General features: G+C 44.4%; 2 protein-coding genes, 2 long non-coding RNA genes and 1 pseudogene across 12 annotated transcripts; 2 read left to right on the forward strand and 3 right to left on the reverse strand.

Annotated features, from left to right (window-relative positions):
• The first annotated feature begins 4,301 nt into the window (after window positions 1-4,301).
• On the forward strand, window positions 4,302-50,628 carry Aknad1 (AKNA domain containing 1). Of its 7 annotated transcripts, XM_087634656.1 has the most exons (16): window positions 4,302-4,405; window positions 7,330-7,404; window positions 7,481-7,646; window positions 8,912-8,976; window positions 13,682-13,764; window positions 16,017-17,108; window positions 20,671-20,710; window positions 20,875-21,020; window positions 21,459-21,521; window positions 30,412-30,530; window positions 38,147-38,244; window positions 41,490-41,612; window positions 41,695-41,802; window positions 46,360-46,438; window positions 49,443-49,572; window positions 50,247-50,628. In XM_087634656.1, exons 6-16 carry the CDS (start codon window positions 16,077-16,079, stop codon window positions 50,373-50,375), a joined length of 2,067 nt encoding a protein of 688 aa, XP_087490782.1. In that variant the 5' UTR covers window positions 4,302-4,405; window positions 7,330-7,404; window positions 7,481-7,646; window positions 8,912-8,976; window positions 13,682-13,764; window positions 16,017-16,076; the 3' UTR covers window positions 50,376-50,628.
• On the reverse strand, window positions 28,127-28,254 carry LOC148006745 (U2 spliceosomal RNA; annotated as a pseudogene).
• On the reverse strand, window positions 43,117-50,091 carry LOC102547393 (uncharacterized). The gene is made up of 3 exons (XR_015676786.1): window positions 50,026-50,091; window positions 45,274-45,476; window positions 43,117-44,101 (listed from the first exon to the last, which is right to left on the reverse strand). It is a non-coding gene; the product is annotated as an uncharacterized LOC102547393 (long non-coding RNA).
• Window positions 50,629-60,879: 10,251 nt separating the features above from the next.
• Stxbp3 (syntaxin binding protein 3) lies at window positions 60,880-104,264 on the reverse strand. 3 transcript variants are annotated; one of them, XR_015658015.1, is made up of 19 exons: window positions 104,098-104,216; window positions 94,584-94,633; window positions 93,921-94,002; window positions 92,862-92,938; window positions 89,326-89,404; window positions 88,609-88,709; window positions 84,141-84,295; window positions 80,631-80,721; window positions 77,700-77,824; window positions 73,643-73,738; window positions 73,461-73,518; window positions 71,993-72,058; window positions 70,776-70,896; window positions 69,309-70,676; window positions 68,675-68,781; window positions 67,839-67,931; window positions 66,001-66,086; window positions 62,940-63,091; window positions 60,880-61,566 (listed from the first exon to the last, which is right to left on the reverse strand). XR_015658015.1 is itself a non-coding variant. In NM_053637.2 (19 exon segments), coding segments are annotated over 19 exon segments (1,782 nt in total). In that variant the 5' UTR covers window positions 104,147-104,264; the 3' UTR covers window positions 60,984-61,471.
• On the forward strand, window positions 81,994-87,513 carry LOC147996490 (uncharacterized). Its single transcript, XR_015676787.1, has 2 exons — window positions 81,994-82,102; window positions 82,844-87,513. It is a non-coding gene; the product is annotated as an uncharacterized LOC147996490 (long non-coding RNA).
• Window positions 104,265-116,421: the final 12,157 nt, after the last annotated feature.

The raw sequence follows: 116,421 nt of genomic DNA on the forward strand, positions 1-116,421 counted from the left end.
ACAGCGTGCATTTGGAGAAGAAGAGGAAAGAAAGAAGGAAAAAATATTTATTGAGCACCCATGCTTGTTAGACACTGAAGAAGCCACTTTGTCTACTTACCTCACTGATTCCCATACAACCCTGTCTCCCAATTCTCTGGATGATAAAAAACCAGTTCAGATCCCTCGCCAAGGCCCTCACTCAGTAAGACAGAGCTGAGAATCCAACTCTTGTTTTTATTGTTGCTTTGTTTTAAAAAAATTTTATTACATGCATTTATCCATTGGGATACAGTGTGTACATGGAGGTCAGAGGACAATTTGTAGGAGCCACTTCTCCCCTTTACCTTGTGTGTCCTGGGGCTCAAAATCAGACCCTCAAGTTTGGCAGGAAGCTTCTCTACCCACTGAGCCACCTCTAAAGCCCTGTTTTGTCTTGTTTCAGTCAGAATTTTGTGTATCTTTTGAACTTACCAAGTAACCAATGATGAGCTTGAACTTCTGTTCCTTCTTCTACCTCCCCAGTGCTCCCAAGTGTACATTACAATGTTCTGAGGATGAGGATACAACCCGGGGAGGAAGTGGAAACTTATGGAGTCTTTGGTGTCAGGTGATGTTTTGCTGGGGCACACACATGAAGAAGTGTTTTTCTGAAGCGGACACAGGTGAAAGGATGTTCTGTTAAAGCGAGCACAAAGAAGGGCACATGACGAAGGATTCTTCACTAATGACATGCATGTATTGATCCGCCTTACATTGCATAGTTGAGCTCATTTTGTTGGGACTCCATAGAGAGCAATGCACCGAAAGACTTCTGATCGAATACTGGTGGCTTCTTGCTGCTTCTGCAGATTCAGGCTGACTGGCGAAGTGATGTCAGCCAACACAGACTCATGCAGTTTTGCTAAGGCAGACTCATGTGCTGAGGCAAGACCTGTGGAGAACACGAGATGTTTGGAGAGTGTATAAATAGGACTCACCAGTCTGTGAGAGGAGCTGGCTGGTACAGCTAGCTCTGCAATGCTTCTCAGTCTCATGTCTTTGCTGATCTTCACTTCATTGAGAGAGGCACAACCAAGAACTTCTGGTATCCCTGGTGCTGCTGGCTTCTCCTGCTGACTTCTGCTGATTCGACTGAGGCCTGGCTGTCTCTGCTAGGTCATGCCACCACTGCTGATTCCTGTTTGCTATCCCAACTCTACCAAACTGGACTGCTGGCATATTGGTGAAATATTTACGAATGGATCAAGCTGTTGCTGCTGACCTGTGAACTCGACTGCTGATTTCCTGACATCACAGGTAAGATTTGCTCCAAAGAACAACCTCTAAACAGGTCCATTTCCCCCATATCCTTTCCTTTCCACCACCTCTGGTGGGTGGTGGGCTAGAAGGGAGGCTGACACCACCGGATTTGACCTGCCTGTCTTCTGAGTGCCAGTTGCTTTAGTTGCTGCAGGAGGATGACTGCCATTAATTATAAGCAGCTTCGTTCTTTCATCCAGTGACCTTTGAACTCGTTCCAGTATAGCCACATTGTTGGATCCAGCATTTAAAAATTCCAATTCTATAAGATAAACGTTGAGTCTCCGCTACCTGCCCAGGTTGGCAGAATCATCGTGACAGGGATGGAATGGATAGCTTATGAGACAGTAAGGAAGGTCTAACAGGAAGCTCAGACAGGAGGTGGAGGTGACAAGTGGAGAAAGGGTCACTACCCTAGTTAAAGGGGCCAGGGAGGAAGGGCTTTTCTAGGCCATTCTAAGTCTAGTCCAGTTGACAACTGAGAGTAACTATCACAAACTTTAAAAAAAAATTGCATTTTTGTTTAGCAATTTGTTACAGTAACAATAGGAAACTAATAAATAAACCAATTTGGGGAAAGGGACAGCAAAAAGCATAACTGTGATTCTTTCCATTTCTTCTTCCTTGTGACACATAGTATAAAAGGAGAGGAAGCCAGGAGGCTCCTTGAGAGCCGAGGGAGAGGCTGAGGTGGTATGTACAAAATGGCTCCCGGGCACCAACAGATTTTCACTCCCCAGCAAACATTTGATTTCAGGGCACTGAGGGCTCTTGACTGTGACATAATTTTATCCAAATGTTTTCTTCTTGAACAGCCCATGATTGTAAAAGGTAACACCATTAACTCTCTCCTGGCATCTCATTAGGTTTGTAATGTGGCTGGGTGCAGCTGAAAGCCTGTTTTAGGAACAGTGAGCTGTTATGCTCTGAGCAGATGATTGTTTCCGGTACATCATACATACAGCGTCACACTGTTTCCACCTCTTAAATGATGCCATTGCTTGAGAGGGGAAATAAATACCTCACCTAGGAGTTAACTACTTAATGCCCTATTAAGCCTACACAAGCCCATTTTAAAAAGCTAAATGAGGATTGTTTACCTTAAGGATGGGCGTCATTTCCACTTCTGGTGTGTAATACAGAAGCCAATGTTGTCCTATAAAGGTTGGCATTTCAGCACCAGCTGAGCTAATACTGGCTTCATTAATCCTGGGAGCTTCTAATGTATTCTAAATAAGCCATGTAGTTTTATTTACAAGGGTTAGGGGAGTTCTGATAGCTGACATTTTTTTTTCTACTTTGTAACTTTGTAATGCGTTTATATACTTTATATATAAAGGTTTTATATAACAGGTTTTCACTTCAAATCCTTAGCTCTTAAAATGATAGACTGAAAGAGTCAAACTTTTGAAATACTAAGATTTCTATATAATGACTGTATTTATTTTGACAATGGTAGGGATTAAATTCGGGGTCACTGGGATGCTAGACAAGTACTCTACTACTGAGCTATCCCCAGCTCTTTAATAATGTTTTCTACAGGGGTTGGGGATTTAGCTCAGTGGTAGAGCGCTTGCCTAGCAAGCGCAAGGCTCTGGGTTCAGTCCCCAGCTCCGAAAAAAAAAAATAAAAAGAAAAAAAATAATGTTTTCTACAGCTTAACTGATTTTATTCTGTGTACATGCATGGTATGGGTGGGTACCCTATACCACAGCATTCGGATGAAGGTCAGAAAACAGCTTTAGGGCGGGGGAGTCTGTTCTCTCTTTCCACCATCTGGATCCTGGGAATCAAATTCAGGTGGCCAGGATTGGTAGTCGGCGCCTTTACCTGGGCTGTCCTATGGGCTTCAGTTAATCTTGTTTTAAAGCTAGTATTTATGAGACATTGTATGGCAAGCACTGCTCTAAATCGTATGCATGTGTTAAGTCTAAAATAGACACAGCCCAACCCCAGTGCTCTGCTTTTATTTGTTTATTATGTTCCCACTGTGTAGCTGGCTTAGGATGGCTCATGCTGGGGTAAGGGTGGACTTTGGTTCTGTGGGAATGGCTTCCATTCCTAGGTATGACTGATAGATAGATAGTACATGAAGTAAATGCATTTTCTCCTTTTATTCTTAGAGGAGTTGTGAGGAGTGGAGGAACCTCAAGAAAATGTATATAATTGACAAATATTCTAATGCTGTATCAGGCTCAGAAGTGGTACAGCCTCCCTGAGTCAGGCTCAGGGAATCGGTAAAGTCTTCTCTGGAGTCTGTGTGTGAATGTTGACAGAGTGCCCAGAGAATCATGGACGGATGGCAGTTTCCTCCTCCAGATGTTTCAGCCTGAAACTGCTCCACTACAGAAATTGCCAAGACTCGCTAGCCCTCCTCCTCGTGCTCCCATAAACACCATGGCATCCCAGGTTGCTCTGCAGTAGGTGTCACTCCATCAAAGCAAGCACAGCCTACCTGGTCCCAGCTTTCCTGTACACGTGTCTGTGTGTCTGTCCTTCATTCCTGTGTCACCCAGTCTGGTTTCCAGGAACCAAGCTGCGCAGGACTCAGCCAGCTGTCGCCACAATTTTACAAAGTATGAAAGTAAGAATCAGAGAGGTAAAACTAGAAAGACCTAATGCCTGTCAGTGGTGGCACATGCTTTTAATCCCCGAACTTGGGAAGCAGAGGCGAGAGGAGGCAGGAGGATCTCTGAGTTTGAGGTTTGAGGCCAGTTTGTTCTGCAGAGTGAGTTCCAGTACAGCTAGGGCTGCACTGAAAAAAGAAAGGAAGAGGGGGTTGGGGATCTAGCTCAGTGGTAGAGCGCTTGCCTAGCAAGCACAAGGCCCTGGGTTCGGTCCCCAGCTCCGAAAAAAAGAAAAAAAAAAAAAAAAAAAAAGAAAGGAAGGAAGGAAGGAAGGAAGGAAGGAAGGAAGGAAGAAGCATTAACAGCATGTAGGGGCGGTTCTGATGCTAAGGTCCTGTTCCTCCATTGGTTGTTGATCTGTCAGTAAAGCAAGCCATGGGCCAATTGCTGGGCAGAAGGTACAGGTAGGCCTTCCAGGTCCCTGAAGTAGAAGAGAGCTGCAAGGGAGGAGAGCAGAGCTTTGCCTTGCTTCTGATGGAGAAGGGTTGAAGAACCACGTAAGATCTCAAAACGGAGTCGCCACACAGCTGTTCATAGCAGGGCCTAGTTGGGACTAGCCACTAAAGTTCAGGGCAGATGGGAGGTGCAGAGTAGTAATAAGGGTGTGCTTTTCTGGGTGGCAGGAGGGCAAGTTGAAAAGGAACAATTGTGTGTGTGTTTTTTATCTGCTGGGTTGGGGCTGGTAGCATGACCACTTCCCTGAGCTAGGGTGGGGCAGCAAAAGCTACACGAAACAATAGCAGAATTCAGATCCTTGTCTGGAAGTCCCCAGAACCCATCTTCCTTCAACAGTGTTCTAGGCAGTTGTGATGTCATGACTAAGGAAGAGTCGATCTTTTAAAGTTGATGTATACACTAACTGAAGTCAAGACATTACCAGGATCCTTTACATTCCTGCAAGCAGGCAGTGCAGCCTCTCAGGCGGGAGGTCTCCTCTTGCACATACAGGAGTAGAAACTGTGGATAAAGAACCAAGACACCTTTCTATGGTTCCTCTGGAAAACAGGTGTGCATGTGGAAAAACAGACACCTAGTCAGATCAAGCTAGGCCAGGCAAGGATGAAGACAGTGCATGCCTTACACCCATTTCAAGACGTTAGAGTGGCTGTCTGTTTCCTAGTGCTATGCAAAAGACTCTTCCTTCCTTCCTTCCTTCCTTCCTTCCTTCCTTCCTTCCTTCCTTCCTTCCTTCTTTCCTTCCTTCCTCCCTCCCTCCCTTCCTTTCTTCTCCTCCTCTGCCTCATTCTTCTTTTTCTTTTTCTAGATGGCTCAAGCTGTCCAGAAAAAGGTTCACTTTCATTCAGACTCCATGTGCATGAGGATACAGCTTTAGGGCTGGAGAACTGGCTCAGGGGTTAAGAGCACTGGCTGCTCTTCCAGAGGACCAGATTCAATCAATTCCCAGCACTCAAATCGGGTGGATCACAACTGCCTGTAACTCTAATTCCAGGGAACCCAATGCCTTCTTCTGGCTTCCAAGGGCATTTTATGGAAGTACACATTCAGGAATACACACTCAGGTACACACACACACACACACACACACACACACACACACACACACAAACACCACCACCGCCAATAAATAATTTTTTATTTAAAAGATGCAGGGGCTGAAGGGATGGCTTAGTGGTTAATAGCACTGGCTGCTCTCCCAGAGGACCAGAGTTTCGTTTCCACTATCCATATAGTGGCTCACAATCATCTGTAAGTTCAGTTCCAAGGGATCCTTGTTCTGACCTCCACAGGCACCAGACACGCTTACAGTGCACAGACCCAAATCTAGAAGAAATGTCCCATACACATTAAACAAAGCAATAATGAAAATTAAAAAAAAAATAAGGTAGTTTCAGGCTGGTACATAGTGGGACACACCTTTATTCCCAGCACTCAGGAGGAGAGGCAGGCCATATCTCTGTTTGAGGCCAGCCCAGTCTACATAGGAAGTTCCAGGATGTCCAGGGTTACATAGTGAGACCCTGTTTTGAAAACAAAACAAAGATATAGCTTCATTACATCACTGAGACTTCTCTTTGATCTGGGAGGTATGCTGTGTCTGGAAAGTTTTCTCATTACTTTTTTTTAAATTTTATTTATTTATTTTATTTATATGAGTATACCGTAGCTGTCTACAGAGACACCCTGATCCCATTACAGATGGTTATGAACCACCATGTGGTTGCTGGGAATTGAACTCAGGACCCCTGAAAGAGCAGTCAGTGCTCTTAACCGCTGAGCCATCTCTCCAGCCCTTCTCATTCCTTTTTATATTTTTGTGCTAGTGTACGGCTGGAGATGTGGCTCAGTTGGTAATGTGCTGGCCTAGCGTGCACAAAGTCCTAGGTTTGATTCCTAGCTCCTGAAATCCCAGCACTCAGGAGCTGAAGGTGGGAGGATCAAAAAGTTCAAGGCATCCTCTGTTACACAGGGAGTTTGAGGACCACTGAGGACACGTGAAACCCTGTTCAAAACAATTTATAATTGTACTGTTCAAAAGTAAAGCTTAGTTGAGGACAAATGTGTTCAGCACCTAAGACAGAATATTCTAACAAAGCTGAGCCCACAGCACAGATAATCTTTTCCTAGGGTTGTTTGCTGTGTGGTTTCCCTCTCTTGTCCTTTGAGGTCATTTGCATATTGATTTGCATGATCATTGTACAAAACTAGAAAATAGCATGAGACTTGACCAAGGAGGTGTGGCCAAGGAGGTGTGGCCAAGAAGGTGTGGCCAAGGAGGCAGGTTCACTTCCCTCTTTTCTCCCTTGCTCTCCCAAGCATATGGCCTCTGCCTGTTGACTTTCTCTCCAAATTATTTCCTATGTACTGGACACAGGCTCTTGTTTAGTTTCTGCCCAAATCATTTCATATGTATTACACACACATTTGATTTCTCTCCTTGTTATTTCATCTATATTAAACACATCTACTTCTTTAAGCCTCACTACCATGCTATCAACCTGCCTGGTACTCAACGTTCTGTCCCACATGCATCCTTGTCACTGGTCACCTCGGCCCAGAACACCCTATCTCTTTGCTTAGCTGTCTTTGGATCTGTCAGCTCTCTCAGGTTCCAGCCTGAAATGCTCCCCTGTCAGGAACTCTTCCTTGCCTTACCAATCACAATAAACCTTTTCTCTCTAACATTGTTTTTCTCAGTAGTCTTTTTTTTTAAACCTATTCCACACAGCACTTACCAACATTCACAGTAATATACAATACCCTAAAAATCATGTATCATAATGGATGTTTGTAAGCTGATTATGGTATCAGGCACACAGCGGATATGGTAAGAGATCTGGGTTTGTTTCTTGGTTAAGATAGGTCCAATGTGCCCCAGGCTGACTCTGAAGTCACTATATAGCCCAGGATAATCTTGAACTCATGACTTTCTGTCTTCACCCCTTGAATATTGACACTACAGGTTCGTGCCACCTTGCTCCTTTTATGCTGGCCATCAAACATGGCCATATGCATGGAATAGCTTCATGCATGCTAGGTAAGCACTCCACCAACATGGCTAGCACATTTGTGCGTATTGAATGAATGCCTGATTTTTTTTTTTTTTTTGTCAGATGCGATTTTTATCCTATAGCCCTGACTGACCTGGAACTTGCTATGTAGAACTGGCTGGTTTCCTACTTGTGATCCCACCCTGCCCCATCTTTGCTTCCTGAGTGCTGGTGTTGTAGTCCTGTGTCCACCTCTTGGGCCTTTCCAAACTCAAGTCTCCAGGGTCAGGTAGAAAGTGCCTTTACCTGCCGAACCATCTTACTGGCTCAGGAGTTATTAGCATAAAACTTCCTAAAAATTGAGGGTGTTTAAAATCTTACTGTGAAGGCCAGGGAGATGGACCACTTGCTTTGCAAACGAGAAGACCTAAATTCAGATCCCCAGAACGTGTGCAAAAAGCCAAGTACAGTGGCTCACACCTCTGACCCCAGTGGTGGAGAGATGTTCTGGGCTAGTCACAGACTGTCTCAAACTAACGGAAGGTACCTGGGACCCATAGTGGAGGTTGTCCTGTAATTCTCAAACACACGCACCTGCACTCCCACACACGTCCCCTCCCACGAATGTGCACTTCATGCACACACACCACAGATTTAACATGAGAATTATTTTCAGAAAATCAATTGCTTTCCAAATATTCCCTGAGCATTGCCAACGTCCGTGGTGCAGATTAGACGGTCTATGGTGACAACGAGGCTATGCAGGCAGGAAAATTAGATTTAAAAAGAAAAAGTCAGTGAAGGAAAGGTGCTTTTCCAAATGCTGGTTTGCTCAGTTTCAAAGACAGTCTCTAGACAATCTGTAACAGCTGGGCACTACATTCATGCCCACTCATGGAAGAACGGTGGCCCTACGCCTGACTATAAATAATACATCCACCTGGCTCTCCAGGGAGGATTGGGTTGATCTGTTGTTCCACTGCAGTTTCCCTGTCACCCTACAATGACAAGATGAGGCTGGGCCATTACACAACGTGAGCTACGGTTACAGTTATAGACACTGCACTTGTGGGCAGCCCGCAGGGCTGAGATCCAGTTAGCTGATAGGATTACCAGCCCGGAATCCAATGCAGCCTGCACAGAGAAGGTCTGTATTGTGTTACCTCTGCAAATATTTTAATCTAGAAACAATGTAGAGTGGATACAAAAATCCTGGAATATCTGACGCCTGGGTGTGGCTTAGGACTTATTTTGAGCCAGCTGCTAGGTTTTGGTTTTTCTTTTTCCTCCTCATGGAGGATAAATAGAAATCCATAGCTAGAAATAGAGGCAGAGAACATAAAGGTTAGGAGTGAAACTGAGTGTTCTCTGACTGCTCTTACAACAAAGACAAAGAACTTAGATTGCATCAGAAGTTCCCTGTGAGTTTTCAGTGACCTCTTCCTTAGAGGGACATGGGAGAAGCCGCACACAATGTGAAAGGGTTAATTTTGTTCTGTCGTTCGAGTGCAACCAACTTTCCGGTGATTGAAAGAAGTAAAATGTGATTTCCAGTTAACGGCTGGCTCGTTTGCATTGCACGACTCTTCACTGTGTGGTGTCAGGACCCCAAGATGCAGGTGAGTTTCTCTTGCACCTGCCCTTGTCTCACCTCTTGGTGGTGACTGTCACATTGCCTCGGTGAGGACGGAGCAACATGTGACTTTGTGCAGAACAAAATGTTATAGCCTTCAAGACTCCATGCCAATACACTCTAAAGGCCAGAATGGGGAGGAGTGGGGAGGGATGGTTCCGTCACCGCCTCAGACACTCAGGTCTCGCTCAGGGTTGTTTCAGTCAGCACCGTTGATCCCAGAAGTGTAGGTTTATGCTCAAGTGGGGGAGAAAGGTGGCTGAGCTAACGGGTACCTGATGGGGTGTGAGTAGAGAAATGAGGGTAAGTAGACGTTATCCTGGCTCTCAGTTCCACAGCTGGCTCATAGGCACCTTCCCATCTACCTGGCTCGCAGAGGCCATATTTCTAGCCATAAAGGAGACTGAACAAGAGGATCACAAGCTCAGGATTGCTGTGGGCTGCAAAATGAGTCCTGGGCCAGGTGGCAACCTATTGAAACCCTGTCCCAAAAAAATAAACGAGGACTGGGGTTGACCTTTATCAGAAAAGTGCTGACTAAGTATGTACGAAGCCCCAGATTCCATCCCCAGCATAAATTTGGCGTGGTGAGGTACCCTTATAATCCCACAACTCAGGAAGTGTTGACATGATGTCCTGGCTAGTTTTATGTCAATTTGGGAAAAGCTAGAGTCATTTTGGAAGCGGGAACCTCAACTGAGAGAATGAGAGATTAAAGCCACTCTGTTGTCCTAGATGCTTTAAGAAAGCAAGCTGAACAAGGCGCGAGGAGCAGGCCAGCAAGCAGAGTTCCTCCATGGTCTCTGTAGTTTTGCTTCCAGGATCCTGCCTTGAGTTCCTTCCCCAACTTCTGGCGTTGGAGTGTGACTTGAGAATTGAAATATAAAATGAGTGCTTTCTTCCCCAAGTTGATTTAGGTCTTGGTGTTTTATCACAGCAATGGAAACTCTAAGACAGGAATTGGTACTAGGAGTGTAGTACTGCTGACAGGCCTGGCGATGTTTTGGTGAGGATTAAAGGAGGACTTTGGAACTTTGGGCTGGAGAAACCATCGGATGTCCTGAGAGCTTAATATGAACTTTCGTGGGAGCTTAGAAGACAAAGTTGAAGGCCAGGCATCTGTCAGAGGCTTGGCTTTCCACGTTCCAGAGGGAAATAGGTCTCTATCAGGGATTTTTTTAGTGGTATTTTGGACTAAGAATCTGTAGTTCTAGTGAGCTGGCTGAAGAACTGGCTGAGACTATGAGAGACTAGAACCACCAACACGAAACTTTGCTTTGCCGGGAGTTGATGCTGGTGAGTTGGGAGTGAGAAATTAGTGGTGATTAGGAGCAGGATCAGTATCACTGAGGAGTATAAACCTGGGGGTATTTTACTCAGAGTCATCACACAGAAGCTGTGGTCCAGAGGAGGCCAAGACTGCATCTCATGCTGGCAGCCAAGCTTGGCAATGTGTAAGTCACTGGGGAGAGTGGCTTTGAAGGTACGAAGGGGTCATGGAGAGCAACTGAGGCAGGGTCAGAGTTTCTGAAGAGAGTTCAGGAGAGGGTACTGGTTAAGGTGTAGCCAATTGCAGCAGAGTCTTAGTCCAGAGGACCATGAGTGGATCCCAGACAGCACCAACCTGCTTATACCCTTGAACTTTGGTTTTGCTTTGACTGTGACTATGCCTTGATTATTTTCTCTTGTATAAGAAACTGTTTAGGGCTGGAGAGATGGCTCAGTGGTTAAGAGCATTGACTGCTCTTTCAGGGGTCCTAAATTCAATTCCCAAGCATCCATATGGTGGCTCACAACCACCCTGGAATGTGAATCCAATGTTTTCTTCTGGTGTATCTGAAGACAGCTATAGTGTACTCACCTATATAAAATAAATATATCTTTAAAAAAGAAACTATTTAACCATCTGGACAGTGGTAACACAAGCTTTTAATCCCAGCACTAGGGAGGCAGAGGCAGGTAGATCTCTGAGTTTGAGGCCAGGCTGGTCTACGGAGTGCCAGGGCTGCACAGAGAAACCCTAGGGAGGGAAAGAGAAAAGAAGATGGGAAGGAGGAAGAAGAGGAAGACTAGAAGGAAACTATTTAACCAATTTCTTTAATATTATAGGGAGGTCATAGTTAGGAATTTGGAATTCTTAGAAGAATATGGATATTTCGGAACCTGGATATTTTAGAGAGGTTTGAACTTTGAAAAATATTTTGGATGTTTTAAAATACTGAATTTCTAAAGCATTTGAATGTTTAAAAACCATGGGATATTTAAAGTTTGGAATGTATTTTATATTGTATTATTGGTTAATATGACATCTTGGGACAAGGAAAGGCTATGGTTTACCAGTGATGCTTTTGTGTGTCAAGCTAACAAGGTGTCAGTTGAGCTGTCTAATTGTATGCCCTCTCAACACAGCGGGAATCATTTTGGAAGAGGGAGCCTGTTTAAAAAGGCCTCCGCCAGACTGGCCTGTGGGCCAACCCATGGTGTATTTTCTTGATGAATGATGGAGAGAGTCTAGATCACTAAGCAGTGCCACCCCTGGTAGTCCTGGGTGCTATAAAAAAAGCAGGCTGAACAAGTCATGAGAAGAAAGTCAGAACAGTATTCCTCCATGGCCTCGGTTTCAATTCCTGCCTCCAGTTTCCTGCCACCAGGTTCCTGCCCTGCCCTCTCTCAGTGATGGAGGAATGGGTGACCTCAGACCTGTAAGATGAAATAAACCCTTTCTTCGGCCATTTGGATGTTTTACCATAATAATAGAAACTCTAACAAAGACAAAGGAGAATCAGAAGTTCAAAGCCATTCTCAGCTCTGAAGGTTGTGGGGTAGCCTAGTGGTAGGATGCTTGTCTAACACACACGAGTCCCTTGCTTCAAACCCCAGGTACTAAAACAAAACAAAACAAAACCATGATGAGAACAGTCCTTCCACGATGTGGAGTTGTGCTATCATTAAACCCACCTAGTAAAGTAAAGAGAAGAAATACCGCCTACCAGCGGAAACAAGGCTGCCCAACCTTTACCGCCACACTAGGCGCTCCCCATCCCCAAGACTGGACAGCTCTTTGATTCCTCAGCATCCAGCTACTCCTGCCCTCATCTCCACAGGCAATGGAGTGGCCTTAGGTCAGCACTTCAGCATCCCGTTGGGATTGTATGGTGTCATCAGCCACACTGGGAAGAGCTGTTGGCATGGCGGGCATTTGCACCCCTCTGCTCAGGACTGGCTGGGCACTGGGGCCCCTCTGTTCTGCACAGTGACTATGAGCTGCAGCTGAGCACACAATGCTCTGGTCACCTGTGGGGACAGCTGTGTCGCCAAAAGTTCTGTTGGGTTCTGATCAGAATCTCTCAGAAGACACCTTCAGAGTCCAAGACTAAGCCGGGTGTTACCAGGAAGATGTTCCAGGCCTTTCCAGCAATCTGTAAGGGCTCATTGTGATGCTAAAGCTAAGGGCGTGGGGTGACTTTATTTCCTAGAAAAAGGCCTCACCATGTTTGGATGCACACGTGGGGACACAAATAGTTCTGAAGCTGGTTTTTTTTGTTGTTTTGTTTTTTATTTTTCTTTTCTTTTTCCCTGTGTGTAATGAGAGAATACCTTGGGCTTATCTTTGTGAGGTCTTCCCTTTGCTTTAGACAAAAGTGTGTGTGTGTGTGTGTGTGTGTGTGTGTGTGTGTGTGTGGTGGTGGTGGTCAGAGGACAACTTTCAGGAGGTTTTCTTTTTAATCCTCCTTCATGTGGTTCTCAAGGGTTGAACATGGGGCTTGGTGGCAAGCACCTTTATCTACTGAGCCATCTCCTCATCCCTTATCTTTCTTATTTGTTTGCAATCTATCTGTGTCTGTCTGTCTGTCTGTCTGTCTGTCTATCCATCTATCCATCTATCTATCTTTAGAGTCTAAGTATTCCTGGCTGGCCTGGAACTCACTGTATTGACCAATCTGGCCTCACAGAGATATGCATGCCTACCTCTGCCTCTCTGCCTCTCTTCCCCCTCTCAACTTTCTGCCCCTGCCCCTGCCCCTGCCCCTGCCCCCGCCCCCGCCCCCGCCCCCCGCCCCCGCCCCCGCCCCCTGCCCCTGCCCCTGCCCCTGCCCCTGCCCCTGCCGAGATTAAAGGCGTGCACCACCACACCTGCTGATCTTTTATTTATGTGCTGGCTGCACTCACTCCATGTCACATGCCTCATGTCCTGCCATCATCTAGAAGCCTGTGAGCTGAGCACTCTCATGCCTACTTTTTCAGAAGAGAACCAGACTCATAAAAGTTAGAGGTGGGGCTGGAGAGATGGCTCAGCGGTTAAGAGCACTGACTGTTCTTCCAGAGATCCTGAGTTCAAATCCCAGCAACCACATGGTGGCTCACGACCATCTGTAATGAGATCTGGTGCCCTCTTCTGGTGTGTCTGAAGACAGTGACAGTGTATTTATATATAATAAACAAATAATAAATCTTTTTTAAAAAAGTAAAATAGAAACCAAGCAGGAGGCTGAAGCAAAAGGACCACTTAAGCCCAGGAGTTTGAGGCCAGCTGGATATAGTGATGTCTTATCATAGAACAACAGAAAAGGTAGAGGAGGAGGAGGGAGGGGAGGACTGACTCTCCAGATGTCATGCGGTTAATAAGTGGAGGTGTAGGAACCAAATCCAGGGTGGACTACAGCTTTCTCACTGTGTCTTCATCTCTCCAGGGAAACTTTTCTTTCTACCCCTTCAACTTGGGTGTGAATAAGCCGGAACTCTGCTCACACAGGCCTGCCTTCTCCACTCTGTGGTAAGCATTTGTGTCTATAAACAACTTAAAGCAGTCCTGTGGCGATTTTCTCTTCCTCCCCTCTCCAGAGCAGTCTTCACTCTGTAAAGCCTGGCCTCTGTAACACTGGCATGCAGCTACGCCCAAGTTTGTGTTCCTCTTTCCTTGAGGAGCTTTTTCTTCAATTATTTTTCTTTGTCAAACGTATTTTTTAGCCTTTGAGGTTAACTAATACATTACAAGTTCTTAGACATAAAAATTTGGATGAAGAAGGACCTCAAAGATGTTCACCAAACCCCATCGACCAGATGGGCGGGGCCAGCAGTGATTATGGCCGTCCTGAGTGAGTAGAGCTCAGAACCTGGCTGAGGTAGCCCCAGTCATCCTACCTAAAAGCCAGGATGCTTTTATTACTTGTAAGGTGCTGCTCACCAACAAGAACTTCCTTCCGGGTCTGAGTAGAAGAGGGACGTTTGGCTGCAGCCTGTCTTCTACATATTCAAAAGACCTCCCCTGGCTCTATGTCAATCCTTCTGTGGCAGTGGTTTTCCTTCCTAATGCTGCGACCCTTTAATATAGTTTCCCATGTTGTGGTGATGCCAGACGATCCCTTTATTTTTGTTGCTACTGTAATTTGTCATAAGTGTAATTTTGCTACTGTTATGAATTGTAATGTCAATATCAGATATGCAATCCCCAAGGGGTTGTGATCCACAGGTTGAAAAGCACTGTTCTATGCTCATTTAAGAAATATAAGAGGAGGAGTTGGGGATTTAGCTCAGTGGTAGAGCGCTTTCCTAGCAAGCGCAAGGCCCTGGGTTCGGTCCCCAGCTGGGGTGGGGGGTGGGGGTGGGGGGTGGGGGTGGGGGGTGGGGTGGGGGATGTAAGAGGAAACCACTGGGAGATAGCAGGGGGTAGGGAGGAACACGGAGATACAGGAGAGGTGAAAAGAGCCGGGTGCAGAAAGACAAGTACTCCATCTCATTGATATGTACAACCTGGAAAGGCTGATCTGAGGCCGGGAGATGGCGCAGTCTCTTGCTGCATGGCATAAGAACCTGACTGCAAGATGTACGCATGCAAGAAGCCAGACATGCTCTAGTGTAGTACACTGCTAAGGAGACAGAGACAGGAGGGTTTCATTGGCCAGCCTGTCCAGTCAAATTGTAAGCACCAGGTTCCGTGAGAGACCCTGTCTCAAAAAACAAGATTGAAAGTAAGGAAGACTCCCGATGTTGACCTATGGCCTTTACGTGAATATGCACATGCATACATGTACAAGAATTACCACACACAAACATATACTCATGCAGCAGACAGACAGACAGACAGACAGACACACACACACACACACACACACACACACACACACACGTGCGCGCTAGCTGAGCTTATTGAAGCAAAGAGCAAAACAATGGTTGGCAGAATTATTACAGGGACCAGGAGGACCCGTCAATGGCTAGAAAGATAGGCTCAGAAGAATACATCCTGGTATTACTGACATTCTATTGCACAATGAGGTACTTAACAGTGATAAATATTTCAAAGTAGCTAAAAGAGAAGATTTTCTAATATTTTACTTAAAAAAAATCCAAGTTCAGGTGATAAATAAGTCACACTTAGGCCAAGCATGGGGTGCACACCTTTAATCCTACCACCTGGGAGGCAGAAGCCGGCAGATCTCTGAGTTCGAGGCCAACCTATTTAACACAGTGAGTCGGAATTATACAGTGAGACCCTGTAGTCTTTTAATGGCATTATTTTATATACATATAATAAAACACCACATTGTGTGCCACAGACATCTACAATTATGTGTCAATTAGAAAATAAAATGCCAATTTACAAAAGGCAACAGAATAGAAAACTTGGCGTGGCCATGTCTGAGCTGAACTACCCTCCAGCATTGTGTGACTCAGATGCTAGGAAGGCGTGGAAGAAAAAAATTCCACATTTGATCTTCACTAAAAGGACTGAGAAGTGATGAGAACAAATGCCAAGCACTATCGCTCTCTCTGGGGAGAGATAAAGATGTGGTCATTAATGCAGGCCACGCCTCCTTAGACTTAGTGGATAAAAACGACTACGCTTCCATCACTCCCTTCCTCGACAGTATTTCGGATGACTTATTCTTCGGCTGAGCTTTGAGGCTTGCAACTGAATGACTCTAAGTGAAAAACATCTGCTCTGTTCCTCGGAAGAAACCAGACTAGGCACCGCTTCCTACATGATTCTGACATGTTTACTAATGAGGCTGTTTTCTCTTCTTACAGCATAGAACACACAGTGCAGACATTCAATGAAAACCAGACAACATATTTTGAGCTTTAAGAATGCCAAGGCCAGACAGCGGAGGACCACAGATATCAGCCCATACCATCATGGACGAAGCTGACTTTTCGGAAGATATGACTTATAAACAGCAGGAGGACTTGCCTTATGATGGGGACTTCTCTCAGATGAAGATATGCACTTCTTACAACTTTACCTTAACAAATGACACCTTTCCTATCTCACTGGCAGGAGAAGACCCTCAGGAAGCAGAAGCGGTTGTTCCCCGTGAGGCGGGCCAGAGCACAGCTCTGCCCCAGACTTGGGATAAGATGACTATTGCCAGCAACAGGCCTGATAACGATAAACAGTGCGCCTTGGCTCCTCCTGTTCCAGCCAATAGAGAAGATACCTCCAAGCCCCACGTCTCAGACACTTTACTCCATCATCTCTCCAGACAGCAATTCTTCAGGGGTCAAGGCGCTGGCTCTGAAACTCTCCCAGAGCCCTTGAATGCTGAGGGTCTTGGTGACTCAGATGCTCTTACAAATATCATTTCGCGTTATGCAAAAAATTATTACCCCAGAGAACAAACCCCAGAAGTCACTGGCCAGCCCAGTCCACAAAATGGTGCGTCAAATAGCAGCAAACCCTGTTGCTCCCCTGGCAAAGAGGGAGAAAATACCTCTCCCTTAGAAACGCCAGTGACTGCTGCGAAGAGCAGCCATCAGGAAGATCCGAGCCTTCTAACCGGAACTAAAGGTCCAGGTGATAAATACAAAAGCTTCCTGAGGCAGACGCCCCAGAGACAGCTGGCTCACAAAGCTAGTTTAGGCAACGGGTTCAGATACAGCCAGGCTCAAGTGCACTACCAGTTTCCAGATGTTTCTAAGGTTGCTCCCGAAGTGAAGATCCCTCGGAACATTGTAACTAATAAACCACTCACAATAGCTAACCGAGGCAGCTGTTCTCTTAGGTTGAGAAATAAATCAACAGTTGTGCAAGATAATTCAGGAACCCTGTCTGGGTCAAATCGTGTTGAAAAACAACCAGAGCAAAAACGGAAATTTACTGAACCTTTGCAACAAATACAGGTAAATGAGAATGGTCCCCCTCAATACTAACCCAGGGTGGTCATCCCAGGGTGGGCTTGTAGCTGGAGCTTCATGTAGTTCTGAGGTGCAGGCCCCTGGGTTATCCTGGGTAAGTGAACCAACCACTCAGATGCTTGGCGATGACCTCATGAAAAGAATCAGAGGCTCAGAAAAATATAGAGGAGGATACAACCCCAAAGGCCTCAAAATTCTCCCAATAGCCTTCTTTCTTCTTTGTTTTTTATTATTCTAAGTTTTGGTTTGGGTTTTTATCGGTGGTGGTTTTGTTTTTGTTTTTGTTTTTTTGAGACAGAGTTCCTTTGTGTAGTCCAGGCTGACCTGGAACTCAAGTTTTTTGGTTTTTTTTTTTTTTTTTTTTTTTTTGAGCTGAGGACTGAACCCAGGGCCTTGCGCTTGCTACCTTGCTACCACTGAGCTAAATCCCCAACCCCGACCTGGAACTCAAAATGTACAACCAGGCTGGCCTTGAACCCACAGAGATTCTCTTGCCTCTACTTCTCAAGTGCTGGGATTAAAGGGATGTGCCACCATGTCCAGTCTCCAATATATTTCTTAACTTGATCTAGAATTTTTTTAATTTTTATTTACTTTTATTGAGAGTTACACACACACACATATAATAGAGTCTACCCCATTTCCTTTTTTAGCTCCTCCCGTTTCCTCCACTAATTTCCCCGCCAACTCCTATCTGCTCTTTTTTAATGTTAATCTTTATTATTTTACTTTATGTGGGGAGGTGTTTGCTGCACATATGTGTACCACATGCATATCTGGTGCCTGCAGAGGGCATTAGGTCCTCTGGAACTGGAGTTACAGATGGTTGTAAGCCATGATGTGGGTACAGAGAATTGAACCCAGATCCTCCGGAAGAGCAGCCAGTGCTCTTGACCATCAAGCCATCTCTCCAGCCCTTATCTAGACTTCTAAACTCAGTCTTTCCCTAAGAGTCTTCTTCAAGTGCCTGGCTCTCTCAGACTCAAGTTCTCCAGATTCCTCCTTCACAGGGGACACCCGTGTTTTGTTTGCTCTTTTAAAAAAATTAATCTCATGTAGCCCAGGTTGGCTTTGAACCTCTGATCTTCCCAACTTAACCTCCCAAAATTGGGACTACAGGCATGCACCAGCACATGTGTCTTAGAGCAGCCTAATCTGATTGATCAAAGAATATTCATTTACCCAGCTTCATTCAAATCTCCCTCAGGCCACATAACTCATCAGAACCACCAACTCAAAGCCTTCACTTATCAGCTACTACTTCATCATCATCACCACCACCACCATCATCACTATGCCCATCCCACATATGCCCACTCACACATGCCCACCCCCACATATGCCCTCTAATTTCCCTTTCTTCCCACTCTCCCTTCCCATTAGTCCCCCCTTTCCCTAGATCACCCCACTTCTACTTTCTGTGATCTGCATTATATGACATTACATATTTGTATAAAATCTGGAGAAAACGTGATAGTTGTCTTTCTGAGGCTGAGTTTGCTTCATGTGATTATCTCTAGTTCTACCCATACTGCAAGTGATATAACTTAATCCTTCTTCATGGCCAAAAAATCCATTATATATGTAATCCATGCTTTCTTTATCCATTTCTGTTGTTGGACACTGTATTAGAGTTTCTGAGAAGAGACCCCATGACCATGGAAACTCTTATTGAAGAGAACATTTCATTGGGGCTGGCATACGTCCAGAGGTTTAGTCCATCATCATCATGGTGGGGAGCATGGCAGCGGACAGGCAGGCATGGCTATGGAGGAGAGTTCTACATCTTGATCTGCAGGCAGTAGGAAGAGAATAGGACACACTCCCTTCAGCAAGGCCACACCCACTCCAGCAAGGCCACACCCACTCCAGCAAGGCCACACCCACTCCAGCAAGGCCACACCTCCCAACAGTGCCCCTCCCTATGTACCCTTCTGGGCCATTCAAACCATCACAGACACCTAGGCTAGTTCTGTAACTTAGCTATTGTTAACAACATTGCAATAAACTCTGATGTGCAAGTACCTCTGTGAGCCACTGACTTGGAGTTTTGGGGTGAACATTCGGGCTTGTATAGGGGTTCTATTTTCAGATCATCTTAGCCTGCTTTGAGTCTTCTGCCAGATCTGTAAATTCTGAAGAACCTTATCTTCAGTTTTCCCATTGCTACCTCCCAGAGCCTGGCCGTGTGATCCACACATATCATTCCCTCAGTTATTCACACCCAATGAAATAAAACTAAACCCTTTGCTACCACAATTCAAACAGTATGTTAGCACCCATTTAGGATGACATTTCTTCATGGCTGATCTACACTATTTCTCCCTTTTGTTTTCCTGTCTTCTCATCTACACCTAACTCCTCTTCCTGTTGAGGTTCTGGATCTCATTGATTACTTAAGATTCAATAGTTGTATAAATTCATCTTTAAAAAAAGCACAGGAAAAAGTTTAATTCTTTGTTACTTAACTGAATGGCCTTCCTCTTAAACCTTGTGTTATGGTCATTCTGGGTGGAATATCACTGTCTGGAGTGTTTCTATTTCTACTCTCATCTACAACATCCTTCCAGTCCAACTGAACACACTGAGGATTTGAGCAGATTCCCAATGCTACCCAGCACAACACACACACACACACACACACACACACACACACACACACACACACACACACACGGAAACAGCAGACTACCTGGCCTGACTGGGCTGTTTTCTGTCTTAGAGAATTTCTTATAAGAGAGTGTTCATGCATAGCCAGTTCTTGGTGGCCCATGGTTTTGTGAGAGCAAAGCAGATGTCCATGCATGTTTCCCTAGCAATGCTTGAATTTGTCAAGGAGCCTCAGGCCAGGCTTCTGCTCCCCACCCCACACCAAAGTCCTATGAGACTAAATTGGAGAACTGGATCCAATAGGTTTCTTATCTTTCTATACTGGAGATATCCATCTTGGTCAGAGTCGATTTTGAACATGGTCAATTGTCTCTCTGGTGGGTATGTTTCTCAGCTGGGAGTCGAGAACAGTAAGACCCTAAAAAGGGAATCAATCAATCAGGAGTTTAACTCTGTCCAGTAGCAGCAGGAGCCACCACCATCTCAACACATTTAGCACTTAATGCATGTGGTATTATTCCGTAGGTCTGGCTGCCATGTCTGGATTAAGTAGAGCACCAGCAACAGAGCTGTGCCAAGGTTGACAATGGCCCTTGCTCTTGTGGACCATATTATGTCTAGGAGACATGTTGGAGTAGTCTCCACGTAGCAGGAAACACAATCATAATGTCAGCTGGATGGCTACCCCAATCATCCATGACAGCAGCCCTATAAGATACACTACCATCCCCCACCTTACCACCAAGACATTTGAGGCTCACAGTGATGAGCCATTTCCTGTGTCAGCCACTCATCGTGTCACGGTGACGTTCACACGGCAATCACAGCTTGGAGCAGAGCACTGTGCTGCCGCCCCAGTGACCAGGACACAAGGCATTGTGAACACTGTGGCTGATTCGTCTCAAAACCAATGTCTCCTTACTCTTTAATTTTGCAGGTGCAGCCTGCCACACACACCTGCCAAGAACCTCTCACAGGTAGTATCTTAAAACTATTTTTATTCAGAGAAGCATTTTGAAAAACTTTAAGGAAAAAAAAAATCCAGATGGCGCTGATTGTCACAGACTCCTATTTGTAACATTTAGTAAAACTGAGGAGAGAAGAAATGAGTGGGAGCCAAACTTAACCTTTTTGTTCGTAGGACTGGAACCTGAGAAAGGGTGCTTGGATTTGACACCGACACCTCGAAAAGATCCTTTCTCGAATTCTTACATATTTCAAAAGATCTCCCAAGGAAAACAGATGTGCCAGAAACTGGAAGAACAGACTGAGCAACTGAAGAATAAGGTAATCCTTACTAAGAATATATTAGAGGGGGCTGGAGAGATGGCTCAGTGGTTAAGAGCACTGACCGCTCTTCCAGAGGTCCTGAGTTCAAATCCCAGCAACGACATGGTGGCTCACAACCATCTGTAATGGGATCTGATGCCCTCTTCTGGTGTGTCTGAAGACAGTTACAGAGTACTCGTATATATAAAATAAAATAAATGTTAAAAAAAAAGAGTGTATTGAGAGAGAGAGCCAGACAGAAGGTCGAGGACAGCTTGAAGGAGCTGATTCAGACTCAGGTCGTCAAGCTTAGCTGAAAGTTACCTTTGCTCACTGAACTGTCTCACTAGGTCCAAACTTGTTTCAAGTTTGTCAGTAGCGTTAGAAACATCAACAAACAACAAACAGGAGAGGCTGTTCTGTGAATGAAATGTTGCATTTTTTTTTTAACTGCAGGTACAAGAATTTTCCAAAAGAATAAAACAGGACTCTCTCTGCTGTTTGCGAGACATAAGGCTGGTAATGAACTTAATCTGGCTTTTTAAATCTTTATTTGGAAATTCCAGTGGGAAAATGCACACCCATGAATAGTCTGCCCAGTGGTAGAGGAGGAAACGGAGAAGGAAAATTAAAACCATCTTGGTTTCTGGAGCTACACGGTTTAGAGTTCTGCTTCTAGATGGATTTATCCTTCTTTTCTTCCCAAGGAAGCTATTTCTTACCTCACCAGTCATTGTATAATAAACCCCAGACCATGAAATGTTCCAGAAAATAACATTAAAGCCGCTGTAAATGGTGAATCTGTCCATAGCGGAGGGGCCCAGGTAGATTTCAACTGTAAAAGTTGCTGGTATCTGGCAGCTCGAGACCTAAGACTCTGGAAATGCTTAACAATGAAACTCAGTGCACAGCTTTCAGACCCTAACCTTTACCACACTCTCACACCCTCGATTGTTATCACAGCCCATTGGATGACTAATTCGTGTTGTCACCAGAACAGCTGTGCTCTCATAGGAGACAGAGATGGAGCAAGGGGGGGCAAAGGTGGAATCCGGGCAAAACAAACAAGCTGAAGATGCGGAAGACGGAGTTCAGGTCAAAGGGTCAGCACTGGGAACAGCCAGAAGACCCAGTGAAGGCTTGAGCAAGATTCAGGGCAAACTGTGTGCAGAGTCCCCACACTACGGGCCAAACCCAGTGATTATTCACTCATCGCATTAATTAACCGATCCATCCTCCATTTGCTCACCACCTTGATTAATTGTTCTGTTCATCCAGAAAACACTTATCAAGCATTTTTAATGCCTGGCCCTGGCACCAGAGATTTGGGGAAACACCTCCTTCGCGAGTGTCTTTTATTCTACTAGGAACAGATTGGTGAACAGCTCATTAATCTGCAGCTTCAGGGATGTGAGAGCTGATGCACGGACAGCAGGAGTTCATCCTTTGCCATTGAGGGGAGACACTGGATGGAGAGTCCTACAGGAGAAACAGCGTGCTGGCAGGATAGGGAACAAGAATCTTCCAGGCCAGAAAGGAACAGCACATGAAACAGCACAAAGGCTGTATACAGCTAGTGTGAGGACACACCAGGCATAGGGCTCACAGTGCACATGGAGACCAGAGGAACAGGCAGGGGCCATGTCACGAAAGGAGCTTGGATTTCATCCTGAGTTTGATGGTGGAGCAACAAAAATTGAAGCCAAGGGGTAGCAAGTGCCATGGGGCTGAGACTGTAGGCAAGGACTGATAAGAAGCAACACTAGGCAAGTTGTAAGGGTCTGGAGGATGGACGGGGGTGATAGACTTAAAGGAATGGAATCAAGAAAATGAGGAGGTGTGGATAGGTAGACAGTCCTGGTTTGGAAAACTGAAGTCAGAAATCAAAGTGGAGAATCCAGTTCAGAAAGGGCATGGAAAGCAGGAAGAGGCCGGGCATCAAGGATAGCCTAGGACATTGAGTTTGAGGTCCCCTTGAGGACCGGCAAATGAGGAGATCTAGCTTCAGGAAGTCAGAGCAGTGTCCTGACCTTGGGCAGCATTTGGGTCAGAACTGACACTTAGGCAGAGCTGTGGGTTGAAGTTCTGGTGTGGGTGAGACACCCCAGCCAGTCTCAGGGCAATACATGGAGAGAGTCAAGGAAGGAGTCCCAGTCAACAGGAAAACAGAAACCCACAAAGGGGACTGAAGTGGAAGGACTCCAAGGGCCAAGCAGGGCTGAAGGAATGGAGCTGTTGAAGTCAGGGGAAAAAAAGTTTTGAGAAGCAGGAAATGGGTAACACAGCATCACATGCTCAAGAAAAGACAGGAACATACAGATGGGTTCAGCAGCGAGATATCCTAAGGGCCCTCGCCAATCTTGAAAACCAGAACTAGAAGCCAGAGCGCAGGAGCCACAGAGTAAATGATTGACAAGGGGCAGGGTGCAAATGGACAAAGCAGACTTTTAAAGGGCTCAGCAAAGCGGAACTGGTCTGAGTCGAGGGCTTTCAGGGGCCACAGTTCGAGACGCTTCTTTCTTATCGTACAGGCTAGATGGCCTTTTAGACTGATAAGTGTCAGTCAGTTTGTGGTCTGAGAGTTACAGGCCCACAGCATTCAGTGTTGGAAGGAGAGCTAGATGCAGCTAAAACCAACCTTCTTAGTACCACACAGTGGAAGACATTCAGACTTTAAATATATAAAGTCCTTCACCTCGGTGCTGTTACAGAATTGAATGAGATAAACCCTGTCTTCTGAAATGTGGTTTAGATACCTAGAGCCCTTTGACCTTCCAGACTGGGTCCTCTGTGCCTCTGTGTGTGTGTGTGTGTGTGTGTGTGTGTGTGTGTGTGTGTGTGTATGCTAATGGTTAGCTTAGAACCCATTGTATTGATCAGTCTGCGCTTGAACTTAAAATGATTCTCCTGTCTCTGCCTCCATGTATGGAGCACCACCATGCCTGCTTTCTCGTTTTCTCACCCTCTTTATTTTGACCACCTCATCTTCTCTCCTAGCTTTCACTGCCATTTTCCTGCCTCCCGCTCCCAACGGCTAGCCCTTACTTTTTACCTGTGGCTCTCGGTGTCTGGTTCTTCTTCTCTTGGACATTCATGCTCACCGAGAACTCTACCTTGCCCCTCGTTGAGAGAGAGCTTCTTCACCCCCTGGCCTGAAGGAGGAGCTGCAGCTGCAGGAGTAGCTGAGGACTCCTGTGACTTTCAGTAGAAGGATGTAGCCAATGTGTGATGGCACACGGATGGGACAATCAGAGAAGTCAGGACTCTCCCCAGCTCCTCTCTCCTGCTGCTATCTTCTATTGACAAAAACCAACCGAAGCCAGAGTAGAAGGCTCCTGATAGTGTAATGGAGCCAGGGCCGGCCTCCTGCAGAGAAAGACAGAGGGCAGCTATAGGGAGAAAATGGAAAACACTCACCAGGTCAGCCACATGTATATCTAATCGTCCGTAAGTTTCCAGAGCCATGTTTGTTCATTTTTAGTATTGTTTTTTTAAAGATAAGGCTGACTTTGAACTCACAGAGATCCTTCTGCCTCTGCCTCCAAAGTTCTGGGATTAAAGGTGTGTGACACAATGCCTAGTGACTTCTATATCATTAGGAATTTGCAGTAGCAGCAGCTACGATCTATTGAGGGTACACAGTTAGTACTGACTTGAGGTAGCTTGACTTTTAAGTTTTCAACTTTCCACGATGCAAATGGGATAGCCATTCAGTAGACGGCTTAGACTCCGGGTGAGGGACCCATAGATCCTGACAAAAGTTAAACAATGGCCTTCGTTGCCACAGTAGATACTTGGATTCACACTCACGTGAACTTTCCATTTTAAAGGAGTCTTTCTCTTCTCTCTTCACTCCACATGATTTTAAAGCTCACTGCAGAACTCCAGGCTGGGTTTGCTTTCTTTAACCTCCTGGTACGAATTAAAGGAATCCATTGAGTAGGTTTAATATGTGTCAAGTCCAGCTCTTTCCACTCACAACATTTTAACAGGAAATCTCAGTGCCAAAATATTTTAACAATTCTTGTTTGGAAACAGCATCCTGAGGTAATTTTTTCCCTGAGGCCTCATTTCAGTTTTTAGAAAAATAAATGAATGCTGTCTACCTTAGGTCAATATTACGTAATTAGCCAGTAGCAATTAGTTTAGTGTTGGTTTTCCCCCCAGAGGCTCTTTTTCTATATATAAGAGAGTAAGCATATTTGTTTTTCAAGGAATCACTCATTTTGGCAGCCATTTTCAAGACAGGCCTCCGTCCACATTGAGACCAAAGTTATACAATGTTTATTTATATCCTAGCTACAACCACACTGTGTCTGGCATGAATATAAATCAAAAGAGTTTGAACTGCAATTATATCCCATATACGGGAGAAGCGCTCTCGCTGGGCTAAGGGAGGGACCAAGTCTCTCCCCACACTTACTTGAAGCCACATCAGGACAAACAAGGGCCGATAGCTCAAGAGGAGCTCTCAGTCTTCTGTGAGCTAACAGGGCAAGGAGTGGCAGCCTATGAAACTTCAGGGTCTTGCAGAGTACAGAATCATCTAGGATCCACCCAATGGCTAATGTGGATGATGTGTCTCTGCAAGGACAAGAAATCGGCAAACCTGTTGAGTAATCCCTTGCTTCTTCAGCCATGCACCTTTATTAAAACCACATTACTGTTGAAGCCAGGTGTGGTGTTGTTGCACACCTGCAATCTCAGCACCCAGGAGAGGGAGATGGGATCCAGAGTTCAAAGCCAGCTTTAGCTACATAGTGAGTTCAAGGTCAGGCTGGGCTACATAAGATCCCATCTCAAAGTCAAAATGGAGCAGCTACAGTTGCATGCACCAATCACCCTGCATTTGGGAGACAGAAACAAAAGGCTTAGCAGTTCAAGGTCATCCTCAGCTATTCCGTGAATTCCGGGCCAGCCTGGGCTACATGAGGCATCATCTCAAGTAAAGAGATGCATAAATACATTTGAAAAACAGAAGGTTTCTCAGTGACAGTGCACCTAGTAACCTAGCATTTACAAAGTCCTAGCAACACACATCACACACATGCACACGCACACACACGTACACACAAATTAATATGCAAAAATAACTTTAGGCTCTGATGTGTCTTGCTCATTAGGATAAATACAATGTGTTTGCATTTTTTACACATTATCAGAAGAATCTGGAGTCAAGACCTGCGTCTACCTGCATAAATCCCTTTCCCTGATATTTCCAGAATACAATCTTGTCTTCCACTTTACAGAAACGTCATGAACTTCCCCCAGAATTTATTCCCTATATCTCCTTGTCTCCTTTCCCTTCAGTTACCATCTATTGTCCAGGCGTGTCCTCGAGCCCCCTACTTTACACCACCTGGGGGGGCTGCTCTCCATCTTGGTTGTTATTCCCACCGGGGCTTGCCTCTGGCCTTGTGTAGGCTACGTGTGATGGCTGGAATAGAATGTCCTCCACAGGTCACATATTTGAACACTTGGTCCCCAGAGGGTGGCTCTGTTTCTCTGGGGAGATTTAGGGGGTGCAGCCTTGCACCCTAGAGGCAGGCTTTGAGAGTTTAAGACTTATGTTATCCCTGGTTCCCTTCTTGTTGTTGTTCGTGCTCTGGCTACCACACTTGCTGTTTGCCCCCATGACGGACTCTATCCCTGTGGAACCGTAAGCCCAAGTAAACCATTCCTTCTGTAAGTTGTCTTGGTCATGGTATTTTATCCCAGCCTCAGAAAAGTGACTGATTTCCTAGGCAAGCACTTTACCCCTGAACTGTCATCACCTTCACTTCTTGTTCCGAAGTTATGGTCTCTTCTGGTCTCCATTTTCCATTTTTTTTAAGAGTGTGTGTGTGTGTGTGTGTGTGTGTGTGTGTGTGTGTGTGTGTGCGCCTATGTGTGAATATCCATACATGAGTGTCATGGCATGCACATGGAGGTCAGAGGGCAACTTGTGGGTGTTGGTTTTCTCCTCCTCCTTGGGTGAGTCCATGTCTGTGTCAGGCTACTTGGTCTGAAGGCTCTGGATGATGCTCCAGTCTCACTGCAGGTGTTCTAGTGTTCTGGGATTATAGCTGTGAGTCGTCACGGGCATCTAGCTTTTCACTCAGTGACTCAAGTTGCCAGGCTTGCATAGCAAGTACTTTTACCTGTTGTGCCATCTTGCCAGCTCTGACTCCCATTTTCTATTTCCAACTTAATCCAAAGTTATTTAGATGAGTGTTGGATAAAATATTACTTTATATAAATACGTACAGAGATTAATAAAAGACTTGTTAATTAGATTGTAGATTTTTATTTACCCTCCTATAATGTTTATATAATAATTCTTTCCTCAGAATCCCAGCTTTTAGAACTGTGAGAGTAGGGGGGGAGGGTGTGGCTCACTGAGAACCACTTCCACTGAGGCTCACTTGGGTTTGATCCTCAATGCAAAACTGGGGTCCCTTTCAACAACTCATCAGAAAGACTTAGCATTGAACTCAAGGAACGAACATCCTCCTTAGCAGCTGGCCAGATGACTCAGCATGTAAAGGCATATATTGTCAAGCCTGACGACCTAAGGTTATAACCCGGAACCTGCAGATAGAGAGAACCAGCTCCCACAAGTTGTCCTTTGACCTCCACACAAGTGCTGTGGCACACTTGGACACAGCCACAGAAACACACACATACAAATAACAGTGATGATGATGATGGTGGTGGTGGTGGTGGTGATGGTGGTGGTGGTGGTGATGGTGGAGGTTGTGATGGTGGTGGTGGTGGTGGTGATGGTGGAGGTTGTGATGGTGGTAGTGGTGGTGATGATGGTGATGGTGGTGGTGGTGGTAAAGCAAACCTGAGGGACCTTGACATCATCAGATCCAGGGAAGCACTAGGTCTATCATGCCGTAGAGCGGAGATGTTGGAAGCAGTGAGTGAGGATTAGTGCCTGGAGCACTGGGATGAAACTCTAAACAGGATGCCACTCAGGGCAGATAGATGTATCGTTTCCTTACTGCCATCAATAGCACAGCCCAGGGTCCTATTGATGAGCTGGTGTCCCAGGTTGGAAGGCTGACTGTACTGTTTGTTTTTGTCTACTCAGAGCGGTGGAAGGTGACATTTTCAAGTTGGAGATGTTGCTACAATACATTGAAGGGAAAGCTGACACACGCAGTGTACTAGGGCCCCTCTCTTCCTGGGGGCTCGACAGTCTTCCCAGAAATTGTAGCATTCCTATCCTCTACACTTGATCTTAGCCAAAAGGCCGAGAAGCGATGCATTCCTATCCTCTTCAGCCTCAGATGAGGTAATACAGCTGCCAACAGCCTAACATGGCACCAGGAGGAAGGCTGTGTATGCACACATAGACTCCCAACTCAGGGACATGCCGGATTCTGTTTTGATCCTTCTCGGCTTGCCAAAGCTTCGTGAGTCATATCGTTTAAAATGGAGCCAGCTTCTCAGGATTGGAAGCTATTTCAAGTGTTAATTTTTGAAAGACTTCATTAGCTTAGGATCCAATGCTGCAGTTCAAAATGACAAACCACTGAAGAGCTGGCTGGGTGGGATGAATCACAAAACTCTCATGGATGATGCCTGAGCAAGCTGCTTCCTCTTTATAACATTATACTCCCTCTTTAAAAAGTTATTTTTAGTTATGTGGACATGTCTGTGTGGATATGTGTACTTGATTGCAGGTACCCTGGGAGGCCAGAGGCATAGGATCTCCTTGGAGCCGGAGTTAAGATGAACCAAGTTATGTGGGTGCTGGGAATCAAATCAGACTCAGTTCCTCTGTGAGAGCAGCTAGTGCTCTCAACTGCTGAGGCAGCTCTCCAACCCCTATGCTCCCTCTTTTAAATAAAAGGCAAGCTCAGTAAAGTGATGCTGCCCTCATCTCCATATTCTGTCTCCCAGTTCTTTTGCATTTCCTGCACATGGTTGAGAATCAGCCACCAGTGGATTTCTACGATTTTTGGATTTTAGGTTTTATACTAAAGGCATGCACTTTATCGGCTGAGCATCCTCCCAATCCTTGTTCAAAAAAAAATCTTTAATGACAGGGTCTTACTGTGTAGTCCGGCTGTCCTAGAACTTAGCACAAAGACGAGGATATCTTCACACTTGCAGAGTGCGGGGACTGCAGACTTACGTGAGCTACCACACCCAACGGAGCCTTTTGTCTTTGTAGCCTCGACTGTCAGCATGACTCAGTCTCCATTAACATTCAGAGAAACTGAGTCAGGCAAATTGCTGCCTTCAGTTCTCTTCAGTTCCCTACGGTATTGAAGACCCGGCCTGAAGTGGAGATTCGAAATCTGAATGGGACTTTTTTGGCTAAAGCCAAGACATCACGTAAACATAAATCCTGCATGGAAATATGTCTGCTTCCTCAGGCCCCTGCTCCCCGGCAAAGCCTCACTTATCCAAAGCCCAGCTTCGAAGGTTGCCATCTCTGTGCCCCTAGTACCGAGCAGGCTTCCTTGCCCCAGCTTTGTAGACTGTTAGCCCGAGTCCAGCTTTATCCTAAATACCAGACATGATGTGAGGACTGCATATCGGAAGCTCGTATCTTGGCGCTCCACGAGATGCTGGCATGGTACCCTGCTGGGCCTGAACTTGAGTTAACTTTAGGGCAGTGGGAGGGAGTCTGAGTAAGCCCAGCCATTGCCCAACAAGCCTGGATTTGCCTTGGCAACTTTGTTCTCAGCAACTGTTATGAAGTGATGACGCCCGCAAGCCCAATGTGTAGCCCTAAGAGAGAGTCTACTGATAACACCGTGCATGAAGTAGTTTATCCATTCTTATAGCAGTGATTGGTGAATGCTAGGCACTTTTCTATGAATATAGGATAGGACCAAAAATCACCTATCATGGAGACGGGTCTGCCTCTGTGAGGAAGTCATACTTAGCAAACGGAATCAGAATGGCAGGATGATAAAGGGCTTCAAGGGGTAATGATAATAAGTACGTTCTGCATGACTCTAAAGCCGGACCAACTCAGTTCAAATATCCGTTCCATCATTTATCTGCTTTGTGATCTTGGGCCAGTTATGCAACCTTTCTAAGCCTCAGTTTCTTCCTCTGGAAAATGGGGATAATAGTGCCTGCCTGGCAGGGTTGTTAGCACATTTAAATGAGTTAATGTATGAAAGGGACTTAAAACAGGGCAGGAATCTGAGTAAGCATATTGGGTGTTAGCTTGTCATGCCTATTAAGTAATGGGATATGACCAAAGCTAAGCGTGGGAGGCCAGCGTCCTAAGGGACAGATGGTGGCCAGGGACATTTAAACTAAATCCTGAGGGGAGTGAGACCCCAGCTAGGTGAAGAGTCTAGGGCAAGCGTCAGGAAGTAAAAGCACCTGAAGTGTTTAGGTTCAGACTTCATTGAGTCATTCTCTGCCTAATGGGGCCTTCTGTGTGTTTGTGCAGATGACCAAGGAACATGTTGGCTGTCTTCCAGAGCCCTGGGGCTCACAAGGACGTGAGGTGAAAGGGCTGCCAAGGGGAGAGGCCACCTCCAAGGAGCTCAGTGAGCTGACCCCAAAGATGTGAGTCCTCCCCTGCCACTTCGTATCAAGCCTGACATATGATGGGGTAAGGGTGGGGGTCAGGCCAGAGGCAGAGGGTGAGAGTGCCACACAGCAAAGAATGACAAAGGTCGAGTAGCTGCAGGACACTCACACAATGTGGCTCCTTCCATGGGTCGAGGAGCACTGAATTAAATTCCCATGGGCCTTCCATCAGCTGGAGAAGAAAATTCAGAATTGTTAACATGCACACTGACTTTTCTTCCTTTTTATTGAAACCAAAACTAAAAACAAAAACAAAAACAAAAAGGCCCATATATTTACCGAAATAGGTCAAGTATGGTGGTAGCTGCCCAGAATTGGACAGCTCGAACAGCCATTAGGCTGCTGTGGTCCCTCAAGTGTCACCTGGAAACTTTCTGTTGCCATGGTGCATGCCTGCAATTCTAGCTGCTCTGGAGGCCGAAGCAGATGGGTCCCAAATCCAAGGCCTACCCAGTTTGCAGTATGAGTTTCCGGCCAGCCAGGGCAACTTCATGAGCACCTGATTCAGGATTTTTAACAAGTGGAAAAGACTGGGGGTGTGATTTAGGAGTGAAGCACAGAGTTAGCATGCAACGGCCTGGGTTCAACCCCAGTGCTCAAACCCTCAAATCCCAAAACCCTGTGCATGACTTGGCTAGGCATTGACCCCAGGGCCTCAGCATTCTAGATTCAGTTCCCACTGAGCCCTACCTCTGCCCCAGGCTCTAGACCTTGTGGGCAACCTGAGGTAGCACTGCAGCTAGAAGTGTTCCCCACCCTTTCAGTTCTGGAGGAACTTGGGGGGTACCTGGACCTAGACCAGGGCTTCCCACGTTCTCTGGTCCTCATCTTATTGTTCCCATCTGGAGATAGCCATTTGAATAACAAAGGTCTAGGGGTCACTTCCCTGTGAATGAATCAGGAATTCCTGGATGAAGTAAGTACCCTGGATCTGAATTGTGGTTGGATGTCTATTGCTGTGATAAAGACCGTGATCAAGGAGGAGGGGAGGGCTTGTTTCACCTCACAGACTGCAGTCCATCATCGAGGGAAGTCAGGACAGGAGCAGATACAGAGACCATGGAAGAATGCTGCTTACTGGCTTGCTCCTCGTGGGCTACCCAGCATATCATGTGTGTGTGTGTGTGTGTGTGTGTGTGTGTGTGTGTGTGTGTGTATATATATACACATATATATATATATGTATGTCTCACCCAGGACCACCTTCCCAGAGATGGCACCGTCCCAAGTGGGCTGGGCCCTCCCACATCAATCATTAATCAAGAAAATGGTCTACCAGCTTGCCTACCGACCAGTCTGATGGAGGCATCTTCTCAGTTTAGAGTCCCTCTTCCCATAGGACTGTAATTTGCAACCAGCCCTAATTATAACAGGCAGAAAATAATAATAATAATAATAATAATAATAATAATAATAATGATGATGATGATGATGATGATGATGATGATGATGATGATGATGCAATAATTGTGTTGATCGGGAGCCTGGGTTTGAAAAGACTTTTTGCTGAGGAGAAATACTTTAGAAAGGTGAGGCATACGTGGGACAAATGACAAGAAATAAAACCAAGGTCTCCCAAATGGTTGGAGGGAACCTCCATCCTGCTATGGTGAATGTAGTTTAAATGTTAAGTACAGGGATGCCTCTGTAAGTGTAATGGTAATAAAAGAAGAGAGAGAGATGGGAGGGAAAAACATTCTTTTCAAAATTATAAATATGAGACCCGGGTGTGGTAGTGCATGTATACAAGCCCAACATTTGGGAGGTAGAGGCAGGAGGATCAGGAGATCAAGACTAGCCTAGGCTTCATGGAACAGCCTGTCTCAAAAAACAACAAACAAATTAATAATGTACCTATTACAGAAATAATCAGAAAGTGGAAAAGTATAGAGAAAAATCCCAGCCAGGAAGGGTAACGTATTCCTGTAATCCTAACACTTGGAAAGCGAGGCAGGAGGATTGCTGTAAGTTTTGTGTACACAGTGAGTTCTGAGCCAGCTAGGGATATATATAGTAAGAACTTTTCTCAAAAATTTCCCTGAGAAAAGTCAAGTCTGTGGTGTGCAGCCTTTCCCCTCTGAAAGTGCCCTTGACATCACATGGCTTTTTTTTTTTTTTTTTTTTTTTTGGTTCTTTTTTTTCGGAGCTGGGGACCGAACCCAGGGCCTTGCGCTTCCTAGGTAAGCGCTCTACCACTGAGCTAAATCCCCAGCCCCATCACATGGCTTTTTTCAGGTAGCATCATGTCGCTTGCAAGCTTAGGTCCAGGGTTGACTAGTTTCTTAGAATCACATCTTTGTTAGCATTGCACAGGAAGGATCCCAGTGCACACAGAACCTTCTCATGAAGCAGGTAGGGACCATGCGCAGGACTCAGCCCTACACGGGAATGCCCGCCTTCTTACCTCAGTCCACCCAACAGTCTTTTCTTCCTAACCTTTGCTCAGCTGGGAAGTAAAACCTGGTTTGTTTTTTTGACTGTGAAATTCACCAGTGTTCATTTGTTTATTGGCTGTTCACAATTTCTCTTGGACACCAACCCTGTAACTACATTTGTAGCACCAAAACCTGTTATTATTTTTTTGAAGACAGATGGTTAAGAAAATAGGAAGAGCGTGTAACACTGGTGTGGAAATCGTTATTCTGTTCAGTGCTCTGACAAAGAAAGCACAATTGGGATCAAGAGCTCATGAGCCGAGCAGTAAAGGGGCAATCACAGTTCGGCAATTCTCCCTTCTGTGATGACCCTAAGATGTTCTCTGTGTCAGTTGTATTCATCACTAGAGTGGAGGTGTGGGAGCTGGAGTGCAGAGTCACAGAGAAGGCTGTCTGAGAAGCATCTGGAAACGCAGTGGGAAATCAAACACTGTAGTTGTTGCCACAAAGGAAAAAAAATAACAAAAATGAAGCCCTTCAAAAGAAAATGAATGAGCAAATAGGATGTGAACTAAAAGGTTGTAAGTTGGAAAGAAAACCAAAAAGTGACCCTAAGGAAAGCATTCGCCTCTTTTAACACTAGGAAAGATGCTAAGCAACACTGCTCCCCCACCCCCACCTTAAATGAGGGAAAACACTTTCAAGTGATAATTCTTGGTAAGAAAAACGTGTGGCCAAGCTGAGCCGCCCACGCCGTTGGCAGCTGTGTGATCCAACCGAGAAACGTGTAGACAGCACTCTGGCAAATGTGTCATCACACAAACACATTCAGAACCTTTGGCCCAGATGTTTCCTCGGGAAGTAATTCAGAATGTGGAAAAACCTACATGGTCAGTAATGCTTGGATCAACGCTGTTTATAATGGAGGAAAAGGGACCCTTATGTTCTGTTTATATGAAGAGTAGGGCCACGGTCAAACTACATGGCAGGGGCTTCAGCCCGTTGTGCTGTTGTATGTATTTACAGTGTTTAAGTGTGTTTCCAGCATTTAGGATACAGGTAGCCCCTACATCTTGTATTAATTCACTATGAATACGTTTCTTTGGAAAATAAACAAAAGCCAAAAACCAAAATCAGCTTTGGGCTGGAGTAGCTCGTGGTCACACTGGTTTAAAACTTATCTTCTGGAGTTCAGAAATAGCTCAGTGGGTAAAAGTGCTAAGTGTGTAAACCTGGCGACTCAAGTTTGATCCCTGAAACCCATGTCAAAGGACAGATGTAGTGACTTTCCTACAGAGAGATGGGAAGCAGAGACAGGAGAGTGGCCTGGGCTGGCCAGCTAGCCTGGACTACACAGAACATCCACAGGAACAAGAGGGACCTGTCTCTGCAAGGTGGAGGGTGGGGAGGCACACCTGCAGCTTGTCTTCTGACCCCCACAGATGTGCTGTGGCATGTGACACATACACACACACACACACACACACACACATACACACACACATACAGACACACAGACAGACACACAGACACACAGACAGACACACATACAGACCCACAGACAGACACACCCATGCACAGACAGATAGACACACATACACATACACATACAGACCCACAGACAGACAGATAGACACACATACACACACACAGACCCACAGACAGACGGACACACACACACACACACACACACACACACACACACCCCTGTAAATACTAGGGATACAGACACCTGTAGCCATACCATGCATATGGTAGGGGTTTGGGGATCCAAGCTCAGATCCTCATGTTTGAATGGGAAGTATTCTTACCCACTGAGCCATCTCCCCAGCCCCAGACTTTGCTCACCACGGAGAGCAGAGAAAGACCCAAGTTGGCCAATGTTCAACCAAGGATCCTGCTGCACATACTCGGGCGTATGCTGCCTTAGGGAAACGCTCATCAGAAGACAGGGAGACTTCCAAGCATGGCTCCTACAGAACTAGCCCCTCCTAGCAGTGCTGGCACGGTAGGTGGGGTAAGGTGTGTTCATATTTTAAAAACTTCAAGGATTTTGATGCTCTTTGAAGTAAAGAACCAGCAATGGCAGATTTTCAAGGTGAGGGCCCAGCCCCTTGGTCCAGGCTTCAGTAGCTGCCAGCGGCTTGGTTTAGCTGGTATCCACTATCACTGGATTCTCCTGGGCCACAAAGCATATGCAGTTCAGCACACAGCTCAGACTTGGATGACCTGGCCACATCAGGACCAGAGACAATTGCCAGGCAACTCTTACGGACAGGAAGAAGAGCCCAGGGGGACCTGAGGAAGGAGCGGGGGCTCCTGGCGTCCTTGTGAGCTCCTCCTTAGCTCTGACGTCTCACTGTGGACAGAACCTCTTCTGGCCTGGTTGATGAAAAGGAAGCTTCCTTCTTCCTTCAAAAATACTTTGAAATCTGGAGTGCAGTTGAGAGAGAATACTTTCCCTTCCCCCATGCTCACCTTGCTTTCAAAGCCCTCCACCCTCCACCCCAGGATGAACAGATTTGGGAAGATGTAGGGATTTTCTTTTGTTGCAAGGATAAAATGAATCAAGGCTACACAAGTGTTCTGCCACATCCACATCGACAGCTCTCCCAGAAGGTCGGCCAGCCTCCCAGTTCATCCGGGACCCTACCTCAAGGAGATAAGGTGAAGAGCGGTCTCTGCTTACATTGCCATTGACACACTCCTTCATGTGACACACACACACACACACACACACACACACACACACACACACACACACACAGAGTCTTTCTTTCCTATTGGGTTTCACTGGAAGCAAGCCCCATTCCTCTTCTCTGGGCAGACCTTTGAATTCCTAAGGAAGAAATCCTCCGGCATTAACAAGCTGTAAGCTATAAACCCTAAGGGAAGTCAGTACCGCTTTGAAACACCCTTTGGAGCACCGGCTGGCCTATGTGGGTGGCTTCAGGACATTTGTTTATAGCGCCTATCAGTCAGGAGAGGCCCCATTTCCTAGTGCTTTTCCTGGGCAGCTTTACCTGGAAAGGTCAAGAGTCAAGGAGGGACGAACTGTTTTGTAAGCACTGCTTAAGTCCATAAGCAGCTCTGATAAGAGTAAGTGACAAGGTCTGGAGGACTTTGGCTTCCTGTCAGAGAGCCATTTTCCACGGGAGCCACCTGTCATGAGAGCTTTATTACGGTTCTGCCCCTAGAAAAAGAAACAGCGTGGGTTTGGGCTCCAGAGCCCCATGCATTGCCTGGCATGGACTAGTGAGAGCTTCAAGCCTTTGGGTCTGTCTTCACCTCTGAGCGGTCCCTTAAACACAGAGCACCCCCGAGCCTTACTCACCTGGGCAGACTGGCCTTGCGATTTTTAGTGGATTGAATTAACTAGCAATCCAGATTTGGGATCCTTAAAAAAAGATTTTTATTAGGCCTAATGAAATACTTTGACATTTATAAAAGATTTTGATTGCTGGGCGTGGGGCCACACCTTTAATCTTAGGAGAGGTAGGGAGATCTGAGTTAGAGGTCAGCTTGGTCTACACAGCTCCATGATGAGACTCTGACTCGAAAAAAAAATTCAATTGAGCATTAAAGTACCAAGAAGGTGGGAAGAAAGTGTAGGATCACACAGGCGACTTTGCGGCTTCGCTGTGGGAAGCCACTGTATACAACATGACTTGGGAACTGGAATCGAAATCTCTGTAATAGTCCTGAGGAATTAGTCACTGACCAGAAAGCTGTGCTGTCCTCACAAAGCCCAATGATACACCCACTGTGAACTGTGTAAGTGTAAACATCCTGGTGGGATACATTAATATACATCCAAGTGCTGTTTCCGATGCAGGCCTTGGGATGGGAGAGTAAATGTTAGCTGCTTTGTCTTGCTGGAAAATGGCCTTCTCCAGGAGAACTGCTCTGGGCTCTTCATTTTGGCCAGATCTGAGTGCGGAGAGCAGTCTAAAAGCAGCAGAGAAATGTAATCGATGCGTTGGCCTGAACTCCCTTGAACGATATCCAAGCTTCCCATTCAGAGAGCAGATGTTGACAGGCCTCAGCGGCAGAGGGTGGAGACAGAAAATGAGGTGTGAGGAAATATATGACTCACGAGGAGGACATGTTTTTCCAAGAGTAGCAGGCAGCTGGAAAGGGCCTGGCTTTCCAGTCCCATCCCCGAAACCCCAAATGGGGTCCTCTCTCCGACTACAGTCGGACTTTGGCACAGCTGGAGGGAGGGAAAGTGCTTGTTCAGCAAAGCTCCAAGTTCTTCAACTAGCCCTGGGCAAGCCAGCCCCATCTGTCCCATGATGTCCTAGACGCCGTGCCTTTCACGCTAGAACGTGCACTCCCCTCCAGGGGCTTTTACTGTATCCCAGGGCTGAGCAACGGAGTTGTTAAGAGCTGTTATTAATTAAAATTCTTTTGGAGGAGTTAGAGTCTGTGTGGAGGGAGGCTTAAACTACAAGGGCCAAAGACGGCTCCAGATAGTAATTGTGTCCTCTGATGCCCCCTGGTGGCCAAATGCTATTAAGTGAACTTTAGGTTCCTAGCCATTAACCCCTCAGACAAAACCCACCTTGCTGGACTCTGTTTAGTTTGTACTTAGAGCCATTTGAACCAGTGCTAATGTATAGCGTGTTTTCTTCCCCGAACCAGTGCTAATTAATGTATAGCCATGTATAGTGTGCCTTATTCCCCAAACAATAATTGTTCTTAGGCAGGTGTGATGATCTCAGTACTGAAGGTTGGAGGCAGGAGAATTGTTGTTATAGGGCAGCCTGGATTAATTAGTGTGAGATCTCACCTGAAAAATAAAACCAACAAAAAATCCACAAAACACAGCACACCACACACTTGCACAACGATTTTGATATATTATGAAGAAAACACCAATTGTTATAATTCTGTACTGCAAATTCCTCTTTAAATGTGTATTCTTTTTACATTTGTGTGTGTGTGTGTGTGTGTGTGTGTGTGTGTGTGTGTGTGTGTGTGTGTGTGTGTAGGCATGTGCCATGCCCTATATGTGACGGTCAGAGGTCTACTTGTAGATATCAGCTTTCTACCTACACGATGTAGGTTCTGAGGATCAAACAAGCCATTAGGCTTGGTGGCAAGCAATCTTACCCACTGAACTATCTCACCAGCCTGGAGAATACCAGAGAAATTTAAGTCTTCAGTTTACCCACACTAGTACTAAAATTCTGAGACCTTATTTATTTTATTAAGGAAACAGAAAATGGAGAAGAGGGGACACAGAAGGACCAACTGTGGGAAGTTTTCCAGTAGCAACCACGAAAAAACACCACACCAAGACTGGCCTCTCAGTAAGCTGGAGGGGTTGGGTGTATGGAGTTGTTAATGATCCCTCTCTGTTCGATCTGCTGTGAGTCCCAGCTAGCCATCTGCCATTGTGATAGCATGACATTTGACTAGAATGGTGTTTGTTTCCCTTTTTCAAAAAGCGAAGAACTGTAATGGGCTGTTTAGGGAGTGGTTAAGCAGAGTAAAATCCAACACATGCTTCTAGACTATGCCCGGCACTGACTCTGAGCTGGACCCATAAATGCACCTGGCAAGCTTACCAGCCTTGTGGTGGGTGCTGCTGACTCATCCCCATGCATTACACAGAGGCAAAGAGAGCTGGGGGCAGGAGCAGGCAAAGAGGGCACGAGTATGTGAGACTCCACGACGTTAGTCATAGGAGCGTTGCTCTGTAGACGGTTTAAAGCTGAGAAACGTACCCTGGCCAAGCCGCCGAGGGTGATAGAGCGGTGACCCAGAGGCCTGCCTGCTCAGGCAGCTTCTGAGCTTGCCCGCATCAGTTCCTCATAGCTGAGCTGAAGTGCAGGCCAGAGAGCTGACACTGCGTGCTTATGCGCATGCTCCCCGTGCCCAGAGCCTTGAGGGCACTCAGCATCCTGTTAGATCCCACTTGGTTCTGAATTTACTTCTCTGGGGATTGTATATTTTCAAATAGGAGCTTTGGAGGACTGGAAAGGTGTCTCAGCAGTGATGAATACTTACTGGTCTCGCAGAGGATCAGGGTTTGGTTCCCAGCACTCAAGTTTGGGAGGCTCGCCTGTTCTGGTCTCCACGGACGCCTGAGTATGCATACATACACTCGCACGCGCGCACACCACGCGCATGTACATACATTACATCTTCAACTAATAGGCTTCATGGACTGAACGCTCGCTAAACTTGATGCTTATACCAGGAATTTTCAAAGCCCTTTCAAGGAGGGTCTTTCCTTTTCTCAATTGTATTGTAGGGATGTAAGGCCAGCATTGTAACATGCCGATAATGACTCTTCTCCTTAGCCTTGGGTTTCGTTTTTTGGAAAAAAAATTTTTTTTAACTGAAAATATATCGTTTTGTTAAGATGAACTCATTACGTTTATTTCTTTTTCAAAGGGAATGTCTTGTATGTTACCTATGCTGTCCCCAAACTCCTGGACTCTCCTGCTTCAGTTAGGCAGTTAGGATGACAGGCAGGTGGCACCCTGCCCACTTTCTGTTGCTGTCATTGATGGTGCAGAGGCTTGAACACAACTCGGGGCCTCACACATGCTAAGCAGGTGCTCTGCCACTGACCCACATCCCAGCCCAGCCATTTTTATTTTTATATCAAATAATAAAGTATTTGTAATGTCTCAATTTAAACTTTTTTAAAAAAATCCTCAGAACTGTTCATTTAGCCTTAGGAAGATGTGGGCACTGATATGTTTGACACTTTACATATCAAAATACCTTCTCGAATCTATCTGCAGCCAGGACTAAATATTCTATGGCGGTTTCTTACTGGGGAAGGCTTTTGTGTTTTGAGACAGGGTCTCATATGGCCCAGGCTGGCCTCAAACTTTCTACGTATCTGAGGTCAGCCTTGAACTTCTGATCTGTCTCCCAAGTGGTAGCTTTATGGGCTTTAGTAACCTGCCAGCCTTTATGGTATATAAAATGATTTATGTTCTTATATATAGTAGATTAAAAAAACATATGAACACAGTTTTTTTTTTCTTTTCTTTTTTTTTTTCGGAGCTGGGGACCAAACCCAGGGCCTTGAGCTTGCTAGGCAAGCACTCTACCACTGAGCTAAATCCCCAACCCCACAGTTTTTTGTTTTTTTTTTAAGATGTACTTATTTATTTGAGGCATGTCTCTCTATACAGCCCTGGCTGTCCTGGAACTCACTATGTAGATCAGGATGGCCTCAAACTCACAGACATCTGTCTACCTCTGCCTCCAAATGCTGATATTAAAGGGATGCACCACCATGCCTGACTTACTTGTTTTTATGTGTATGAGTGTTTGACTGTGTGTTTATGCACACCACACGCATATATCACACTGGTGGAAGCCAGAAGAGGGCATCAGATCCCCTGGAACTGGAGTAACAGATGGTCGTAAGCTCACGTGTGAGCGCTGGGAACCAAACACCCTTCTGTGAGAACAGCAAATGCTCTTAACTTCTGAATTAGCTCTCCATCCCCGTGAGCCTTTGGTTGTTACTGTAAAGGGTACTGACGTGGTATCTTTTCATTATTACAACACCTTTGTAAGATGAGAATTATATTTATTTTACTGGTAAGGAAATACAACTCAGAGAAATTAACTGGGTCAGAGACCTGGTGTACTACTTCCCTACCACTAGGTAACAATGTCCCCCAGAACTAATGGCTCCAAATAATAGCCATCTACCTGGCACTTTCTGTGGCTCTGGTATTTGGGAGCAAGCGAAAGGTTCAGGCAGGCACAGAGTTCTCAAGAAGGATGTGCGTCAGGGCTGAGATTGCCTGAAGGTTTTCACTAGGGACCAGAGGATCTGGCTCCAGAGAGGGTCACTCATGTGGTCTTTGACAGGGAGACTCAGTGGAGCCTCCAATAGGCCATTCTGCTTCTCATTGATATTTGACAGACAGCTTCCTCACCAGCAAGGATGGGGGCGGGTATTAGACTATCGTTGCTGCTTTGTTAGACACAAGCCCATACCCAAGGATTTCAGACCAGCACCTTTCTTTTCCCTGTAGTTCTGAGCTGGAACCCAGGGCACTGTGTATGCCAGGCAGCTGTTTTGCCAAACCCTAACCCAGGTGCCATCTTTCAAAGCGAGTAGTCGCTGGGTGTGTTGGTTCACCCCTTTAATCCCTGCACTCGGAAGGCAGAAGCAGGTGGATCTATGTGAGCTTGAGGCCAGTCTGGTCTACAGAGTGAGTTTCAGGATATCCAGGACTATGTAGGGGGAGCCTGCTTCAATAAATAAATAGAATATATATATATATATATAGTTTTATATATATATACACACACATATACATATATACATATGAATGATATGAAGAATCAATGTAGATATTTCAGTCATCGCAGCTAATAAGTGGCAGAGCCAGGTGTGAGCCCTAGGTCTTCACCCTCACCCCATTTGTGATTCATGCCTGCCTGGGCCTGTACTTCTAAACACCTTGGTCTTCTCTGGTCTCACCATAGCCACAATGTGCCCAGCACACCGGCGCTCTACACTCCACACTTTACCTGACTGTTTAACAAACCTACACTCTGGCTACCTTTTTAGGTTCTGATCCAGGGCCCAGCTTCCAACCTGATTCTGGCACTGGGCTGCAGAGTAACAAATGTGAGGCGGACGGCAACAAGATGCAGAACTCCCAGAGAGTCTTCGAGGAAGACCCACCGAAAGGTGAGAAGGCTTTGCTCCAGGAGGGGTCGGCACAGTCACGATTCCCAGGCTACAGGCTGTCTCTTCAACCTTTCCCTTCCAGAATTTTATTATAGATATGACACTCCAGGACAAGATGACTTAAATCACAGAGGAGGATTCACCTTTGTCCAGTCTCACGTCTTACATGAAAATAAAATCTCTTCATCTTGTAAGTAGTCTCCTGTATGACCCCGTCTGTGTCAATAACCACATTTTCCCACCCTCTCTAGGCGGCTGCCTGGGTCTCCTGCACTTACAGGAAATTCAGGTTTGCCTGGGGGTGGCAGAGAGGCTGAGCAGGGGCTGGGAACTGGGAAATGCTGTCAGTGTAAGTTAGAGGTGCTGTACCAGTTAAGTCAGGGGCAAACGTACACTCTGAACCAACGATGGCTGTCTCCATTACTCTCCCTACTCAGTGTCCAGAGTATACACATAGACACGTTGTTAATTTCCAGTGCACACATTTGCAATCTTAGGGGAAAGTGGAAACACCACATGTATGTATAGAGATGACACAAAAAGGCAGGGCACCTCTCTCCCAAGACCTTCCTAATTAAAAGGGACTTGGACCTAAGAAAGGAGAGCTCAAAGCCAATGTGGTAAGTACTAAAAGCAAGGCCCAAGGATGCTGTGAGGACAGGGAGACGCTACATCCGTTTCATTCAGCAACCACTCACACCCACTTTTTTTTCCCCTCCATCTTTATTAACTTGAGTATTTCTTATTTACATTTCGATTGTTATTCCCCTTCCCGGTTTCCGGGCCAACATCCCCCTAACCCCTACCCCTCCCCTTCTTTATGGGTGTTCCCCTCCCCATCCTCCCCCATTGCCGCCCTCCCCCCAACAATCTAGTTCACTGGGGGTTCAGTCTTAGCAGGACCCAGGGCTTCCCCTTCCACTGGTGCTCTTACTAGGATATTCATTGCTACCTATGGGGTCAGAGTCCAGGGTCAGTCCATGTATAGTCTTTAGGTAGTGGCTTAGTCCCTGGAAGCTCTGGTTGCTTGGCATTGTTGTTCATATGGGGTCTCGAGCCCCTTCAAGCTCTTTCAGTTCTTTCTCTGATTCCTTCAACGGGGGTCCTATTCTCAGTTCAGTGGTTTGCTGCTGGCATTCGCCTCTGTATTTGCTGTATTCTGGCTGTGTCTCTCAGGAGAGATCTACATCCGGCTCCTGTCGGCCTGCACTTCTTTGCTTCATCCATCTTATCTAATTGCACACCCACTTCTCTAACAGAGAAGTCCTTTCCTCCATCCTTCTAGAATTCTTCCTCTCGGAGGCAAGCACCAGGCAGAATGTTTCTCACGTTTCACAACTGTCAATGCCCGAGACCAAAGAATGCCACTTAAGCAATTTAGTCAGGCTCCTCTCCCTCCTCCCCATCTGACAAATCCTCAATTGGACATATTTTCCCAAAGTGAGTCACTTTGATCCTGCTGAAGGCTCATTGTGGATTTTTTTTTTTTTTTTGCTGTATTCTTGGTCTTTGGGCCTTTCTTCCTCCTCTCATCCCCCTGATACCCTCCCCCTTCCTCCTTCCCCTTCTATGGTACAGGGAATGGAGCCTGGAGCCTCACACAGGTAAGTCAGGTGCTCTATTACTGAACTATAGCCCGGCCCTGGACTTCACATATGAGAAATGCCACGGACGCACTGAAGGGTGATCCTGAACTCCCTTAGAGATATTTGAGTGACTTAGGGGTGGATGCCATTTTTCCCTCGGTCTTGGAAAAGAACGTTCAGTAAAGGGAGCTGTGGAAACACCGTCAGGTTCCTCATCTGAGAGACAATGGAATCTGGTGTTGATCTGCAGTCTGGTCTAGAACTGAATCCTATGGCACTGGGCTCATTTCAAATGTGTATTTCTGGTTCCAGTAAACTCCAAGCTACATTTAGAGACAACTGCCACTTGAGATCGAACTCACTAGCATCTGTGTTAATGGCTCAACACTGCTTAAATCCGTACCTTTTGACATCTGCCCTGTGTCCTGGGACTGAGGAGCAGTCTGGACTGATTGTCCTGGTCTGGTGGAAAGGAGCAGAGCCTCTCTCTGAGATACCAGTGACTTAGAGCAGAGTAGGAAGGGCGGAGGGCAGAGGAAGAGGAAGGGAAAGGGGGGTCCTCCGCAACTGAAGTGTTACTTATCACAGCCATGTTACTCCTGACAGAACACTCAAGGGAGGATTTATTGTGGCTCATGAGCTGAAAGAGTAGAGCAGAGAGAGCTGGTGGTTGGGGTTGGAGAAGGCTGGTTACATCTTTCCTAGTCAGGAAAGAGTGCTGGCTGGAAACAGAGCCAGCCTCTTACCCATAACACGCACCCTCTGGTGCTCCACTTCCTCCAGCTAAGTCCTACTTCCACCTAAAGGTTCTTCACTTCCCAAAGCATCCCTGTTAACTGGCAACCGAGTTTTCAAGTGTGGGAAGCAGGTTGAGGTGGAGCAGTCATGCATTTCATATACAATCTGTAACAGACAGGGCACACCCCATATACACTCTGTAACAGTGTACACCCCATATACACTCTGTGACACACAGTGCACCCTCCCTATACACTCTGTAACAGTGTACACCCCATATACACTCTGTAACAGACAGTGCACTCACCCATATACACTCTGTAACAGTGTACACCCCATATACACTCTGTGACAGACAGGGCACACCCCATATACACTCTGTAACAGTGTACACCCCATATACACTCTGTGACAGACAGGGCACACACCCATATACACTCTGTAACAGTGTACACCCCATATACACTCTGTGACAGACAGGGCACACCCCATATACACTCTGTAACAGTGTACACCCCATATACACTCTGTGACAGACAGGGCACACCCCATATACACTCTGTAACAGTGTACACCCCATATACACTCTGTGACACACAGTGCACCCTCCATATACACTCTGTAACAGTGTACACCCCATATACACTCTGTAACAGACAGTGCACTCACCCATATACACTCTGTGACAGACAGTGCACACACCCATATACACTCTGTGACAGACAGGGCACCCTCCATATACACTCTGTAACAGTGTACACCCCATATACACTCTGTAACAGACAGTGCACTCACTCATATACACTCTGTGACAGACAGTGCACACACCCATATACACTCTGTGACAGACAGGGCACCCTCCATATACACTCTGTAACAGTGCACACCCCATATACACTCTGTAACAGACAGGGCACTCACCCATATACACTCTGTAACAGTGCACACCCCATATACACTCTGTGACAGACAGTGCACTAACACATATACACTCTGTGACAGTGTACACCCCATATACATTCTGTAACAGACAGGGCACTCACCCATATACACTCTGTAACAGTGCACACCCCATATACACTCTGTGACACACAGTGCACTAACACATATACACTCTGTGACAGTGTACATTCCATATACACTCTGTGACAGTGAACACCCCATATACACTCTGTGACAGACAGTGCACACACCCATATACACTCTGTAACAGACAGGGCACACCCCCAATACACTCTGTAACAGACAGTGTACACCCCCATATACACTCTGGAACAGACAACGCAGACCCCATATACACTCTGGACTATTGTAGGACCCCTGCCCCCAATACATACTTGTCTCTTTCCTTGGCTGTTTCCTTGGTTTCCACGGTAACCCTCCATGTTTCTCTTCATCATTTAGTTTCTCTTCTGGACTTAGTTTTTGTCTCCTAAAGCCCTTGGTGCTAAAATCCGTGAAGAGTCTAGAATGCACTTGGGTTTCACCTTTTGGAAGTGGTTCCCTGCCTACGCTCACCAGATGAAGGAGTGGCCTGCAGCTAAAAAAAAATACCGGATCACATATGACACCCAGGGACATAAATTCTTAGTCTCTTACCTGCTAACAAACAAACAAACAAATATCTGCAAGTAAACTAAATAGAAATAAATATTTATATAATATATTTTATAATATATAATTTATATAAATATGTATAAATATCTATTTATTTCGTATTTTGAGGCGGGGTTTCTCTCTTCAGCCCAGGCTGATCTTGGGTTTATGGCAATTCCCCTGACTTAGTCTTCCGAGCGCAGGAGAGTTTTATGCTGGAGTTTCCTTTTGGTTATCATGGTTCACATCTGCACTACTAACAGTCAAGAGTACTGCTGCGAGTTCAAGGCCAGCCTCGGATACAGAGTGAGAACCAGAAATGGGTGCCACTAAGGTGCCTTGGCCGGTGAGGGTCCTTGCAGCCACGCCTGCCGATGTGAGCTCAGTGCCAGGGACTTGTGGTGGAGGAGAGGACCGGCTCCTGCCAGTGTTCCCTGACCTGCACATGGGCAAGGGGCATGGCGTGTGTGCACTGCATATGATAAATCAATAAATGCAATACAAATACATTTAAAAATAAAGCTGAGTTTCTTTTCATGAACTCAGAGTTCTTGAAAGAAAATTGTTTTCTGTGTTCTTTTACTCTGTTGCTTACACAGTTGTCACGTTTTTATGAACTATTTCACCCGTGCTGCAAAGTTGAGGAACACATCCCCACCATTGGGAGTTCTCTGGCTTTTTGGTTTTGGCAAAACTCCTCTTGCTCCCTGTTTTTGTCTCACTCCTGCTGCCTGGGACTTGCAGTGTATACCAGGCTGGCCCCCACCTCAAAGATCAGTGAAGGCCATTTTGATACTCTGAATTTAATCACAGCTAACATTTTCCAGCTTGTTCAAAAGCAAAATGGATCTGGTCCTGGAGAGCGAACTCAGAACCTTTTGGAGACGAGCACGGTTCTGCAGCAGGGTAAGTGTTTTATTATTACTAAGAACAAAAGCAAAGCCAGGTGTGGCGGCAGCTCTCACCCATGTTCTCTAAACTTGCGGGGCCAAGACAGGAGGCCTACCGAGAGCTGAAGTCTAGACTGGGCTACATGGTGAGTTTGAGACCAGTGGGGTGCAGAATAGGACTCTGTCCTTAAAGTTAAACACACACACACACACACACACACACCCCACGTGTGCACTCACACACAAGAAATCGAGTTTCTGTATCCAGGTGCATACACTATACCACTTAACTACCTAGACGAGATTTCTTGTCCTGGACTGTCACTGGTAGAGCTGGAGTTCAAGCCTAGATCTAACTGGTATTTCTTCAGTCACTGACTTGTTCATTCAGCCAATGTCTAAGTGCCCAGGGCAGGACTCTGTGCTCGGTGTGGAGGCAGAGACAGCAGCAGTGTCTGCCCCTGAGTTTGGTTTTCTGATGGAGGAGTCGTGAATGTCAGAAGGGAGCACGCAGAGTGCTACTGGCCTTATTTGGTGGTTTAAGAACCTGAGCTCAGAGGCAAAGTATCTATGACTGAACTATCACAGGATGTCAGGAGGGATGTGAAGAACTCTAGATTAAGGCTTTTTGAGGAGAAAAGGCCCTTGAGCAAGTTCAGGAACCTGTCAGTTGGTGTGCCTGGAGCCCAAAGGGAGTGGCAGAGGCAAGACGAAGCAAGCAAAGGCCTGCTTCAGATTCTTCAGAACAACGGGAAGCCAAGGGACTTTTAAAACAGGGACTTTTATAGAATTATAGGAGCTCACTGTAGCGGCCAAGCTTAGTGACTTGCGTCTGCAGTCCCAGCATTCAGAAGGCTTAGGTAAGAGTTCTGGCCAGCCTGGGTAACATAGTGAGTTCTGGGGCAGCCGGAGATGGTCTCATAAACCAAAACAAAACTAAATACAAAACACCGCTGCAGCCAGTGAGAAACAAGGAGTGGATTAGGGGGACAGACACTGGAGCCAGAGGTCAAACAAGGCAGCAGTGGGAGACTCCACTGTGGTCATGGAAGATTGGCTCAGGGAGATACTGGGAAGCTATCATTGGGAGTTTAAGATAGAACAGATAACAGGGCGGAGTGGCAATAGTCCAGGCTATTCACCCAGACAAATTCAAGCCTGAGCCTGCTACCCAGAAAAGTACAGTGATTTAAAATATAAAATTTGAAGTCAGGCATAGCACGGATCACCTGTAATCAGAGCTCGGAGGCTGAGGCAAGAGAATGGGTGAGTTTGAGGCAAGCTTGGACTACATAGCAAGACAGGGCAGTCAGGGCTGAATAAGGTGACTGTCTGAAACAAAACAGAACAGAACAGAACAAAAGAGGGCTGTAGTCTGACTCCCAGCACCCACACCAGGTGGCTCACATATGCCTGAAACTCTAGCTCTAGGGTCCTCTTCCGGCTTCTATGAGTGTGCGAACACACACACACACACACACACACACACTCTCTCTCTCTCTCTCTCTCCTCTCTGTCTCTCTCTGTCTCTGTCTCTGTCTCTCTGTCTCTGTCTCTCTCTGTCTCTCTCTGTCTCTCTCTCTGTCTCTCTCTGTCTCTCTCTCTCTCTCTCTCGTATACAAATATAAGTCATTAAAAAAAGAAAGCTGGGGTTGGGGATTTGGCTCAGTGGTAGAGCGCTTGTCTAGCAAGCGCAAGGCCCTGGGTTCGGTCCCCAGCTCCGGAAAAAAGAAAAGAAATCCAAATCAACAAAAGAATGTAGTTTTTGGAGACATCTTAGTTTTATGTCATATCTGTCCTTGGAAAGGTGACTTACCCTCCCCAAGCCTCTACTTTAAAATGGGAATAAGAGGACCAGATTCACCAAGACTACCGAGAAAACATCAAGAATGGTACTTGGCTTAAAATTATATTAGATTTCAAAATAAAACCAAACAAACAAAAAACAAAAAGCAAAACACCAAATTTGAAGTGGGATGGGGACTTGGTGATAGGAGGGGGAGGGAGCTGATGGGAGGGGATGGAGTGGGACCAGAACGCATCATACAAACATATCATATACATGTATGACGTAGCACATTTTAAAAGACTCACACGTGAGGTACTTGACAATACTGTGCTCCTATTGGAGGCAGTGGGAGCTTCATATGGGGGGGGGGCTCCGAAGCCCCTGCACTTCCTGTTGCACCACACTGCCATCCCAAGAGGCAGAAAGCCTCTCACCTGGAGGATGGCTCCGATGTGCTAAGTGAACTTCAGAACCAACTGATATGAATGTGATAGGGGCAGAGAGACTCTGAGGTGACATGCATTTGAAGCGACATCCTGGAGGAGATACTCCTCACACATGTCAGTCCCAAAGCTATGTTTAGCAGAGGGACCAAATGCATGAGGCTCTGTCACAGACCTATGGGCAAGTACCTGTAGCAGCCCCTCTCCATACAGACTAGGGAACAGTTCAGCAGAGCTATGCAGTGGTCGGCCTGAACCCAGTGTCACATGACAGACATAGGACAGGAGGTAGCATAGAGAGAACCATTGACTTAGAGTCGCTGCCTTCTTTTCCCTGCTGCCTAGTCATGCATGACTGGTGCTTGGGTGAACTCACGCCAAGGTAGTATCATTGGCTTTTGTGTGCATTTGTTTTATAAATATACAGGGTAAAGGGTTGGCCCCAAAAGAATAACAAGTGAAGAAGAATCTCTTTGGCTCTTTCTGTTCTGGAGAAACAAAACAAAACAACAAACAAGCAGTTCTGGAAGAATGGACCTCATTGGCTGTAGTAACCACTTTTCCTTCAAGTTAGCTGAGGTTCCATGGGGTTATGAATATTGTAAAAGACAGGGTCCCTCAGCTACAGACAGACAGACAGACACACATGCACACAGGCACACATTCATACATGCACCCAGCCATCATGGAGCCTAGAAGGAGAGTGTGCGTGTGTGTGTGTGTGTGTGTGTGTGTGTGTGTGTGTGTAGGGGCCATACATAGGTTAACAATATGCTTTTGTCTTCTAGAAAACTTCCCAAGACTTACCTGGCCCCTACCTCCGACCTTGTAACACCGTCACCCCACCTCTGCTTCTTCAGGATTCCTAGAATCCAGTCCTCATGTGCCAGCAGCAGCACGGAAGAAATAGAATCTAAGGTGAGGACCGAGAAAATCCTCGCAGCCCAGGCACCTGGCCTTCGTGAGCACAGACAAGCTAGCTTTCGAGCCAGTAAAGGACAGGCCTTCAGAAAATGTTCTAAGAACAATTTCTGCTCAGAGCTACCCTAAAAGTGCAGGACCTCAACAGCCACATGGTTTTCATTATTCCTAAACTAAATCCAAAGGAAACTTCCTGGAGAAAGCGTTTGGTGGGTGAGACCTCCTCTGCAGGATTGCCCTGGCCCAGGCTCGAAGGCCCCCGTCTGTCGCAGTGACTGTGGTTAGGGGCGCCTACTATGTTCAGACTGTAACACCAGCCTCGGTTACTTTCATATGCCTGTGTGGTATCAGTCGGTGCCCACTCTCAGTCCTTGTCGCTGGCCCCTGAGAGCTGTTCTTCTCTGTGGCAGGAACAGGGAATCGGGCTGCTTTCCTCCCCCTCTGACTCACTCTCATCAGTCGTGTGTTCATCTCCTTCCTCTCCCTCCCCTTGACAAATACATTCCATCTCAGACTGGTTGCCTAGGAGACCAACCTCAAAAAACAGAAAAGCATGTGGAGACAGAATGCTCCAAAGATTCCGTCCTGTAATGTTTCATAATGAGTAGATCCAATGATCAGAGACATTAGTAGATTTATGTAACTAAAATGTGCGGGCTTTCTCTCTGTAGATTTTAAACTCGCCTTTGGATCATGCCTTAAGGACAGCAACCAAACTGAAAAAAAACACCGACCAAATGATCAAATCCATTGCAGAAGACCTTACCAGATTACAGCGATGGAGACAGCAGCTAAAATAGCACTAACTCAACCCTGGGCAGCCAAGTGTTAAAGTGTTGGGTCTTCTCCAAAATATCTTACTTGTGACATAATGCAGGAAGATGGTTTTCTAGAGAAAACACTAAAACTTTAAGAAATGAATTACGCAAAGTGTTTAAATGGAAAAAAAAAAACGGAAAGTAAGCCCTCTGACATTTATGTATTTATGTGAAAATAAATCTATGTTCTTCCTAATTCTTAATGAAATAAACACAATAAAACGAATACCTTTCATCTGTTAGCCTGAATCTGGGTCAGTGAGATGGGAAACAGATCTGTGGGCTGCTACAGAGGGAGGTGCTGCAGATCCTGATAAGACCACAAATAAAGTCAAGGGGTTTTCAGGTAAAAAATGCTTGGAATCCGGCAGACAACACGCTGAACCCAATTGCTCAGTAACACACGTAACATAAAATACTCCGCTTCTCTCTGCGATTGCGCACCTGCCTGGGAGGCGTCACTGCGGTCCAGGATCAGTCCAGGAGAGTACTGGGCTGTCTTCTCATTGGCCTGGGGCAAAGGTAAAAATCCAAATTTCAGGCTGGGGAGATGGTTCAGCGGCTATTTATTGGCTGCCAAACGTTTGACAACCTGAGTTTGATCCCTGGGACTTGTGTGGTGGAAGGAGAGAAACAACTCTTGAAAGTTGTCCTCTGACCTGGGCATGCCCCCCCCCCCACTGAATATAACATTTAAAAAATTAAAAAAATTTCAAATGGGGGGGCTTTATTCTCAGCACTCAGAGGGTAGAGATAGGCAATCTCTGTGAGTTTGAGGCCAGCCTGACCTACAGAGTGAGTTCCGAGACAGCCAGGGCTGCACAAACAGAAACCCTATCTTGAAAGCAAGCAAACCAACAAATTAAAAAAATCTAATTAGAAATAATTTCAACTAAATGTATATGAATTTTATGCTTTCATTTAGTTGACAAAAAAATTGTATGTTCAATTGTCTTAGAGTTTTACTGCTGTGAACAGACACCATGACCAAGGCAACAAAATAATAAGGACAGCATTTAACTGGGGCTGGCTTGCAGGTCACAGGTTCAGTCCACTGTCATCAAAGTGGAAACACGGCAGCCTCAAGGAAGACATGGTTCAGGAGGAGCTGAGAGTTCTACATCTTCCTCTGAAGGCTGCTAGGAGAAGAGTGGCTCCCATGTGGCTAGGACGAGGGTGTTAAAACCCACACCTGCAGTGACCACTCTGACAAGGCCACACCTCCAAATAGTGCCACTCCTTGGGCCGAGCATATCCAAACTACCACATCAACCATTGCCAAGTTGGAGACTATATCCACCAAATTCTATACATTCCAGAAAGCTCTTACCTGACCTACTCCCACTGCTAGGAACTTACAGAAAACTCAGGCAGTTCACTGAACGTTACCAAATGCAAGATGGCCTCAGGTTCGCTGAGGGCACTAATTGCAAGGAGGACCACTCTCCTGTGGCTATACGGTGACCAAGACGCGTGGGTCTCAGGAGAATGACCACACCACTGGAAGCACTTAGATAGCACAGTAAGTTGTACTTCTGCCAAAAGGTGTGTAGCCACAAGTCAGGCAGGCACATATCCCTTGCCAGTGCTGTGGAGTTTCTATTCCTAGTGCAAAGGACACTGCTGTGTGGCCAAGAGCTTGGCCCTCACATGCTGATGTCTAATTTAAAAGGCACTCATCTGAAAAGCGAACCATAAGGCTAGCCAGAAAGAGTGTTTGCTAGGCAAAGGGTAACTTTTGAGAAGGAGCAACCTGGAACACATTAAAAATGGCAGGGATTGGAGTTGGGGATTTAGCTCAGTGGTAGAGCGCTTGCCTAGCAAGCGCAAGGCCCTGGGTTCGGTCCCCAGCTCCGAAAAAAAAAATAGCGGGGATTGGTACCTGGTGCTGTCTTTACACTTCCTTAGAGATAAAACTTCTCGCATCTTTTAAAAGGTGACACATTTTGCTTACTCTTCCCACAGTAGGTAAGGAGGGATATTCTGCAGACGCTGGAAAGAATGTGGTGGAGATCTACAAGACTCAGATGTGGTGGGTGGGCAGGCAAACCTGACAGGAATGAGAAGAGCTGGACGGCTGCTTCTGGGCAGGTTTAGGAAGCCATTTACAGAGAGGTTTAACTGAGGAGGCCTCCCCAAATGGATGGTGCCCCGTCCGCTGGGATCCTGGGCTGAATAATAGGGGGAAGGAAAAGGCACACCTAAGCTGTCTCATTGCTAGGGTGACCTGCTGCTTCCCACTCCAGCTGTCCGATGCTCTCCTCCACAATGGGCAGGAACACTTAAACCTTGAACCAGAATAGAGGCTTCCTTGTAGAACTTGCTTTGTCAGGGCAAAGAGAAAAGTAACTAACAGAGGAGGTAGTGTGAGGTGGGACTGTTGCTGAGATGAACTGACCGTGAGGTTGAAACGCTTCTGGAACTGGTTTGACAGAGGAGTGTGGAGGAGTCTGGAGCTGTTGGCTACAGAAGTGCTAGTTCTAGCTTACAGCTGTTCAGGTGGGCGAGGAATCCCAGAATGTGGAGAGATGAGTGGACTGTGGGGTTTTGGAAGGGAGCAAGGGTGCTACTGGAAACTGGCCAAGAGGTCTTCATGTCCCATTCTGGTCAAGAATGTGGCTGCATTCTTCCCTTGTCCTGAGAACTTGGGAGTTGAAATATACATTGTGTTGATAAGCTGTCCTCCGCTATTTAAATGTGTTGATAGCAGGCTGTCTTGTGCCAGACTCCAGCATGTTTCTTCAAGTGTCATTTATTCAAGCGTCCTCCAAAACTCCCAGCCCCGAGTCTTCCCAACTCGGTTAAACTTTCTAGAAATGTTCTCACAGACCCACTCACAGTTGTCTCCTTAGCAGTCCTCCTCCAACTCCTGTTAGGTTAACAACCAAAATTAACTGTCACAGAACCTTCCCACCAAACACACAGTTTTTAAAAGCACTTATGAGAGAGCAGGCTGAGCAGGCTATGGGGAGCCAGTCAGTAAGCAGCACTCCTTCATTATATCTGTCTCAGTTCCTGTCTCCAGGTTCCTGCCTTGACTTCCTTCCATGACAGACTGTAACCTGTGAGTCATACAAGTTCTTCTTCCCCAAGAAGAAGTAAGCCTGAGGTAAGTCCACCAGAGAGCACACATAGACACGGAGCTGAAGAGAAAGTCTGTATTGACTGTCTGCCAGCTGCTTGGGCGAACTTGGCCAAATCAGGCAGCCCTGATTCCCACTGTTCCTTGTCTTTTGTGCACAAAGTCCACATTCTGGTTGGCACAATTCCATTAGCAAGAAGCAGAACTACAGAAGCCAAAGAGCAAGGTTAGAACATTTAGGGACATTCCTGGACCCTGGAACCATGGACCAGGTCTTGGATGAGTTAGGTCTTTGTTCCTGTTAGGGATGGTGTTGGGGCGTACATGCTGGGTTTTAAGGTTAGAATGGTGCCCCTAACATGGAGTCAGTTGTGCTAAGGTCTGGGGGCCTGTTACAATAGAAGACTACTGTACTCATTACACCCCCAACCCTCCCTTTTGGGACGCTGCTGCCTCTGTACCAATGTATGCCTAAGGTATGGAACTTGCTGATTTTACAGGGGCTTTTGGGTAAGAGATTTCCTTGAGCCTCAGGAGACTCTCAGAGAAGCCCAGTGAACCTGAGGTGACATGGTACGTCCCCTCTGCTTCACCACATAGCAGCACTGTGGTCCTGGCCTTCAAGGATGGACTAAATCATTTTACATGAGATGAACTTGAGACTTTGGGGTCCAGGAATGCTATGATTTTAAACAAAGCGTCAGGGTGTCAAGCTGATAAGAGGTAGGCTTGTGAGAGTTAATCTTGATTGCCAACCTGACAGCACTTGAACTTGCTTAGGAGACAATTTCTGGGGATGTCTGTGTGGTCATTTCTGAGTTTAACTGAGGCAGGAAGACCCAGCCTGCACAGCACTCTCTGTGGGCTGGGATCCTGCACTGGATAAACAGGAGGAAGTGAGGGGAGTGTCAGGACTCATCTCTCTGTGCCTGACTGTGGGTGCAAGGTGACCGGATGTCTCCCACTTCTGCTCTCACACTTCTTGTCCATGATAGACTGAACCCTCAAAACTGTGAGCAACATAAGCCCTTCTGCCCTAAAGTAACTTTCTTTTGTTAGCCATTTTGTCAGCAAAGAGGGAAAAAAGTAACTAATGTAACAGCAAAGGAAACAGGCATCTAACAATGTGTGCAGTGACTCCATTTCTGCTTTTTCTTTGTTTCTCCCTCCATACAGGGTTTCTCTGTGTAGCCCTGGCTGTCCCGGAACTTGCTTTGTAGACCAGGCTGGTCTCGAACTCACAGAGACCAAGTGCAGGGATTAAAAGTTCCCACCACCACACCTGACTTAAGTTGTGCTGTTTTGTTTTTTTTTTTTTTTTTAAAACAGGGCTTCCATATTTTCTTGAATGGTGCACACAAACCTTAAGTGAATTATATGAAATGAAGCTGAGTTTGGAGAAAGAAAAAAACTTTTGTTTCCCCTCTTTTACTGTTCTGTTCGGGGTTTGTGTGCTATTTCTGTGTTAGTTTGCTTTCTGCTGCTGTGACAAAATATGACCCAAAACAGCTTTCAGGTGGAATAGGTGGGTTTTTATTTAGCTTACACACACACACGCACATGCACATGCACACGCACACACACACACACAAACACACACACACACACACACACACACACACACACACACACACACACACTGAAAGTCCAAGAATCTAGCAGTTGTTCAGTCCACGAGGCTGGATGTGATCTCAGCTGGTCTTCAGTGTCTGCCGGAATCCTGAAGGCACAGCATTAATGCCAGTGAAGAACTGGGCAGTTGCTGGTGAGTGAGTGCAGGCTGAGAGAGCTAGCCTCCTCCTTCCACGGCCTTATCTAGGCTTCCAGCAGAAGCCCAGATTAAAGGTGGATAGTCCCAGGTCAAAAAAATCCAGATTAAAAGTGGGCCTTCCCACTTTGAATGATTTAGTTATGAAAAAAATATCCCTGATGGTTGTACCTAGATGCTTGGGTTTTAATTAATTCCAGATGTAGTCAAGTTGACAACCAAGAAAAGCCATCACAGGGCTTATGAAAATTTGTAGCATTCCCCTTAGAATACCATAAAGGCTTTTGAGTTGCCTTTTAAATGTCTTGTTGTTGTTATTGGCTGGTGTGCTGGTGTACTGTGGCCCTGAGGTACACATGTTCAGGTCTGAGGACATCTCTGTGAATTTGCTTTTCTCCTTCTACCATTGCATGGGTTCTGGGAATTGAACTCAGATCATCAGGTTTTCAAGGCAAGTGTCTCTACACTTGCTGGCCCTTGAGCTCCTTCTTTATAATGACAGAGTGGCAGATCATTGACCTTTGCCCTCACTGCAGCCTCCCAACTCCATCACCCAAACACTCAACTAGAAGTTTCCCAAGCCCCAGTTTGGCTTGGCAGCTCTGAGAAGGCATGAACACCTCATGTGAGGTTTTCATACTGACTAAGGCCACTGCTATTTGTCTAACTCAGGGCAACTATTTCTAGCTTTGGGACTTGGGAATTTATTTAGAGATAAAGCAGAGGCTGGCCTGAAGATAAGTCAATTTGTGGCTTAGTTCAGTCTGCAGCATTGCAAGAAGAGAGCAAAGACACATGGCGGTAGCCAGAGAGAGGACAGGGAGTATCAACTGCACTGTCAGATTTGATGGGAAGTAAGTGGGTGTGACCAGGGCACACCTGGCACGCCAGCACTCAGGAGGCAGAGGCAGGTAGAGCGAACTGCTGCATGTCTGAGACCAGCCTGGTGCACGCAGTAAGTTTCAGGCTAGCCTGGACTCTACAACGAGACCTGTTGAAAAAAGCAACGTGAGGGCGGGGGCCATTTATTTTCCCAAGTTCCTATCTGGGCTTCAGACAGAGCAAACCAGAATGAGGCCACTCATGCTAGGAGATAAGTACTCAACTGAAGGGTAAAACTGGCCACTTGTTATTTACTTTTTAAACCAGACGATTCAGTCATCACTCAGACAAGGGCTAGCCAACCTGCTTTAGCATGCTAAAGAGATCTCTGCTTTGCCCCACACCAGGGACAGGACTGAAAGCGCCAGCTGACTTTTCTCCCTTGCTTTCTACCCGTAAGGCTCACTTGCTGCACTTGACTTCTCTAGGCTTTTAATGCTACCCAATTCACAGCTGTACCAAAGGCCAATTGGACCATCAAACTTAATTTAATTAAAAAAATTTATGCTGATGAAATGTTTTGGGTTAGTTATGTTTTGCAGTTATGATCAAACACTTATAACACAAATAAGATACCTATGTTGTCATAGAAACAACTCGAGGGAGGTAAGCTTATTTTGGCTCACGGTTTCGGAGGCTTTCGGAGCATCCTAGCTGGGTAGGTATGGTGGATCAGCTCACGATGGGGAGTGTGGCAGAGCCTGATCTCTCCATGGTGGCCCAGGAAGCAGAGAGCATGGCAAGGACCTCAGGCCATGAATCACCCTCAAAGGCTCACCACTCTCAGTAGCCGCCTTCTGTCAGGTTGGCCCTACTTCTTAAAGGTTCCCAGCTCCCCAACACGGCACCAGCAACTAGGGGATGAGTATTAAGACTTGGCCTATGGGAGCACTTTATGTTGAGACTGTAACACGGGCAATGACCTCAGAAAGCCTGGGGAAGCGCCAGGGTCTGACTGATGAGGACTCTGTAACCTGGGCTGTCTCTCCTCAGAGCATAACTGCATTAGCTATGACTCGACAATACTTGACAAGAATCATTACCCCATCCCCAAGTTTAGAACTGCACATGTCTGGGCTGCTGAAATGGCTAAGAAAGGGCACCTTCTGCCAAGCCTGACAACCCAAGCTGGAATCCACATGGCAGAGACACTGACTCCTACAAGCAGTGCTCTGACCTTCGCCAACACTAGTCCCCCCTATCCCCAATAAAATATAATTAGCTGAAAATGTAAAGCTGTATGCTTTGTGCTGTGCTGGAGAGAGGTCTCAACAGTTGAGACCGCTCCTCCAGAGGGCCTGGGTTCAATTTCTAGCACCCACAAGGGAGCTCAGTCTACAACTTCGGTTCCAGAGGAGCCAACTCTCTCTCTGGCCTCTGTGGGCACAGGGCAAGCACGTGGTGCACAACCATGCATCCACACAAAATACACATACAAATTAAATTAAAGTTATAATAAAAATGGTTTTTTTCCTTTTTCTTTTTTTCGGAGCTGGGGACCGAACCCAGGGCCTTGCGCTTCCTAGGCAAGCGCTCTACCACTGAGCTAAATCCCCAACCCCAATAAAAAAAAATTTTTTTTTTGTTCTTTTTTTCGGAGCTGGGGACCAAACCCAGGGCCTTGCGCTTCCTAGGTAAGCGCTCTACCACTGAGCTAAATCCCCAGCCCCAATAAAAATGTTTTAATCGTACACTTCTCTGGCTCAGTTTTACCTTTTTCATATCCCTCATCAGTTCCTAATCTGTTTGGGGTCCTGCCTTTGAGACCCTGACAAAGTCACCAAGTCTTTCTTCTCTTAGGCTCTATCTCCTACAGAGAGAGATATCTACACTTACACAATTTTGCACATTTTTAAAAAGCAGTCATGGACATGCTGAGGAGATGGCTTGGCAATTAAGAGCACTGGCTGCTTTTCCAGAGGGCCCAGGTTTGATTTCCAGACCCACACGGTAGCTCACAATAGCTTATTTCTGTTCCAGGGGAATCTGACGCCCTCTTTTGGTCTCCACAGGCACTGCATTCACATAGTACACAGGCTCTCACACAGGCAAAATAATTAAAATAAAAATAAATACATAAATAAAAATCATGGATTCCTTGAAATAAGAGCATGGAATCCCAGGTCCTGCAAACTCATTTTCTTTTTTTTGGTCATTATGCCCACTCACTGAAACTCAGTTAATTCAAGAAATAAAGGCATGGGGGAATGCCATTAAAGAAAATCAAGGCTACAGAGTGAGACCCTGGTCTTCAAAAACAAGTTCTGGGAGAGCACCCACCAAGTTCTGACTTGTTCAATCTGTAACCTGTGCTCTCCTGTCTCCTAGCTCAGGGCTGTCCTCTTTTAATTCTGCCCCATTAGCAAACCAGAAAAGCCAGCTCGTTATGCAAGACTGTATCCTTGACGCTGAGGCCAGGGGCTTGTCCCTGCCTGAGGCTGGGGCTGCTGAGAACAGCCAGCTTCCTGATGAGAGGGAAGCCACATCATGGAGTTTCCAGGGAACAAACTCCTTTTTGTTTGATTGCTCTGCACCCTTGTATATAAGTTATCATAAGCATGTGGCAGCCACCATGTGGGTGCTGGGAATTGAACCCAGGTCCACTGGCAGTACATGCTCTTAACCTCTGAGCCATCTCTCCAGCCCCATCCTCTATTTTAAACAGAAAGGGATTTAAGAGAAAGTACAGAAAATAGAAATATCACTGTCATAAGTTATATTTAGGATTATGTATTTACACACACACACACACATACACACACACACAAACACACACAAGAGATGCATGCAGTAACAGAAAATAGAAACTACATCATTGTCACAGGTTATATTTAGGATTATGTATTTACACACACACGCACACACATGTATTCATGCAGTAACAGAAAATAGAAACTAGGTCACTGTCACCATCTATGAGCAAAGGACAGGGAGTGAGTGCTTCGTTACAGGCTGGAGGTGGGTAACGGCATTCACATTGGGTGTAGCTGCTACAACTGGCTTCACCAGTGCAGCTGGAGAGGAGCTCTGCCTTCCTTCCTGCCTTCCAAATTTTGACAAAATAAATGCCTATGAGTGTCGGGTCTGTGCTTCAGAGTCTATAAAACTTCACTCCCAGGGCAAGGCACAACAGTGCCAACTGCTGGAAGACAGGATTTGACATACACATTCATACATTAACATCAACTCCAGACAGCTGGAAGGAACTGTAAAAGTCAAGACAGTCTCGAAGGAGACTGTCGTAGAGTGCAATTCTGAAGCCCAGAACAGAAGAGCTATGTTTGCATAACCACTGTGATGGCTACTCAGGTTATCACCTTGACTATATCTGGAGTTTGCTAAAACCCAGAAATGGCTGGGCACACAATGAGGGATTTGTGCTTAATTAAGTCACTTGAAGTGGAAGATCCACTTCTAACCTGGACCTTTGAGGTGAGAAGACACTTTCAATCCAGATCTTCTGACATGGGAAGACCCACCTCTAAATCTGGGCCCCACTTTCTGCTGGAAGCCTATATAAAGATCATGGAAGAAGGAAACCTTGTGTTTTTGCCTGTTTGCTTTTGCCCTTCCTAGCAAGTCAATTCCTTCACAAGCAAGAGAGCCTACTTCTTCAGGATTCTGGCATATACTGAAGATTGGATCATCTTCATAAAGCCTCAAGGACTGGACAACTACTGTACTGTTGAACCTTCATTGTTGGACAACACAGGCAAACATTGCTGGATTAGCTGGACCAAAGTTATTCCAGTAAATCCCTTTGGTCTCTCTCTAATCCATCCATCCATCCATCCATCCATCCATCCATCCATCCATCCATCCATCCATATCTATCTATCTATCTATCTATCTATCTATCTATCTATCTATCTATCTATCTATCTATCTATCTATCTAGTCTGTAAGTCCTGTTACCCTAGAGAACCCTGACTAATAGAACTGTGAAGTAGTGCTGGGACGTGGCTCAGTGGTAGAGCACTTGCTGAACATGGGTGAGGCCCCGTGTTCAATCCCTAGCACTGGAAGAAACAATAATGGTAACGATATCCACAAACAGTGTAAGCACAGACATGCTATGCCACTGGTAGCAATTTGCATTATGGAATATTTATGTAAGTTGGCAGACGTTCACAGAGAATACAGCATTACCTGTAAAAACAAAAGTCTGAACAGGATCCATTCAAAGTTAGGATGCTGAGGTCAGGCAGAGATCTGAAATAAAGACTCCTGTGGTGATATGAATAGGTTTGGCCCCCATAGACTCATGTGCTTGAATGCTTGGCCTAAGGGGAATATTGCTATTAGAGGCGTGGCCTTGTTGCAGTGGGTGTGGCCTTGTTGGAGGAAGTGTGTCACTGAGGGGGAAGGTTTTGAGGTCTCATACATGGTCTAATTAGGCCTACTATGGTAGTCTTTTCCACTGCACAAGGATCAAGATGTAGAACTCTCAGCTCCTCCTGCACTATGTCTGTCTGCATGCTGCCATGTTTCCTGCCGTGATGATAATGGACTGAACTTCTGAATCTGTAAGCCAGCCCCAATTAAATGTTGTCCTTTTAAGAATTGCCTTGGTCAGGGGGTCTGTTCACAGCAGTGGAATCCCTAAGTAGGATCCCTTCTGTAACAAACATAACTGTAGGCCTATCTGTATCACACAACCTCACAGACAACACAGTAGAATATTACAGCATCTTCTCTCTCCAATTCAGAGTCAAAAAAAAAAAGGAAAAAACTCAGAAAAAGAAAAACTCAGAAAAATTTGACAATATATTTATTTTCTCTTAGAATGTTCATGATTATTTTTGGTTTCTAAGTTAAGCAGACATGATCTCAAACATATAAAACTGTGTTCTTTAGAATTATCTTGCAGGTAATATACACAGTGAAGTCATCATATTAATAACAAATTATTTTATACATAAAAATTATGAATTTCAGTCTTAAGAAACTGCATTATAATAACTCTATCATACATACATTTACAGTTTTTACGTTTATGATCTCTTCATTCAAAGTCGTTTTTGCCCGCACTAATTTCAGCATAAGTATCCAGTGAGTAATTAGTGGGCACATATACAGCTGGCTGTGAAAACACCCACACCTCAGAACAGGTTCTGCTCCAAGGTGAAAACTGCCTGATTACAAGGCCCGTTAACATCATGTCTTGACCAAAGCAGCAACAGTACTTAAATTATTAGAAATGGCAAATCCAGTAACATAAGCGTCCTCAAGGTGTCCACCTGAAGACCGTGTTCCTCCACACACTATTTACACCGCTTCAGTGACCGCAGCAGCATCTGCTTTAGCTGTGCATGTTAACAAAACCTCTAAACCACAATAAAAAAGCTACTCATCCTTAAGAAAGGAAACTTTATCCTTGGATTTATTCAGCATTTTTATGTCATCCAGCAGCTTTCTGGGTGTTAAAATATGTGTGGAACCTGGTGGAAGAAATTGTAAATGGTCAGAATTAAATAATTTTCTGACTTACAATCTTGTCGCTTTCATACACAAATTTCTGGTGCATTTGAACTTCCAACAGCATTTCTCCAAAATTCACACCAACCCTTGCCATGGAGCATGCTTAGTAGCTTCATAAATCCTGCCCGTCACAGTGTTTTGTCTGATTTGTACTATATATTGGTGTCTAGAAAGAGAAACACGTTCGCCATCCTCATAACAGGACTGCAGCAGCTGTCACTGCAAACGGAGGACCTCTGAGCAGTGCTGTGACTCGAAGCCTGTCACACAATCCTGCAGGTTAACCCCTGGGTTAGGAGGCTGCCTGCCTGCAGTGGCTTCAGTGGAAAACATGCTAATTTACTTTACTATTAGCGTGTGTGCACATGCATGCACACTTGCAGGCACACGAGTGCCGTGGCTCAAGCACGGAGGCCAGAGGATGACTTTCAGAGGCTTTCTCCTGCCACTGAGAGTTCTGGTAGTGAAGGCTGTCACACTTGCTCAGCAAACATTTTTTTTACCCACTGAGCCCTCTTGCTGGTCCAGACTGGTGTTTTAAATTTAGTTCCACAAGGCCGGACTAATGTCAGATCCATATACACAAAAACAAATGCTTCTGAAGTAAAAATGTTTTATATGTCACAAAAGCATTTTAATGATCAGAGCAAATAGTCAGAAGATGCAGTTTTAAAGGAACAAGGTCAAGTCCCTAAAACTGGAATATTGAAAAATAAAACTATTCCCCATAGGAAGGACAAACAATATCAACCAATCTGATTCCCCAGAGCTCCCAGGGACCAAACCACCAACCAATGAGTACACATGGAGGGACCCATAGCTCCAGCTGCATATGTAGCAGAGGATGGCATTGTCCAGCATCAGTAGGAGGAAAAGCCCTTGGTCCTGTGAAGGCTCATTTCCCCAATGTGGGGTAATGCCAGGGTGGGGAGGTGGGGGTGAGTATGTAGGAATGGGAGCATCCTCATAGAAGCAGGGGGAGAGGGGGGCAGGTTATGGGAGAGGAGAGAAAGGGGATAACATTTGAAATGTAAATATATAAAATATCTGAGAAAAATTAAAAAAATTATTAAAATGTGAACCAGGAAAAAAATCTTCAAGTAATTTTACAAAGAATGTTTTATAATTATTTTTTTTCTGTATGTAATAATACAGTCTTAAATTTTCCCATACATGGGCTGGGGATTTAGCTCAGTGGTAGAGCGCTTACCTAGGAAGCGCAAGGCCCTGGGTTCGGTCCCCAGCTCCGAAAAAAAGAACCAAAAAAAAAATTTTTTTTTCCCATACATAATTTTGCCTTAACCATTAAGAAACAAAAAGATGAAAGTCTTACCAATAATAACTTCACAGGATTTATGTGCCTGAGAAACTTCATAAGCACAACGCATCTCAGAGTATGTAATTCCTCCAATTACAAAAATAATCAGCCTCGAGCCATTTTTCCGGTCCAGCTCTAAATAGTTGGTTCTGGGTTTCTGGCGAGCACTAGAAAGTAAAACACAGAGCAAACGCTGTGAACATGCCCAGAGCCATGCTGCGTGTACCTCAGACTCCCTTTGGAAGCGACTGTCTTGATTTGAATGAAGTTACCTAACCACGGTTCGATTTCCCTACAGCTAACTAGGCAAAGGCTGCACATCTCCCTTTCAAATTTCAATTTGAATAAATCATGTAGAGTTTTATTTGTAATGAGACAGTAGGAAAAAAGAGATAATATAGATATATATAAAACTGTGGGGGGGGGGTGAACCATGGATTTCCAAAAACTGTAATAAAAACCACTTTGTCTAAGCTCAGTATTTTTATCTATAAAGTTAACATTTTAATATTTAAAATTTTTTAATTTTATTTTGTGTATGGGCATTTCGCCTACGTGTAAGTGTGTGCACCATGTGTGTGTGATACCTGTGGAGGCCAGAGAAGGGAGTTGAGTCCTGTGGACAGGGGTTACGGATGGTGTGGGTGTGGGATAAACCTGGGTCCTCTGGGAGATCAGCTGGAGCTCTTAACCTCTGAGTCACCCTTCAAGCCCCCTGTTTTATTTTATATGATGACTTAATGTTCCTGAAAAGTCTATCTGTTGAAATTTTTAGGAAACCAGGGGCATAACCTTGCAAGAATGAGATCTGAAGACGGGAGGAGGACAGAGTCTGACTGACTAGGGCCTAGCACGGCACTGGGACAGCCACTGCTGGGATGCTACAGCAGGATGTCGACTGCAAAGTGTCTGAACTGAGCAAGGTCACCTGCCATGGGCCACCACCTCTGTCAGAAAGTTATCAGGGAAGGCCGGAAGTGAGGACTGGATGCTGTCGCCGCCACCCCAAATAACCCTAAGGTTATGCCGTGCAGGCGTTGTTAGGTAACCGCCCAGCTCCTTACATGCAGGGGAGGCTCAGGGACATGTAGGGAAAGGATGGGAAGGGAAAAGGGAGCCTACAGAGCAACCCTTAATCCTCAGGGTGGCCAGTGGAGGGTGGAAGGGACAAACCTGAGGTGTCTGACAATGTCTGCCCCGACAACTGGCTGAAGGCTGACTACACAGACAGAAACAACCACTAAGCCAAGATGAAAAACTGAAAAACTCAAAGGACAAAAGTGGCTGTACACACAAGAGAAAGCCCAGTTTACGTCTTCATAAACTGCCACCACAAAGAGCAGAGAGCTAACTCAGAGAGCATCACTCTCGCAGAGGATGTGTTTCATGCCTGTGACTCCAGTCCCAGGGGACGGAGGCATTTCTGGGTTCTGTGGACCTGCACACACATGCACATGCTTCCCCCAGCCCACACATATCCAGCACTAGGGCGGCAGAGGCAGGCAGATCTCTGAGTTTGAAGCCAGCCTGGTCTACAGAGTGAGTTCTAAGACAGCCACAGAGAGAAACTGTCCCAAAAAACAAAAGTTTTGAAAGAGACTAAGCATGAAAACTCACCAAAGGAAGTAACTCAGAGCTGCTCTACTCCGCTAGCTAAAGGGTCCATTCTCTTTTTTTTTCGGAGCTGGGGACCGAACCCAGGGCCTTGCGCTCGCTAGGCAAGCGCTCTACCGCTGAGCTAAATCCCCAACCCCTAAAGGGTCCATTCTCAATAAAAGGTTGTAGATACGTAAAGAAACGGTGTGGCTGATACTTCGGTAGAAACTTAGCTTTGTAAAAGTAGAGATTGGATTGAGCAAAGACTTTAAGGCAGATAGTATCTATATCATATCTATATATCTGTACCATATCCATATCTATATGAATGTAGGATTTAAAATGTCAAGTTAACCAGTACGGTGCAGCAGACATGACAGGAGGCTGATGGTGAAGGAGCAGTCAGTGCTTGCCGGGCCCCAGGTTTCAACGTCAGCCCCACAAACACAAACAAAAGCAGAAGCGGAAACCACAAAGAACCTCCAGCAGCTGCACAGCTGCCTGCCAGATGATGCCACAAGAGCACCGTGACATCCAAAGGGACTAAGATAAACAGGTACAAGACAACTGAGAACACAGAGAAGGGCGAACTCCAGTGACTCTAGAGTACAGGGACCAAGAAACAAGAAAACACCCCAAAAATACAAACCTGAAAGCCCCTTATCTGATGAAGATGCAGGCAACAGAGCAAACCCGGAAGAGTACACAGGAGAGAGCACAGCACAGTCAAGCTGAAGGAAGCCAGCCAAGTGTCAGGACAAAGCCCCACATGGGCCATGGCCCCCAGTGGTGGAGGGAGAGAACTGTCCCCTGTGAGTTGTCTTCTGACCTCCGTACATGCTCTGTCATGTGTGCATCCACACACAGGAACAATTCAATGCCTTACATAGGCCAGTAGAAAAAGGTATGGACATACAGGTAATGAGTAAACTAAGACAAACACGATAGTTAAAAGGGGAGACTAGACTCAGAGCATGAACCCAGGAAGCTCCAATTATATTTAATCTGTTAACTGGGCTCTGAGTGCAGGAACATGCATGAGAATATTGTCTCTTTGAAGTTAAAATACTAAAAATTATCAAAAGGATTAAATCAAGTTGGATGTATTACTTAGCAGTCTAGACTACACAGTGAGATCCTGCCTCCACAAAAAAGAAAGACAGAGAGGAAGGGAGAGAAAGAAGAGAAGGAAAAGAAAAGAAGACACCAGAACGAGCCAGAGGGCGGTAAGGAAGCAACTATGCTATGGAAGGTAGAAGATGTGTGGGGAGGTGATGTGTGTTTTTATGAAAGGATTCTGTATTATACCGTATGCTTTCCTGAATGTATTGAGTTAGATTACGATTGAAGAAAGGCTACCTTCTGCATCACTGTATGTTTCAAAGAGAACTCCTGCTCAGAGAGAGCATCGTGCACATTTAACCTGCTGTTCTACAGCATCCGAGCAGACTCGGTTCAGTGGCTCTGTTTTTAGGTTTACCTTACAGCTCCAGAGCCATTCCACACCGCTGGGCACCGGGAACAGTATGGCCATTCTTTGGAATCCAATCTATTATCAATGGCATCCTAGGGAAGAAAATTATTAACACCATCAGGAAAGTTTAGGGAATTTGTTTCATACACACCTTGATGAACATTAAAGGGGCATAAATATTAAGTAAGACTAGCCCTTCTTTACACCTATGAATACTAACTGCAGTCAAAATCAATACATGAGGACTAGAGAGATGGCTCAGTGGTTAAGGGCATCACAGTCCTTCTGGAGGATTGAAATTCAGTTCCCAGCACCCACTTCATGGAGCTCACAATGGCCTGGAACTCCAGCTTCAGAGCTCAATGCTTCTCTGTCTTCCATGGACACCTGCACTCATGTGCACATACCCACATAGACACGCATAGTTAAAATAACAAAGAGAAATGTAAAAATTAATGTACTAGTTTACTTGCATATTAAACATGCATTTCAGATCTGCCTTTCTTTACTGGAAGGTTCTGCAATACTATGAGGACCTTTCAGCTCTAGGGAAGCTACAGGTTTCTCAAGGGCACCACAGGCCACTGTCCTTCATAGCAGCTCCCCAAAAAAAGAATGCACACAGCTAACCTTGAGACACTGAAGACAGTCCAATGACTGCAGAATGTTTTCCTGTTTATTTTCTCAGCGCTGTGTTTTATGATACACTTTTTGCATATGCTTATGATGAATAAACAGACTATGAATGCTTTATTAAACAGTAATACATATTTGGTCAATCAATAGGTCATGTTCATAATTGGTTATGGTTATACTTTCTATTAGCCACTCAACTTGCTTTATAGATGACAGCACAAAGGCACTCAAAAGCAGACACGAGAAGGAAAAGCAACTCAGGAAGGTTTTACTATGACTGCCAGAGGAGGGTTCACTGTTAGGAGAAATCCTAAAAGCCTGAGATGGCCACAGATCCAAAGTGCAGTCTCTGGATTTAGCATGCAAACCTTGTTAGAGAGTTTAAACAGGTTGATTTTTATTTTAAAAGCCATTAACAATTATAAGAAAAACTATTTGGCTTGGGGGGTTGGGGAGGGAGAGGTTAAGAGATGGCTCAGTGGTTAAGAGCACTGACTGCTCTTCCAGAGGTCCTGAGTTCAACTCCCAGCCACCACATGGTAGCTCACAACCATCTGTAATAAGAGCTGAAGCCCTCTTGTGGTGTGTCTGAAGACAGCGACAGTGTACTCATATACATAAAATAAATCTTAAAAAGAAAAGAAAAACTACTTCTGAAAATTATGCGGGGGTGGGAGGTGACCTACATTACAGAAGACAAAGTCTAAGTTCTTTAGAGACTTTTCAAATATGTTCATGCATTTGAACATGACAGACAACTTTGAAAAATAGAAAAACAGTAAAATCATTAGCACATAAAGGAAAGTAGAAATTAGAACTATAATTAGTCAGAGGAAAGCTACAATGAATGTTTTTCACTTAGTTCCTACGGCAATTTTAAAATTCAGTTTATAATTCCTACAAATTAATATTATTTTCTTAAGAGCAAGCAGCACTAACAGCATATTCACCCAGTGACTTTTCATGAAGCATGTGTGTGCAGAGTTTTATTATTTATTTATAGATAGTGGAGAATTTTTGGGGGTCCTTAAGACTTCACGAAACTTCTTTGCCTATAAAATCCTACCAGATACAGATGGCTGTCCTCTGTGAACTTCCCAGGCCCTCCAGAGCTCCTGCCTGTGAGCCATGCTGCAGTGGCAGATGACCTGAGTGGAAAGAATAACCCACAGGAGGCAGTGGGGTAGCAGGGAGGTGGGGACTTTTACCTCCATGATATCTTTGATAAAAGGTGTCCATCGAGAAAGCTGAAAAGTCTCTTCGGCAGACCGATCTTTTCTTGGTGGTTTGGCTTGTTGGGACTAACATAATTGAAGAAACAAATAATTTCATTCAGTAATATAATTATATTTTCTAACAAAGCTTTAATTACACCAAAACCAGCTACTTTAAAAAGGAAAAAGGAAAATGAGCCACACTAGGCTGGTGCATGGCCACACTAGGCTGGTGCATGGCCACACTAGGCTGGTGCATGGCCACACTAGGCTGGTGCATGGCCACACTAGGCTGGTGCATGGCCACACTAGGCTGGTGCATGGCCACACTAGGCTGGTGCATGGCCACACTAGGCTGGTGCATGGCCACACTAGGCTGGTGCATGGCCACACTAGGCTGGTGCATGGCCACACTAGGCTGGTGCATGGCCACACTAGGCTGGTGCATGGCCACACTAGGCTGGCACATGCTGGTCCCTGCAGTATGCTGTACCTCAGCACTGCTGTATAAAGGCCTCATGTAAATAAAATGCAACCATTGGCACAGATGGATCTTAAAGAGGCAAGTGTAAGGAGCAACTTACAATAGAAGCAGAATACACACTCACTAGAGACCTCGTCTCAGAAAATGTAAACAAAAAAACAAAACAAAAACCCTAATTGCTTACTTAATAATCAAATTCTGTAAGACGAAGTCAAGATTCCCATATACAAAACCAGTTCACACAAGGACCTTGTGGAGCAATGGTAGTATGTCTGACTTCGAAAGTACCCCCACACAGACTCAGACAGACAGACAGACAGACAGACAGACAGACACTCTCCCTTACTGGGGGAACAATGGGAACACCGAGGTGACTCCAGTTCCGAATCATATCACTGTCATCTTCTATCTTTACATTGTGGATCAGTCTGTCCAGGTTTTCTTCAGTGGTTCCTTAGGAAGTGAGATAGGAGTGTGGTCAGACACCTGCTTGTGTGACTACTTCTAGGACTGAGTTCTTATTACAGGGACTAAAGCTTAAGGGAAAGCTATAACCCTCAGGCTTCTCTCAGTTTCTCAGGAATTTCCTTTGTCTCTACCTTACTTAGGCATTTACTTTTGAGGTCCCCACAACTCCCTTACATTGAGTAGTAAGAAGCTCGTTATTAAACTATGACGTGAGGGGTAGGAAAGGGCTCAGAGGCTAAGGGCACTTGCTGCCAACACCAACAGCCTGGGCTTAATCTCTGGAACCCTCATGGTGAAGAAAAAGTGGAAACTCAAAATGTAACCCAAACTGCGAGATCAAGATACCATGTGGGGACTTGGCCAGTGTCTGTGGTGCTATAATCTGAATACAGAATCACCTCCAGTCAGTCTGTGACACATCCCTACCACACACATAAATTACAGGTAGCAACTACACGTAAAGTGAGTCAGGACTTTAGTACTGTCCTAGAGCCAAGCAGGCACTCCATTACCATTAACACCGAAGATGTAGAGCAAGACTGCCCGTATTTTGTCGCAGTTGTCGTGGTTTTTGTTGAGCAGCACTGGGAGGAGCACCAGCATGGAGTCCTTTACCCGCTGGCCTTCCGCATCTGTTCCAAGTGCCAGGTCCTAATGACAGTCAAATGCAGACAGTGCTCTACAATCCACATTTGCTTTTCTGTTAAAAGTATCTATTATTAAACTGTCAAATTTTGGTGGAACAGATGATATTTCACAGGAGACAGGAATGTTAGATGCGAACTACTCATTGCACAAAATACAAAATGTCACAAAGCAAATCAGAGGGAGAGGAGCTCATGCAAACCTGAGCTACACACTGTGGTGGCCACTAAAAACCAGAGTGCGTACTGCTGATGTGCTCAATCTGAGTCAGGATGTACTCTGGGTGCAAAGCAATGGATTTTGGAATATTCATAAAAGAATGGAAAATATCTCATTAACAGTTTTAGTATTAACCACATATTCAAACAAAAGTGTGAACATATTGGGTTGGGTTAAATTTATTACCAAAATTAGTTGCACTCCTTTTTAACTTTGTAGTAGGACTATCATAATAGTTAATACTGCATGTAACTTGCATTCAATTTCTGTTAGTGTAATATTCTGAACAGGTTAGGAATACTAAAAAAAAATTCAAAACAGAAATGTGGGGTGCCGAGATCTGCAGGACGGCGCACTGCACTGTGCCCCTGGAAAGCCCTGACATAAGCTCCACTAATGCTGCGCAGCTCAAACTGCAAGACCACAGGGAGGGGACCACCATCAGTGTTGGGGGCCCCAGGTGATCTGAATCACCCCAGGGCCCCACGATAGGGATGACCTTGGTGTTTCTGAGAGGTGGAGGAACTAAGAGCAGGACCTAGAGAGAGGACTTGAGGTCTTTGTGGTGCCTTTGAAGGGGACAGTGGAACTGCTGTCCTTGCTTCTATCTACCTCTTGGTGTCCTTGCCATGAGGTGAGGTCCTGGGCTCTGTCAGGCATCCCTGCTATGATATGGCACATGCCTAAAAGCAGTGAAGTCAATTGTTTATAATACTACAAGTCTCCAGTATTCTCAGTCAAGAGAGCCCCAGCACCAAACCCAACCAACCAAAGCTGAGCCAAAATAAGCCTTTCCTCGGTAAAAGATTCATTCCAGCGTTTGTTAAAGCAACACAAAGCCATTAGGCATCAAATACTGCCTAGGTGAGTCCCCTTATAAAAGTCTATGATTTTGTGGAACTCAACTGCTGTACTGAGCCAAACTTTTATGTGATAGCTTACAAAGTCGCTCTGGAAATCTGTTACAGACGTGGGCATTTCTGGCTCTGTACACACCTGCTCCGTTTTGTACACACCTGCTCAGTTTTGTACACACCTGCTCAGTTTTGTACACACCTGCTCAGTTTTGTACACACCTGCTCAGTTTTGTACACACCTGCTCAGTTTATACACACCTGCTCAGTTTTGTACACACCTGCTCAGTTTTGTACACACCTGCTCAGTTTTGCAGAGCTTCTCAATATTCAGCTTAAACTTATTCATGCAGTCTTCAGCTAGGTTAAGATGGACGACTTGCTGAAAACCAGAGGACACTGATTACTGACAACTCTCTAATTACTTTTTGTATAATTGATAATATTAAACTTTAAAAAATATGCATGGGTGCATAATTTCCATGCATGGGTGCCAGTTATGTGTGCTCCTAGTGCCCAGAGGCCAGAAGAGGGCTTCAGATCCTGTGGAACTGAAGTTACAGGTGACTGTGAGCCACCATGAGGGCACTGGGAACTGAACCAGGATCTTCTGGAAGAGCAGACAATGCCCTTAACTGCTGAGCTTTCTCACCAACTCCAATGTTAACGTTTTAAGATAATATGGGTTTCAGTGTAAGAAAGAATATTCAATAAAGAGAAACAGCTCAAGACAGACAGACAGACAGCAAACGCAGACAGACAGAGCACAGTGCTGAACCTGTGTGGGGGCTGAAGACTCATGAAGCCGTGGGTAAGTGAAAAGAAGAGTCACATCCTAAAGGGGGCAGCGAAAGGTGTCTTCTACATTATAGGTTCTTGACTGCAGTAGGTTATAAAAGTGTGAAAAGATAGTGACTGCTAGAAAAGGCTGGGCTAGGCACGACGGCTCACACCTACAGGGAGGACCTGCCACAAGTGTGACAGTAGCCTTGGGTAGAGGGAGTTCCCGTTCAGTCTGAACTAGAATGAGATCCACCTCCCCCTATCAAAGATGAATGGATAGATGGATAAATGACAGATGGACAAAAGGAGAGAGGGAGGGAGACAGGAAGGGAAAAGAATGCAAAGAAAGGGAGTAAATTTATCTAGACAGCTCTATACCTCAAGCAATTTTAAACCTAATGTGTAATTATTAATTTAAGGAAATATATCTGTTGACAAAACATGCACTAGTTTACCTAACACTGATTTTTTTCTACGAGTTTGAGAAATACTAAAATTATTCTGTTCAGCTGTTCAAGACAAATCTTTTTTGAAAGCATTTAAAAACACAAATGATGACGATGGAAACGTCAGCGGCTGCTTCAGTGGGTTTGGATGTTTCTCAGATCTACAGTAAAGGGTGGGAGACAATCAGCAACTATGTCAGGGACAGACAGACAATCAAAGGCAGGGCACGCACACAGGACCGTGCTTACCTTCGAGATCTGTTTCCGGAAGTGCGGCATCTTTTTCATCAGCTGGGTAAGCGCGCTGAGTGACGTCTGGAACCAAGCAAATGTAATAAACCCATGCTTCAGTTAGTCCACATTACAGCTTTTCAACCCAGAACTCTGAAGTCTTAAGAAACTGAGTGGGGTTGGGGATTTAGCTCAGTAGTAGAGGCCCTGGGTTCCCCAGCTCCGAAAAAAAAAAAAAAAAAAAAAAAAAAACCTTAGCTAATTTAATAAAACGTGCTGGGTCATAAAAGAACTAGGGGCTCTGACTGTCACAGCAAAGCAGCTGCTGTCTGAGTTACTCTTCCCTGTGGGCAGACAAAGCGGGACCTTGAGAGCAGCTGATGCCATGGCATCCCCAGGGGCGTTTCCCTGGGTGGGGGATGTGGGAGGGAGTGGAGGGGGTTTGCCTAGGTAGGTAAAAGCATGAGCAGTGGCTGTCCTTACACCCCTACTCTGCCCAACTCTGGGGGCAGCACTCCAAGGCCTGGTAGAGAAAAGCTAGGGAGCCGAGCACCAACAGGGGTTTCAGAAGAGTCTCAGTGCTGAGGGCATGGTGGCATTCTCTGAGGCAGACAGAGCAAAAAGACTTAGGCAAACACTCCAGACATCTGGTTCACTTCTCAAATAACTAACACCAAAAATGAAAGAAAAAGAAAGACCGCTCTTCCAAGCCCGGGGCCTTGGCAATGGTGACAAGGGAGTAACTAGAATAGAAACTGGGGGACAGAAGTTCAACATCAATTACCCTAAATGTCCAACTCAAGAGGCCAGAGAAACTAAACCGAACAAGACTGAGGGACATTAAAACTGTGTACAAGTAAACTAATTTAACACTAAAACCACAGGGCCACAGATGGCTCATCTAGTAAAAGTGCTGGCCACGATCCCCAGAACCCACCCGGAGATGGAAGGGAGAACGGACTTCTGTCTTCTCACAGCACTCACTCACGCACTCAGGATGGAGCTCTGTGGGTTCATGGCCAGCCCTGTCTACAGGACAGCCAGGGCAACACAGTGAGAGCCCTATCTTTTTCATCTTTTTCACTGTCAACTGTGTTTATAATTTACCTTTGCAGGGCCTGCAAGATGGCTGAAGCACTTGTCTGACAGCTTTACTGAGGACCCACGGAAAGATGATGGAGAAACCAACTCCCCAAAGCTGTGTTCTATCTGCTCACACTCGCGTGCTCGCACACACACGCATACGCGCGCACACACGCGCGCGCGCGCACGCACACACACGCGCACACACACGCACATGCACACACACACGCGCACACACACACGAGGATAAAATGACCTGTGTCCGTGTACTGCAGAGGTGGAGGCAGGGGCTCCTGCTCAGGGTCACCCTCAGGTACGTAGCAAACTCACCTGAGGGCAGGTACAAGGGGCTTTGTCTCTAAAAATGAAAATGTACCTTTCCATCACCTGGAAGGACTCTTACCTTCCCCTCTGTAGCTTTCTTTGTTGATGAAATTTCCTTCATAAGCTTTGGAATTTCCCTGTCAGATTGTCAGAAAAATGTCTAAGTTAGTTCTTCACAAAACTATTGTAAGGTGTAAAATAGACTTTAGTATAATTTAGTTCCTAAAAACTACAGAACAAAGTTAGAACAGGCTCACATACTCCAAAACAACCGCGATGTGCCGGTGCCGAACCCGCACCCACAGGTCATCATCTTCTTCAAGAACTGCCTCCTTCTCTTTCCCATCTGTTTTATATCTATGATAAACAGAAGAACATGTGGATTCTCTACCTCAGAAAGCAGAAGAAACATTTTTCCAAACTTCAATTCTGAAAAACAAACTGAAGTACAGACTCGGCCTGCTACCTAGGCTCAAACCCCAGGGCAGAAAACTCAGAAGTGTAACACCGCTTTCCTCTCAAATGCTAGGTTTATAGTCTTGGCAGAATGTCACCTTGCAAAGCAAAACTTCAGCAACCTACAGTCAGTTTTAAGAATAAAAGTAGCTAGGTACAATGGCGCTAGAAGGCAGAGGTTAGAAGGACTAGAGTCAAGGTTATCTTGATTACAGTGTTCAGGGCAGCCTGAATTACACCACACACCCGCCCACATAGCAAAGACTGTGGAGACTAATTCACCACCGCCAGCAGCACTGAATGCACAAGTGGTTGTGTCTGTAATCGACTGAGATGACTGACATGCTAACAACTGAGCTCAGACATCAAACATCTGTAAGACAAGGACTGCCACTCCAGCTAGGCTGTTCAAAGTGTTTGACTCACAAACAACACACACCATCTGCTGCTTTACTCCTACCCAACCCTATAATCACACCCTTTACAGAATAGGAAGAAATGAGAAAAACTAAAAACGTTATGGCAGCTTTAACAAGTTCTGCTGGCGTCCGCAGCAATGCAAGAGGTTCATTGAACCCATACACTGGGCTTTTTGACTGACTTCCTTAATGTAATTACTTTTCTTTTAATCCATTTTGGAGGTAGGGAAGACTCAGCTGTTCTTGGGAATGTTAATTTCCTGAGGCAATATTAGAGACCACACAGTGTTTCCTTAGTTCTGAACTATCAACAATACATGTAGATACCCAAAGATAAAATGGCTGTGTTTAATTACAAGGCTGCCCTAAGGACGGAAGCCCTTTGTCATGCAGAATACCAATATGTGCTTACATAATACCTTTGCTGTTCAAGTGGCTTACAAGCAAACCAGGAGCACAGGGGCAACACTCCCAGCCCTTGGGAGGCAGAGGCAGATGGTTCAAAGCCAGCCTGATCTACATAATAAAGTCCACACCAGACAGGGCTACACAGTGAGGTTAGCAGGGATGTGACTCCCGCCACAGTGTGTGAACACAGGTAAATAACAGGCAATAGAATTAAACTACAATCGGGGTGGGAGGGAACACAGGTGATGTTCGGCTTAGGGGCTACTGCATCCACTTTGCCTTTTTCTCTGAGGAAAATGGAAAACCCTTTAAAGGTTCTGAGTGAAATGAGGTAGATTTCTTTCTCCCCTGGGCTGGGGAAAGACTGAAAGGGTGGTGGTGGGGGGGGGGGCAGAGACAGAAGCAGACTCTCAGAGATCAGTTAGAAGTCTGTAGAAGACCGAGTTGGAGGTCAGTCTGGGCAGTGTCAAGAACTCGAGGCTAAGGCTGCTCTCATGAGCCAGCTGAAAAACTGGTGGGTCTTTGAAATGTGGCCATGAATAGTTACTACTCAGTTGAGTGTTTTCGGAACTTGATTGTCCATGGCTGAAATTTTAGCCTAGGTAACTATGAGATGGGAGTCGCATTTACTCTGGGGAGCACTGGTTGTGTACTTTGAAGGTACCAGCAACTGAGGTGTAGACACACAGGTTTAAGATGCTCACCAGGCGTTTCAGATGGAGACATTCTCTAGGGACCTGATGAGGTTGAGGTTCAGAATACACAAGGACAGACAAACCTCGAGACTAAGTGTGCTTCTCAAAGTACGCAAACGAAAGCACCAAACTAAACACTAGGACATTCCAACCCTAAGAAGTAGGGATTAAGAAGGACCATGAATCAGACCTTTGGATTTAGTAAAAGAGGGTAGAGAAGGTATTCAGGGTTGGCTCAGGGGATTAAAGCTCTCAAAACAGAAGGCTGACAGCCTGAGTTTCTGAGTTTGACTACTGGATCCTATGGGAAAGGAGGGAACTCATTCCACAAGACTGTCCTCAGAACTCCACATACATGGAGAGACATGCGTGCACACACGCACGCACGCACACACGCACGCACGCACGCACGCACGCACGCACACACACACACACACACAGAGCAAACTAACACAATATTTCTATTTTTAATAAGAAATCATTTCCTATGTAAAAACTGATGGAGCAGAGGGAGTTTATATTCCCACATCAGTCTTCTTTCTGAATTTTTTGTGATTCAGTGAAAGAAGGTAAAACTGTCTTTTAAAACATTAACTCCCAGGCAAGAGAAATGGCTCAGTGACTAAGAGCACTGACTGCTCTTCCAGAGGTCCTGAGTTCAATTCCCAGCAACCACATGGTGGCTCACAACCATATGTAATAGAATCTGATGCCCTCTTCCGGTGTGTCTGAAGACAGCTACAGTGTACTTATATATAATAAATGAATAAGTCTTTTTAAAAACCCCACTAACTCCCTTCCTTACTCTTAAGTGATTCCATCTCCCTTTGTTTGCCAGCACCCTGGGAAGAACACACTTTACTACTAGGTTGAGTACTGTCCAAAATTTCTATCCAGTCTAGAGCAAAATTCTCCATTGTCTGATATCAGATTCTTTTCTAAACCCACTGAGCGTCCTGCACACCTAAAGGATAACAAGGGTGTGGAAAACACTTCTCAAAACTCCAAATGAACTGCAGAAAAACAATTTTCATAATAGAAAAATGCCTCTGCTTATTTCCTAACATACAAGCAATACAAAAGAACTCAAAATAAATAAATAAATAAATAAATAAATAAATAAATAAATAAGAGAGCAGGATTTAACTGGGATGGAAGCAAAAACACAATAGAAAATACAAAAATTAAGAAAAAATGCCAAAGTACCTGTTTAATAAAACTACTACTAATCAACTAACTAATTAGGTTATTTTTCTGTACAATGGATTTATTGTAGGGCCTCATACATGCCAGGCAAGTGCTATACAACCAAGTCTTTTTATTCATTTATTTAATTTTTTTTTCAAAGTTGGGAATCTTACCAAATGGCCCAGGCCGGCCTTGAACACATGATCCTCCTGCCTAAACCTCCCAAACAGCTGGAATGACAGATCTGAGTCGCTGAACGAGCTCCACAAACTAACATCGACAGAATTCCCTAAAGCTAATGCTCACTGTCACCGCTGCTGTCGAGCAGTGAGTCTGCCTGCCTGCCTTAAAACCTGCTCTGTGGCCCGGGCCAGCGACAAACTCCTGATCCTTCCACTCAGGCTCCCAAACACTGAAACTGCAGGTGTGAGCTATGCCTGGCTTCAGCGAGCAAGTCTTGGCCAGAAAAACACTATTTGGACTTAGAGATCATGACGTCAAAAAGCACAATGTGTGTGTGTTTGTGTGTGTGTGTGTGTGTCTGTCTGTGTGTGTGTGTGTCTGAGTGTGTGTGTGTGTCTGAGTGTGTGTGTGTCTGTGTGTGTCTGTGTGTATGTGTCTGTGTGTCTGTGAGTATGTGTGTATGAGCGAGTGTGTGTGTGTGTGTGTGTGTGTGTGTGTGTGTGTGTGTGTGTGTGTAAACCATGCAACACTAAGTAAAGCAGTTTCTTAAGAAAAGTTGCTGACTTCGGTTATTTGCGCTCACTTTAAAAGTATTATCCCTATTTAAGGGTTACATGTATAATTTTTGGGTATATGATTTAGAATAAACCCGGCCTAATTGTTTTGAATATAACATATATGAAATATAATAATGGGCTTGGTTTACTCTAAGGGTAAGTAAAATGTCTGAATTCCACTTGTTTAAATGCACTGCTCTCATAGGATAGCTAAGGAAGCCAGTCCACTTAAAAGCTCTGAGGCAAGCTGCCTGTTAGCTCACAAAGAACCTTGTGTCAGGGTTACAGTTACGGGAGTGAGAGAGAGGGAAGGTCTCTGATAAGCAGGTTCCAGGTCCTCCAGATTCTGCCCCATTGTCGGCCATGACAGGTCTGTTGGCACGCCCTCTATAAGCCTTCAGTTTATACTTGCTTGTATGTATCTTTCTCAATTGGTAGTAGATCATATGCCATTGCCTGAAAGGTCAGTTCATGCAGGACAGTGGACACAGGGTCAAAGCCACGGTCAATTATTAAGAGCTGGGACTGAGTTTTACCCTAGAATAACAAGATAAAATTATCTTAAGAAATTTCAGTACGTTTATGTGAACACATTTTTAATCTTAGAAAGTAATCCTTTCCCTCAACAAAAACACAATAAAACAAAAACATACAATAAAACAAAACAAATGGTTAACTGCCTATGAGTGGCATAGTAGGGAAAAACAAGACTACACAATTAACATTTTCATAATTAGGTTAAGAGGCTAAATACAATATAATAGTCCCAATTTTTCTTTGAAGAATTGACATTTGGCTTTCCCTAAATATTTGTTCTTTCTTTTCTTGTTTTTCTAGGATAGGGTGTTTACTATGTATGTAGCCCAGGCTGGCCGTGGACTCACCAGCCACCCTCAGCCCTCCCACATGCTGGGCCTACAGGTGCATGCCTGGCCAAAGTTATCGTCTTGTACATCCAGTTCCACAAATAGGAAGGATGATATAAATTATGGATAATAGCTAGTACTTGAGTTCTTTGTGTTAGACATTTGCTAGCCAAGAAAGCCATTTATTTGAGAGGCACTGCCTCATAGTTCTTACAGTCCCTCCCTCCTGGAGACAGCTATTATCATACCCATGTGACAAAAGAGGCCATTAAAGCTTATGGCTAAGTAATTCTCCAGGTCACACACAGCTGCTAACTGGCAGAATGGAGTTTTTAAACCCAACCAGCTCTATTTCAATGCTTGCACTTTGAACTATTATGCTATTTTAAGAGTAGAGATCATATTAATAAAGACTAGATTATAAATTATAATAAAACCCTGTTAACATTAATTCAAAAACAACACAGAACACTCCGTGAGTAACTCACGTGAATAACATTATTGGGGAATTCTACTGCTAATGTTTGAATCGTTTACAATTCTTTTGGGGATGAAGAGGTGGTGGTAGTGGGGATCAAACCCTGGGTTTCACTCTGGGCAGATACTGTACTACTAAGCTATGTCCGAGAGCCTTTCCACTTTTGGTTTTGAGATAGGCTAGCCTTGAGCTCACTTTGTACCCAGGCAGTCCCTGAACTTGTGATCTTCCCTCCTCAGCTTCCAAAGTAACTGAGATTGCAGGTCTGTGGTACCAACTCTGTTCACACTTCCCTCTTAAAAGTAACTAATTCTTTAGCTTCTTGATCAAAGACGCGGTAACTACAACTCAGACAACATTTCCTATTCATTTACACACAGCAGACAGAGGTAAGCTACATCAGTTAGACTCTCAAAATACATTTGAGCTAATCACTGACTCTCTTAATAAAGGCTAAAACAGTAAGGTACCGCTGAGAATATTTTGGAATCAAATCGGGTAAGTTCAGCCACAGTTGGTTTCTTGCTGTATGACCTTGGCCAAGATTCTCAACCCCTCACACATTAGTATTTGCTTGGTAAAAATTACACAAAATGGCAGAGCCTCTCCCTTGTAGGACTGTTGTGAAGGTTACATGCATTACCATGTAACATAATATATATGACTGAGAGTCTGCAGAAACACACAAACAAAAGGGCAGGACTACATCCATGGGGATACGAAAGACCATGGTGGTAGCACTTAGCTTGAAGGGCTTCAAATAGGGGCCAGCCTTTACCAAGTGCTTGGATAAAAGAAAAGTGTCAAGCAGCCGAAGGCTGAATGCTTTCCCAGGAGAAAGAATCAAAAGGAAAAAGAGGGAGAGACTATCTTGCCCTTTCCCACTGAAACTGTGCAGGACTGGAGAGATACGTACTATTATTCCTTGACCTAACAAGTATCTCTACTCACTGCCCACTGTGTTTATTAAGCCGCTCAATTTTCTGACAGAACAGAAGCTTCCACTAGACTCTAAGCCAAAGCTACTAACCTCAAGTAAGCGGCACTACATCAGATTGACATCTTCAACAAATGTTGTTTAACACTGAGTTTACCTTTCCATGTCTCTCCCCAGACTCCTGCTATTCTCGCAAAACTCCCTTCATTATGCTCCCATCCTTCTTGAAGCTCAGGGGCCTCGTCCTGTGATGCTTTCCAGGACTAGCTCTAGCCTGTGCTGCCACTCTATTCTGTATACTCCTCTCAAGCCACCTACTGCACAGCACTGCCAGTCAGTGGTTCCCTTGGCCACCTCCTCTTGTAAACCAGGAGAGTCCGGCCTTTACTCTGTAGCTATTGAGAGTCGTCGTCTCAGCCCTGAGCCCTTTGTGCATCTCCTTCCTCAGGCTATTCCCTCTCTGGTCACAGCTCCATGCTGGCACTCCGGGGTCTTTGGTTATGTTATGTTACTTTCAGAAGACGGTAACAAAGGTTGTTATTTATTACTCTCCCATGTACAAAATGCTTGGATGTTACCTCACCTAATTCTCACACCAACCAAGCAAGGCATACATTATCCCATTCATTTCAGAGCTGTGAAACAACTCAAGCCTGCAGAACTAGGAATAGCATGTTAACCTAGTAGAAGGCGTTATTCTGAAGAATTCATAGACATTAGCTCTTTAATCCTTTCATTAGGTTAAAATTAGGCATTATTATTTCTCCTTTCTGGAGATAAAAATTTAGTTCAGAGTTCTGTAATTTGCCTTAATTAGCATAATTATTCATCAAATGGCAGAGCCAAGATGTGGACTCACGGCTGACGTCAAAGCATCCAGCCTCCCCGAGGCCACACTGCCAAATCAGTCTAAGCTTTCCACTTAGGGACTCTCAAGTCAGAACTGTGGGCCCACCTTTGTGGTCTCCAAATCAATACTAGAAAACGGACGAACAGGTTGCTTTGACTTGTAAACGAATTACAAGCTTTATGTAGAGGCGTTATGTGCCATTTATAAATTACCTTTATTAGGCCGTTCTCATCAATTTTGTAGTAGTCTTCAAGCTTCTTTTCAACCAGCTGTGCAAGCTTACTGGCATTATCTAGAGGTTTACTAAAAATGGAACAAATGTTTTAACAATTATCTTTCAGGACACACTTTACAATACTATAAAGTTAAATTCTAAAATAAGACCTAGAAACTTTAGGTTTAGAAAATAAAAAATGTATGGACATGGAAACATTCAGTTATCAAATGTCATGTAATTGCCACTGCCTCAGTATGTGCTTCAGACATGTTAGCAGGAGGGAATAAAATATTACATACAAGGTGCCATTCCCATAACCCTCCCCCCGTCAATACGTTTAGTCCCCTGGGAGTCCCTGACGGACACGGAAACCATTCTCAATTCGATACATTATAAACAACATGGAAACCAATATGCTTTGCCCATCTATCCATGCCCACTGCACATGATGAGAAGAATCCTGGGCCAAAGGGTATATGTGCATTTTCAACTTTTCTAAACAGAACCAACCTGTTTTCCAAATGAAGACGTAACATTGACAGCCCCCACATGCAGTGTGGTATTCCCTCCCATACTCTCTTTGACTCAGTCTTCCAACACAGTTATGCTCTGTCTTATAAAATGGGAGGCACAGGTGGAGGACTGCTCAGAGGTTTAAAGGGCTTGCTGCTTTTTTGGGGACCTGGCTTTTGTTTCTAGAACCTATATCAGACAGATAACAACTGCCTGTAACTCCATCCCTCTTCTGGCCTCTGGGGTAACTGCACATGGGATGCACATAAATTCATACAGGCACAGACACAAACATAAATAAACAAATATTTTACAGTAAAAAGTAAAATGGCAGCATCATACTTCAAATGGTAACTTCATGATCAGTGGTATTAGTATATTTTATAAACCTACAAGAAGAATGTTGGGAAATGATTTTTGACTAGCATATTAACATGAAAAGAGGAGGAATATGAGGCTTTTTAAAATGTTTAAGAATCTTTCAGTTTTAATATTTTAAAAATAAATGTACACTAGCTGAGAGGTGATGGCACCCATCTTTAATCCCAGCATTCTAAGAGGCAGAAGCAGGTAGATCTCTGAGAGTTAGGTCAGCCTGGTCTACAAAGTGAGTTCCAGGACAGCGAGGGTTACAGAGAGAATCCCTGTCTCAAAACACCAAAAAGGTCAAATAAAATAAAATAATAAAATAAAATAAAGGTACACTCATAAAGAGTGATTTATACATTTTTTGCAGAAAAAATGTTTTTAAAAAGAAAAATGTTATTTGAGAATTTACCTTAAAAGTTTATACAGCATACTCTTTTTTTTTTCTTTTTTCTTTTGTTTTTTTTGGTTCTTTTTTTCGGAGCTGGGGACCGAACCCAGGGCCTTGCGCTTGCTAGGCAAGCGCTCTACCACTGAGCTAAATCCCCAACCCCTATACAGCATACTCTTAAAGAACAGGTAGAATTTGTGCATTGGGGTGTGCGTGTGCATGTGTGTGTGTGTGTTCACATGTGCATGTACACACACGCGTACCTTTGAGAAAGGGTCTCTCACTGAATGTGGAACTCCCCCTTTCAGTCAGACTGGCTGCCCCCCTCCCCCGGGCGCTGGTATTGCAGGCCTGTGCACCATTACTGCCAGGTTTATGTGACTGCTGGTGATCGCAACTCTGATCTTCATGCTTGTCCAAGTATTGTATCAATGGAACCATCTCTCAGCCCCAGAACTTTTAAATTTCATTTAAATTTAATTTAATAACAATAATTATCACCAACAATAAAATAATTAACGATGAAAGATTTTAATAGTAAAACCATCAATGCTATTAATAATTATTTATATCAATAAAATATTAATAATTGATAAATATTAATAAATGACCAATAATAGAATATTTAATTTCATCAAAAATTTCATTTAGTGGTTTAAAACATGTCCATAGGTAAACTATTAGATTATAAATTGGTTTAGGCTTACTCGCCTCCCTGAGCATACCCCACCATCAACAGTAGAAGCTTAAAGGACACTACACTCCATCAAGAGGCAAACCACTTAACCCAGCTCCACTAAGTACAGTCTGTAATTAGCATAGCATTTACACATTTCCTAATTCCCAGGGTAAAAAAATCTATCCAGGGATATGAGTTAGAGAGATTGATTATGTTGCTTTAATAATTAACAGTAGAGGGGGCTGGAGAGATGGCTCAGTGGTTAAGAGCACTGACTGCTCTTCCAGAGGTCCTGAGTTCAAATCCCAGCAACCACATGGTGGCTCACAACCATCTATAATGAGATCTGGGGTCATCTTCTGGCCTGCAGGCACACATGCAGACAGAAAGCTGTATGATGTATACATAATAAATAAATACATTTTAAAAAAATAATTAATAGTAGATGTACGTGTGTTTTTATTTATTTATTTATTTGTGGACACTAGCATGGAGCAGTGCCAAGTATAGAGGCCAGAGGACAGCTTATGACGATCGCTTCTCTTCTTCAGCACATAGGTCTTGCAGCTCAAGCTCAAGAGCATCCATCCAGCCCGTGACACTATCCAGCCCTTGGCAGTGAGCTCCTTTATGGCTGAGCCTCCTGCTAGCCCCCAACAGCCGATTTTCAAATGCCCACACAAGCGTGATGCAGCTTACAGCAGTACATAAGTTTGCAGTTGAGCGTTCCACCGATCAGCTGGACACATGCCAATATTGGACAAAGAGGCTGTCAAGGAGGACTCAAGGACACACTCAGTGCACGCAGCAGCAGAGCGAAGTGGTGTCCTTCTCCGTGATTTATAGGCAAACTCTTCATTCTAACCCGTGAGAAAACTATTACTATCATTCCTATTTTAAAATTATAAATTCTAAGACTTAGAATTCTAAGACTAGATTAAACACACCCTGTAGTAGAGCTAGGATTAAAATCCAAGTGACGGACAAAAATCTATGAAACAAACTCAGTCCTAAGCTCCCATCCACACCAGTTCAAAATGGGGCAAAACTAAGCTGCAGTCAAAGGTGAGTGAGCAGTGGGTGGTTCTGGGAGGTGACAGGGAGGATACGGGGAGGGAGGATACGTGGCTTGGGAAACCGCAGATGCTGTTTTTCACAGGAGGATCAAATGCCACTGTTCATGTGGAGTAAACTAATAAACCTGCTTCATAAAGTGAAAGCGCTTTTCTACATGTTGGGTTTATAAAGGGACAAATAAATAAAGGTATGTGGTATAAAAGCTGAACCTTACCTCTTTTAAAAAACTTTCTATAGATAAATGGAACCAAACGTAAGTTCTAAAATTCAGTAACAGAGGCTACCAGTTACTGTGTGGTCTGAAGCTTAAACCTTAAATCTTCTTTAGGCAGGGTGTGGCAACTATTCAAGGAAAAATCTATTTTGAGAAGCGATACAAAAAATCAATCAATCAATCAATCAATCAATCAATCAATCAATCAGAGCCTCAGCGCTGTTTCAGCCGTGCCATGAACGAGCAGGAAGCACACAAGCCTTACCTCTTATACCTCACTCCAGGGTTCTCATCCAGAGTGGCACACACGGTCACAATCTGCTCAGCCATTGCTTCCATGACTGCTTCTTTTCTGCCGGCATTGCTAGGGTCTGGACTGTAACAGTAATAGAACGCGTCTGGTACATCAAGAGTGTAAACCTGAGTTAGGCCAGAGAAAGTCACACTGTCAATCTAGAGACTTGACTCTAAAAATATATTTTAAAAAACACAGCTGCGGTTGAGACATTATAGGACAAATATTGCAGGTTGCCTCCTAAAGCCACGGCTTCCTCAGATCTCTCGGCCTCATCTGTCTCCCTTCACCTCTTTCCTCCCGTTTAGTCTGCCTCACTCCTTCAAACTTTGTTTCAAACACAGACTGAGCTGACTGTGTTCTACAACCTGTGCAACAGAGGAAGGACTGTGAAATGGGAAGGAGTCAAACTAAAATATCTAATGCTTGGCAGAGAGATAAAGAATCTTAACCTAGTACAGATAGTGCAGAAACTTCCCACGGTGCATACATATATCTTGGAGACACCTTTATACTTCTTCCCCAAGCTGAAGGGGTTTGCAATCCCCTTCAGTATCAACCAACCAGAAGCCCCAGAGCTCCCAGGAACTAAACCACCATCCCAAGAGTACACAGGGATGGATCTATGGCTCCAACTGCATATGTAACAGAGGATGGCCTTGTTGGGCATCAATGGGAGGAGAGGCCTTGTCAAGGCTCAATACCCCAGTGTAGAGGAAAGTTGGGGCGGGGAGGTGGGAGAGAGTGGGTGGGGGTTGGGGGAACACCCTCATAGAAGCAGGGGGAGATAGAGAGTTTCTGGAGGGGAAACCGGGAAAGGGGGATAACATTTGAAATGCAAATAAAAAACATCCAATAAAAGAACAGAGATATAGTCACCTACTCAACTACCAAAAGCACTTCCTTATGTGCAAATAACTGGGCTAGCAGTCTAGTAGTACTGTGTTATCTGAGAGATGGACAGGAAGGAGTTTGGAGTTCCTTGATAGTTCCCCAGTAAACTAAGTTTGGGGTTCTCAAAAATAGTGAGAATAAACCAGGCTGTGCTGGCACACTCCGCCCACACTCAGGCAGGTGAATTTCTGAGTTTGAGTCTAGCCTGGTCTACATAGTGAGTTCCAGGACAGCCAAGACTACATAGAGAAACCCTGTCTCAAAGAAAAAAATAGTAAGAGAACTCCTTCTCAACTTAGATAAGGAATGGGTGTAGTAAAGGATAAATAATAAATACAGGTTATGTAACAAGTTGTGAGTAAGCTCTGCTCTTCCTTTTACACTAAGTCATTTCTCCCAGAACATAGCCAACTACCAATAGCAGCAGCCCAACCCAGGATCTCTGCTCTCAGAGGCTCAACTGCTGTGTTAATTACCAACTGACAAGCACTCTGCACATGAACTGCCACCTTGTAGTCACTATCCCACTGCAGCAAGAAATGGTTATTTGTTCAGAAACGTTATTGTCCTATACCTAAAAGATTTCTCCTTGTGGTAGTGGTTCTCAACTTGGAGGTTGTGACCCTTTTGAGGGTCAAATGACCCTTTCACAGGGGTCTCCTAAGACCATCCTGCCTCAGATATTTACAACTCATAACAGCAGCAAAATTATAGTTATGAAGTGGCGAAGAGCATCATTTTGTGGCTGGGGAAACTGTATTAGAAACTGTATTAGAGGTCACAGCAGTAAGAAGGCAGAGAAGCACTGCTCTAGGGAACTCACCTCCGACCCATGGACGGAATGTTAGTAGGAGAGGAACATGCAAGAAGCTCTAAGAGCCACGTGTGTACGTGCATGCATACACGTACACAGGAGTGTGGTGGGACAGGGGGTAACTCAGGTGGAATGCTTGTCTGGCTTATTCAAGCCTCTGAGCTTGAGTCCCAACATCTACCAAAGACAGACAAATCCCCAGAACAAAAATGACTGGCAAGAGCAACAAGAAAGAACTGTGTGGTTCTAACATATTTTCTTCTCCTGGTTACATATCCATTAGGTCCCAGAATGTAGAGGATATAAGATCAAACCCCAGCCAATCACATTGACTTCCAAGATCTTACTTTTCCTTATAGCCTTGAGGATCGGTCATCTGTAACTATTATCCCGAGGGAGCGGAGCCCCTGCAGTCCAGTCCCAGTCAGCTTATAGGAAGCCTTACTTATCCACTGACCCTCCTTGTGACCCACACCCCCATTGTTCCCACATATTTCTGCTTCTGCATCTTTGCATTCAGATTATCCTTACCTCCTAGAATGTGCCTCTTAACTGCTACCATGTAAAATTATATTCATTTTTCAAACCCTTCCCCAGTCTCCTAGTAAACTCTTGTTTGTGGCTGGCTGGGACATGTCTCCTCAACAAATATACTCTCCTCACTTTATACAGCAATGACTCCAGTTCAATGGGAGGGTTGCTACCCATGTTCCTATAAGACACTTTCAGTTTCCTATGTGCTTAGTACTGTGACTGAACTTTAGCTAATACAGTATGAATGAGGATTCTTACTTCATTCTCTCTATTTTCTATTAATTACACATCTTCTGTTGTCCTGCTACCTCAAATAGACCTAGTTCTAATTTTGGCGACTTTTGGCTGTGCTGTATCTCTCTCACAGAAATGAGAAGGCTGCCTTAATCTAGCAGACGGTCTCTAGTTGCTATTCTTTCCCTCTGTGGACCAGGCTGCCTTACACGTGTGACTGCCTTTGCCTCCCCAGTGCTAGTACTTTAGGCCTGCTCCATCATGCCTTGCCCTGAAAAGATATTATGATTACATTTCCTAGCTAAAGCATTTAGTAGTCTTTCACGTGAATTTTCAATATATTTTTTATTCTCGCCATAATTTTTCCATATCAATTAAACTTATTAGGCAAAACCAGGTATGGTATTGAGCATTACTTAGACAGTATAGTAAGTAGAATCAGACACTATCTCATAGTAATTTTTTTAAAATAAATTCTCATAAGATGTAGTTCAAGGAACTGAATTAGGAGGAAAAAAAAAGACAAAAAAATACACGGAGAGGACCTTAAACAATCCTACTTCACAGACTGGCGTGAAACGTTCTCAAGGAACTTCTTTACAGACATTTTCTGCCATAAGCCATCAACTCAAGTCATGCTGCTACGAAATTCCTTCAGGCAAACACAGAGGCTACAGGATTTTAATGACTTGGGACAGGTGCTATATTTGTTTGCTGTGAAGTAATGCTCTGGAAGTGGCCATAGCGTTTACTGACTACTGCTTATGTCACACATGATTTTAAGGAGCCCATTTTCATCCACACCAAACTTACATATTTATTGTACTGAAGGATGAATTTTAAGAAAAAAAAATTTTTTTTTTCGGAGCTGGGGACCGAACCCAGGGCCTTGTGCTTGCTAGGCAAGCGCTCTACCACTGAGCTAAATCCCCAACCCCAAGAAAATTTAAATAGATTGTTAAAATCTTACTACTTGGATCACAGTCTTTGTGACAGACAGTAAAGCTTAATACAGGATTCCTTTCCCTAGGGTGTTCCTTTCCCCAAACATTGACCTGGTAGTCTGAAAACGTCTCCAAATAGTCCTCTATAAGATCTTATGGAGGAGTTAAGAGAGAGGATAGCAAGCCTATGTATTCACTGGCTGCATAACCTCAGGTAAGTCATTTAACCTCTTAGATTGCCAACCTTTAAAATGGGCACAGAAGCCAGGCATGGTGCTGCATACCTTTAATTCCAACACTCAGAAGGCAGAGGTAAGTGACTGTCTATGAGTTCTAGGCCATCTTGGCCTACATAGTAAGTTCCAGGGCAGCCAGTGCTACATAGTGAGACCATGTCTTAGAACAGAACAGAACAGAACAGAACAGAACAGAACAGAACAGAACAGAACAGAACAGAACAGAACAGAACAGAACAGAACAGAACAGAACAGAACAGACCAGACCAGACAAAAACATGGGAACAGAAGTAGCCACAGTACTACTGAAGACACAATTACTAGATTTATGTAAAGCAACCAAGAAAATGATCTAACAGAGTCAACACTCTACTGGCGGTTACTATGACCTTCATTACTATTAATGCCAAAAGCAAAACCAACAGACACCATCTTTACTTCACAGTTATGTTATATGATATCAATATTTATTTTAAACTTTGTCTAAATATCATAAAGGATTACAGAAGATAAAGTCTCTGAATTTCATCATCTGATGTGATAGAACTTAACAGACATGGGCTTTGGTGACGATTGGAAATGTAAGTCCCTCTTCTCATTATTAACGTATTTCAATTTTTTGTCCATGTTTTTCCATCTATTGTGAGAATGTTTACTTGTAAATGAGGCACAAAATTTATTAGGCATAAAACACCCTCAGATCATGCTTTAGTAACAAGCTCATAAAACTAATTCTGAAAATTCATTATAAACAAAACTTTTAAAGTAAAAATTACCAGTACCTGAGATTCATGTGGAATAAAGGAAATATTTATTTCCTTACATCTTCTTATTGATTTGGAGCAAGATGCTTTAATCTTGTTAAAGAGACTGTCGGGACAAACTGAGGGAGGAAAAAGCATAAGCCATCTAAGTCTTACTCATTGTGAACAGTCATCGGAACATGCATGAAAACTTTCTGTAGAACAGTGACTGGACTTCGGAAAACAAGCTACTCTGTGGATGGAGATGTCTATCCCAAGACATGAGACATGAGGGAAACGGCGGGCATCTTTCCTTGTTTTTCTGGGATGGGGTTTCTCTGTATAACCCTGGCTGTCCTGGAACTTGCTCTGTAGCACAGAGATCCATCTGATCAAACTCAGAGATCCATCTGCCTCTGGCCCTTCAGTGCTAGGATTAAAGGTGTGCACCACTACAACGGGCTTCAGACTTATTAAAATATAGTTATGTAACACAACATAGAACATAACTGTCTGGGCATTGCTATGGAAATGTGGACAATGGGAAAATATGATGGATTTTTCTCCCATAAAATATGCAAAACAAAAAGGCCGTTTCTATGGTATTTTCCTGTAGGCTTCTTTCTCATAATACAATAATCCTCAGTTGGAATTTTGATTAAAATTCCAAAGTATTCATATACATAACCTAGAAGGCAGAAACTAAAGTCACCAGGTTGTTAAATAATACAGTAATAACCTCAGAAAGGCACTTACAGTCAGTGAAGTAGATATATGCTGCTTTGTACTTTTTCTCAGATTTACTTCCAAAATCTCGCAAGAAACAATCTACAGACTTAAAAGGAAGTGAGAAGTTAACACACATTTTATTAAATACTGATTTAAATATGCTGGCTTTGAAGTAACTAAGATTATATTTTTTTCAATAAAATAAGCTTTCACTAAGTTTAACTCATGACCTGATTTTTAAATAGTGATAGCTATTAAGGCAACATGACAAGGGAGCAAGTGAGTGAGCGAGTGAGAAGGTGATGTGGATACCCAGATGCTAGTATTGGCAATAAGGAAGTCTAGAACACAAACAACAGATGACAAGATTATTGAAGGAATTGAGAAGCCAAGGCACTGACAGTATTATATGGAAATAAAATTACCAAGGCTTATCATTGGAGAAGTATTAAAAAGTGTTTAAAAGGAGGTAAAACTGCTGAGACACCACAATAAAAGGCTTAGAGTCTGGAAGATGTCTCAAGGAGGAAGAATACCAGACGACTTTAAAAAGAAAGATCATGCGTGCTGGAGAAACTGCTTAGTGGTGAAGAGTAGATCTGGGTAAGGTCCCAGCACACACATGGCTACCCACAACTATCCTTATCCCTGGTCCAGGGACTCTGATGCCCTCTTCTGGATGTGCAGGCACCATGAACACGCGTAGTACTCAAGCATACATGCAGGCAAAACACACATGCACGTAAAACAAAAATAAATCATTTTTATAAGTCTTGTTTTGTGTACATTCCCATCTCTACACTTATGGATCAACAGGCACTATGCGAATCATAAATTCTGTAAAGAAACTACCATTTTGTAGCATTACATTAAAATTATATATTCATTCGCTTGAATGAATTTGTTTGAAAATGAAGACAGCAAGTTAATTACTCTCTCCCTTCAGTTATTCAAATTTTCAGAGAGTACCTTTCCTTCCATCAGCTGTTTTAGCAAGCAATCACACCCTGAGCTCTAGGAAGCATTTCAGGAGCTCTGTGAGCTCATCTCTCCATGCTGTGCTACTTTTCTAGGATGTTTTCTTCGTTTCACCAGACTTCCTCTCTCTGGCAGCCTGACTTCCTTAAGAGTGTGGCTGGATGCTTTATCAGTCATGTGGGACTTAGATTTAACTGTGGGAAGATCCTAAATCAGCCACTTCTACAAGAGTAGAAAGGCAAAAAAGTTTCTCTTCCCAAGGGCAAACCACAAAGCCCTAAGGCCCCTCTGACATCAGCTGACCTCCCTGAAAGCTGTCTGAGTCTCATCTGGGAGCCCTGATGCTGTTCTCAGGCTCTAGGGAAGCCAATCTCACAATAAGGTTCTTCACAGTGCTCCCAAAGACTCCAAGGCCTCATTCGCTCACAGAAGCTTGCAGGCCCAGCAGGCAACTGATTCAAGGTAAGAGAAAAACTGAAGTTGGTTGTGGGCAGACACAAGGGTCCCAGTCAGGTACTGCTTTCTCTAACTTTCTGCTGCTTACTGAGTATGTAGCTGTGCATCCTTTTGTTACTGGACATTAAAAATGAATTCCCGAGTCATCAGATTCACACAGCCTTATTTTTAATGGTCATGTGGTCTTTTATACTACTTTTTATCAATTCTCAGAACTTAATTGATTTATTCCTATCATCTTAATTTAACCATTTATTCTAAACACAACATTTAAAAGAGTTTCTTGAAAATGGCAAATCCATGTTCTTATCCTGATAGTTCCATGATCAGTACAAGAGCATATGGCAAATTCTGCTTCATTAGCTATGGATAGTAGAATAACTGAGAGAGTTAGAGAATGTGTGTGCACACACACGTCCGCAATCCTTTACACAATTTGCTAGGTGAAAAGTACTATGTTTTGGTTTGGTTTTCTTTTTCTTTTCTGTTCTAGGACAGTCTTAGTGTATAGGCCTGGCTGGTCTAGAACTTGCTATGTAGACCAGGTAGGACCCAAACTCACCCATCTCTTCCTGACTCCCAAGAGCTAGAATTGAAGGTTTGAGCCACACATGCTCCACTAAACATAGTGCTTTTAGGCTACAATTTTTTTTCCAGTCATGGATTTTTTTCTTGAAGTACTATATCAAGGATAAATTATAAAATATCATTAAAAAATTCTGTTCCTAGCAGTCAATATGCAGATATATTTTTTGTGCATTGTTTTCTGTTTGCTTGCTTTCCTAATATCTAATAGTTAAAAGTGGGAGTAAAAAAAAGTGTTAAAAAATGCATTCTCAGAGCTCATGCTTGTAATCCTAGTATTTGAGAGGCTGAACCAGAAGAATTCTGAGTTCAAAGCCAGTCTAGACTACATATTCCAGGCTAGCCTAGGATACATAGTGAGAACTTGTCTCAAAAAACAAAAAAGAAGATATTACACAGAAAAAAAATGAATTCAATACTATACTTGAAGTTTGGCTCAAGAAGCAAGTCAGGAAAAAAACTGAAAAAAATTCTTTAACATTATATGTACACACACACACATCTAAATCTATACATATACATGCATCCTATAGAAAAATCACCAAAATAAATAAAAGCCTTATTGATTAAGACTGGAGAGGGGGCTCAGAGGTCAAGGATGCTTACAGTTCATCCAGAGGATGCAGCACCCACCATGGGGGTGAAGGACCCTTACAAAGACCTGTGGCTCCAGTCCCAGAGGATATGATGCCCTCTTCCGGCTTGCATGGGCACCAAGCATGCACACAATGCACATATGTGCACGCAGGGACAACACTCATGCACATAAAATAAATAAATATCCCTCTTTAAAAATTTTTTTAAAATCTTTTTTAAAGACTTTTTAATCTACATTTCTGTCTCTTCTAAAATTAAGGGCCAACAGGAGGTATGTGAATCTCAAATGCTGTAAAGAAACCATCTTTTTATATCATTAAATTCTGCTTTCACAAGATAGGAGGAAAAATCTTCCCTTGTACATTCTTACTGGGAGAAGTACAAATAAAATATTAGACCACAGAAAATCTTTTATAAATAAAACAAGGGCTGAGGCTGGAGAGATGGTCAGCAGTTACAAACTGTGCTGCTCTTGCAGAGGACCTGTGTTTGGTTCCCAGGCACCCACTTTGGGCAGCTCACACTCGCCTCAACTCCAGTTGCCGGGGATCCAATACCCTCTTCTGGCCTCCATGGGCACCTGCGCACATGTGTGCACATACAAAAAAACAAAACAACAACAACAACAACAAAAAAACCAAAAACAACCAAAAAAACCAAGAGCAGAGGGGCTGGGGATTTAGCTCAGTGGTAGAGAGCTTACCTAGGAAGCGCAAGGCCCTGGGTTCGGTCCCCAGCTCCGAAAAAAAAAAAAAAAAAAAAAAAAAAAAAAAAAAAAAAAAAAAAAAAAAAAAAAAAAAAAAAAAAAAAACCAAGAGCAGAAACACTAATCAATTAAGAAAAATTTAAGATCAAGGTTCAATGAGTCTTGCACATGAAAAGCACACACTCTACCACTGAGCTATACCACAGTCTAAAAACTCACTCTCAAGACTGGGGATACTTACTTTTGGTGTTGGAGAGATAAAATAAAGAGCTTTCATTTGTCTGACAGGTTCACGATTCTTATAAATATTCTCTATAACTGAGAACAACAACAAAAAGTCATTTATGGAACCAAAGTTTAATAAAATATTTTTAAACAAATTTCATTGTATTTTCCATTTACAACAATAATAAATACATTTATATACATTGAGCATACTTTTTTTCCCATTTGATAAATTAGTAAGTCATAAAAAATGTATCTTCTGAGACTTTATGTAGAATTACGAGAAAAAAGACAACGCAGTAATTATATAGGTGGGCCTGCCAGAATATAGAATAAGCAATCAAAACGTAAGGAAGAAAGAAAGTACTCTAAAAGGTGAAATAATTCTCTGGGTCAATGACCTGGCTTGGCAGGTGAGGGTACCTGCTACTCAGCCTGACAGCCTAAATCTGGTGCTCTGGACACCACAGTGAAAGGAACGAACTAACTCGAGCAAATACAAACACAGGGACAGAGGAACACACACACACACACACACACACACACACACACACACACTCTCTCTCTCTCTCTCTCTCTCTCTCTCTCTCTCTCTCTCTCTCTCTCTCTCATACACAGTGCAAGTCTAGGTGACTACAAGAGAAAATGCTCTCAATACCTATCTATTGCCGAGTAAGCTTGAACAATGATTACCATGGCCTAATTACTAAGTCTGGAGGCCAATGAAGTAACTCAGTAAGTAAAGGCCTGCCCGGCTGATGACCTAAGTTCAGTCCCTAGGACTGCACAGCTGACAGACAGAACTCACTTCCAAAGGTTGTTCTGTGACTTTCACATGTGCACATCTTCTCTCTCTCCCTCCCTCCCTCCTCCTCCAGTAAAAATGTGATAAAATTTAAAAATATAAAATCTGTGTTAAAAACATGCTATAATAGCAAATACAAATTGAATATGCAATAGGTAACAAGTAATTGTATTCATAAATATCAAAACATCCATCCTGTATGTGATCAGGATATCTGGAGAAGGCTGGATTTACTTCCACAGCTCACAGCTGAAGAGAAGCAGTACCTACCTGTCACACCCTCTTCTAGAAGGTCTGTCATTTTGCAGCACGATGACAGAAGTCTGGTGGTGAAGTCATCCAACAGCATGATCTTAAGACAGTGAATTAAGAAAGAGCATAAGGGGCTGGGGATTTAGCTCAGTGGTAGAGCGCTTGCCTAGGAAGCGCAAGGCCCTGGGTTCGGTCCCCAGCTCCGAAAAAAAGAACCAAAAAAAAAAAAAAAAAAAAAAAGAAAGAGCATAAATATCTGATTGTCAAGAATTAACAAAAAAGTTTTAGAAATTCCTCTTTTACCTTGATTTGGTGGCGTACTTTCTCAATATACATACATGGAAATATTTCATACAGGTACGAAAACAGAAATATTTCTATTTTGAAGCAGAGCTTGTTCATGTTAAGTATATCAATGTTTAGCATCAAATTTTCTGAAATGTAATTGTCACTTACAGAATTATTGCATAAAGCACTGTTCAAACATTTAGCATTTGCAGATGGGACGTACCATCCCATCCTCCAGACAAGAAAGCAAGGAACTGTTATGTGCCTGGCTTAAGGTGCCACAGACTGTGGCAAAGTAAGGTGCAAAGTGAGTTCTAGGCCTACATCCCCTGGGAGCACCCAAGCACAATGAGCTGAAGCCCTCCCCACAGGAGCAAATCATGCGGCTTCTACCTTCCACTCGCCTTCTTTCCGGCAGTCATCAAACACTGTTGTTTTTATTTCTGTTAAAAGAAGAAAAAAAAGGTTTAGTAATTTAAAACAACAATTAGAAATGTAAGTCTATGCAAAAGGGTCAAAATGGCTGAGAAAAAACTGCAATTGGAATGTGTTGAACTATATAAATACTATATATTAAGCTGTAAGTACAAATACAGCTATATTTATTATCTTACTTATACCTTTAAACTGTAACGTACTCTCAAACAGAAGTGTATGAATATGTCCAGAAAATAGTTTTGAACTATTATCTGATTTAGGTTTTCCTCCTCTCTTAAGTCTTAGGAAACAAATAATCCATAGGAAGATCCTTCACTGGCTCATGGCTGAATTACAGCTGACCATCAAATCTGCATGAGTCTGTCATCCCCATTTACTGTCTTGTTAAAGAACACGTGTAGGCTGGGGCTGGAGAGAGGGCTTGGTGGTTAAGAACATCTGGTATTCTTTTTTTTTTTTTTTTTTTGGTTCTTTTTTTTTCGGAGCTGGGGACTGAACCCAGGGCCTTGCGCTTCCTAGGTAAGCACTCTACCACTGAGCTAAATCCCCAGCCCCCAACATTTGGTATTCTTGCAATGGACCTGGGTTCAGTTGTGAGAATGCACATGAGAGAGCTTCAGTTTCAGGGCATCTGGCATCCTTTACAGATGACCTGGAAGCATCCTCCTCCAGCCTCTCCCTCCCAAATTATAGGCATGCACCACCATGCCCAACTCTAATTTGTTTACACTTTTCTATTTTAAATTTATATGTCTTCAGTAATTAAATGCTTTTAGAAAACCTACCATCACATTTTTTAGACCATGTTAAAGAAAAGATACATTGTAACGATCTAATCAGGTGTTACTGTAACACAATGAAAACCATCTGCCAGGCTGGAGAGATTGCTCAGTGGTTGAGGGTGAGTAGGGTGGCTTATATGACCTGTAACCTGAGCCCTCCTCGGGCCTGCACAGACAGCTATGGTTTTGTATACACACTCACACAAGCGTAAACATGATTAAAAGTAAAATACATCTTTAAAAAAATCTGGTCTGTGTTTCTAGTTCCTGGAATAAATCTAAAATCCTTGACATTTCTTATGTGACACAGAATCTATGGTATGGGGGTTGGGGATTTAGCTCAGTGGTAGAGCGCTTGCCTAGCAAACGCAAGGCCCTGGGTTCGGTCCCCAGCTCCGGGAAAAAAAAAAAAAAAGAATCTATGGTATGCTGGTGACATGACCCTTGACTAGCTTCAGAAAGCAGCTGGTCACCAGAAGAACCAAGCTATGACTTTTTTTTTTTTTTAATTAACTTGAGTGTTTCTTATTTACATTTCGAGTGTTATTCCCTTTCCCGGTTTCCAGGCAAACATCCCCCTAGTCCCTCCCCCTCCCCTTCTTTATGAGTGTTCCCCTCCCCATCCTCCCCCCATTGCCGCCCTCCCCCCATAGTCTAGTTCACTGGGGGTTCAGTCTTAGCAGGACCAAGGGCTTCCCCTTCCACTGGTGATCTTACTAGAATATTCATTGCTACCTATGAGGTCAGAGTCCAGGGTCAGTCCATGTATAGTCCTTAGGTAGTGGCTTAGTCCCTGGAAGCTCTGGTTGCTTGGCATTGTTGTTCATAAGGGGTCTCAAGCTCCTTCAAGCTCTTCGAGTTCTTTCTCTGATTCCTTCAACGGGGTTCCCGTTCTCAGTTCAGTGGTTTGCTGCTGGCATTCGCCTCTGTATTTGCTGTATTCTGGCTGTGTCTCTCAGGAGCGATCTACATCCAGCTCCTGTCGGCCTGCACTTCTTTGCTTCATTCATCTTGTCTAATTGGATGGCTGTATATGTATGGGCCACATGTGGGGCATGCTCTGAATGGGTGTTCCTTCTGTGTCTGTTTTAATCTTTGCCTCTCTATTCCCTGCCAAGGGTACTCTTGTTCCCCTTTTAAAGAAGGAGTGAAGCATTCACATTTTGATCATCCCTCTTGAGTTTCATTTGTTCTAGGCATCTAGGGTAATTCAAGCATTTGGGCTAATAGCCACTTATCAATGAGTGCATACCATGTGTGTTTTTTGTGATTGGGTTACCTCACTCAGGATGATATTTTCCAGTTCCAACCATTTGCCTACGAATTTCATAAAGTCATTGTTTTTGATAGCAAGCTTGACTTCTAAAGAGACAACAGGGACTAGAGATTATGTTCAATTACCAGTGACCAAAGGCCTACATAATGAAGCGTCCACAACCCACCGAGTTTCTGAGTCATTGAATGTGCCCATGGGTGGCAATGGTGATATCCCCAGCCCCACAGGTAGAGAAGCCCTCATGACCCAGACCCTTCCAGACCTTGGCCTATTGATTTGGCTGCTGATGTGTATACTTGAGAAAAACAACAAAAAGAAAAACGACCCAACAAGAACCCTGATAACAGGGAGGAGTTACTAGAGACTGTAAGCACTGAATTACAGCACTGAAAGGGAAGGCAGAGCACACGCACGCTGACTGGATCCGAGGCTAGGGACTGTGGGAAGTATGAGCACTCTATTACTTGCTACTGGCATCTGAACTGAGGGCTGAACTGAGTCATGGCTCTGAATCCTTCAGCCTGCCAAGGCTGGCGTAGCAGTCAGAATGAAACTGACTTGTAGGGTATCCCATCAGTATGAAGCGTTGGAGAACTGGTTAGGAAGAAGGAAAAACCCAACATATTTGCTGTTAGAAGTGTTCCAGGGGAAAGTAGTTAATACTCATCACAGAAGTTGTGCTCTGGGGCTGGCGAGATGGGCTTAGCGGGTAAAGTGCTTGTCCACCAAGCCTGACAATGTGATTCTGTGATGAAATGAGGAAACCAACTCCCTGAAGTTGTCCTCTGCCCTCCACAGACACTCTGTGACCTGTGTGTTACTGCTCTAACACACACACAATGAACGGAATTTTATAACTTCTGATCTGTGTTTTGTAATCAAAACTAAGGTGGATGACTATGGAGGAAAAAGCCTGATGTCAACCTCTGGGCTCTACCCAGCCTACAGGTACATATACACCCTCCCACCTACCCACCCACCCCAAAACAGAAAAAGAAAGAAGTCAGTAAAGTCAATTATGTATTGCTTACTAGGTAGATGTTATAGGGAAATAATAATTTCTTAAAAACCCTAAAGTATTCGATTGTGATTACACCAGAAAGCAAAGGTTTCTAAGGCTCGATGGGCAATCTCATGAGATTTTAAGGCAGAGCTCAGACAGATTTCCCTCTGGAGCCAGCTTCACTGTGTACGCCACAGGCTGGAAACTGAAGATACTACATGTTCTTAAAGCTCCTCTCTAAGATACCAGCACTGCTGGAGCAGAGTCACATGTTAGCCTTTGAAACCTTAAACCTGCACCGCTAGATGACAGGAACTAGTCACACGTGACCACGGAGCCTCTGAAACAGAGCTAGGAGAAGCCACCAGCAGTGGTCGACACTTGTGAAATTCTGGCACTTGGGAGGCTGAGCAGGACTGCTTTGCATTCCAGGCCTGCCTGGACCAGAGTGAAACCTAGCTTAAAAACCAAAAACCAAAATCACCTGAAATGTACAAAGTTCCATGAGAAAGAAAATAACATGAGAGAAGGCTGCGGTGTGACTCATAGCAGACCACAAGCTTAGCATATGTGAAACCTGATTTGATCCCCAACACAACAAAATGAGGAGCAGAAAGACTATGAAGTTTTTTAAAAAGAGGAAATATAAATTATCCTATGAATTCTTTTCCCCTTTAAAAATTCTTATATCACATGAAGTATTTTGAATGTCAGGTTAACTAAAATGCATTACAGTTAATTTCATTTACTTCTATTATATATTTAATACAGTTAACTACAGAATTTTAAGTTACCTCACCCAGTTCACATTATAGTTTTACTGTGTAGAAAGTACAGTCTGAGATACTAAACATGCTAGCATCTTAAAAGTAAATATTAAATACCGAGATATGGATGGAGAATCAGAAGTATTCATCAACAGTGACAATGGGACTGCAGGGGACCTACCTTGAGAGTGGGGAGGGGGAAATCTCATCAGCTGTGGCAGGTACATGTGGATGAACACAAAGTACACTTTCAAAAATGTAACTTAAAGATCTTTTGGGAAAATACTTGTTAAGTATGTTTGTATACTTATATCCCTTTTACTTACAGAAAGGCCCTAGGGGGACTGCTGAGGTCACACAGTACTGTCCCCTGCCTCTAAATATCACCAGCAGCTTTCCCAACAAGTTGGAAGGAACATTCTACCAGAAAGCTTTCCTACTGCTACATGATTCCATCAGTGCGGTAGGTTAAAGGGAAACAGGTCTTAACTTGCATTTCTCCAGGTCAAAACCAGACTATCCCACCTGCAGGCTGCCTCTTAATTTCCTCTGCTCCTTTTCTACCGGGCCGTTATCTTCTATTAACCGTTTTAGGTGTGCTCTGTACATACGCCTGGCTGACGTTCTCTTCAATCATATATGTTCAGTTTAAAAGTGTATGACAGCAGAACCAATGGAAACTGAGGTGGGTGCAAGAACTGAATAAAAAGGCAGGGCCTGGGGTTGGGGATTTAGCTCAGTGGTAGAGCAAGAGCTAAGCTAGCAAGCGCAAGGCCCTGGGTTCGGTCCCCAGCTCTGGAAAAAAAGAAAAGAAAAGAAAAAAAAAGGCAGGGCTTCTGTGACAGTGTCCCGGGGACAGAGGCCTTCTTGCTCAGAACATGGAAAGCCCCAACACACACATACACACACACACACCAACTGCACCCACAAATGCAAAAGTGCACATGTGAAAATCTAATGGAGAGTTTCAAGGATGCTCTCTGAAATATGAGTATACAGAGGAAGTCAGAACAGCGTTCACTCCGGGGAGAAGAGAGGGTTTGCGCTGGGAAACCATGAGTGCTAGGAAACATTCTATAGATCAATTTAGGTAGTAGTTACATGAGCAAAATTACCATCTAAGTGTATACTTAACATTAGTATAACTTACCATTACACCTAATTAAATTTTAAAGGTCATTTCTCCTAAAAATAGGACCAAGAAATGGCTTCCTTTTAGCATTAAGAGACTGCAAAAGTGGGTTGGGGATTTAGCTCAGTGGTAGAGCGCTTGCCTAGGAAGCGCAAGGCCCTGGGTTCGGTCCCCAGCTCCGAAAAAAAAAAAGAACCAAAAAAAAAAGAGAGAGACTGCAAAAGTGCCTGTGTCTGCTACTTGAGAAGGGGAAAGTCATCGTGAATGATTCTCCATTGTCCAGAGAAGGTCTAAACCACTAAATGACCAACTCCAACCTACGTTTTGGTCCAGTACCCTGTATCCTTTGTAACGAATGCCTTGCACTACATGTGGTGTATGCAAGAACTCATGTGGGTGTGTACGCATGTGCAGGGAGGCTACAAGTCAACACTGAGTGTCTTCCTCCATCACTCTCAGCCTCAGTTTTCAACACAGGACTGAACAAGCTGATCTATTTGACTAGACTAGCTGACCTCACTGCCATGTCTGACTTTATGTGAGCACTGGAGATTCAAACTTAGGTACTTATGCTTGACAGGCAGGCCCCTTACCAACTGAACCATCACCTCATCCTCCTGTACAGAGGAGGCTTAAGGTAGTACCTAATGGTGGAGTCTCTCTTGTCATCTCCCTGAGATGTGCCAATCAGATAAACTTTTCCTGATCCACCCATTTAGTGTAGTCTCTCCTCCTGTGTAGACGGGAATGATGGTGCTTACTGTTTTCTTCTTGCTCTATTAGTCCCACTCAAGTACTTGAAGTGCACTAGGAACTTTCCGAGAGGAATTCAGTACTGTACAAATGCAGTCTTTTAGGTAGGAACAGGGGGAAATTTATGAAAGATTGTAAAATAATTTAAAATATTAAAAAAAAATCACCACCTGTCAATGGGGCCTGTACAAACTTACAGCCCTAGGAGGCTGGTGACACGCTAACATGCTTACCAAGAGCGTGAGGACCTAAGCTTGGATCCATCAAGCACACATGAAAATCAGGTTTGACAGAGCACAGAAACCTCAGTTCTGGAGAGGCAGATACAAGAGGATCCTCAGAGCTGACCAGCCAACCTAGCTACAGGGAACTCCAGGTTCAGTGAGAGGCTTCATCTCGTAAGGTAGAGAGCATTAGAGCAAGACATCAGACATCGACCTCTGGCCTCTGCAAGCATGCACATGGGCACTAGAATTTGCGCATGCACACGCACATAAATGTAGAAGCTTGTAAGACAAGACGGTGGACCTACCATCTAAAGGCTTCTCAAGAGACTCCTAACTGTAAGTGGTGGCTCCCGCTTATAACCTTGGCATTCAGAGGACATGAGGGCTACTGCGAGTTCTAGGCCAGCCTGGGCTAAAAAAAGTGAGACTTGTCTGAAAACCAAACAAAAGAAAACAAACAAAAAAGCAAAGCTCATAAGCAGTGGTGAAAAGGCAAACTGAACACTAAGGCAGAGGAGGCCACGTGAAGAAAAGCCAGCCCATCTGAACTAAGACTTGAAAGCCAAAATCCGAGTAGGGAAAGAGTTAGGGAAAGTAATCAAAAGACAGGGAGGAACGGGACATCAAGATAGGATAGGAAGAGATAACACTACAGTGGGAATAAATAGTCCGGGCATAGGGGGAATCACTATTATACAAGGAGACTGGAGCTAGGTAACAGTCAGAAGTACACTGGGGGCCTCTGCAGATAGATCTTCAAGCCACTTATTAAAAGAGATTATCCTGACAGCTACTTGCTGGACGAACTAGAAAGGAAGGAAAGAGCTCTGGAGTTTCCTTACGAGGCTAATGCAAAATACTCTGTATAAAATAAGATCCTAAACGAAGGTTTAAATTGCACAGAAGACACAGACAGGTCAAACATTAACTCTTTCTGTGCTGGGTGTAAATCTTAGGTATAGATTTTATTCGAGATAAGGTCTCAAAGTTCAGACTTGCTTCAAATTCGCTATGTACTCACTGAACTGATACTTGTACCTCCACCTCCAAGTGCTGGGATTACAGGCAAATGCCACCACGTCTGACCCTTAGGTCTAGATTTAATAGCTTCTTTCTGGTTTCATTTAAATAGTATTATCAAGGTATAAACAGCAAACTACAGAAATCACTCACTCAAAAGAATATATGGTTTCTAGTATGTTCTGTTATCCATCCACTACTACACCCCCACAATTGTTTTGAGACCATCAACACTACTCTAAAAAGAAGCCTCGTTCCTTGGGGCTGAGGGTGGACACAATTCAGCCGGTAGACTGTTCACCTAGCATGCAAGGGTCCTAAGTCCAATCTGTGGTATTGTATAAAACCAGGTATGGTAGGATTTACCCATGATTGTAGCCGCTCAGGAGGTGAAGGCAGAAAAAAATCATAAGTTTAAGGTCATTCTTGGCTACAAAGATGAGTTTGAGGCCAGACTAAGGTGCACCAGACCCTGTTTCAAAAACAAAACAAAGTTCTTTCTGTGTGGTGGCATATGGCCTTTAATTCCAGGACTCGGGAGGCAGAGGCAGGTGCTCTGTGAGTTCAAGGCCAGCCCAGACTACATAGCTCCAAGACAACCAGGGACACACAGTAAAAACCTATCTCAAAAACCTAAAACCAAAGCAAAACCACAATAACAAAAAACAAACAAACAAACAAACAAACAAATGAAAAACAAAACAAAACAAAACAAAAAAACCCAAAAAACAAAAGAGGAACTCCATCCCTTTAAGAGAAATCTCCAGACTGGGCCACAGGAAGGGGTTCCTGTTTCTCTAGATTTGCTTGTCCTGGATGTTTTTCATATGAATGGTGTAAAAGCATGCCCTTTTTGGCTTTTTTAAAAGCATGTTTCCAAGATGAAGTAACATAAAATATATCAGTACTGTACTTATGCTTATTTAAAACAAAAGAGAGATGTATCCCTCTGTGTGTGCACTGCTCATCTATGTATCAGCCTGTGGAAATGTGACCTATTTTCATTGTTTTAGTTAAGCCGTTTCTTCAGTCCCTTAATGTGTATGTGTTCTGTGCAATAAACACTGGGCTACTCTTGCCTTTTGGTTGTGTGCTTCTAGTTACACAAGTTCTTCAGAATATTATACAGCCTAACATTTTTTTCCTTTCATCTAGCCTGTATTTTACTCTCCATTTGATAAGCCTGGTGTTACTCCAAGTTAACATGACCTTCATACAGACCTCTTGGCTAGTTTTCCCACTATAGATACTGATATTACCTTCATTATGGTATCTTCTTACAAGCTGATACACAGTGCCATTATAACTCAGAAATAATTTCTTCAGTACAATTTGTCACCCACTTTCGTATGAGTCAATATAGACAATCTGCCTAAGTCAGTTCTCTCCTTACATCCCTGGGGATCCAATTCTGGTCCTTAGGCTTGTCAGCAAGCACCCTTACCCACTGAGTCACCTTGCAGGTCCCTAAACTAAATTTTTAAAGCCTAATTTTGTATTTCACAAAGTCTATGTATCTATTTAGTAACTTCTTTACGGTAAACACTATGCCTGTGCTGATTTGGATTTTAACTTCCCACAAGGAATTCTTGAAGACAGAATTTTGTTAACTAATTTCTATTCTGTTCCTTGTTCACCAAGGTGGAGTAAGAAACACTAATAAGACGTTACTCCTTTTCACTACTAGACTATAATTACTTAGAACCCAGAGATGCCAAACAAGGCAGGTCCTTCCGGTTTGCTGCTTTCATTGCTCCTCTAACCTGGCAGGCCTAGGTTTGGTGTGATTTTAATAAAAGTCCCGGCTGATATTGTCGAACACCAGTAACCAACAAGCAGACCAATTGTAACAGTGAAGGAGCAGACTAAGCAGGGACCGGACACTAGATAAGGCTTTAACAGTCCGCTGTTGCTTTCTCTAGAACTTTTTTTTTTTTAAAGCAAGTTATATTCCCTAGGAACAGTGGCAGAAGGCGCTCTTGAAAAGCTGCGTCTGCACTTTTCAAAGGACAAGACACCGAAAAGCGTAGTAGTATAAAACCCTTGGTGCTAACATAAATGTGGGACACAAGCGGCTTCTGAAAACACGGGAACGAGGGCGGGACAGAGAAACACAGAGCTCAGATTGTGTCGGATGGAGAGACGTCCGTGCCTGGTGTGGTGAGGAGGTGCAGTGGGGAAGAACTGTCCCAGGACAGCTCGGGGACCGGGGAAGGAAAGCCGGCCCGAGTCAGGTTGCCCAAGGGTGGGGTTTGCCGAGGAGCCTCACCGCGGTGAGAGTTGGCCAAAGCCACGGAGAAGGCCGCGTCTGGTCACCCCGCCCATCCCTGGTGCTGGCATGAAACCCGACTCTCTGGGCTAGCCGGAAGGAGTCAAGCCAGGGACCTGGTCCCAAAGCAACAAGTGCCCGTGCAGCTCCCGGAGAGGTTGCAGGGCTGCAGCGGGAAAACAAGACCCGGCACGGCCGACCCTTCCCTGCCTCAGCCCTGAGTGACCCCTCCGCACTCACTCCGCCACACGACGCTCTTCAGCCCCCGTTCCGTCACCGGCGGCGCCATCTTCCCCAAGCCGTGGAGCCGCAGCCACCGCCTCCCACTCGCAACCTACTTTGGCCCTGAAAGCAGCACTAGGGGGACGGCCCTTCCCCTCCCGGCGGGGGAGGGGAGGCTCCTCCCCCGTCACGGGCCGCGCCCTCCGGTGACGTTATGCGCAACAACAAGGGCGCGTCCAGCCTGCGCCTGGACTGCGGCTGCGTAGTGTGGATGGAATTCTGTATGTTGTCTGGCGCCCCCTAGCGGAACCCATAACTCAGTGTCCAATTTTGCATCAGAAAGCAAATATGTGAACACAATTTATACAATTATATATTTATATATATGGGATCATTTCTTTTTGTATTTTAAAGTTACGTTTATTTGTGTGTATGTAGGCATGTGTGCATGCCAAGGACCGCAGGTGAAGGTCAGAAGACCTCATCTTCCACAGTGTGGGTCTTGGGGTGGAACCCTAAGTTGTCAGGCTCAAGATCCATCCTGCTACCCCCAATACGGAGACTTTTTGCTTTACAAAATGTTTCATTCAGCAAAGCGATTCATACTACACTATTCAGAAGCCAGTCCAACCACCAAATGGAAAGTCTATCCCCACAACTTCATTTTACTAATTTTTGAAGATCACTGATTATGTGAAACTGTAAGGTAACCACCAATATGCTCAGAACTGTGCTAGAGTTTCAGAAAAGCCTAAGAAATGAGAGACCCTCTTCTTCCCATGAAGAATTTTATAACAAGTTATAGAGCATTATTTCTAGCACTGATAATTCCATGAGGCAGGGATAAGGCCACTACCACAATTCAGAGTCAAAATTAGGCAAGCTTTATTTTATTCAGGTGCATCAGAGAGCTGGCCAGTTAGAGGTCAGAGAGAGAAGTGCTGAGAGTCCCTTTTAAGGAGTCCTTTTAAGGAGCAAAATAACAAGAAAACCAGTCATTATCATGTAGTTTCTGATAAGGGAAGGTCAAAGTGTTCTCAAAGACAAGTCAAGGTCATGGTTTGGGGCAGATCATGTTCAAGGAAACAGAAACTCAACTCTTAGAGTAAATGAAAACTTATGTTTAGCAATACAACAAAATGTCTCCTACCTTCAAAATGGAGTCAGGCAGGTTCCTCATTTCCCCCCTTGACTCATGTGTCCTGGTCAAATCCTTTATGGGGGACTGTCTGTAATAATGTTGTCAAGTGGCAATAATTCTAGCACTGTTTATCTGACAGGTGATCAAGTTGGTAACACATTGGTGGGTACAAGGCCCAATTATGGCAGCCAGTAGAAATATTAGAGGGCCAATGAAGGGGAGAGCCATCTTGGCCATGTGGTCAGTCAACATTTGTTTGTTTATTTCTTTTTCCATCAATACTTGTCAATAGTATGAGAAGAGTCAGAGACATTAAAAAAGCACATTTCAGTAAATTTCTGGCAACCAAGATTATGTTTAAGTAACAGGTAAGAGGAATATTTTCTGACACAGAAAGAGTTTTCTTGTTGACTTTCTGGTGGTAGACAGAGTCAGAGATTATACCGTACACTTTAGTTACACACAGAGTTCCTCTGGGTCTGTTAAGTTCAATTGAGGTGATTGATGAGTCTTCCCTTCCACTTCTATAATTTCCACTATCAGAAAAGTTTAAAGAATATTTGATTATGCTAAAGTCTGTACTATTACTTTGGAATTGTTCAGTTAGAATAGTCTATCCTGAGTATCCTCCCTCCATGGTTGATAAAAACGATCGTTTGCATGGCAAGACAGTATCCGGGTGTTTCCTATAATAGGGATGCCTTTTATACCTTCTTCCCCATCAAGATGCATTGAGATTCTGTTTGCACAGCTTGAAAATAAGACAGTAAAACTGTTAGCCATAGGAAAATCATGGTATAGATTGCAACAGCAAGATCATAATGATTAAAGCTATGTTAGATGGTCAAACCTTAGAAAGTTTGATTTAAAAAAAAACAGATTTATTTATTTCTTGTGTATGAGTGCTTTATCTAGACATACTCCTGAATAACATAAGAGGGCATCAAGTCACATTATAGATGGTTGTGAGCTACCATGTGGTTGCTGGGGATCGAATTCAGGACCTCTGGAAGAGCAGCCAGTGCTGTTAACCATCGAGCCAACTCTCCAGCCCAAAAGTTTGATTTTTAATAGTCTTTTTTCAGTCAGGTTTCACTTCTGGGGGTCGGGCTCCTCTTCCATGGATCCTCGGGTGCCTTCTTGAGATGTGAGTAAGGAGTCAGGGAGGAAACCAGCAACCCTAACAGCAGCAGGCATCTGGGGAATCACAATGTAAGATCCTTTCCATCTGGGTTCAAGCTGTCGATTTGGAAGTAGTGAACCAATACAGCATCTCTGGACTGGACTAGGTTGTCAGGTGGGTGGTACCAAACAGGTTGAGCAGCCTGAACCTGAAGGAAAACCTTATTCAAGGTTAGTTGCAATCCTTTTAAGGACTCAGAGATTGGATTGGGACAGTCTGATAACAGAGGCTTGTACCCAACAGATCCTAAGAGATGACTACCCTTAGACTATTTTGTATGGGGGTGAACTTTTCTCTGTAGAGAATACATCAGACCCTGAGATAGGAATACGGCAAAAGGTCAACCCAGTTACCACCAATCTCAAACGTACATTTAGTTAAAAATCTTTTTTAAAGTTGTAGCCACCATCTCTGCCTTTCCTGATCTCTGAGGATGATACATGCAGTGAAGTTTCTAATTTATGTTATGATTCTCACAGAGCAATTAAGATAGATAACTTGGCTATGAAGGCTGGTCCACTGTCAGACCCCAGAGATATGGGGAAGCCAAATCTGGAAATAATTTCCATTATTAATTTTTAGCCAGTTGGTGGTAGTACACACCTTTAATCCCAGCACTCCGGAGGCAAAGGCAGGTAGATCTCTGTGAGTGTGAGGCCAGACTGGACCAATACAGAGCAAGTTACAGGACAGCAAGGGCCACACAGAGTAACTCTGTCTCAGAGAGAGAGAGAGAGAGAGAGAGAGAGAGAGAGAGAGAGAAGAAAACGAAAAATTCTTAGCTCCTAGGTTCTTTCTATTAGGGATGGAAAGGCCTCTGCTCAGGAAAGACCAGCAGATATTTATAGCCATATAGTCCTGGCTTGACTTCAGTAAAGTTTAATTCTCAGAATACACCTGGTACATTTTGTTGATGCCATTGTCCTGGGAGAACCATGTCCTTCTTTGCATTTGCCTGGATACAGATCAGGCATTGATCTGGAAGTTTTTCTCAGTGTCCATATATCCAGACATGAGGGGAGATGAGCTCTGAAATCTTAGGAGACAAGTGCATGGAGTGATGCTAAGCTTGAGCCAGTTTTGGCCCAGTACCTTTGCCATGCAGAATCTTCCATCAGTCAAGATCCACCATCCTTGAGGCTCTCCTGAACCCCCAAATCAGAATATGACTTGATCTCTTCTGGATCATCTTTATGGAGGCAGAGTTGGGGTTCAGGGACAGCAGATAGTTCCAGGATGCTCTGAGTTTGGGTTGCCCAAGAGCAGCCTCTTTGGTGACTTGATTTGCACAGCTGTTACCTACCTTGAGTTTGGGAGCTTTTACCTTTTTGGTGTCTTGGCCAGTGTCTTACAGCAAGCTCTGCTGGCAGCCAGATGGCCTCCAGCAACTGGACAAGTTCGTGTTTGTTTATCGTAGTCTCTTTCTCTGAGGTGAGTAAGCACCTCTCTTTACATATCTGTTCATGAGCATAAGCCATAACAAGCAGATTGACTGTCTGTGTCCACTTTTTCCCCCTTCAGCCCACCTTAAAGCCTATATTAGAGTGATTATATCTGCTTTCAGGGTACTTGTGCCCCCAGGCAAGGCTTGTGCTCAAATGATCTACCTTTTTCTAGCCTGTGACCACCACTGTCCCCAGGTACCATCTCAACTGAAGCTGCACCATCTGTGTAGAGGGCATCTGCATCTATGGTGGTGAGTGGAATGTCTGCCAGGTCTGGTAGAGTGTCTTGGATGACATCCAGCATCTCCAGGAAGTCATGGATGGACTCCTCAGGCAGCTGGTGGCTGGATGGTGGAATTGATGGCCAAAGATTTATCAAAGGTCAGTCTTTCCTTATGTAAAAGATGGGTCTGGTGCTGAGTCAAGTCAGCATTTGGCATCCATCCTCTGGTTGATGGTATCCCTCTGCAGGAATACCTGTGCAGAGATGTTACAGTTAGAGTCTGTCCCCCTGTAAGAGTGTCAGCTTCTTTTGCAAGAATTTCAGTGGCTGTAATGGCTCTTAAACAAAAGGGGCCATGCCAAGGTTACAGGGGGCCATCACAAGGCTACAGGGGGCCATCATAAGACTATAGGAGGCCATCCCAAGGCTACAGGATCTAGTCTTTTTGAGATGTAAGTTATTGGCTTTTCCCAGGAACCCAGGATCTAAGTCAGGAGTCTCTTAGCAATGTCTTTACTTTCATGGATGTAAAGATGAAAGGGTTTGGAGACACCAGGGAAAGTTAAAGTAGTGGCCTGTGAAAGGGTCTCTTTTAAGTTCTTAAAGACAGTTCAATTCAAAGGGGTGATGCCCCAGTCATAGCAGAGTACAAGAATTTGGCAATATCATCAAACCCAGGTATCCTAAGACAGCAATATCTAACAGCTCCCAGAAACTCCCTAACTTGTTTCTTAGTGGTTGGAGCTGGGTTTTGCATTGTGGCTGTTATTTGGTCTTGAGACAGCAGTCTTCTCCCCTCTCTCAGCTCATATCCCAAGTAGGTAACCTGGAGCAGGCAAATTTGGACTTCCTTTCTAGAAACACTACAGTCTAACAGGGCTAGTATTTCTGAAAGGCCTTGAGTGACTTCAAACAGTCCTCCTCATCTTTAACAGACAATAATAAATCATCCACATATTGAAGCAAGATTAGTTCAGAGTACTTATTAGAGAAGAGACTTAAATCCTGGCTAGGTGTTTCATCAAAGATGGTAGGGGAGTTTTTGAACCCTTGCGGCAGTCTGGTCCAGATTAACTGCTCCAATATCCCCAGTTCATTGTTGGCTCATTCCAATGCAAAGTTAAGATGACTTAATTTTGACAGGGGGATGGAAATGAATGCATCTTTTAAGTCCAATACAGTATAAACTTTATGTTCTGATGGTAATAGGCTGAGCAAACTGTAGAGATTTATAATAATCGGGTGAATGGTTTCTAACAGCTTATTCACTTCCCATAAGTCTTACATTGGTGTCTCACCTCAAGTCCCGGGCTTTTGGATAGGATACGAAGGGTACTGCAGACTGGCTGGCAAGGAGCAAGTACGCCTGCTTCAAGGAGGCACCTGGTGAACCTTAATCCCTTTCCTTGCTTCTGAGCAGAGCCCTAGATGTTAGCTGCACTATAACAGGTAGCACACATTTAGCCAAGCCAGAAGGGATGTCCTCTGCCCAAACTGTAGAAATTTCCTGGATTAATAACTCTTCTGCTCCCCTTCCAGGGAATGGGACAGATTTTGGAGGAGCAGATATTCCTCACTTATTGGGCAAGTTATAGTTAAAGGCTATCCAGTTGCAACCTAGGAGTATCTCCTGAGAACAATATTGTTGGCTGGAGCTTGTTCAAGGTTCCTGCCCTAGCAAAGGGTAGGGACATTCAGTACTAAGGATAAAAGAATGAGTCATAGTTCCTTGCCCTAGGTTAACAGCCTAGTCAGTGGTCCATTTATACTCTGTAATACGCCTTGTTGTGCCCTGTATTTCCATTATCTGGTTGGTTAGGGATCCTAGGGGCTCCCATAATACTGAATATGTAACCTCGGTGTCCAACAGAGAATTTACATGTTGGCTTGGATAGCAAAGGTTACTACAGTCTCCTAAGAGCCTAGTTTGAAGGAGACATGGCCACTAATCCTCCATTAGATTGGCTTGGGTTTGTGGGGTCCTACTTGTTTTCATCATGGGCATTCATTCTTCTAGGGATCTATTAATTTGAAGTAGGCATATTGGTCCTTTTCGTAAAGGTTTTCTTTTTTTATTGTGGGGTTAATGGGCAGAGTTGAAAGTGACTAGGACTTGCAGTACAGCCATGGTGGTCCACCCCATCTTGTTTGCCTAAAGATCTTTGCTGCCCCTGCTGTCAAACATCTTCTGGGCTATTTCTAATAGCTCTGACCTCTTCTTTCCTGAGAAACCATTCCATCTTTTGTATCTTCCTATGTGTCCAACCTAAGCTGTGCAGCCAGGCTTACCTAGGTGATATTGCCCGGGCTATCTGAGGATCAAAAATACATTCAGGAGGCCATTCAGCTCCATAGAGCGTTTGGAGGTTACTCATGGTGACAGCATAATCATAGTCCTCTATATGGGGATAAAGTTTCTCAAAATTCTTTAGAACACAGGTTAAAGACTTATAAGCTTACTAGTCTTATCACCCATACAGTGTGCATTCAACTGCCCATATTAATACAGAACGGAGAGAGTACAAGGGATGGAGACAGTAAAACCAAAACCAAAACCAAGGCATACAAAGAGAAGACGAATGAGACACAAAACCAGATCAGGGACCTCAGGTGAGCAGTGCAACATCTCACTTTTTACCCTGGAGAGTAGTGAGTCTTCAGAGACCCCTTCTCATACCAGATCAGGAACCCAAACAAATAAGATGACACAGAAACTGCTGAGACTTACCAGAGAGGCCTCCCTCCATGCTTGGTGCTTTTCCTAGCTTGGTAGTTCATTCTGATAGACCAAGAAATCAAAAGCATGCCAAGCAGCCTTGGAATGTCCCCAGGTGGATACCTCCTGAGGTGGCCCTTCAACCCTAGATTCTGAGAGTGAAGATAAAGGTTTAGAATTTGGGTAGGTGGTCTTATCTCACTGAGGCATCCAGAAAAAGTTAGTTCCAGTGATCAAGAATAAGAACACTACCACAATTTTTGAGTCAGACTTGAAGTAAACTTTACCTATTAGGATGCACCAGAGAGCTGACCAACAACTGCCTCCTAAATCAGGTTAGAGACAGAGAAGTACAGAGTCCATTTCTCAGGACCCTTTAAAGGAGCATGAACAGTTACAAAGCAGGTTTATAGAATGGAGACAATGGGACAGTTGGAGTACAGAAAAATCTCAACAAAAGAAAACAGCCATTATCATGTGGCCACTGATCAAGGAGAGTCAGGGTGCTCTCAAAGACAAGTCAAGGTCATGAATTGGGGCAGGTCAGATGCTAGGAAACAAACAAAAACTCAACTTAGAGTCAGCGAAAATTTATTTTTTAGCAATACAACAAAATGGATCCTGCTTTCAAAATGGAGTCGGGCAGAATCTTGTGTTAGTCAAAAGAGGGCCAAAAAGTGAATGCTTTAAGGCCAAATGTGATGACCCAAATCTGCCATCCCAGTACATAGATGATGAAAACAGGAAGGTCAGGAGTTCAAGATCATCCTTGGCTACATACCTAGTCCCAGGCTAACCTGGACCAGAGAAACCTTGCCCCGCCCCCATTCCCCAAAGTGAATGCATTAGGGATAGAATACAGATAAATGACCCAAGGAAACAATAATCCATTACTCAACAAGTTAGTGCAAAAAATGCATGAAGGAGATTATCAATGTTTTTAAGACCCCTAGATTATTGTTGGAAGCTGATGAACAGGAAGTGATTTGAGCTTTGAGCTCAGAAGACAATTTGTGCAGCAGACTACTGGAGGGCATTGTCTTGGGACTTGAAAGCAAAACAGACAATCAGCTCCGTTGCTGGCTGAGTGCCCTGACAACCATTATTTACGCTGTCAGACAGAGGCTTTCCTACAGGATTCTACAAAGAGCCAGGAGTTTCAGAGATTCAAACTGGTCACACAGTGGAAATGGCTAGTAAGTTCTGTTTTTAACAATGTCTAATACCGGCTGAGTGCTTAGTGTGCACTATGCACCAGCAAGGGCATTATCTCTTTCACCCTCATGCTTATTCCTCACAGAAATGAGGAAGTCGACTTCATGCTGTTGCTTGCCAAGGATTCCTGGCATGTGCTGCAGTTGGGGTAACAGTCAGCTTACTCTACACAGAAGACAAAGGCAACGGACTGGAAAAGACCGACGAGAGGTGCTTTCTCTGATTGAGTATTTACGACAATGTCAGTTGGAGCCCTAGCTCCCTTTAAACCAAGTTTAAATTAGTTCAGTTGCTCACAGTTTTAAACATATGCCACCTTTCCCACTTCCTTTTCAAATTTAAATTAAGTTCTGCTTAGTGGGTATAGTCAGTGAAGCCTGACCCATTAGAAAAATCCTAACAGAGTGAACCTTACTGGAGTTTCTTATCCCTGAGGGTCAAGCTAAGAGGAAGAAGTGAGGTGGGTGAAATACCTCCACATCATACTCTCCAAAGGGAGTGACACCAAAATGCCCTTCAGAATTGGAAGTATGGTCAGAGGAGCTGTGGTTATGACGTGTCCCTAAAGGCTCAGGGACATTGTGGAGTAGTGGATCAATATATGCCTTAGCTGCACACATACACAAGTCTACAATGTGCAAATTTAGGTCTTATTCTTTCTAACAGTGTGGATTCAAGCCAGTTACATTGCATCTGTGTGATACGTTATCTTCGTATGTTGGGAGGAGCATGTGTATGGGAACATGTGTGTGCAGAAGCCAGAGGCCAATGGCAGGTGCTTTTCTCCACGTTGCTTCTCCATTTTTACTTTTGAGGCAGGGTCTCTTGCTAAACCTGGAACTCACTTATTTGGAATAGACAGACTGGTCAGTAAGCCAGAGCAACCCTCCTGTCTCCATTGCCTCAGTACTGGAATAAGAGGCACACACCACCATTACTAATTTTTTTTTTTACCATTTTTTACCAATTTTTACCCAGCCTTTCATTCAAACTCAGGCTTACGCCAACTCAGCAAATACTTTGCCAACTGAGTTATCTTCCTAGCCCATGAATACATATCTAAAACCATGTACAACCCAGCAATATGACAATCTTTATTGCTGCTTTACAAATGAGAAAAAAAGAGACTGAGGAAAGTTAAGTACATCCTATAGGATTTCAGGATGAGCTAGGATCTGGAGCTAGCTGGCTCCAAGACTATTGTCCATCCTTCTCTGGCAGGCTTTTGTCCATCCTCCCACGTCCCCTAGTTTTGCATAATCTGCCTGAGCTGTTTCTTCAGGTCTCCTCTAGTGGACTCTCCTACACAGATCAAAATGAGTGTTTGAATTGATTCCTTGAACAGGACACATTGGAATGAAGGCGAAAAAACACCAACACTGGCCAGAGATGAGAGGCAGACAGGCATGAAGCAGTTAAACAAACAAGACAGCTTGAATTGGAGGTACTGGGATTAGAGTGGGTCATCCTCCTTTAATTCCATTTCTTTTTTTTTTGTTTGTTTGTTTGTTTTTTTCAGAGCTGGGGACCGAACCCAGGGCCTTGTGCTTGCTAGGCACGCGCTCTACCACTGAGCTAAATCCCCAACCCCTTAATTCCATTTCTTTTATCTCATGTTGGTCTTTTTCTCCCCAATTCATGATTGTACCAAATAATCTAGGGAAGGACTTTCCATCAACAAAATACCAATCCTCGGGTGTAAATTATTGCACTCCTGATGTGATTCCCAAGAGTATTTGCACTGGCGAGCTGTGTGAACGTGGGTGAGTGTCTTGACTTTTCTGGGCCTCTTTCCCTATCGGTGGAAAGACGATGAAATTCTTACTTACCATGTGGGATTCTTATGGAAGTGAAATTGAGAAGGCTAGGCTGACTCCATGACAGGCTTCAAATTGGCAGTTCAGGATTGGGCAAGCTCAGTCAAGTCCAAGCCTCAGAAGCTGCCCCATCACCTGGCCTGAGGTAAGGACAATGGGTCAGCAGCAGTTTCAGACTTCTTCAGCTACTTTTTCAGCAATAATTCCAGACCTCCACACCCCAGTAATGGAATGTCCTAGAGATGGAGTAAGATAAAGGTCACCTACCCAGAATGCCCTAATGTGCTTTAAATCAGGCCTGCAAGCTCACTTGTCTCTCTATCTTGGTAATGGGAGACCCCAGCATGCTGGACTTCTACAGAATAAAGCACTCTTTGCATTTATGTACTATTCGAGTTCAGAGTGTCATTCTTCAGCAAATCATGGGCCCTTACACTTGGAGGCTCATCTGGGATTTGCTAGAGATGCCCCCTGACCCAAAAATGGAATGTTTTTCCGACCAGTAAGTCTGGGCACCTGGTTGTCTTTTGTCTTGTCCATATCTCTTTTGGGGGGGGGGGTTAATTCAGCTTCAGATTTAATCTGGAGGCCAAGAGGGGCAAAGTAGACATGTATTTTGTTATCCAGCCAAGGGCAATGGAGGTTGTTCCTGACCCCCTACCAGAAGCTGAAGAGCTTTCTAGTTGTCATCTGGTTTTCAAACTGTGGGTCTGTGGACCTCCCATGCACAGGGAGGAAGACTGGCTGAGACAGTCTTTGGTTTGGTTTAGCTTTCTGGGAACGTCCCTTTGTCTTGTGTACTGTTTGTGCTTTTCGTCCTCTCCTACAATTTTTTTCTTTGGTTCTTAGGGTGGAACAGGAACAAAGCACCCCACTAGGTTCAGTCCTGAACCCCATTCAGGACTTTCACCGAGTCACAGAAGACTTGGTTCTGGTTGTCTGTCACTGCAAATTAACTAACCATCTTTTGCAGGAATGAATGGCCCTCCAGTAGCCTGAGGAGGGGACTTTTCATCTCCCTGCCTGTCATTCACAGGGTGAAGGTTTAGTTTAAGAGACCTGGGGCCACCCGGACCAAGTTCCACATATCACCACATGGCAATACCTGATGGAGAAGCCCCTTGTTTTGGATGAAACCTTTTTTTTTTTTTTTTTTTTTTTTTTTGTTACGGGCTCTGCCACTCCCCACCTTTCTTTCTCCAAAGGAGGGTCAGCCACCGCCCCCTCCCTAGCTCCACCTTTATGCCCTGAGGAGCATCTCTGTCTCCCCTCCTATGTTCCTGCTCCTGCACTGCTGCTGGTTCCCAACAGCATGAGGACTTGGGTGAGTACCTGTGGGCCCATCCCCAAATAATGTGTTCCAGTATGTATTGCAGGGGCCTCTGACTTGGAGACATGGTAGGAGGCCACACGAGCTGAGTCAACTTGGCTACCAAGTATCTGCTAAGAAGGCCCAGTTTTGTCAACCAGGTCACCTACCTGCTGTACATATTCAAGGGGTGGTAGCCTGTGATGGTTTGTGTATGCTGGGCCTGGGGAGTGGCACTGTTGGGAGTTGTGGCCTTGTTGGAGTAGGTGTGGCCTTGTGGATGTGGGGCTTTAATACCCTTGTCTTTGTTGCCTGGGAGTCTATTCTGCTAGCAGCCTTCAAATGAAGATATAGAGCTCTCAGCTCCTCCTGCATCATGCCTACGTAGATGCTGCCATGCTCCTGCCTTGATGATAATGGACTGAACCTCAGAACCTGTAAGCCAACCACCACTTAAATGTTGTCCTTATAAGAGTTGCCTTGGTCGGGTTGGGGGTTTAGCTCAGCGGTAGAGCGCTTGCCTAGCGAGCACAAGGCCCTGGGTTCGGTCCCCAGCTCCGAAAAAAAAAAAAGAAAAAAAAAAAAAGAGTTGCCTTGGTCATGGTGTCTGTTCACAGCAGTAAAACCCGAGCTAAGACACAGTCAATGCATGCTGTTAAATGCCCCGGAAGAAAACCATTCTTAGCATTCCAGTCCCATCAACCGGAAGGCAAGTATGGAAATTTCTGGGAACTGCTGGATTTTATAGACTTTGGGTTCCAGGATTCACTGAGATAGCCAAACCATTAAGAAGTTGGACCCAGTGGCCCAAGGATGGCTAGCCTGCCTCTGTGTCACAGCCACCACTGCCCTGTTAGTCAAAGATATTGACAATAGAACCATAAGATCAGAACTTTGTTTTTGCCTCCTCCACCCATGCTATTGAGGGACCTTTAAGAGTCCACCCAGCCGGTGGCTATCCAACTCCAGACCGGAGTACTTTCAGGATCTATTTTTGAATCTACCTTGAATAAGATATAACCCATCATCTGCCCTAAACCCAGCCACTCTGCTACTTGATCTGTCCTCAGATATGCAGCATGATTGCTCTATAGCACATATCCAGAACATCAGGCTGGACTTGACTGACAAACGCTGGCCAAACACAGAAGGCCTCTACTTCACGGATGGGAGCAGCTTCATCCAGAATGGAATCATGTTTGCAGGGGCAGAGGTAATGGACTAGGACTCTGTTACTTGAGCAGCTGCTTTGTTGCCAGGAACTTTAGGCCAGAAAGCTGAACTAAAGGCTCT

The sequence above is a fragment of the Rattus norvegicus genome, chromosome 2, assembly GCF_021556685.1.
Source record: "Rattus norvegicus strain SHRSP/BbbUtx chromosome 2, alternate assembly SHRSP_T2T, whole genome shotgun sequence".
Taxonomy (NCBI): Eukaryota; Metazoa; Chordata; class Mammalia; order Rodentia; family Muridae; genus Rattus; species Rattus norvegicus.

Coding starts and splice junctions, on each gene's coding strand:
- Aknad1 (XM_087634656.1), top strand. CDS start 16,077: ATGCCAAGGCCAGACAGCGGAGGACCACAGATATCAGCCCATACCATC. Junction 38,245..41,489: donor ACACCAAGACTGGCCTCTCA/GTAAGCTGGAGG, acceptor CTACCTTTTTAG/GTTCTGATCCAGGGCCCAGC. Junction 46,439..49,442: donor GAGCACGGTTCTGCAGCAGG/GTAAGTGTTTTA, acceptor TTTGTCTTCTAG/AAAACTTCCCAAGACTTACC.
- Stxbp3 (XM_087614143.1), bottom strand. CDS start 84,214: ATGGAAGCAATGGCTGAGCAGATTGTGACCGTGTGTGCCACTCTGGAT. Junction 69,448..70,815: donor AGCTCTGCAAAACTGAGCAG/GTGTGTACAAAA, acceptor GACTGTCATTAG/GACCTGGCACTTGGAACAGA. Junction 61,567..62,939: donor ATCCTGTGAAGTTATTATTG/GTAAGACTTTCA, acceptor TTCTTCCACCAG/GTTCCACACATATTTTAACA.